The 144179-nt window shown below is 39.5% G+C and overlaps 2 protein-coding genes, 1 non-coding gene and 1 pseudogene across 3 annotated transcripts; 2 read left to right on the top strand and 2 right to left on the bottom strand.

Annotated features, from left to right (window-relative positions):
• The first annotated feature begins 20044 nt into the window (after positions 1 to 20044).
• Positions 20045 to 22451, top strand: LOC131246186 (probable pectate lyase 5). Its single transcript, XM_058246094.1, has 4 exons — positions 20045 to 20212; positions 20332 to 21072; positions 21239 to 21377; positions 21826 to 22451. Exons 1-4 carry the CDS (start codon positions 20079 to 20081, stop codon positions 22045 to 22047), a joined length of 1236 nt encoding a protein of 411 aa, XP_058102077.1. The 5' UTR covers positions 20045 to 20078; the 3' UTR covers positions 22048 to 22451.
• A 9640-nt stretch (positions 22452 to 32091) lies between these two features.
• LOC131246185 (T-complex protein 1 subunit epsilon) lies at positions 32092 to 69113 on the bottom strand. The gene is made up of 9 exons (XM_058246093.1): positions 68839 to 69113; positions 62801 to 63119; positions 48641 to 48989; positions 48100 to 48232; positions 47953 to 48005; positions 46774 to 46876; positions 34260 to 34426; positions 34062 to 34175; positions 32092 to 32499 (listed from the first exon to the last, which is right to left on the bottom strand). Exons 1-9 carry the CDS (start codon positions 69035 to 69037, stop codon positions 32329 to 32331), a joined length of 1608 nt encoding a protein of 535 aa, XP_058102076.1. The 5' UTR covers positions 69038 to 69113; the 3' UTR covers positions 32092 to 32328.
• Positions 69114 to 92104: 22991 nt separating this feature from the next.
• TRNAV-UAC (transfer RNA valine (anticodon UAC)) lies at positions 92105 to 92178 on the top strand. Its single transcript has one exon. It is a non-coding gene; the product is annotated as a tRNA-Val (tRNA).
• A 12933-nt stretch (positions 92179 to 105111) lies between these two features.
• Positions 105112 to 112917, bottom strand: LOC131247072 (17.1 kDa class II heat shock protein-like; annotated as a pseudogene).
• Positions 112918 to 144179: the final 31262 nt, after the last annotated feature.

Here is a 144179-nt window from a genome sequence, read left to right as displayed (position 1 = left end):
TGGATAAGGCAAAAATTGATCTTATTTCTAACCTACCTCCACCCAAGAACATACGGGATGTGCGATCCTTCTTAGGACATGCTGGGTTTTACAAAAGATTCATAAAAGACTTTAGTCTCATCTCTCGTCCTTTATGTAATCTACTTCAAAAGGATGCACCATACGAGTGGACTGAGCCATGTCAGGAAGCTTTCACTAAGCTTAAGGGCATGTTGACTAGTGCACCCATCATACAACCACCCGACTGGAGCATTCCTTTTGAACTTATGTGCGACACTTCTGATTATGCTCTTGGAGCGGTTCTAGGTAGAGGTGGGCATCGAGCCGAGTCGAGTCGAGGTGGGCCAAGCTTGGCTTGGCTTGTCCATGATGTACTCGAGTTCGAGCTCGAGCTCGAGCTTGGCCTCGCTCGAGCTCAACATTGAAGCTTGGCTTGTTTGCCAAAGCTATCAAGTCGAGTTCGAGTCAAGCTAGTGGTTCGAGTCGAGTCGAGTTTACCTCGAGTCGAGCTCGAGCTTGTTGGGTGAGAGAGTAATGGATTTTGTTCTTGATCCTCCTCCATTGATGAAAAATTCAAAAATCTTAAGAGAATCAAAACAAAACCCGATGAAAAAACCAAACAAAACTTCGAATCAGATGAGGAAACCTGTAAGAATCAATCTGTTCTTGATCTTCTTCCACCAGCAGAAATCCAAGTACTAGAAAAAAAACAGAGCAGAACACAGATCAGAAATCCAAGTAAAGAGCTCTAGCCAATCAGATCATTGGATTTCCTTGAAGCTCTAGCAAATCTGAGAAGAACCCATCTCGAATTTCTTGAATTTTTCGCCTAAGAAGTAGATCTCAAGAGATTGAAATCATATTATTGTGAAGCTGAAATGAAAACTGGTGGTGGTGGTCGGGGTGGGCGTGCAGCTGGCAGTGGACAGAGAAAGAGAAGAAAGGGAAAGGGAAGGGGGTGCGTACGGTCGGGTAGAGACTCTAGAGTTTGTTTTTTATTTTTTTTATTTTTAAGTTTAAACTTAAAACTTATATATATATATATATATATAATATTTAATATATTTATTAATCGAGTCGAGTCGAGCTCGAGTTCAAGCTTCGAGTTCGAGTCGAGTCAAGTTGAAATGCCCCCTGGTCGAACTTGGCTTGAACTCAACTCGAGCTTCAAATAATTAGCTTGGCTCGGCTTGAATGGGCCATTCAAGCCGAGTCAATCCGAGCTAACTCGAGCCGAGTCGAGCGAGCTTTTCGAGCTAGCTTGACTCGTGAACAGCCCTAGTTCTAGGTCAGAGAAAAGATAAGAGGCCATACGTCATTCATTACGCGAGTAGGACTTTAAATCCTGCCCAAGTGAACTACTCAACTATGGAAAAGGAACTCTTAGCTGTAGTGTTCGCCTTGGACAAATTTAGGTCCTACTTAATCGGATCTAAGATCATTATCTACACAGATCATGCGGCACTTAATTATCTTCTTTCTAAGAATGATTCTAAGCCCCGCCTGATACGATAGATCCTTCTACTCCAAGAGTTTGATTTGGAGATTAAAGATAAAAAGGGAGTAGAGAACATAGTGGCCGACCACCTTTCTCGCCTTAATACCTCTGATTCCCTTAAGGTGACCCATATCAATGACATGTTCCCTGATGAACAACTGTTTAGAGTCTCTCATTCACCTTAGTTCGCTGATATTGCTAATTATCTTGCCACAGATTCCATACCGACACAGTAGACTGCACAAGATAAGAAGAAATTCTTTACCAAGGTATGCAACTTTTTCTGAGATGATCCATATTTGTTTAAATATTGCCCAGACCAGATCCTAAGGAGATGTGTGCCAAACGATGAGCATCAGAGTGTCATCTCCTTTTGTCACTCACGGGCCTGTGGTGGTCACTTTTCTGCTAAAAAGACCACAGCTAAGATTTTGCAGTGTGGCTTTTATTGGCCTACTATGTTCAGGGACACTCATGAATTTTGCAAGGTTTATTAGCGTTGTAAGAAATTGGGAGCATTGTCCCGTTGAAACATGATGCCTTTGAATCCCATCCTTATCATAGAAGCATTTGATTGCTGGGGCATTGATTTCATGGGACCATTCCCCCAATCTTTTGGAAATCTATATATTTTGCTCGCTGTAGACTATGTCACTAAATGGGTTGAAGCGATTCCGTGTCGGAATAATGAGCATTGCACGGTCATTAAATTCCTAAAAGAGAACATTCTTTCCCAATTCGGAACGCCTCGAGCTATCATTAGTGATGGGGGCTCACACTTTTGTAATAGGTCATTCGAGAGTTTAATGAAGAAATATAATATCTCTCATAAGGTGAGCACCACATATCACCCACAGACAAGTGGGCAAGTTGAGATTTCCAATAGGGAGATCAAACACATTTTGGAGAAAATGGTTAACCCTGACCGTAAGGATTAGTCAATCCGATTAACTGATGCCTTATGGGCTTACCGTACTATATTTAAAACCCCTATTGGAATGTCTCCCTTTAGACTTGTCTATGGGAAGGCTTGCCACTTGCCTGTGGAGTTGGAACATAGAGCCTACTGGGCAATAAAAAAATTAAATTTCAATCTGGACAACGCTGGCTCGTTATGCAAACTTCAGTTGAATGAACTCGAAGAAATTCGAAACGATGTATACGAGAACTCGAGAATTTATAAGGACAGAATGAAGGCGTTTCATGACCAACGTATTCTACGGAAATCATTCACACCTGGTTAGAAAGTTCTTTTATATAATTCTCGATTACATCTCTTTCCAAGTAAGCTTCGATCTCGTTGGACTGGCCCTTACATTATGGTCACTACGTATCCTCATAGGGCCGTTGAGATAAGAGATCCTGACAATGGCAAGGAGTTTAAAGTAAATGGATATCGCTTAAAGCCATTTTTCAAGAAATTTAATTCAGAGGACATATCCATACCTCTAACTAATCCTGTTTACCAGGATTGACCTCCTAGTCTGATGGACGTATAGGTAGGTTTCCTGTTTTCATAGGACTAGGGTAGTTTGGTTTATGCTGTTCTAGGTTCATTCATTTTCTACATTGTTTTAGGATAGTGTTCTTTTGTTGGTTTCTCTCTTATGCTGACTTGCTTTCATGCTGAGATCTTTGTATAAAAACTTCTTGAATCCCTCGTCCAGGTACAATCTTCCCATCACTTCTCAATTACTTTCATTGTCTCATGTACATTGCGAGCATATCTTTTACATTGAGACAATGTAGACTTTAGGTTGGGGGTGGGAGATTAGGTCTCCTAATCGGTGTTTTCTTGTAAGAGCGAAAATTGTGAAAATTTTTAAATTTTTCTAAAATTTCGTATGAATTCGAAGTGATTTTGACGGCCATCTTGGATTTAGAATTACAAGATAAGTGATGTTGGAAATTTATGACATTGGATTCAGCTATTTGTTAGATTTCACAGTTAAGTTCGAACTATTAATCCATGATTAGAGGTTTTAAATATTGATTGAGTCATGATTTCACAAAACACATCTCGCTTGCATATTAAGGGTTTAGTTCGATATTAAAGGATTAACTTGGTGATCACTAAGCTTGAAAGGAACTAACCTGAGAAATTGAAAGGATTGGGCGAATGGTTTACACCATAGGTTTGCTCCCTATAAGTGTAGATTTAATTCCTCATGGATGATGTGTGAAAAAAGTTGGGTATACAGTCTTCACCATAGGTTTGCTCTCTATAGGTGAGGATTTGATTCCCCTTCTTGGCGTTACTTTTACTAGAAAAATCAAAAGCTATAAAAAAAATTTTAAAAAAAAAAGATGAATCTATGAGGTAAGTTTTGGTTTAAGTTTTGGTTATCATGAATTATCTTGTTGGTTACCAATGATATCCTGAAATAAAGAAGTGAATTTTAATGATGATAAGCCGAGATTACACTATACACTCATGGAACTCAATGTGTAGAATTTTTCTAATTGATGAATTAATACTTTGAACTAGATTATGAAGTTTACCATGCACTTAAGTCTAGGAGAAAATAATACCTAACATTCATAATCTTAGAATTCTCGTATCTGGATTATTCTGCAAAAATCACTCGAGTTTATACAAATTGTTCTGTAATTCTCAACTTATTTTAAAGTAGCATATGCCTTCAAGCAGATTGTTTATGGGGCTCCCTGATAGGCGGTGTTGTCCCTCATGAGCCTACGGTACGTACAGGATTGATGCATGACTGGATTATATATCTCATGCATCTTACATTGTGTGATATAGTTACTATACGCCCTAGCGACATCAGGGCCGTAGCCTCCACAGGCACATCGTGGAGAGCCGGATTGGATACCGGAAATACTGTTACTAGAATCTGGGCACTATAGATGTCCCTGGGTGAAAATTCATAAACACGATGGTACCAGAGGATGACTCCAACATCAAGACCGAATGGATACATGAGCGCATGAGAGCCATATACATGTAGGCCGTCTCCTACTGTGTCGTGGTCGATTGGAAAGGGGTATGACCTTACCCGCCTGAGTGAGGGGGCAATATATAGGTTGAGTTTGACCAGTTTGAGGAATGGGTCCGCTATCGACGAGCTGGGCCAGATATTGGCAGGCGAATAGTGGGTCTCATCCACTTACCTAGTTGTGCACTCGGATAGAAGCAGCAAGCTGGCGTAGAGTGTACTAGACCCCAGTGATTGTCCAACATGAGAATTGGACTGATATTTGATGCTCTGGTGATGATCCACATTGATGTGTGGATTCGAATGAGGACTAGTATGCTTGAGTTGCATCTCACATCACACGGCCTTGGTATAGTTGACATCATTTACGCCTTGCATCGCATGGCCTTGATATATTCGATAGCATTCACGCCTTGCATCGCGTGGCCTTGATATGGTTGATAGCATTCATGTCTTGCATCGCATAGCCTTAGTACAGCTGATAGTATTCATGGATTCGCCAGCATATTCCGCATTACTCTGATATTGCATTCTGAGCACGCTTACGTTGCACACACACTCTCACCACCCTTTAAGCTTTTTATAAGCTTATGCACGATTGATGCATGCAGGTGACGTCAGGCTGTAGCTGAGCAGGAGTATGAGCATGCTGCAGAGATTCAAGAGATTCCGTTGTTATTATCATTGTATTTTCCTTATGCGCATTGTACCTTAAAGTTTTTATCATAGTAAATTTTGTGATGGTGTCTTGGTTATTGTTCGTGTGTTATGCTTATGGTTATGCTTGTTACGGAATAAATTCACGCTGAAAAATTCTCCTTGTAGGATCCTAAGATCGGAACCTGGTATATGTGTGCCGAGAGCCGAGAATGAGGTACTATGGAGGCTGTTGACGCCGAATTCAACGATCGGAAATTTAGTGAGCCCGGTTTCCAAGGCTGTGGCGTGACAATCACAACATCTATTGTAATTTGAGTCACAATAAATCATAGAAAACTGAAAATATTCCTTTAATATCAAACTAGAAATCAATAAAATTCAATAAGAATAAGAATCAAAGAAAAATAAACATCCCAACACACTACAAGCTTCACCTCTTAGCCCTAGCTAAGAGGTTTAGTCAACCATAGACATAATTGAAACCAAATCTCTTAAACAAAGTATGAAAAATAAACTAGGAAAGAAGAAAAACTCTTTAGCGGCTGCTCCACTCTTGTGCTATGCTCCTTGAGATTTTTCCAAGCCCTAGAAGATGCTTTAGAGCATCCTAAGGACTACTATTTATAGTTGTGGAACTCCAACTTTCACACTGAGTTGGAAAATTTTAAAAACCACCTCGAATTTACCCGCTTTGCGTAGTTTTCCAAAATAGACTCGAGGTTTAAACCACCTCAAATTTAGCACTCTGCACAATTTCTCAAAATATACTTGAAGTTTCAAAATATGCTTTTCAAGACAATTTTAGGAATATGTTTGTTTTCAAGACAATTTCAGGATTCTTTTTCTTCACTTCAAATCTTTGATTCTCTTCATTCCTCACATGGTTTTCTTGGATCTTTGGCATGTGAATTCTTCATTAATGACTCCCAAATCTCCATATCTTCATTTAGTAATCTTTTGAGCATAATTCTTCCTTTTGGCATCAATTTCACCTTAAGCTCTTGAAATTACCTCGCACATGAAAACATGCATAATTAAATTGATTAAGCACTATCATGTTTATAAAACCAAAGTATAAATAGGAAGAAATTTGCAATATTTCACACTCAACACACCCCTCAACCAGCATTTTGCTAGTCCCGAGCAAAACATGCATAAAGTAATTCTCAATTCTCAATGTTCAAACCTTTTTTCAGAATTCAATCCTTTGTGCAATCAAAAGTATGGATGAGTAAAATTACGACGAGAAAGTAGGATTTTGATATAATATTATTTTAATAAATTGTAAGTCATATTTTAAAAATAATAATAATAAATCTATTTAAAATATTAAACTTAGTTGGTACTTAAATTACTTAATTGTTTTAATCTTAAATTATTAAATTACTTGGCAATATGTTCATTTATTTTGAAATTTTTGATGAATATTAAATCTAATTTTAATTTTAAAGTAATAAAATTGTTAGATTAGATATGTTTCTAAAATGATTGAATTAAATTGACAAGTTAATTAATGAATTGATTAAAATTGAAATTTCGAGGCTAAAAGACAAATTCTAACAAAGTCGGGTGTTTCTGGCATGAATTCTCCGACTGTTGCGGAAAAGCGTTGATTTAAACCTCGATCAATCGAGATTGATCGAGCAACCCTCGATTGATCGAGCCTACATGCTCAATTAATCGAACATGCTCAAAAGTGTCTAGAGAGCAAATTTAATTATTTGAAATTATCCCAATCGATCAACCAAGATGGTTGATCGATCAAAACTACCAAAAACTATCCATCGAGCAAACAGATATATTCAGTGTATTATTGATCAATCAAAGATTATTCTAGACTATCAATTAATCAAAATTTCCTATTCTAACATAGATTGGAGACACTAATTTCAATTGAAGATTCGGTACGACCCCCACCAGGACCTAGCTAGAGACAAATGGTCATGTTAAGGGCTCTGTGGGCCAGCGTGATATATATATTTTATCCAAGCCATCCATCAATTTTTACTGATCATTTTAAGGCAAGAGCCCAAGAAGGAGGTAAATCAGAGGATCGAGTGGCCCATACCATAGGAAAACAGTGGGGATTGATCCTACCAATGAAAACCTCTTGGATTATACAAAATTTTTGGATCAAGCTAATATTTATGTTTTCCTTTCATCCGGGTCAATACGACCTTATGAACAGGTAGGATGGCAAATAAACACTATGGCGGACCTAGGAATGTTTCAACGGTGGCGATCAATTTCACCACTACTTCTTTTTGTGTGGTCCACTCGAACCTTTCAACCTGCCTACTTTTTTAGTGCATACCCTAAAATGATCCATCAAAATTGACGGACGGCTTGGATAAAACCCAGAGATCACGTTGGCCCCCACAGAGCCTCTGACAGGACCGGTCCGTTTCTAGCTAATTCCTCACCGCAGTAGTACCCAATCCGCGTCCCTCTTCAATCAAGTCTCTTTTAATTTCCTTTCAAGGTATTTCTTCTGCCCTTCTCTCCATGTGTTCAAACCATGTGTGTTTCACATGCCGTATCCACCGGTGAAGCATAACAAAACATCCATCTCCGTATCATAAAATATCAATTTATCGACATTCTTATTTTCTGAAGAGTACGTTGAATTTTGCTGCATTAACATTATTTTAAATTGAATGAACCAATGTAAACATTTTTAAAGTGAAACCAGGTAACAACTAACAACCTTGGCCCAGTTCATCAACCTTGTTGGGTGTTCTACGTGTTGCCGTGTTGGTTCCTTCATTTCACAACTGTTCGATCTAAGATCAGATTTCTGATAGAATATAGACCCCACATCATAGCCAACAACATGTGCAGGGCTTCAATCCTACCGTAGGATTGCACATCATGTCAGAGATCAGGACCACTCATCAGGGATGCAGATTGTGTAGTGTGTAACTCACCATGCTGAGTAAACTCTGTGAGGCCCACCATGATGCGTGTGATTTATCGATGCTGTCCTTTTTTACGGTTCATTTTAGGGCATGAGCCCAAAATTCAAGTGGACCACACCACATAAAGCAGTGGAGATACTAAAGTATACCTTGAAGCCTTCTTAGGGCTCACATTGATGTTTGTTTGTCATCGGCCATGCTCATGATGTCACCGACGTAGATGAAGGGAAAATGTAAGTATTAATTTGATTCAAAACTTTTGTGGCTCCTAATAAATTTTTAATGTAGGTGTTCAATTCCCATGGTTTCCTATGGTGTTTTCTACTTGAGTTTTGGATATGTTTGAATTTTGGGCTCATGCTCTACAATGTGCTAGAAAAAGGAATAGAGGGTGTGGATAATGAAACATACATCAAGGTAGGCTACATAATGCATGATGAGTTACTACACAATCTATATTTGTACATGGAAGATGTGTGGATTCAAAAAGTAATATTGATTCAAAGATATCGCGTAATTTTCATATACACTATGTTGTCAATTAAGAGGCAAGAAGTGTGATTGTGTTGGGAAGCATTAAATGTAAGAGCTTAAAAAAAAAAAAAAAAAAGGATATCGCGAATTTTCATATACACTATGCTGTCAAGATAAATATAAAAGTATCAAGTTGAAGCAACTCTTCGCAGAGCATTAAATTCTAAAGACCATGAAAAGCAACTCTGTGTAACGTAAGTATCCATCAAAAGTAACTCTTTATCGAGCAAGTCGTGTCCATCATTTGGAAGACTTCCTATAAATATTGCTAGCATGAACAGGTTACGTGCATTTGCGTCCATCATTTGGAGTGCCCAAGTGAACAAATGCAATCAGTGTTTATACCCGACCTATCTCGGCAACCATATACACCACATGGTATAGATGAACTTTAAAGAAAATGAGGTAGAAACGTGTGTGTGTGTGTGTGTGTGTGTATATATGTGGGGAAGCATTAATTGTCAGAGTTCCACAAAACAACTCTCTACAAAGGTAAAAATCTAGTAACGTGAAGACTCCAGCAAAACTTCATATGAATGTTGTTTGATCAGAATAGTGATGAGAAAGATTGCATACATTACTTGCTAGGAATGTGATATCTTTTGTACACATGGTTTAATGTCATAGGCTACATTACGTAAAAGCTCAAGAAGATTTACACTGCCGGCCATCTGAATCTTTCACGCAGTTGAATATTGGGCAAAACCACCGCCTCATCCAAACTTATAAAAGCAGCACAGAAAGAACAACTCGGAGCCTCATGCTAACACGATCACACAGCATTTTCAGTTCAATGCTACCTATCTTTCATCTCTTATGGACACCTATTTCAATTGGTGCAACAAGCTTGGATTGAATAGTTTTGTTTAGTTTTATTTTCACTTTTGTCCAGCACATCACTGCAGCAAGTCAGTCAGTTTAGTTTAAATTATATCTAATACCTCACCGCTAGATCCCTGAAATTACTAAGTTCTTACTTAATGATTCTCCGATCACGACCTGATGATCAAACACCACAACCGCCTGATTTTTCTCACAACCATCCATGTTTGAAAAATTGTCAAGAACACGGTCGTTTCACCAGCTTATACCATCGTCAATAACCTCTTCTACTTACTTTTCTTGATATGTCAATTGTACAACATTTATATATAAATTAATAAAATCAATATTCCGTCTTCTTTTTTTAGTTTTATCTTTATTATTTTTGTTAAGGAATGCAACCAATCTATTTTCATGGTAAGAAAAGTCATTGTTTCCAAGATAAAGAATTCATCAAAGGAACTAACATTCTCCTCTATAAATCATCCCCTCACATTACTAATCAGTGACTAAGTGGATGGTTGATCTTCACAAATTTAGTCTTAATTAGTCTATATAAATTCCTGGGGCCACAAGGTGTTCAATTTTACTCAAGTCAAACATGACTCCAACACCGTGGATGCTTAACATATGCGAACATATTTAACCAAACTCAGATTATTTGTTACACATGTGACCACGTATTTGAATTGAATGGTAACATCGGATAAAATTGGACAGTTGAAAAAATATTCTAGCAATCCGAATATGAGGCACAAGTGAGCGTAAAACCTTATGGTTTATGGCATGTGCACGATGTGAACCATGTAATGAACGGTCCAGATCGATAACATGATCGCAAATGATAATGAGGTAGCTGCGATCCATGGGCCTGATTATATGAAACGCCTACGTAGATACCTTGCCACACATCATCAATTATCTGTGTCCTTGCGTAAGCAAGTGGGTGGCAGCTTCGGTGGATCCACATATCCACCGAGGAGGGTGGATCTCTGACTGTGGGCCCCACCTTGATGCATGTTACTTAAATTCTTGCCGTCCATCAGTTTTGAAAACTCATTTTAGCGCATGATCATAAAAATGAAGCAGATCGAAATCTCAGGTAGACCACACCACAGAAAACAGTGATGATTGACCGGTAATAAACTTATTGTGGGCGACAAAAGTTTTTGATGAAGCTGATATGTGTGCGGTCCCTTCATCCCCTTCTTTTTTGACCTTATTAACAGGTTGGATGGGAAATAAAAAATTTCGTGCCCGTTAATAAGTTTTTAATGGTGTGTATTCAATCATCACTGTTTCCTGTGTTGTGTCCTAAAATGAACTGTCAAAACGGATGGACAGCGTGGATATAAGATACATACATCACGGTGGGCACCATAATCAAGGAACCAGCCACCTCAGTCGGCGCCCAAAAGTGTCGGTGGGACTCGCGGGTGTTGGTCTAATCATGTTAAACTGTGGTAACTGCCACTGTCAAAGATAGTTACAATCAAAGTTATCAGATGTATAATAATTAGTGGCCGTTAAAAACTTAAATATCCAAATTCAATGTACCAATCAGATGGTTATGGTGATTCAACCGTAGAATTCCCATCAACTGCAGAGGACACAATTTGGACGGTCTAGATTGAGGCCACGTGGATGACTCACAAAAAGTGGATGAAAAGTCACGATTGAACATGGCAGTATATATGCCCTCAACTTCTAGATGGTGGTCTGCAAATAGACAGGTGGTATAGAGATTGGAGAGAGGGAGAAGCACGTGGCATGAGGGCCACCTTGGAACACGTGGCATGTGTAGCTGAAGGTTGCTGAGTAGCCATCACTCATTACACGAAGGTGGGAGGTTAGGGTCCAAAAAAGAGCTCCAACCCCACAAGGGTTGGCCATCCCTTGATCCCTCCGATGGTGACGCTGACGTTGGACGGCCCCGGTTGGTTAAAAGTCAAGTTGACTGCTATCAACGGTTGCCAGGAGCTGAACTTCCAAATGGACGGCTCATATCCAATAAAAACCGATAAGCAGTGGGACCGTGACATGACTCTGGAGGAACAAAGTCACATGGGAGAACGTGCCTCTTTCTTACAATAAGCCACGTCAGCTAATTGACGGATTGTAAGGCCCGTAGTACGCTTTTCTATCCGCGGATAGGTGGGCCCCACCTCTATGTTGTTGGCTGTTTGATTTTCTAATTAAAGTGTTACTTCTAAGTAAATGGATAATAATTATTTACCTTTGTATTTTGCTTGAATTTCTATGGTGATGTGGACACCTGAGGATAAAAATGTTAAATTAGAGGCCAGTCATGATGTGTGTCTTATCCACACCGTCCATCTCTTTAGACACCACATTTTAATTCATGAGCCGAAAAATGAGACAGATTTAAAGCTTAAGTGGATCACGCATTAGGAAACAATTGAAATTGAATTCTTCTCATTACCCATAAGTTTTGGATCAAGCTGATATTTTTGTTTTCCTTTCATTTATGATTGTGTAACCTTATGAGCAAGTTGGATGACAAATAAACATCGATGTGGGCCCTATGGAGAAAACATCTTTCAACCGTTGACACGTCTTTATAATCATTTTTCCCTGAGGTGTGGTCCACTTGATCTTTGGATTTTCCTAACTTTTGGCTTCATGTTTTAAAATGTGCTGTTAAAAAGAATGGATGGTGTGGATAATTCAAATATATCAGGATGGGGCCCACATATTTTAATAAGTAATGACATAATTTCTATGGACCTAATTTCAAATCGTAATTCCCCCATTTCAAACAGGTGGACTAAGTCATAATTACTCATTTTCCATATATTTACTGGGAAAGTCAAAAGTCAAACAGCCACTATATACTTGCTTGAGCGGGCTCGGACTGAGGGGGACGCGGATTTCTTTGTCAGTAAGTGCCTACGCTGAGGTGCTACATCCATAGTAATGTTTGTAAGAAATCCCCTGTCCAACCATTTTCCCAATCATTTTACAAAAGGAGGAAAAAATAAAATCAAATAGACCTAAAATTTAAAGCGGCCATATATAAAAAACAACAGTGTAGATTCAGTGATTACGGTTGAACCATTTATATTACCACAAATGTTTCATGCCATAATAAATTTTGTGCGTTTTCATTTCATTCCATTGGGAATAGTCTTATAAAATGCTTTGATAGCATATAAACATCAAGGTAGAGCTCAATCTGATGGCCGCCTTACTTTTGGATTTACCGAGTTTTGGTCTCATCTATTAAAATGACATGGAATGAATTCCTCACAAACACTACGGTGAGCCCCACTCACCTTGCCAGCGCATGAACTTCCTGCCAGAGACTTTCCCTGAAAATCCGCGTCCAATCCAGGCAGCTGTGGCTGTGTGGTTTGCGGTTGAAAAAGGGATAAACGGATTAGGTGCGACCCCAGATCTAGCTATGTACCCTTGGGTTCATTTTGATGTATACGTTGTGTATCCACGCCGTTCAACTATTTTGATAGATCATTTATTTATTTTAGTGTATGAGACAAAAACAAAGCAGATTCAAATCATGAGTGATTAACTAATAAAAATATTTTATAGGCCATAAAAGTTTTGAATGAAGTTGATATTTGTGTTTTCCCCTCGTGCACGTATGTATGACGTTATCAACAGGTTACATTAAAATTTACAAAGTTTTTTAACGTTTGGCACTCGATAACGCGTTAAATATCAGACGGTCCACTTGAGATTTGGCTGCTTCAATTTTTGACATATGCCTTCAAATGAGCTGGAGAATGGATGGACTGTGAGATATACAACGCGTAAATCTAGGTGGGCCATGGTCCCACCCTCACCGGTGGATTCTGGGTCGCAGCTAATCCGCGTTCACGTGTGCCCGGTTTGCGGGAGACGGATCAACTAGTGACGTTACCAAGTTCCGTGAGCTCTATCATGATGTATGTGATGTATCCACACTCTCCATGTAAATGGAGAGGTCAATTTAAGTCATGATTAAAAAAATAATAATAATAAAATAAAATTAGATTAAAGCCCTAGGGAACCCCACCACAAAAAACAGTGGAGATTGAACGCCTACCATTAAAAATTTCTAAGGGCCACAGGAAGTTCTCGATCATGCTGATATTTGTATTTTCTCAACTTTCATGTCTTTGTTATCAACAGGTTAGATCTCAAATAAAAATTATGTTGGACCCTAGTAATGTTTCAAACGGTGGGCATCACTCTCCCCACTGTTTTCTGTGGTGGGGTCCATTCCAACTTTGGATTTGCCTCATTCTTTCTCTCATATCTTAAAATGATCTCTCCAAATGTATGGACGGTGTTGATACAATACATGTATCATGGTGGGTCACAGAACTTGGTGACGTCACTTGAATACCCGTCTTGCTACTTAACCTGTCAGTAGCTAATCCGCGTCCGGACTTTCGGGCCATATAAAACAATACGGTATAAATGGAATATGGTATCGTGGGCCCACCATGTTTTATATGTAAAATCTGTTCCTACCATCTTCTCTATTATAGGCCCTTCAGCTAAAAATTGACCATATCCAGAACTCAGGTGAGCCACAACACAAGGAGCAATGGAGATAAGATGCCAACCGTAGGTTTCTGTGTGGGTCCCATGTGCTCTGTATCCTTCATCAAACCCGATCATCAAGTGTCTTCACCGTGACCAAGGAAATATTTAAAAATTAAAAATAAAAAAATAATCCTGATACAAAACTCAGGAGGGCCACAACTTATGAATTTAATGGTTTTAGGTGTAATTTCAAATTGCTATCTTTATTGTGGCTACTGTAAGCTTTTAAACTGGCCCGTGTTTTGGACATAAAGTGACTATAAGGGTTATATTCTGATGGACGGAGTGGATATCACGTATGCAATTTGGTGGACCCAAAGAGCTCGGGTGTTTTTCTCTGCTTTAAACAGGTGTTGGACGGTAGAGCCACCTCTCCACAGCACAAGTGGTCTGGTGGTGATGTAAGAATCAGATCCGTTCATCTAGTGAGCCCTGTAATGAATGGGTTGTTCTTTAAAAACTACAATCGTGGGCCAATTCTGTCCGTCGATTTTGTCCAAATTCCTTGATGAATATTTGACGGCTCAAAAGCCATAAATTGTATGGGGAACATTTGATTCATGCACATTTTGTGCAACTTTTCATACATAATAACAGTACTAAACGAACGGATCTGATTGATACAAAACCCTGCCTTGGAAACGGTGGATAGTCCGGTTCTTCGGCCGGAACATCTGCCTTGATTTTCGGTCTTTCTCAATTGTAAAAGGATCACGCATGTGGGAGATCTGATCCGATCCGTTCGTCGAGTAATTCCCGGTGTGTGGATGGATCATGTCTCAAAAGCAAGGTCGAGCAGTGATCAGATAAGCTTGATTCTACGAGAAGGTATGATCGGAGACACGTGCGACTTGTTTCCACATGTGAGACGACTCCAGGTCTTCGCAAAGTGTACCCGAGCAAGTAGATTGATAGTTCTCGAGACCATGATCGGAACCTTTCATTTCATAGATCACAGAATGGAAGGATCATGGGAAGAGAATCACAGTGATTGGATGATCTGATGGGCCCCACTGTCTTTCACAAACAAATGGTTGACTAGAGACGTCCAACGGATTCCATCAGACATGCAAAAGTCTTCGTTTGAGAAATAGGGGAGCATCTGACCGAAAGAATTTCTCCCCCTTGCGCCATTCACGCCGAGACCTGCTAGAGGAACGGTTGTGATGACCAATGTGGGCCCCATGTAATGTTGTGGAGCTGCAGACTACATTTTCGTGTGCTTTCGCACATGTGCTCGTTTTCTTTCCTCATCCGGACCATTGAGATATAGGCCCCCCAGTAGATGATATGATCATTCTCTGAAATCCCCGTTCCATTTTTCGCCTGCAAAAGTATAAGAGAAACATAGAGCACGGTACATCCATGGTGGGTCATGTTGTGGTTCGATTTTCAATTTTTGTTATGTAGAATTGAATTCGCGGATCATTTTAGACTAAGAATCATGACTACAAGCGACAAGATAAATAGATACGTAATATATGATTGAGGTTGAATGAGATCAGTTACCTATTCAACTACTCACACGTAGTCTTAAGAGGATCAAGCGATATTCAGAGGTAGAATTTATCATCCGATAATAAGTTATACCTCTATCTTTTGTAAGAAAAGATTTTTCAATTTAAAAAAAAAAAACCAAAAAAACAAAACCTACAAAGAAATTCTTACATTTGGTCACGGAGAACAACTACAAAATAACTTCCTAAGTAGAGAATTTTGATAGGTGCTTGAACTAAATCCAATATATGAGTGTAGATCTAAATTATTGTTAAAATTATCATCTATTTAATTAATGCTTGTTGAGTGTTAAATATTGCATATTTTTTCCTATTTATATCTTGGTTTTATGAACATGATATTGCTTAATGGTCTATTTTATACATGCTTGTATTGCAAGGTGAACTTAAAAGCTTGGATTGAAAAGAATACTAAAAGCATGAATTTGATGCTCGAAGAACACCAAGGCAAAGAACGGATATTTGAAGACCAAGGTTGAAGATTTTAAAACCCCAAGATTCAATAAAACCAAGTGGAAAAGGAAGAAAGTCGAAAGAATAAAGTGTTGAAATTTACTTCATTATCTGTGTCATCGACCACAGCTCGATAACATTAAAGCCATCATTCGATGACATCGAACACAGGTTGATGACATCAAATTTTTACATAAAATTCAAGATTGGTTGCTGGACATATTGGATGCAATTCTCGACGAATCGAAGTCTTGTTCGGTGACTCGAAGAGATGCTCAATGACATCAAAGTCTGTTTGATGGTATCAAATTTATTGAAGAATTTCGAAGCAACTCGCTGAACTGTTTTGCACACTTTGTTGATTACTCGAAGTCATGTTTGATGACATCAAAGTCATGTTCGATGACATCGAAGGAAGGTTCGATGACACAAGAACTTATACAGCGCGAAAAAGTTATGCAGTGCGTAAAGGCGCGACTTCCAGAATTCGACTTATGTTCGATGACATTGAATGTTGTTCGATGTCATCGAACGCGTTACGCAGAGTTACGTGAACTGCGTAAATTGAGGCGGTTTTGCGATCTTACACGAATTAGGCTACAAATATGAGTTTTCTGTGGACTTTTTGAGATATCTAGAGTTTTGAAAAGCAAAGCAAAGGGGTGGAGCCGTTATCCAAGAGTTTTTTCTTCCCTTCTTCATAGTTTTTAATGCTTTCTTCTAGGGTTTTGATTCCAATCATGTCTATGGTTGGTTAAACCTCTTAGCCAGGGCTAAGAGGTGAAACTTATAGCGCATTGAGATGTTTTTCTTGCTTTGATTCTTGTTTTTATTGAATTTCTTTGATTTTAATTTGATATTTAAGGAATACTTTAAGTTTTTAATGGTTTATTGTGACTCAAATTACAATAAATCTGCAATAGCTTTGAGTATCTTTTTTGTCTTATTTTGAAATTATGGGATTGGTAAATCCTATTATTAATCATTGTCTCCAAGGCATGGTTTGGTGATGAAATCCCTTCCAACCTGCACAATTCTCCTTCATTGAGAATTAGGTCAATGAAAGTTCAGATTTGATATATCTTCCAATTGGATAGGATAAAACTCCAACTCCAATTGTGTTCCTTGAATCAGATAAGGAAACATCCTAATAGCTGCAAGTAGATCCTTGGAACCCTAGTTCCCACCTTTGAATTTACAAGTTCTAGTTAAACAATTCATAATTACACTTCTTATAATTAGATTCACATCTTCTTCTAGTTCTACTTCCAGTTGTTTTTAGAATACACACAAGATTAGTCTTTGTGGATTTGACCTCGGTCTTACCGAGATTATTACTACATCACGACCCTACACTTAGAGTTGTGAACAATGCTATGAATTATACTAAGGAATGTAAATAGCAAATAAAAGTTAATGATTACACTAAGGAAAATAATTAACTAGCGGAAAAGTAGAGAGGCACTGGTGCGCAGGGTGTATCCTCAGGGCTCAGCGCGTGCAAACATTTCATGTACAAAGCCATACACTGAGATCCAGTGTATAAACTATATATGCTTGTTCCATTGGATGGTCTAGATTGTCAGCATGTGCCTGATCATAGGTAGATATGGTCGATACACCGAGCTATGGTACCATAGCTTTTAGTGGTGGTTAGGAAGTCAGACAGATTCCAACGGCCTTAACTAAATATAGCAGCAGTTACGTTGGGTTGAAAACATGAGACGAAATTAAGGAAGCAAAGAGCTAAATGCTCCTAGCACCGACAAATACGTGAGAAACTTTTATACTCTGGCGGAGTTTACTAGTTAATATTTAGGCACTAAAAAAAATGTTCATATGGAATATAAATAAACATCGTAAATAGTGGGCCCCAATTTAGATCGACCATAAACAAAAATTTACACTCATTAATTTGCTTTTCCAACGCCACCATCGATGGACAATTTTATTGGATGGTTGTAATTGAATTCAACAATCAAATGTCTACTAATAAGATATTAGGATAGTTCATTTCATCTGATTTTGAGGTTGTGCCCAATCTATTGTAGTTCCTACAATTTGGACGGTTAATTTGAGTTCATGTATATATGTCAATTGTAGTATTTTTAAGAATCATAAGAGTTGAGTTCACGTACGTCAAAGGTAGTATTTTTAAGTAGATGTGTATCAATCATAAGAGTATGCTGGAGTATTAATTAACTCCCCAAAGCTCTAAGCGTTGCATGACCTACACCTCGGAGATCTGGGCCGTCCATCAGGACATCATGTTTTGTACTCTATGAACATGACCTGGACAAAGGACAAAATCTTATTTGTCTGCTGACAAGGCAGATCGTACTTACAAGAAAATGGACGGTTAGAAAAGTTCAAAACAGTGCATGTTTAACATACTCGTTTGGCTCACTTGGTGGGCATACTGCCCTGATTTTTTGTAAATGGAATTTTTACAGTGCACACTATCTAATGAATGGATTAGCTTGATCACACGTGTGACATAAAAAAATCAGATCGGCCACATCATAGAAAAGTGTATAACAGCTGATAAATTACAAAATACAACAGTAGTCCGATGATTTTCTAATTTATCAGCAGTTATACACTTTTCTATGGTGTGGCCCACTTAACTGGTGGATGGGGATGATTTTTGTATAAGATGATCCTTCTGGTAGTATCAATCTATTGGACGGAGTGGATGTCGTATATACATGATAGGTTGGAAGTCATCCGATTGATGGACAGTAACTTATCATCCAACAGGTTGGATGTGAACATTAATATTATAAATGTTTCAGAGTAGGGAGAGTTTGAGGCAGCTCATTTAATGGTGTTGCGGACATGCCAAACACTATTTTCAGATGAGTTCGTCTTTCTACCTCGCGACTCACGATCACCAACATCTGTCACCTTATGGGGCCCATATGCAAAGATCTTCCAATTAGTACACCCGTTCATATTTTGCGTGCTACCACAAACGAGATACAGTAAAATTATCAAGATTCAAGGATGATCCTGACCTTTGATTTTTAAAGTTAAATGTGAGCCCTGAAAATTTTTCATTATCATACATCCATCCACAACTAATGATGGTCAGTATCATCCGTTTGGTTGTAATATTTTTTATAATTTTCCACATGGAATAGAACCTTTAACATGGACGGTCCCGATTATTGGACAAACTCAGCATCCATGCTACAATGTAGCGACATACGATGACAACATCAATCGCTACATGTATATGGCAAGTGGGTAAGAATCTAACCCACAAATGAAATCACATACATAGGCCTTTGTAAAATGAGGGATGATTCAGTCCGTAGCAATTTTGGGCCATTTCGAGATCTAACGGTGGTGAATCAACCATCCACCCTAATTTAGCGGGCAGGACGAGATGATTGCTCTCTCAACATTGTTTTATATATAGTGCTTTAAAGACAAAATAAAATGGATTGTTTCTTGAGAAAGGCTCCAGTCCAATGGATCAATCTGAGCTGTCCATCAAGTTCAGAACACTTTTCATGAGCTATTAAGCAAAAAATAACAGTGATGATGAGATTATCCAATCCATTCTTGATTTGGCCCATGGATGGGATGGTTATGATTGCCTAACAAAAGTGATTATTTAGATAAGCAATTCATGATTGTCCCTAAGAAATTGATGGATCAAATTTTTATTGGGCCTATTTTTGTGAAAATGATCTTGACCGTTTATATCAAACCCCATTGACTAAATGGTTGGTATTGATCAAATCATCCAAACTTCACAAAGTAGCCTATAAAAAGTGTGTTGGACCTAATGAACGGTCTGGATCAATGAATCAGACAGCGTAAGTGTCCTGATATGATACAACTAGGAGCACTGTAACTTATAGAACTATGAGAACATTGGACCACCTATCGTTATTCCTTCGGTAGGTAAGCCCATCAACCCAATCAAGAAAAGATGAAAAACAAGATATTGAGAGAGAGAGATATGATAATCAAACTTCCTTTTCCTTGCTTAACGGTCCGTAAAACCGGAAATCACGAGCCAGGGGTGGCCCACATGTTTAGTTAAATCACGCCACCTTGCCCGGCTTTATCCCTTTAAAAGCCCCTCCTCCTTCCACCTTTGTTCTCACACCACCCTTTCCTTTGAGTAAGCAAAATGGCCAGTCCTTCCCTATCTCTCCTTCTCTTCTTCCTCTTCTCTCTTCTCTCTCCAAACCTAATCTTCTCTTCTCCTTCTTCATCTTCTCCATCTGTCCAAGACCCACATCTCGTAGCACAAGATGTTGAAAGGTAACCAACCAACTCCTCCTTGCATATATACACCGTGTTTCGGTGTAATTCCCACACCACATTTCTCTTTCTTGCATTCTTGTAGATAATGTACAATGCTAATGTGCCACATTTTTCAGGAGCATCAATGCATCCCGGAGGCAATTGGGCTACCTCTCATGTGGAACTGGCAACCCCATCGACGACTGCTGGCGGTGCGACCCCAACTGGGAGAAGAACCGCCAGCGGCTTGCCGACTGCGGGATTGGTTTTGGAAAGAATGCGATTGGTGGAAAGAACGGCAGGATCTATGTGGTCACAGATTCTGGAGATGATGATCCAGTGAATCCCAAGCCCGGGACGATCCGCCACGCCGTCATCCAGAGCGAGCCATTGTGGATCATTTTCGCCCGTGATATGGTCATCCAACTCAAGGAAGAGCTGATCATGAACTCATACAAGACGCTCGACGGTCGCGGAGCAAGTGTCCACATTGCCAATGGGCCATGCATCACCATTCAATACGTGACCAACATCATCATACATGGGCTCCACGTTCATGATTGTAAACAAGGTGGGAATGCCTATGTTAGGGACTCACCTGACCATTATGGGTGGAGGACCGTATCAGATGGAGATGGGATTTCCATCTTTGGTGGTAGCCATGTATGGGTGGACCATTGTTCACTCTCCAATTGTAATGATGGATTAATAGACGCCATCCATGGATCAACTGCCATCACCTTATCCAACAATTTCATGACCCACCATGATAAAGTCATGCTCCTGGGCCATAGTGATTCCTACACACAAGACAAGAACATGCAAGTCACAATAGCCTTTAATCACTTTGGTGAAGGGCTCGTACAAAGGATGCCAAGGTAAGGATCACTTTGAATAGTACAAAAAGCTCCTCTTGATCTCCTTTTTCATCCTGCTTTCCTTTCTCTCTCTTTTTTACTTTCTATTTTTTATTTTTTTTTTTAATTTTGAAATGATAGACGGTTCTAATTCTCTTTCCTTGTTCTTACTTGTCCACATTGGCAGATGTAGACATGGATACTTCCATGTGGTGAACAATGACTACACCCACTGGGAGATGTATGCCATTGGTGGAAGTGCTGCACCCACTATCAACAGTCAAGGGAATAGATTTCTTGCACCCAATCAAAGATTCAACAAAGAGGTTTGATTCTCCGGTCCTTTTCATCTTTCTCCTATAGGGTAGTGACTACCTACCTAAAGCATATACACCGAATCATTGGTATATTTTTAAACACCGGTAATTATGGTGTATAGAGCCAGAATATTATGGATCATCAAGTGGGTCTTTCAGCAGGGCCCATTCTGATATGGTATATACACCATTTTCCAGTGTTACATGCTATACATTAGGTAATTATTGTATAGTAGTTCATACACCGGTGATTATGGTATATAAAGAAATGATCATAGCCAGAACATTATGGACCATGATGTTGGACCTGCAGGCGGGGTACATTCCTATCATCGTATATACACCATCATCCAGTGTTTATTCTAGACATTTGACCATTCCTGTATAGTAGTTATTGCCCTGCATTAATTAATACTAAATAGGTGGGCCAATTTTTATGAATTGTTTCAATTTACAGGTGACTAAACGTGAAGAGGCATCAGAGAGTGAGTGGAAGAACTGGAATTGGAGGTCTGAAGGGGATTTACTGTTGAATGGGGCCTTCTTCACACCATCAGGCGCTGGAGCATCATCAAGCTATGCAAGAGCTTCGAGCTTAGGAGCAAGGCCTTCTTCTCTGGTGGGGACGATTACAGTGTCGTCAGGCGCACTTGCTTGCAGGAAAGGATCACGATGCTAGAACATGCGGCGACATTGATTAATTAAGAAGAGTGGATTGGGTGAGAAGATCGTCTGATTGGTAGCTACAAATAAGAGTAAAAGAGGAGAAAAGGAAGATGAAAGAGAGACTGGTGAAATGGTGGTGTATTACAAGTAGTATAGTATGGTATACTTAGTGTAGTATCGTATGGTATACTTAGTTTTTTTTGTTTTATTTTCTTTTTCTTTTTTTCTGATGAAATGTCTACAAAGATTCCAACCTCTGCCTGTTGTCTGCTGAAAATCAATTTGGGTTCGGATGGGAATCCAAGTGGGGTTAGAGGCAACAAGTGTGGAAGTGTTGATGGAATGGGATTCCTTTGTGATGCCTTCATTCACCAAGGCTTTTTTCACTTCAATTATCTATTTGTTTTGGATTTACAAGTCTTGGATTCTCTCTCTCTCTCTCTCTCTCTCTCTCTCTCTCTCTCCGTAATGCACGGCTTTCTTCATTTCAATTATCTGTTTGTTTTGGATTTACAAGGCTTGGATTCTCTCTCTCTCTCACGATCGATCGAAATGAACGACTTTTCAAAATCCGTGTTTAGATACTGAAGAGAATAATATCAACAAGAATTTTGTTTTTTTTTTGGAAGATTAGCAAAAAAATATTAATTAGTTCCAAAGGACAGAATGACCCAAAAATATCAGCAGAGAAATGACAACATACAGGTTCCATGCTTTAATTGATAAACCTTGTAGAATATCCAACCGTTTAAAAGGTGGGTCACACTATAATGATTATTTATTATGAAAATCAGGCAAATCCACTAATCTGGTGGGCACACCAGTATACTTGATTGATGCCATCAGTTGTCCGATGATTTTGACATTCTGTTGCGGTAGATGAATGGACAGCCATGATTTCGTCCAATATGTTCATGATGCTGTGGCCCACCACCACGTGACATGTTGGTCGGAAAATGATAAAAATAGTCGTACGTGAACCTCTCTTCTTTTTTTTTACATTAATATGTACCCGTCGCCGCCGTAACAGTCTTTCCATATGCTTGGCCGTACGATGTTGTTTGATCAGGACAGTCGATTTAGTGGGCCCCCAAAGTGAAATATCAGCCGTTGCAATTCAATTGGATGAAGTTAGAAGGCCCAGCAGTCCAGATTCTTAGTAATCGGACAGCTAGGATCGTTCAGATCACGTGGCTTTTGTACCGTTGGCCATCCATCCACGAAGAGCCCACCAGACGGAAGTCACGGATGTACGAACAGTACCATTTTCTGTAAATTGAAGTTGCACCAGGCATTGTTCATCGCTATCGGGACGTGGATGTACGGTTGGTGAATCTGGACAGTTCAACGGGGTGGATTCTACTATATATGAACCATGGTACAGTAGCCACTCTAGCTGAATAATATTAGTAGTATCTAATTAATGGATTTTTCAATTTTGAATCTAGACCGTTGAAAGAAAATTCTCTCCTTCCATTTTAGGGCCGTAAGCTGATTGCGTACTGGGTAAACTCTGTGGGACCTACCACGATGTATGTCTCTAATGCACGCTGTCTATCATCAAATTGAAGCATATCCAAAGTGGACCACACCACAGTAAGGGATAATGACACGTACGTTGAAACTTTCCTGGGACCCCAAGAAGTTTTCAACGGTAAGCGTTTAATTCACACTCTTTCCTATGTTGTGATCAACTTGAGCTTTGGATATTCTTCAATTTTGGCATCATGACTTAAAATGATCTGGTAAAATGAATGGACGGCGTGGATAAGACACATGCATCACGGTAGCCCCACAGAGTTAACTCAGTAGTTTATAACGTACTGAGTTACTCAGTCCTTTAGGGCCACAAATCGACAGCTAGAACTGCACAGTCACACTGTGTTTTCAAGGCCAGGGGTCATCCACAAATCGGGCCCCACTAGATGTACGGTCCAGAATCACCAAACCGTACAACTTGCACATCTTGGATGTTTCGTTGCACGGCACGGGACAGCGGCCCACCGCAAACTCACATAAGTGCGCCACATGCATATGGTGACTAGTAATTAATGCCGGGGAGTTATTTGATACTCTGGCAGAGTTTCATGGCTGATACACAGCCGCTTGGAAATTGTATATGTGGCATCTCACCATACCAAAATCATACTGTTTGAATGATCCCAACCTCCGTTTCTTGACTACTTGTTTTAAATGAAATCAGGACTAATGGATACTTTTCATTTCAACCGTCCAAAAGATGACCACCAACCAGGTATGTAATTAAATTAATGTCCGTTTTGGTTTATGATCCATCTGAAATGGAACAATCAATACTAACGGTTTAATTGAGATAATTAAATGCAACATGTGCAAAAACTTAGAGCATGTGTATCAATCATGACACAGCGTCAGAGCATCAGAGAATTTTTGACATTAAAATGGGCCATCTTTTTGGAGAGTAAATTTCCAACCACACCTTTGACTAACTGAGGCCAAGATCCAGTTTTTGTGGTCAGAGATTGAAGACACCACATCTTGTCCTTTCTGTTGGCAAAGTGAGGTGGTTCCCTTCACACCACCGAGCATTTTAGCCAAACTAGTTTCATTTCTACGTGGCAACTGCACTATAATTTCCTGGGTCCCACTAACATGCGCCATTGAATGTTCACGTGATTAACCTACGCCATAGTGTAGCCACAGGATCATACCGGTCTATGTAGTTTAAATACACTTGATCATTCACGTGCTTCACGGGCTACCGTCTCTTGGATGGGCCGTATCATGAGCCCATCCAGATTGCCTCCTGTTGGACGGTTGACGAAACCCGTTAGAAGTAATCCATAGAATTGTTAGTTGATTGAACGGCTAGGATCACTCAGTAGGTGTTTGGTCCACCGATCAGACGGAATAGCGGCATTTATGACGAGCTCCTGGGAACATGGATGGTATACATCACACCATAACACATTACGATTTATCAGTTATATAGTAAGCTTTGTAAGCCCACACGCGCCACACGTGCCAGAATGGCACGCAGATGCCAGATCCAATCCAATCCAATCCATCAGGTTGGTCTGGCATTGTAGCTGTTTTGACGTAAATAGATCCAGTTGAGTGGGAAAGTATTCTTCTGGACCATTGTTTCCTACTGGAAATCGTATGGACGGTGAGATATCTTCTGATGAGAATTGTTCTTTCATGGATGGACACTAAGGGAAGAGATTATGGATTGAACGGTCTAGATCAGCAGATGGTGGGGCACAAGGGTAAGGAAAATGGAGATGGAGAGCAAGCATGTCTGAATTATTATAGGGTGATGATGATGTATGTAGCATGATGTGGACGTGTGAAACCCCACCATGTGCTAAAAAACACTCGGCTCAAATCAAGTAGAAACAACATGACTACGACTCACGGATGAACCAAGCTATCACCGACGAGATCTAGCCATGTGCATCCACACTGACTTGTGTGGCCCATCTACGTTGACAACCGAACCCATTTCCATTACTTTTTCAATATTTATTATAAATAAATAAATAAATCCATACATACATACATCTTCATCATCTAAACTGTACAAATCATGGGGCCTACAGTCGGTAGTTCATGACCCAAAAATACAAAAGAAATTGCAAGCGGATGATAGTTGGGCATATCTAATGGACAGTTAGGCCGTTAATAGTCAATCGTCACAATTCAACAAATAAATATGTTTTAAGTTGAGGCTGACTTAAATGGGTCCAGGGAGGAGCTCTGTGGGGCCCACCGTGATGTATAGGTTCTATCCACACTGTTCATCCATTTTTTTAAGATTATTTTAAGGTGTGAGGTCAAAAATGAGGTAGATCCAAGGCTCCAGTGGACAACACAACAGAAAGCAGCAGCAATGATAATGACACCTACAGTGATGTTCATTTTCCATCCAACTTGTTCATAAGGTCACGTAGCCTTGAAGAAGAGAAAACACAAATGTCAGCTTGATCCAAAACTTCCAATAAATTTGAAACGGTGAGCGTTCAATCCCCTGTGTGTGGGCCACTTGAGCCTTTGATCTGCCTCAATTTTTGGCACACACACTAAAACAATCTGGAAAAATGAATGAACGGAGTGGATAAAACGTATACATCACGGTGAGCCCCATAGAGCCCGTGCATGGAGACATTCCTCCTTTCGTTTTAAGGCTAGCTGTAGCCCATCTGCAGTCGTCCCACAATTTGTACGGTTTGGATTCAGTGAAGTACGCGCCCTATGAGGAATGGCAGACTGCATTCTCTGTCGGCATACGGAATAACTTCCTTTGAAAAAATAGCTTCGTTTTTTCGGTGGGGAGTTTAATGGATTTATTGCCCATATATATAGTATAGTATATTTAATGTTGCTCCAGAGAATGAGGGAAAAAAAAAAAAAACTCTTAAATCAAACCATCTTGGCATTGGACGGTGGAACGTTAACCACGTTTTTTATACTTATTGCCCACAGTTATGTTGATCCAGACTATTAAAATTATAGGCACATGATCAATGACCATCACTGGGATGGTTTCGAATATTAACCAACGGTCCAAATTCAGTAGCTAGAAACGATCGGCTAGTAAGTATGATTTTGAATTCAATCCCCATCCCCAACGTTCCTACAGTTCGGACGGTTTAGATTATATGCCACATTTTCCACCGAATCTTTAGGACGCGGTTTGGTTGGTGGCCGCAACACCAGCCGGCTAGCTGGTGTCAAATATCTGTGGGCCCACCATGATTTATGTGTTATATCACGCAGGCAGATGCAAAATGCTCAAGTGGACCACACCACAGGAAAACGTGGGGATTGAATGCTTACCGTTGATCATGCTAGTATTTGTGTTTTCCCTTCGTGACTTTACCAACGGTTTGGATGGAAAATAAATATTGTAGTGGACCTCAAGAAGTTTTCAACAATAGCCATTTAATCTCGGCAGTTTCCTGTGTTATTGGTCTATGTCCTAAAATGACTAGGAATGAGTGTGATGAGGTCGATCACCGCCTTATCGAAGGGGATAACTACGCGGGATAACTACTCCGGATCTATAGAGCTTCTTTGGACTCCTAACAGAGATATTTCATATCTACACAGGAAAATCAATAAAAATAAAAATAAATTCTAAAAAATACAAATTTCACTGCTTGATAATAAAACCGAATTTACAACCCTTTAAACAGTATTATTAAACATTGGAATAAGTTTCCGAATCAAATGCCAACTCAAATTATCTAAATTCTATAAAGTAAATTTACTATTTATAATAAGTGCCAAATTTAGCTTAACTATGTTATTCTCTTAATTTTTTTCAACGCTCGAAGCTCAAAGGATAAAGAGTTATAATCAAATTAAAAATGGAGATAAAATAGTTATATATGATTTTCGGGCAGGAGAAGCTACTTTACCCAACTAACCCATCTTTGCCAGGTTGCGAAATAAGCTTGTTGTAAGGTTCTGACGGTCCAGATCACCTCAGCCTTCTCCGGTCTGTCTTGGAGATGAAAGTGAACACAACCCGCTCTACATCGTAAAATGAGCTGGAAAAATGGATGGACAGCGTGGATAAAAGACATATTTCATGGTGGGTCATGAAGCTTTGACACCAGCTAGCTGGCTCGCGTTGCGGTCACGAGCCAAACCGCGTCCAAAAGATTCGGACCACGTATGATTGAATTCTTCTACCAGATGTTTAATGTTTGTTTTTTAACATATTCAAACTGTGGATGTGATTCTTGTATGGGTCCTCTGTTTTTGTTGCAAGCTTAAAAGAGCCATGGTTTTATTCCTTTCCATCCTTACCAAAAAACAACATGACGAATGTCACTTGCATGGGACCCGCTATTAAGACCTGTGATTTTGTCTGGGCCATCAACTCTATTCATAGGATGGGCACCTTCCATGATGAATGAACGTCCCAAAAATCAAGGGCTTGGAGTGGATGTCTTGTGCGCATCATGGTAGCCACACACCTATTTGTAAAATAACTATTGGTCCCACTATGATGTATGTGTTATATAGGTGCTGTACATCTGTTTTTACAACTTACTTTAGGGCATGAACCTAAAATTAAAGCCTATTCAAAACTCTAATAGACCACACCATAAGAAACAATGGAAATTAAAAGTTTACCATTGAAAATTTCTCAGAGCTACCGAAGTTATGGATTAAGCCGATATTTGTGTTTTCTCTAATTAGTAAATGCTTATGTACTTATGAATAGGTTGGATGACAAATAAACATCAATGTGGGCTCTAGAAAGGTTTCAACAGTGGAAATTATTATCCCCATGTGGTGTGGCCCACTTGCGCTTTAAATATCCTTCGATTTTGAGCTGATACTCTAAAATGAGGGGGTAAAGTGGATGAACGGTATGGATAAGGTAAATATACTACAGCGGGCCCACAAAGCTTACTCAACATGCTCAATAGGCAATCCAGCCAATAGAATAAGTTTGCCAAGGTTAATAAATGAAGAGGGAGAGAGGATAAATAAATGAGAAGAGGGGTGGCCAGTTTCCTCGTGGCGTTCACCACAATTTACATGCCCCAAGACAATCAAATTCAAAACTAAAGTAAGCCACAGCACAAGAAAATATTGAAGATTCCACACCCACCTTTTGAAAATTGTTGATATTTGTTTTCCCTTCAACAACGCCAGAATCACTTTTTATAAACAATTTAGAATGGCATATAAACATCACAGTGACCCAAAAAAGCTTTCTAGAACGAGCTTTTCCATCTCAACTAATGTCTTAAATGTAACTCAAATTTGGTTGCGAAAGTGATGAACGGAATGGATTTTACACAAATATCACGGTATAACCCTCAGGAATTCATAATGCAGAAACACCCAATAATAGTGTTGCAAGAAACTCGCCTTGGATATGGGGGTGTGATGACTCAGGAGTAGATCCGCATGTGAGGTGCTATTCAGGCAATTTCTCCCAAATTCGGGCTAGCAGCGCATCCACATACCCACGCAATGGACCAAAAGTGATGATGGTGGCTATTATTTAATTCATACTTTTTAAATTTTATTTATTTCATATTGGAAAGTGAGCATTTTCAAAAGTAGCCCAACAATTCTGACTCAAAAGTGCATGTGTGGCTTTATTTGATTTTTGGGCCATGGCATCTTCTCAGTGCAACCAACCCGATGAACTGCTCAGATCTCTAACACGTGTGCTCACACTATAACTATAAAACCTTTTCCTAAATCCAAATCCTTCACGATCAAGCACCTTTTGTAGTATGTGTGAGTTAGTTATTCAGGGTTCAATCCTGACCAGTGGATCAACCTGACTCTTGGGCTAAGGCATCATATCGACAGGCATGCACACAGTAATACTCTTCATGGAAGGAAAGATGAAAGATTTTCAAGTGTGAGTTTCAAAAGATGGGTTAAATAAATAAAGGCAAGTCATATTCTTAAAAACCCCCCAACCATAGCTTTTAGTCATTTTAAGGGAGAAATTCAAGGGTGGGAATTGGTTGTCATGGTCCCTTGAAGGAGGTTTGGGATTAAGTTGAGTTTGTATGGGGTTTTTTTTCTCTCTCTCTCTAATACACACCTACACCACCACACTCGTCACGATGTGTACTTGAACCCATAACCTCTGTGTTGAAACTCTTGTGAGTAGAGCTGGACACAAACCAAGCTAGCTTGAAAGCTTGGCTCAGATTAGTTTGGAAAAGCTTGGCTCAGATTAGTTCAAATAGAAATTCAAATCAAACCAAGCTTCGGAGACAAGCTCATTTAAAAAACCAAACAAAGCTCAAACCAAGGCAATACCGATTCGGTTAGGCTAGAAGCTCAACTAGTTTGACTCGGCTCATAGATTGTATGCACACTTTTCCCATAGTGTGATCCAATTGAGCTTTGGATATGATTCAATTTTGGGATCATGTCCTAAAATGACAGGTAAAAATGGATGGACAGCATAAATAATACATATAAATGATGGCGTGGATAATACACATTACATGAATGCACACTGTTTCCATTGGTTTATTCAAACTTGGCTTGGCTTTACTCAGATATTTGGACCAAACCAAACTAAGCTCAAGCTTGTAAGATATGGACCAAACCAAGCTCAAAGAGTAGAGATAGGCTCAAATCGAATAGGGGGTGCCATGAGTGGTAGACTCACAAGTAGAGCTGTACACATGCTGAGCCCAACTTGATTACCCACGGGCATCATTATTTTTATGGATTAGACTTTTAGTTTATATAAAATTAATCCTTTTTGAGACATCAATTTGTTTGTACACATGTACCCTTGAGCCATCCCACCCAATACCAAAATAGCTACATAGAATTGTCTCCCAAATTGAAAGGTTAGATTCAAATACATGTACCACTTTTTATGTAGGATAGAGATCGAGGATGACTTTAAGGATAGTCATAACTATTTAACCAGTTATCAAAATCACACGTATAATCTCAGCAAACCCTATGTCCAGGCTCATTGACCCAAAGTCCATCGGTGAACAGTTTAGCTGAATAAGGTCATTTTAGATGTTAAATTTAAGTCCAAATTCAAATTTTACATTTTTTTTTCTGTCGTTTTTCAAGTTTAAAGAGTAGTCCTAACTTGATCTTTGTTTTAAGAGTGGTTAATGAGCTTTGGTAGGTTTAGACATCATTATTATTAATTAAGTTGATTATTTCAGGAAAACTAACTATTTTGGTTAAAGTCAGCAATCTTTTGCGTATATAAGCAAATATTACGTGGGTTGTAGATGAACAATGCATTCATTATTTTCAATTTTATCTTTATTTTGGAGTTTTTTTCCTTGCAGATTCAAGGTTTATAGTAGGGAATCAGACAGTGTTTCTTTCCATGTTGGTGTAGGACATCCTTGCATTCTCACACATTAACGTTTCAAGTTAGATCATGCTTTATGAAAGTACTAGTGGAAATGACATAATGAGTTGTTAGCAAAGAGAGGAAAGTAATTTCTAAGAAGAGAAATTATTTTAATAAAGATGCATTTTTTTATAGAGAAATTCACTTAGCACATTACTTTACCTTGTAAATGATCTAAATACCCTTCATATTTGTTTCAAGCCCTTTCCCATGTCCATCAATAATGTTAGTTTTAGCAATTTGAAAAAAAAAATAAAAAATCAGTTGAGAATTGTACCTAGCAACTCGTTGATTCATAATTTCAGTGTTTTTTTAAAATCAAAATCACACCAAGCCCAAGAGGTTCGCTACAAGACGTCCCAACATATTGTTATAGGAAGCGTATATAACCAATTGATCTGGGTCCCTGTATAATGTTATAAGATGAGATTATAACCAATACATCTCTTTGCTTCAGAAATCTTTATGACAAAAAATTATAAATTTTCAATCAACTGTCAAAGAGACCGTCCATATTCAAGGGAAGAGAGTTGAATGATCAAAGAGTTGAATTTTTCCAACATGCAAGTTCTGTTTTCTTTTTCCCCCTTGGCATCCCAAAGGATCGTGTGGCCTATCATAGAAGCAGTTTGGACCACTGTAACATTCCCATCATATAAGCTGTTTTGATATAAAACAGTCCAAACTCATCTATGCTTTTTAGAGAATCATATAAATTCATCTGAGATTGGGAGATGGAGTAGATTTGTTACAATGATGGACCATCAGCAACACTATAGGATTGCAAGAAAATTGCATCATCACAAAAAAATTAGAAGTATGGTACTCAAAGTTCTCCTCCAAGCTTTTTCGGGCCCCCCTAAGAGGCTCAAAACTAGTTCATGCCAGGAGAAACTACCCTAACCAGCTGTGCTATTCGGGCTGTAGAACATAGGGCGAGACGCATGATAGAAATGGCACAATTGAAGTTATAAACTAAGTTGTTAGGCAGTCCAGTATACTAAAATGGACCTCTAGAGAACCGCACCAGCAACAGAACCACATACCATCGTCGCTCTTCTTAGCCTTTTCTGCAAAATTACAAGGCCGCAGCAGCATATACACTGAATATACATGCAATATGTTCAATCTTAAATTTTGAATGGGAAGTGATGGAGCATTCAAGAATAACAAATCATGTGGAAGCACTCATGAACAGTCCACCTCGAGCAGGAAAAAATCCACTGGTTAGACATTGTAATTCAATACAATAGCCAAACAAAATCACAAGAAGCTTAGTCAGATAACAATAATTCAAGAAAGCAAAGCAAAGCGACAGAGTTCTTAACCGAATTAGTCTATTATCAAACAAAAAAACGGGAGGATGACAATGTAAAGGCACGCTTTCATTCTGGCAAGGCAAAAAATTCAATTCATGCCATCAATCGATCAATAATCTGAAGGGGCGATTACGTCATCGATCTTCAGTATCATCTTGACAACCTGTGTCGCTAGCAAGATCTGCTGCTGCTTCCCTATCAGGGTCTCGAAGACATTCTGCTCCCGCATGTCATTTGTACCAACATCATTGCAGTCTATGCCACAATGTGGATTGCTCTCCTGCACACACCAATTGATGTTTAGGAAATGGTCCATTCAATTCAAGACAAGCTGCACAATCCCTGACCACAGAATATAAGTCAGCTGTCCCAAGTCTTTACTACGTAGTTCACTCATTGGTCTCGGGATTCAGTCATCTAGACTGTCGCTCTGATGGAGCCCAACAAAAGTGGGCCATGCCCAAAAAATATACTTGATTGGTAGATTTGGAGATGTATTGATATGGAGATCAATACAGCCATGGTCCAACTTCAACTAGGAAAAAAGGCCCAAGATTGGATAGTTAGGATCATGGATTGAAATATCTGAAAAGTATCAGGCTATAAGCCGATACAAACGTATAGTGTCTGTATTCTCAATAAGATGCACATGCCCCAGTTTATATATATATATATATATATATATATATATATATATATATATAGGGCATACTGGCACCCAATATGTCTAATTCGGCTGTAAAGGCCTAAATTTATTTATTTATTTATTTATTTATTTTAAATATTCTCTTTTCCTTTTCACATAAATCATGGAAGAACCTTAGAAAGTCATTTTACACTAGATCTAGGCCTATTTTGGAGATCATAACAAAAGATTTGGAGTAGGATTCAACAAATCGAAGCCAAATGGAAAATCAGAAAAAAGGGTAAATCATCGACCTTTTTTCAGTGTTCTAATCTTCTTTCTGATCGTATTTCAATGCAATGGGCCATAATTCACCAAATCGTGTTTTATTTATGTTCAAGTATGGCCCATATGGTTGAAGCCAACAGACCACATTCTTATATATATATATATATATATATATATATATATATATATATATATATATATATATGTTGGAATTTGGGTACACCATTATAGTCCAAAATAAAAGAAAGAAAAAATGATAGATTCTTGAATATCTCATTGTTTCCCTTTTTCTAATACTTTTTCTTAATTTTGTCTTTAAAAAACCCAACGAGGTTTGGGCGAATGGTCTTCACCATAGGTTTGCTCCCTACATGTGAGGGTTCGATTCCCCTCCTTGGTTTTACCTGATACATGGGTGATTGCGTGTATCCGCATGGATTAGTCTCACTTCAAAAAGAGGTGGGGACACCCTGTGTCTTCAAAAAAAAAAAAAAAATCCACCAATATAGGCCAATACGGTGCAGATACAGGCTGCTACCAATATGCAATGCCTGTATCATATCGTTTTTCAACAAAGCTGATACGCCCCTAATACCAATATTCAGAACCCTGGTTAGGATCCACCAATCTGGGAGATTACCAGCCATGGAGCAACTGTTGTGACAGATCACTGATCTGGCTCATAAACTCAAAGTCCACGGATAGTATGCATATCTTGAGGTTGCCACATATCCCAAACACTGTACAAAAGTCATGGATGAAAACAAGCCTCATAACCAGCTTGGTAGCCCAGTTGGTTGTGTACCCACTTCAACAAGGCATTGCCCAGGATTGAGCCTCCTTGCCATGGTGTTCAGAGAGGCGGTGGCTCCAACACCCAACCAAAAGAAAAGGGGAAAAGAAAAAGAAAACCAAGCCTCATAACATACCTTGATTTGCTGAGCCTTGACTGCAGTCAATGTATCAATGGGTTGGAGCCCACTGTTCTCAGCAAGGGCCATTGGAATGGCATCCAAAGCATCTGCAAAGGCCCTGATAGCATACTGCAGAAGTAGAGAATTCGGCGAGTTCATTTACAGAACATATGTGGTGATGAGAAGAATGAAAAATGGCAGAATTCCTTTTACCTGCTCAACTCCAGGATATCTATCGGCTGCTGTCTCAACAGCAATTGAGCAAGATATTTCAGCAGACCCACCACCATATACGATAGAATTGTTCCGGATGAGATTTCTTGCAACACACAAGGCATCATGGATGCTGCGCTTTGTTTCCTCTATCATCATTTTGTTACCTAAACCATAAAAAAGCTTGATCAATAACAAGTAATTTGCTTAGGCCCTGTTTGGAAAACACCTAAAATTGAATTTTTATCTCATTTTAGTTAACAATAATGATGGATAACAGAACTTGATCCCTAACACATAATGAGTTTGTGTTAACAGTAATTAGTATTAGAGATCAAGATCTCCAATACATAATTACTGTTAATTAAAATGAGACTCAATTTTAGGCATCTACCAAACAGGGCCTTAGTCTTCTGCTACCTCATTTCCACAATACATGGGCCTTGGACTGATCTATGCTTAGCAGGATACTTCTATTTTAGATTCATGATTTCAGGCTATCTTGACAAAATGAAGTTTCCTAAGAAATGGTTGTACAAGCAAGGGCTCACAAACAAGCAGGTGTCAATAACAAATATGAACAGACTAGGGTTCAAACAAGGACTCTTTTTGTTGCTATGATAAAGCCTATGAATGTCAATAGCATAATCAAACCTGTGAAAACAAGCTTGTTCTTCACTTTATGCCTGTGACAAAGAGCATATCTTCTTCTTCTTCTTCTTCACATCTATGACAGAACACATCTTTTTTCTCATATTTATGACAGACAGCACATCTTCACAAAGATCATATCATAATCACACCTAGACTGTTTTCTTTTTCTTTGTGCCGATGAGAAAGAGCATATCATGATTGTGCCTATGACTGTGACTTCTTCTTCCACCCCATCCCCTTCTGTTCATTTTCTTGTGAAGCTTAGAATTTACAGTTTAAAACTATAGATTTTAATAAAATAACTGGTCGCAGTTATGGGTGAAAGCAGGACCTGCAAGATGGAATTTTGTTTCCTTCATTCTTATTTATTTGTTTTGTTTAAAGGTGATTTGATACCTTTATACCCCAAAAGATATCTACATCTACATCTACCCACTAGCATTTAAAAAAGAAGTCATAGCACCCATTACAAAGGCCATTTTAATGAGAAACACTCAAGTCCACATTGTGTTATGTAACAAAAACGCCTATTGAATTAATGATTATTTTCTCAGTTGTGGGCTGATACATAACAGAATATAGACCCTTACACAAGCCATTTTTTGTACACCAATGTAATGCTATAGTTGCACAGAGGGAGAAGCAAAGCGGCAAAAGGTTCATGTGTGGGAGTGGAAACCGTCTGTTTCAAAATGTAAACAAGTATAAATAGGTAGGAAGCAGGAGTTAGAAGCACGATTCAAAGCGGATGCAGCATCTATAGTTCAAAGAATCCAACAACTATGTTCATAACATTGTTTTTGAAACCTTGGCATTAAGAACTTCTACGAGGGATTTGGAGTTTGTTTTGGGTTTCTTTAGAACCGTGGACCCTACAAGAAAAATATCTCAAAATCTCCCTAATCACTTGACATATTTGAGTCAATTTTCTATATTTTTTCTACATCTTGTCATGCCATCGACTGAATGTTGTGTACATGGAAAATTATGAACACCTTTGGCCGAAGTGCTGGTCAAATTAGTAGTTTCTCTTAGAAAGGATAACGAAATTTTCAGCCTCAAAGTTAAGCTCCCTTATTTCATTGAAACGTGGTCCAACTCCAAGGTCCAGAAAATGATTTCTATACTTTGCCCAAGATATCACATTCTTTGAATGTTCTTTTTTTTTTTTTTTTAAAGATTAATGGAAATTTTATTAAAGGCTTGCAACCAAAGCAAAGCAGGAAAAGAAAGGTTGTGGAAAATATGGTTGGAGAACACAGTCGGTTGACTAGGGAATCTGCCAAGTTGGCTTGGAGAACATCAGGCCATAGAAAATTCCCAAAGTTCTTTCAAACTTGGCCAAGTTTTCACTCAGTGGATTGGCAGACTCACAAAACTCGGATATCATTGTTATGGCCATTAGAAACAACGCAATGTTTTAGAAAATACAGTCCAACCACTACATTGCCAATTATTGTGTTGATAAATCACCTTGGAATACATAATGTATCATCCAACTAGTGCTGCACTCAGTAAGTTTCCAGGGTAAATCTTAGTGGGAGCTGTACTTGACTAAATCTTAGCCCATTGCAAAATATTCCAAATCCTTTCAAAAGATAGGCCAATTCCATTTCAAAACTTTCAGCCACCTTTGCCAACTCTACATACCCATTTGAAGATAGTGGAGCTGGATGTTAAATGGTGCCAGTGGACCAAATTCACCAAGCTTTGGGCTGACCAGCTAAGGGTCATGCTCAGGCAACATAATTTGCTAGATTAAATAATTGACCTAGGCCCAGTCCTAGATTAGACTAAATCTGTCAATATCTCCCTCAAGCCTAGGTATAGACATGACCATAAATGATAATGGTCTGGGAAGGCTCCGATCAGCAAATGGGTTGGGCCCATGACTAGCTTTGAAGCCAATTAAGAAAGGGCCAGTCATGGCCCAAAACGAACTCAGCTCAATCCAAATCATTGCCACTCTAGCAGGTTCTCACTCGAGCTTGATGGGGGAAGTCTACAAGAGGAGAAGGCAGGGGTGGGGCCCGCGAGTCTTCTCTAGGCCCCACATGTCAGCCAACCACTCTTGAAAGCCAAAATAAGTGGTGCAATTGGGCCCCTTGAGCCCAACCAGTGCACATGTGCTTTTTGTTAAGAAAAGTTTCTTGCAAGGGTATTTTTGTAATGAGTCTTTTGTAGGGGGTATTTTGTAATGTCTTTAAGTCAGCCTAGCAGCTTTATCAAGGGTTTTCTTAGAGGAAATGAAACAACATTGTAATTTTTGGTTTCGAAGAAAGAAAGAACTTTCCCTAGTAGAGGTGTTGATTCCTTTCCTTTGTCTTGGTGCTGACTACAAGATTTTCACCAGTGCTAATTCCGGTGAACCCTCTCTATTTTCTCCCCTCTAATCCTCTATAATCTTCTTCTTCTCTTCTTATCTTCACATCTTTTTTTAACCCTTTAGTCCCTGGTCTTTCTCTTTATTTCTTCATTCTCGTTGTTCGTCCACTATCAAGTTGATGACAGAGACTTAGTTTTTCCAATGTTGACTTGCACAGGCAAATCCTACCATGTGCTCGCACACATGGCGGATCAAATCGACTACTTTGTGCATTGCATGGACACATTGCGGATGCGAGTAGAGCGATTGGAATCAAGGCGTGATGGAAGTGGTGTACCAGCAAACCCTACACAGGACACAAGATGACGAGACTTCCGGACAACATGTAGTGGAAGAAGGTGAGATCAATGATCTTCCTTGAGAGCATCCAGTGGCACCTGCTAATTTAACCGCCGATAGGACTGTTCGAGAGCAACCTATTCCTCCAAGAGAGGCGTTCATGGAGACCGTACCCAGGTATCTTGAAGAGGACCGACCTGAGCAGAATTATAAGGCCAATGATATTACGAAGACAGTGAGAATAGATGTGCCTGACTTCACTGGCAAGTTGGAGCCCAATCAATTTATTGATTGGTTGACAGCATTGGAGGATTATTTCGAACGGTGCAACATGGATGATGATCATCGAGACTGATTTGAGAAGATGAAGCTGAAAGGTCATGCTCGTGTTTGGTGGAGAAGTGTGGGAGACCATATGCATCGACTTGACCAGCCACTCATTGCTCATTGGGAAGAGATAAAATTGAAGTTGAAAGAGAAGTATCTTCCACTTGATTATGAGGATATGTTTTATAAACAGCTGGTCAAACTCTGACAAGGGAACATGAACGTGGAAGAATACATGGAGCACTTCAACAAACTCACGATCCATTGTCGAATCAATGAGATAGATGATGCCTTCCAATTAGCTCCAAAAATTGAGCAACAACTTAAACAGCCCGTGGGGGAGAAGATTTGATATTGTTGTCAGGGAGTAGGTGAGTCGAAGAGGTGTTGAAATTAGTTGGACAGCAAAGGCTCCAGATAATGCAACAACCGGCAGACCTGCATGTTAAAGGCCACCCCGTTTGGCGGAGAATAAAGGCAAGGCGCCTGCTAGAACTGATTCACGTAGGGATATTAAGGACGTGGACTGCTATAGTTGTGGTGGAAAGGAGCATTATGCATCCCATTGCCCCTGGAAAGTTAATGTTATTTGCGCGGAAGAAGAGGACAAAAAATCTGAAGGGAAAAAAGATCCATGTGAGGCCGATGAACAGCAAGAAAACACTTGTGAATGTGGCCCGGAAGACTGAATATTGGCCGTTGTTCGAAGAGTACTTGTCACCCCAAAAAAGGAAGAGGCAGAAGATTGGCAATGAACTACTCTTTTTCAAACTAGAGTTATGTGTGGTGATAAGGTATGCAACCTGATTATTGATGGGGGAAGTTGCTCAAATGTGGTATTGCAGGAACTGGTCTAGAAGATACAATTACTAGTGGAGGCACACCCGCAGCCCTACAAGATCACATGGGTCAATGACGTGACCATTCCAATATCCAAGAGGTGCTTGGTGAACTTCAAGATAGGCCACTATGAGGACTCTGTTTGGTGCGATGTAGTTCCAATGAACATCTCTCATATACTTCTCGAAAGGCATTGGCTTTATGACCGAAAGGTGTTTAGTGATGGAGAGGCCAACACATTTACCTTCAAATTCAATGGCAAGAAGATTCTACTTATGCCTATGAAAGCAAGTGAACCAGTGAAAGAGAAGGTCAAGCCAAAGAAGCCATCCAATGTCTTATATATGAGACAATTCGAAGAAGAGAGCAAAGCAGGAGCTGTTGTGTATGCTCTAGTGAGGCGGGAGGTTAAAGACAAAGTCTCGAGAAAGAGCAAGTGATGAATCCGTAGGTGGAAAGGTTGGTGTCTGAATTTTCAGATCTGGTACCTGATGAGTTGTTGGATGAACTACCACCTATGAGGGATGTTCAGCATGTTATCGACCTTGTCCTTGGATTTATGCTTCCTAATCTACCATCCTACAGGATGAATCTAACCAAATACACCGAGTTAAAGAAGCAGGTTGATGAATTGTTGTGGAAAGGCTTCATCAAAAAAAGCCTTAGTCCGTGTGTGTCCCGACCTTGTTGACACCAAAGAGAGACAAAAGTTGGCGAATGTGTGTGGACAACCATACCATAAGTAAAATAACCGCCAAGTACCGCTTCCTAATACCACGACTTGATGACATGGTCAACATGTTGGTTGGCTCCCAAGTCTTTTTGAAGATCGGCTTGAGAAGCGGCTACCACTAGATTCGGATCAGACCACGAGACGAGTGGAAGACATCATTCAAAACAAAGGATGGGCTCTACGAATGGTTGGTTATGCCTTTCAGACTAACCAATGCTCCTAGGATCTTCATGTGGATCATGATTCAGTTACTACGTCCCTTTTCGGTCGCTTCATTGTTGTCTATTTTGATGATATACTTGTATATAGCAAAGAGGCTTCCGAGCACATTGATCACCTTCAACAAGTTATGAGGGTTCTCAAAAAAGAAAAACTCTACATTAACTTGAAGAAGTGCACTTTTATGAGTGCAAGCGTGACTTTTCTTGGCTTTGTGGTCTCTTCACATGGTGTAGAAGCTGACAAAACAAAAAACAAAAAACAAAAAAAGCTGACCCAAATAAAGTCAAAGCAATGTTGGACAGGCCTATTATTACTATGTGCATGAAACGCGAAGTTTCCATGGATTGGCTATTTTCTACAGGAGATTTATCATAAATTTCAACATCATTACGGCACCGATTATTCTATGTTTGATGAAGGTGCAGTTTATGTGGACCAAGGCAGTCTACTAAAGCTTTTGAAGATATAAAAGCTAAGATGACCACAGCCCTAGTTCCTCAACTGTCGGACTTCAACAAGGTCTTCAAGGTTACTTGTGATGCTTCTCATGTCGGCATTGGAGGGGTACTTAGTCAAGATGAACACCAGATGGCTTACTTAAGTGCAAATTTGAATGAAGCCAAATAGAAATACTCAACATATGATGTGGAATTTTACACAATGGTGCAGACACTGAGGCATTGGAGGCATTACCTCATCGGCAAGGAGTTTGTTCTTTACTCTGACCATGAATCACTCAAGTACATCAATTCCCAAAAGAAGTTCACAGGCATGCCAAATGGAGCACTCATCTCCAAGAGTTCACCTTTGTGCTAAAACATAGGTTATGAGTTGAGAACAGGACCATTGATGCATTGAGTAGGCGAGCCCACTTGTTGACAACAATGTCAGTAGAAGTGATTGGCTTCGACCAGATGAAGCGTGATTACAGGAGAGATGGTGATTTTGGTCAAATAGATTTTCATATCAACAAGTATAATGCAGAGGCATTTTCACATCGAGCTCAAGTGAGGTAGCCTGTGGGATGCGAGGACACACTCGGGGGGTGGGTGACTGATGTGATGCAGAACCCATGTGAAGTGGGGCCCACGAGGAAGGTTCGGCTGAGGTCCTAACCCACGGGATGTAGAGCTTGGGCTATGAGATAAAAGGATTGATTCGCCACTTTATCAGTTCGAGCTTTTAGAGCAAGTGATCAATTGTCCTGCATCAAAGTACTTTACCCAAGGTTCAGTGTGCATGATGGGTATCTCTTCTTTGGAACTCGTCTATGTACACCCGGCACTTCTCTATGGGAGCATGTGATGTGCGAATTACATGCAGGTGGCCTCAGCGGTCATTTTGGACGTGACAAGGCAGTTGCTCTAGTAGAAGATAGATTTTATTGGCCATCCTTGAAGCGAGATGTGGCTAAATGGGTGCAACAATCTTGAATTTGCCAACTTGCCAAAGGACAAAAGCAAAATACAGAGTTATACACGTTGCTACCGGTGCCTCAAGAACCATGGCAAGAAATCAGTACGTATTTTGTTTTGGGGTTTCCGAAGATTGCACAAGGTAATGATTCCATCTTTATCATAGTGGATCGCTTTTCTAAGATAGCTCATTTTATCCCTTGCTCTAAGACCTTAGATGCTCTAAAGATAGCCACCTTGTTCTTCCGGGAGGTGATTTGCTAACACGATGTGCCAAAGTCCATCGTATCCGATAGGGACGTGAAGTTGAAAACTTTGTGGAAGATTATAAGCACCAAGCTTAAGTTTGCGACTACCTAGCATCCTCAAACAGATGGTCAAACAGAGGTAGTTAATCAGAGTTTGGGAAATCCATTACAGTGGTTAGTTGGCAACCATGTTTCGAGGTGGGACCAAATTTTGTCAATGGCCGAATTTGCTTACAACAATTCGGTTAATCGATCAACTAAACTATCACCATTTGAGATAGTGTTGGGAATGAAACAAGGCAACCCATTGATTTGATTACCCTACCTTTAGACGCACAACTGAGCAAGGAAGCTGAAACTTTTTCCCAACATGTGTTTGACATCCATGAAGAGTTAAGGAGGAAGATAACAACCAACAATGAAAGATATAAAGCACAAGCTGACTTGCATCAACGCTTCCTAGAATTCAAAGAGACAGAGGGTGGCCAAGTGATGGTTCATCTCCAACCAGAAAGATTTTCTAAAGGGAAGTATCAAAAGCTTCACTCCATGAGCGCAAGTCCTTTCAAAATATTGAAGAAAATCAGCGCTAATAGCCTAATGCTGAATATTTGCATATCAACTTAACATTCAACGTTGAAGACTTAACTCTTTATCATGGCCACCATGACAATGAAGGATATGAAGAGCAAGCCGTAAGGTTGCCTCCCGTGCCTGATGTAAGCAAAGACGAGTCCTTTCTCATGCATCGGTGGTAGACTCACCGTGAGTTTCAACATGAGGTCATGGGTTCGAGTACCCATTGTGGTGTGTGTGGGGTGTGAGTACATGTATCAAAAAAAAAAAAAAATTTAAAAAAAAAGTGAAGAGATTGAAGATGTATAGGATAATCAATTTGTGTCTACTAAGAATAGCAGATATCACAAGTTCCTTGTCAAATGGAAGGGTAGACCAATTTCCAATTGCACGTGGATTATGACTTCCGAACTTCAACATCTCAATCCGAACTTGTACAAGAGGTACCAAGCTGCCAACTCGTCAGGGTCGAGTTTTTTCAAGCCAAGAAAAGATGATAGGTGCCTCAAAGTCTACAAGAGGAGAAGTAAGGCAGGGGTGGGGCCCATGAGTCTTCTCTAACCCCCACAGGTCAGCCAACCACTCTTGCCAGCCAAAATTGGTGGTGCGGTTAGGCCCCCTTGAGCCCAACCAGCGCACGTGTGCTTTTTGTTAAGAAAAGTCTCTTGCAAGAGTATTTTTGTAATGAGTTTTTTGCAAGGGGTATTTTGTAACAAGTCTGAGTCAGCCTAGTAGCTTTATCAAGGGTTTTCTTGGGGGAAAAGAAACAAGATCATATTTTTGTGGTTTTTGAAGAAAGAAAGAAGTTCCCTGGTACAAGTGTCAATTCCTCTTCCTTCGTCTTGGCGTTGACTCCAAGATTTTCACAGGTGATGATTCCAGTGAACCCTCTCAATTTCCCCCCCTCTAATCCTCTATAATCTTCTTCTTCCCTTCTTTTTTTAAAACCCTCTAGTCCCCGTTCTTTCTCTTTATTTCTTCATTCTTGCTGCCCATCCACTATCAAAGCTCCTCTCATAATTGAGTCTCAAAGCCCAAAAAGAATCAATATTTTGTCTTCATGCAATTATCCATCGATGGTCTACAACATCTCAGTTGAAGCACATCCACTATCCAAAACTCCTTTTGAACCAACACCTAAGATCTTTAACTTCAGTACTTATTTCCACAAGAGACCTTTGCTTCTACATACTCTATAATTCATTCATACTCTATAATTCTTTCTCCGCAGCCAGTCCAAATTAATGCAGGACCCAATGAAAGATGCATCCTTTATATTGAAAAAAGCTACTCGACTATCCTAACAATAGGTTGTTGACTGCCAGGGACATCTAAATCATACACAAGCTTTTAAAAATACACTCCACACCCACAGCATTGTTGACCAATGGACAATAGAATAATATACGGTGTCCTCAACTTCCTATATGCAACTCAATTATCCTACCAATAGTTTGTAGAAATATAGAGCTTTCGAAAATACACTACATTTTTATGGATATAAAACAAGTTGATTATCCTACCAATAGGTTGTAACTGCCAGGAACACCAATCGTAGACTCAATTATGAGAGGAGCTCTGATAGTGGATGGGCAGCAAGAATGAAGAAATTATCCATCGATGGTCTACAACATCTCAGTTGAAGCACATCCACTATCCAAAACTCCTTTTGAACCAACACCTAAGATCTTTAAACTTCAGTACTTATTTCCACAAGAGACCTTTGCTTCTACATACTCTATAATTCATTCTCCGCAGCCAGTCCACATTAAAGCAGGACCCAATGAAAGATGCATCCTTTATATTCAAAAAAGCTACTCGACTATCCTAACAATAGGTTGTTGACTGCCAGGGACATCTAAATCATACACAAGCTTTTAAAAATACACTCCACACCCACAGCATTGTTGACCAATGGACAATAGAATAATATACGGTGTCCTCAACTTCCTATATGCAACTCAATTATCCTACCAATAGTTTGTACAAATATAGAGCTTTCAAAAATACACTCTACATTTTTATGGATATAAAACAAGTTGATTATCCTACCAATAGGTTGTAACTGCCAGGGACACCAATCGTTGAACACATTGCAGGCTCAATCATCAGGAGAAGAGCCTAGGATGAGGGATTTAAGTAACACACGTGGGCGAGCACACAAACACGTGCATATAAAGTATGTGCGCTACACGTGTATAGCTTACTGCTTTTTTTTCGTCCAACTCTCATACAAAAGCCTTTTAAGGCATTGTTAAGCAATGGATGATCTAATGACATACGATGTCCTCGTCTTCCTACACACCATGCATATCCTCTCAAGTCATAGCTATCAATATCGGCAGCAATCACATGTAAGGCTAATGCAAGTGTTGTGAATGTGAGCCTCTACCACTATTTGATAAAACTTACTTTCAGCACTTATAACTGAAATTTGATACTTTCAGTGATTTCCACTTGTTCAAATCGTTTGGCAAATCCAACTTATCAAGTACTTAAATTGATTTTCGCTGAAAATATGGTTTTTTTTTTTCAGCTCCCCTCCCTTCACTTTGCTGAATGCTGAAAGTGATGGTGTATTAAAATTTCTTTTCACTTTTGCCTAAAATATCCCTAAAATTATTTCAAAATTACAATTTAGCACTTCAATTAATTTTCAGAACTTATTTTTCAGTTTTTCAAACGGCACCTAAGCCTGGGAAAAAAGGGAAGGCTGATTTCTAGTGAGCAGCCAGTTATAGAACTTTGACCATCCACCTTTTAAAAGCTAGCGTCAGATTGTTGGGAAAAGGCTATGATGATGATATGGTCAAGCTATTCAAGATAGGTGTCCGCATTTGCTTAATCAGTGCCAGACCTCCCACTACGTCAAATACACTCTATTTTTTATTTCGGTCCGACACCTCCAGATATGCATCCCTCTACCTTTAATTTTGTGCCAATGTCAAGATATTCAATATGGGCAGCACCAATAACCTGTGGTTATTGAGTTCACTCATAGGAACCACATTTCTTTCAACCAGAGGCCAATGATTCATCCACAGTTTCAAACTGTACCAAGGTAAAGGATATAACTTAGCCTCTAGCGGTCCATTTCACAGGCCTTGCGCATCACATATATACATGAACTGAGCTACGATTTCATAAAGTTAATTAGCAGGTTCAATAGGGTCATCAAAAATGAAGGCAGGATTCCTCAGCCTGACCCCTTGGCCCATTTATGATGTCTATAAAGTGTTTACCATACATTGTGCAGGTTAATGGCTAAGGACAAAGTGTTTACCATCGAATACTTATACACCAGATGAATATGATTATCAGGAACCTTAGCTCTCTATGCCTCAGTCATGCAGAATCAGTGAACCACCTATTCATCAAGTGTGAGCTTGCCTCTACTTTTCAGTGGAGGTTCTTGGGCCTTTTCCAAATACAGTGGGTGATGCCAGGATAACCGAATGCATCGTTAAACATGGAAATGGGGGATTTTATGAAAAAGAAAGAAAACCTTGTCTGGTCTATGGTCTGTATAGAGAAGATGAAATAATAGAATCTCCAATAACAGATCAGACGTGTAGATGCAATCTTCCAAAGGGCAAAATGGAAAGTCTCTTTTGTTGGTGAATACCCTCTTCCAGGGTGGTAAATGGGATATCGGGATGATATTTCAGGAATCTGAGGGGATGTCGTACCTCCATAACAATAGGTGGAATGAGATGACTCCTTGTCATACCTCCCCTACCACTCTTGTACTAGTTTTTTTTTTTTTTTTGCTGCTAATTAAAATTTTATCATTACCATTGAAAAAAAAAAAAGGCAGCTTCCATGTGTTATTTTGGCTCCAATTATAGTGACTAGATTAGGGTAGACTAAGCATTTAATTCTAGTGACAAGGTTGGGGCAGAATAAGTATTTAATCATATTCTCAATAGTAATCTAAATATATCCTGCTGCTTCAGGAGCTTTTATGGGCATATTAGGTATCAATAATAAGGATATAGATAGATGTTATTGTCTATTAATTTTAGGCTGAGTGAAACCAATCTAGTATGAGTTCGTGCAGATTTGGACTTTCAGGGGAATAAAAATTAGAAATGATTGATCCACGTAGGTGATCTGTCGACGCTAATTTATCATAAATCAGTGTGGGATTATCTGTAACTATTTGTGTCATAGAACTATTGTATTATTGAATAGAAATTCAGGTTATTCCTCTTTCTCGAGGACACTAGAGTAAGATATTTTGAGTTGATTTTCACACACTACTGTTTTGTACTCAATTCTGAATCTTTATCTACTTCTTCTGGATCTTCAACTCATAAGATGCAGCTTCTATCAATATCCAAAAGAAGCAGGCTGAAAATTTCACACTTTAGAAGTTCATAACAAGAATTAATCAACTAACATCATGATGATAAATTAGTTTAGAATGTTTTCTTTCTATCTTTCTTTCTTTTCTTTTTCTTTTTTTCTTGTTTTCTTTTTTGGTTTAGAATGCATATCAATTGAGAAAATTTCAAACCATATTTGCTAAGTATATGCCATGGCCAAAATCTACAATTAGAAATCACTTATGGTCAGCATTTTCAAGGTAAAATAGGAATGCCTAGATACCAATTGCGGAGATAATATCAACAAGCCCAATGAATTTACACAGAAACATCCACATCATGGCAACGTTTTCCATCAATGTGGAATCACGCAAAAAGATCTTGTCAAGGCCCCTCAAGAGATTCATCAAAACTAGAACATTTGCCATCAATATCTACCCATCTTCATCCTTAAAAAAATGCCCAGCATTCTGGAATTAAGACAAAAAGAGAAACAAAGAACCTACCACCACGAATGAATATGGTTACAGCCCTTGAATTTGCACACTGCTCGATATACAGCATACGGTCCTTCGTTGTTCCAAATGATTTTTCCCTAACTATCCCAGCCTAAATAGATACAATGAGAAATATTAGTCTTCCTCACAAGAAATATCTCAACCATGATCACATTAGAGAGAAAGAGAGTTGCCATAGGCAAAAGTGGGAAGTCAAGGGTGAACATGGAATTAACTGTATTTTACATTGTTCATAATAGCTAGTGGCTAAAATTTCTACATTGAAATTCAGCCGACAGCTATTATTCCGTCACCATTTTGAGCCAGTTCAACAAGAAAAAACAAGTGAGCAGACTGCCTAATAGACAAGGGCGAATTTTTCATTTGCAAAAATGCCTTTCTTTTCAATGCCATCGTTGACTTCAAATAGTGGAAAGAAAACTAGTTTTAATACAAGCCCAACAGGCATCGGTGTCTACGAACAAGAAGGTGATCAGACTATGGTAGCCATAAAAAAAAGGTTAAGCAAAATGTGATCAATGTTACCCATTCAACAAGCAAAACATAATGATCAAATGGTTAGCATCATCCAATCACTATGATTTCAGGCTATGTTATCTGCAATCAGCCCATGTCCCAATCACTTGTGGGCCACATGTACAGTGGGGACCACAGCTCATGGAACTTCTATTGCAATAGCATCTCTCATGCATATACCATATGTAAGATCGCTCATTTTGTACATTTAGTAGCACCGATAAGTCGGACTGGAAAGACTGCACAAAGTTGAGAAAAACTAACTTATTTTGTGCTTTGGAATACATTATAAGTGCACAATCACGGCATTGTAAAAAATAGCAAGACATGAACTTTGAAATTAATCTACACGTATACAGTTGAAAACTACAGCTTCTATTGAACAATAGCAATTCTTTTTTACTTCAAAAAAAAAAAAAAAAAAAAAATCAATGGTCATTTATGGTCCTTGTATATTACTTCAGCCTTATACTCTTTATTAAGCAACTAGATCTATTCGTCCCTTAACCTTGGAAGAAAATCTTGGGGTCCCAACTTAGCATCATAAAAACTACTCGCAAGAAATAGCAAACAAAGTACACAACACAAAATTATCCATCTTCATCAAATTAAAAAGGAAAACCAGAGAACGCCATGTCTAATTCGACATACCTTCCCCAGCTTTTCTGGTGTCAATTCTTGGAACCTTGGTACAATCCTTCCACCTAGATAAGTAAGCAAATTATAAATACAGTAGACTTTGAATGCACTAGCTTCAAAAACCTGTGTTCTTAATAAGGAAATGTGCAAAAAAAAAACCTGTAGCTATTGCAATAAGCTCCAACTCCACACCACCGACCCACCGAACAGCAGGCAAGTTCCGATGCATTAATAGATGATTTGCTTCATCATCAAAACCCCATTGACAGATAACCAGGGTTGCACCAACATCCTGCGAGTCAATAAAACAAAAGACAAACAGACAACATTGGAATTAGTTCACCTGAAAGAATCCAAGAGGACATAAGAAACAGTAAAACAGATCCTATAAGATGTGTTTAAATATTTACAACGACAGACCAAATTTCTAGTTGCTTGGCGACACTTCAAACACAATTAACTTAGGTTTGGTGATAAGAGAAGCAGGTTGATTTAGTATTCTGATCTAAGATTTCAAGTGACAGCAATTAACAAAACAGAAAAGGCCAAATTCAAAGGAAAATTTACACATGTTACATATGCCAAGGAACCTGAGTTCTAGTGGGTACAAGGACAGCATAGTGCTATAAAAGTAGCTTACGAAGGATAAAGAACCAGTTTTGATTTGAAGTGTTTAATAGAATCTGTAAGGATAGCTTACCTTGCATTTTTTAACCATGTCATCAAAGTATTTCTGCTCTTGCTGACGTAAAGTCTGGAACTTCTCCACTGTGTCAATATCCACCTTATGCTTTGTCTTTGGTTTAGGTGGCTCAAATGGACAAGTCAAAATAGCAATCTTGGCATCTTCAATTTTCTTTGGCATCTGTGGATGACTCATATCCTTGTCGACAACTATTCCATAGATTAGCTCAGTATCTTCCAATTTCCCTCCTACCTTTCCTTCAACTTTAATCAAATCCAAATTAACATCCTTCCGCTCTAAATCTGCAACAGCCATGACTGCTTTAACAGCAATCTCAGCTAAGGTGCGCTTGCATCGATTCACACTGCAAAAAAGTTCCAAAAGTCAATGCCTCCTATTCAAATAAGGCTTATAGAACTTGTATAAAAGAAGTATACAATCAGGCAGTTCAGTTACAAGTAAAACAACATGGTTCATAGTAAAAGTATGAAGACTTCTGGCCTTTGGATGGTCGGTGGGTAAAAATAAGGTCCTCACGGTGGACAACTTGAAGGAAAGGGGTATGCGTATCACAAATATTTGTGTGTTGTATGGTTGATGCTGAAACGGTAGACCATCTCTTCATTCACTGTCCCTTCTTCCAACCGATTTGGATTTACATTCTATCTCGCTTTCACTTTTCCTGGGTTTTCCCGGCTGATGTTCGTAGCCTCTTTCTAGCTTGGTGTGGCGCTTGGTGTGGTAAGAGGCAATCCAAAATCTGGAGAATCTCCCTTCTAGCAGTTTCGTGCTCTGTGTGGGAAGAAAGGAACGACAGATGCTTCAATGGGAACTCAAAGTCGATAGAATGTGTAGTTCAAAGGGTGACTTATTTCATAGCGGAATGGTCTGCTTCTGTTGAAAAGTTTCAATCTTGTAATCTTTCTTTTTTGGCCTCCTAGTTGTTCCGCCTTCTCAGTGGATCAGCAGCCTCTTCTTTGTTTCAGTTCCTTTTTCTTTCAATGAAATTTATGTTACCTTTCAAAAAAAAAAAAAAAAAGTATGGAGACTTCTGGAATGAAGGTAACTTTGAAAAATAAGTTGCAGTGTTCTCTTTCACCAAAGGACACTGTTTACTCCAACCTCTGTTCTTCCTTTCATGTTTTCTATCTAATGTTGGCAGTAACAAAATACAATCATAAAGGATCACCACAAATCCGTAAATTGCAGAATTCTTTGCTCTAAAAGCAGTGACTGGTGTCTATTTCTTTCTGTTCCCTTCTCCTTATGCTCAAGTCATCATGTTTGTGGTGAAATACAATAACTGATGCACACCACAAATCCTCTCTTCTTCCTTTTTTTTATCCTACTCCCCTTCAAATTCTTTATTTTCACTTTCTTATTGATCCTCATCTATTCTCCCAGCTTCACAAGCTTTGCATGTCTTTCTTCTTTCTCACATCCAAGGTGTCCCATATCGGTATCGGTTGGGGTAACGGTGACCTCCAAAACCGATACGGATACGGGGGCGTAACGGCCCGTAACGGCGCAAAAAATTTTTTTTGCCAAAAAAATATGAAAAAATATGGATTAAATCTGGAATATTCTAAGCATTCCAAATATGTATTCATTTATAAATTGGAACATGTTTATGGTGGTGTAACGGTCCACTCTTTGGTGAGAAGTTGTATCGGACTGTCTGATGAATTTATGAACCAGATAACCTGAATTTGACTACAAAATTCATATATTTAATTTTCTAACTATCTACTATCAATGATAGATATATTAGAATGAATGTAATATGAAAATATCTTACATTTAGGTGTTTGCAATTATTTTTGAGGGCCAAAATTCATGCGTAAATAGAAAAAAATATATAAAAAAAATATAAAATGGCACCCCAAATATGTAAAATGCACATTAACATGTTCTACTATGATTAACACATCATATGACATCATTAAAACAGCAAAAGAATCATTAAAAAATAATTTTTCGAATTTTCAAAAAAAGGGCCGAAATAAATGCGTAAATAGAAAAAAATATTTAAAAAATATAAAATGGCACCCCAAATATGTAAAATGCACATTAACATGTTCTACTATGATTAACACATCATATGACATCATTAAAACAGCAAAAGAATCATTAAAAAATAATTTTTCGAATTTTCAAAAAAAGGGCCGAAATAAATGCGTAAATAGAAAAAAATATAAAATGGCACCCCAAATCTGTAAAATGCATATTAACATGTTCTACTATGATTAACACATCATATGGCATCATTAAAACAGAAAAAGAATCATTAAAAAATGATTTTTAGAATTTTCAAAAAAAGGGCCAAAATAAATGCGTAAATAGAAAAAAATATAAAAATATATATAAAATGGCACCCCAAATCTGTAAAATGCACATTAACATGTTCTACTATGATTAACACATCATATGACGTCATTAAAACAGCAAAAGAATCATTAAAAAATGATTTTTCAAATTTTCAAAAATAGGGCCAAAATAAATGCGTAAATAGAAAAAAATATTTAAAAAATATAAAATGGCACCCCAAATCTGTAAAATGCACATTAACATGTTCTACTATGATTAACACATCAAATGGCATGATTAAAACAGCAAAACAACCATTAAAATTTGATTTTTCGAATTTTAAAAAAAGGGGCCAAAATTCATGCGTAAATAGAAAAAAATATTAAAAAATTATTAAATGGCACCCAAATCTGTAAAATGTACATTAACATGTTCTACTATGATTAACACATCATATGACATGATTAAAACAGCAAAACATATTAAAAAAAGTATAAATACCTATTTTTGACGAATTTCTGAAAAATGGCCCACCGAGCTTTGATTCAAAAAAATCTGTAATATAATGTGTTTTTATCTCAAATACCTAGCTAAGGTTGGTCGAAATTAGTAGTAGAAGGAGTGAAAAACAATTTGGAAGCAAGAGGTTTCAAAAAAACAGCAAAAAATGAGCTAAAAATGAAAAAAAAAAAAAGTTACCGTTACGGGCCCGTATCGGCCGATACGGGTACAAAAAATCGTATCGGCCGATACGGCCCCGAAACGGGTAACGGTTCGCACCGTTACCGTTACGTATCGGCCGATACGGCCGATACGTAACCGATTTGGCACACCCTGCTCACATCTCTTCCCTTCCAGAAACAAGAAATGTTGAACAGTTTCAGTTGCAGAGTAAGTTTGAAAAACTTGTGATTCTTTTCCTTTTCCTATGTTTCTGAAACATATCCAAAATAAAATGGGAAAGCTCCAAATCCTCTTATGGCGGGCGCAAAAACCTACCAAAGGGTGATAATTTGACAAAAGGAACCAACAAAAGATGTACATATGAAGACTATCTAACCTAATTGCAGAAGGAAAAAAGGAGGGAGGGAGAGAGAGAGAGAGAGAGAGAGAGAGAGAGAATCTAACCTAATTACAAATGGTCAGTATGCTGAGTGATTTACGGAATGAACATTATAAATAAAGCCATGTAATGATGCATATTTTATATGGAGCAATTGGATTACATTGGGGCCAATTTACAGAACTACGACATATCCTTCCATAAAGGTTGACCAATGTCATAGAGGAATGTTTTTATCTTGGTAAATACCCAAATGCCGTTTCAACATGTTCACAGGAAGCAAATTTTCAAGTGCATTGTCCAGCTATGAGGACATAATCCATCTAAGTGGGTAGTTGGACTCAGTATCCCATTCTCTGGTGTTATGTTGTATTGTAAGATCTTTCTAGTTTCTTCATTCTTGCATCTTCCCTTTAACTTAGTAGCAATGTTTTAAATATCAACAATATTGGCCAATATATCCCACAATATATCTTGTATCCCACTTGTGCGATACGAAACACACTGGTAGTGCCAATACATCCTAAATGTTCGATCCGGTGAGCATTTTCAATTTCTGATCCTTTTTTTTTTGTTAAAATTATGTTAAATCAGTGTCAAATGGTTACAAATCCATTGGTTCTTCATATTTTGCATGAAAAATCATGGAGTTGGAGCTTTGATTTCGATATTCATTGGTTTTTCATGTTGTCCATGTTTTTTTCAAAATTTTCCTTGAACCAGCTGTCAATTGAGACGAGTATTTGATGAAATAATCATCACAAACACTCTAATTTCAAAATTTGAGTGTAGGTGTTCTGATTTGAGGAAAATTCAAAATTTTCCCAATTTTCCCAAATTGCTTGCAATTTTGCACTCCAAATATGAAATCAAGCATGTATGATGGCTCATCTACTCATTTGTTAAGTCCTTGTCAATTTTCAGTAAATAAAAATCATGTTTTAATTAAAAATGAATAAAAAATATTAAAATATTATTTTTTTCCAAAATTTCCCTTCAACCATTTTCCCCATGTTTTCCCAAAAAGTGTGATAAATTACATGAAAATCACAAAAAAAAGCCCTTCCGACACAATGCTTAGTAGTGCAAGCGAAAGAATGGAACGTGATTGTAGATAACAAAGTTTCGACAACTTTATGTCAACAAAAATGACCAAGTCATAAAAATAATAATAATAAATAAAGACTCCTCTTCTCTCCATCCCAATATCCAACACAAAAATTGGATTCCTAATAATAGATTTCCAAAACTTGGCAAACCATCTTAAATATGGGAAACATAAAAAGGTTAAATTTTGGGAATTCATTTCCCATCCCTTCCTAGGATCCAAACACAAGTTCGCCCTCATTTCACAAGGGCTGGGTTCCTAGGAGCCAAATGACCCCTTATTGTTATTCTCCATTAGTGACATGTTCCATGAAAAAGTGTTGTGGGACGTGATTCCAATGGGTGCATGCAGCATACCCTTGGGGATGCCATGGCTCCATAATTGTTATACACTACCCCATGGAAAAGTAACATGCACCCCAAGATTTTAATAGGCGTGGAGAACAATTGAGGAGGACAGTGATCAGCCCTTACAAGTTGAGGCATGAGCCTTGCAGCTCGCTGAGGCGTAAGCCTCATAAACTAAATTAAAAGATGTTAAAATAGCAAAATTGAAAATGTAGAAAAGTTGAAAAATGAATATAATAATAATAATAATAATAAATTAAATGGTAAGCAAATAAACAGTGGAGTATGCTATGGACTTTGCATGTGGCATCAAGCGCGCATGCACACATCTTGTATGAGATTTCAAGTACAAATTAAAGACAGACAATCATACCAAATGACCAATGAGAAGTTCAAAATAATGAGCAACAAAAAATACTAAGACCAAAGTTATTGAACAAGCCGTAAAATCAGTCTCAAACCAAATAGCCAATGCAAAAACCCAAATCAGTCTCAAATCAAGTAAAGCTCAATGGAACAAGCCTCAAAATTCAAACTTTCTTATGACAAGTTCCCAATTTTAAAATATAAAAATACTAGGTCAAATTCTATACCACATTGCTTGTACAAAACACTATTTTAAATACCATTGGTATAGGCCAAAATGTCGACAGATATTCCAGTATCAATGGGTTGTCATTACCAAACCATTGTGGAATAGAATTTTTAGAAGACTTCGACAATAATATCATTTGACATTGACTGATATATTGTGGTATTTGCGATATTTGTTAAATATCATGCACTATGTGCAACATTCTTCCTACATATTATCGATATTTTGCAGCACTTGGAAATTGTGACCGAAAACAACTTAAATCAGTAAAAAACTGTCGTTTATCCTGAAATTTTTTGAGGATTCTCTTTGTAGTTTCATTTCAGCAACTGCTCTTGAGTTATTTCAAATCAGTGTTTTAAAAAGCGCGTAGTGTATTGCATACCGTTCAGCCCTCTACAGTGTGTAGTGTAAGCTACACGATACTTCTATTTCTAAGTTAAAATAATAGGAAAAAAATGATAAATATTGTGAATAAATACTATTTTTTTTAAAGCCTAAAAATGCTTCATTTTTTCACATAAAAACATGTTCAAAACAAAGTTATTAATTATCACTTATCAAAGTCAATCTATTTATATTTAAACCAACTGTTGCATGGTGGCCCACATGATGGTTCGATCAACCATAGAAATAATAGAGACCACTACACACTAGACAAATGCTTGTAGAACAAGCTTTTTCTACAATATTGCACAGTACCGACTCCCAAAAATGAAAAAAAAAAAAATGGAAAATAGAATTGAAAGACACTCTAAATCGAATTTTCTTTTTTGAAAAGATAACTCTAAATCACTATTAAATCAATGAAAATATATTTTTACCAAAAAGTTATTAACTGAGATAGAGACTAAAAGAAATACCTATAGTTAGCTTTAAATCAATCAAAAACCACAAATCTTCAGCTCCATAGCCGTACACACTTCAAAAGGGGAATCTCGAAGTTCTTCTTTATTTGGGCTCCAATGCCCATGAAACTTCAGCCGTAGGACCTCTCAGGACCGATCAATGCCCTAAAGCTTTGTCTCTAAGAGGTTCCTTAGATTGGGAGAATCGAAGATAGGAAGTTTGGTGGAAAGAAGGCTTGCCGTCAAGGATATTAGGGCTTTCAAAAGAAAGCTTTTTGTCAAATAACCACTTGCTATAACAGCTCGAGCCATTAGAGGATGGTTTATCAGTGTATATTAAGGGACTCCAACACTCCCCTGCACGTGCGTGGTGGAACTCCACACGGGAACATACTGGGCAAGGTGGAGGGACACTCACACCATAAACAATGGCCCCCCATAAATAACCACTTGCTCTAAAAGCTCCAACCATTAGAGGATGGTGTATCAATGTATATCAAGGGACTAACACTTTTAAATCCCTCTTTCGAAACCCATTTCTTTTAAAACATTTTGAAGTATGACTAAGTGTGTTTCACACCGTTTAGAAAACTCATAAATTTTCAACCGTACACGTGTAGGCCCTTGTATAGATGGTTAAAACTATCTAACATGGTATATGTACAAATATTCTTCATCAACAATAGGACCCACCATTTGGATCGTCTTAATACTTCTAAATCATTGTTGTCACGTGTCAAAAGGATTGCTCACCACCAGTTACATCAGCAGCTAAACTAACATTACTAAATAAAAGGAGTTTTTTTTAAAATAAAATTGGCAATATGGTGCAGTGTAAGCGACACGCTACAAGCTTGTAGCATATGCTACAGTACATATAGCATACACAACATGGGAACTACACTATGTTGCGTACACTGCACGCTATGTAGCGACGCTATTTAAAACAATGTTTCAAATCAAAACAGGAATGTGGAGGAGATTTCCTAATCCGAGGGGGATTCTACAGCATAGTTTTGTCCAACATCATGTGGTTTTCTCCCCTAAAAGATGGAAAACTATTTTATTTTTTTTCTTTGAGAGATAACTAAAATTTTATTAAAAAGAACCAAAGCAAAACAAAACAAGAAAGCGAAAAGCCGCCGAAAGGGCAGCCCAGCTACAACCCCAAAAATAGAAAATCGCATCCTTTAAGCTATCAATGATGGAAGCCCACTCGACAATGAGCATTCTAACCTTAAAGGAAACACCCTCCGCTGACTTACTCTCTCCTCTGGAACATCTAGCATTTCTTTCTTACCAAATGGACCACCAGACAGCAAGCAAGGAAATTCTCTATAAAATCATCATTTCTTTCCCAAGACTGACTGTGCCAAGCTTCCAAAAGATCTCCCACAGACTCCAAAAGAGACCACATCACATTAAAACGAGACAAAATGCCTGACCGTATTAAGCTGATAAAGCGGCAATCCACGAACAAAGTATCAACCAATTCCCCATCCCCCATACAGCATAAACAAATATTCAGAAGGATCATCCCTCTTTTTCAAACGTTATCCAAGGTCAAAACCTTCTTTCTTCCTATTAACCACATAAATGCAGCAATCTTGGGAGGGACTTGATAATGCCAATCATACGTAGTGTGAGCCTCAACCCTAGGCAAGGCTTCTACAATTAGAAAGGAGTAGAAGGATAGAACCAAGAAACTACCAGATTTGTCAAGTCTCCAAAGCATATTGTCCAAAGAAGAAGGATTCAGGAGGCATAAGTGGATACGATTAAGAAGGGCTACAAATTCTTCTACCTCTTTGTCACGCAAGTAGAATCAACATGGAGAGTCCCAAAGTACCTCTTCCCCCATCAAGGAAAAGTAATCCAAATTTGCAATAGAAGGATCCGAGGCAAGGCGGTAGATTCGAGGAAAATCATATTTTAAAGGAGAATCACCTAGCCACACATCTTCCCAAAAACGAATTCTCTCTCCGTTCCCAAGAGAGAAACTGATACTATTTATCAAAGTTGCCTTGACGTTGAACGCACCTTTGCACAAAGCTAACATCCAATAATAAGAAGAATCCCTCGACCACCAACCATCCTCGGAACATCCACAAAATTTTGATAACCTCTTTCCAAAGCGCCCCATCTTCCTTCCCGAACCTCCATAGCCATTTCCCAAGCTACGCCAAACTTATAGCTTTAAGGTCTTTTCTACCCGCCCCCCTCCTTCGTAAACATTGCTCCAACACAAAAGATGGAATTTCTTTTTATCTTCCACCCGATGCAATAAAAAGCCACGCCTTAATTTCTCAACCCTTGAAAGAACCAACTCTGGGCATTTAAAAACTGGCATAAAATAAAGGGGAAGGTTGGAGAGGGTAGCCTTGATAAGCATAATATGGCCACCAATAGAAAGACACCAACATTGTCATCTGGTCAATACTTTTTTGAACCGTTCGACAACCATATCCCAAAGATGTTTTGTTGGCTTGCCAATGCATAACAAAAGGCCCACGAAGCTAGTCGGGAGCTCCCCAATTGCGCATCTGAAGATATATGTCAACATTTGAGTTTCCTCTACCCCCATATGAACCCCAAACATCTTACTTTTTGAAATATTAACCTTTAATCCCAAAACTCCCTCAAAGCAACGAACAATAGTTCTCAAATTCTCCATAATAGATGGATCTACATCACAAAACAAAAGCATCATCCGCAAATTGGAGGTGAGAGATTGGCGACGCCATGCCTTCAATTTTAAAGCCCTTAATAACAACTTCCCCCTGCACTTATCAAGCATTATTGCCAAAGCCTCAACAATAATAACAAAAAGGAAAGGAGATAAAGGGCCACCTTGCCAAAGGCCTCTAGAACTCTTGAAGAAGCCTTTGGAAGATAAATTAAGCAAAACAAAAAATCGGGTTGATCCTACACATTCCCTAACCCACCTCCGCCACTTCACACTGAATCTAAGACATTGCAACACATAATCCAAGAACCCCCAGTCAACATGATCATATATATGCCTTTTCCACATCCAACTTGCATAGGATGCCTCTAGCTCTAGATCTATGCCTAGGATCCAATATCTTATACAGGCCACCCAAGAGTCTTATGAGCCTAAAATTTTTCAAAGAGTCCACTCTTGCAACTTTTGGAATTGTAGCAATAAAGGAGGCCCCAAGATCATTTCAAAGATTACCCTTGTTGAAAAATTCAAGCATAAATTCTATGACGTCCGATTTGACCGTCTCCCAAAAAACTTGATAAAACATCATGGGAAACCCATCCGGACCGGGAGCTTTATCTCCTACCAGTGAATCTATGACACTTTGCACCTCTTCTAAGGAAAATGGTGATTCCAGAGAGCAAGCTTCCTCTCTCTAACGGCCTCTTGAACTGCAAGAGATCCAATCTCAGTCTATTCCTATCCTCCCGATGGAGAAGATCGGAATAGAAACTAGTAACCTCTTCCGCAAGACAATCTAGTAACCTCTTCTACAAGACAATCATTGTCTTCTATTCGTTCCTAATAAATCAACAGGCTGCTAATTTTGTTAAATCTAAAGCACGCACTAGCAATGTCATGAACTATTAACAAAGTTTTCTTTGAAGTCTTTAGTGTTCTAAGTGTGTAATCATTTTAACATCTCAGAAAGTTTCAGCAAATTCCACCATTTTTTCCAAAAGTTCCCAAAGTTATGCTCAAACTGCAACTTTACACAATATCTATGATATCCCACAATATTTCCCATTCTCAAAGGTGTGGTACCAAGTGCAATATTGATACCAATAGTATACTACAAGATGAATCAATTTTTTTAAGGGTGAATAATTTATTTAAGGGTCGAGGCCAAAAAGCTTAAAGCAATAGAAAAAAAAAACATAAAAACAATAGAAAAGGAAGCTAAGAAAGATACAAGGGCAAAAAACTCAAACCCAAACCCAAACCCAACCCACAGACTCTTAAGTCTTAACCCAGCCAGTGCTCTTAAGTCTTAACCTAGCCAGTGCCCATTCCCTAATGAATTGAAGCACCTTATACAAGACACTACTAACCAAGCTATTTACATCAATGAAGCAACAATTATTTCTTTCCAACTAGATGGACCACGTAACTACCAGCAGACCTAGCCTCCAACTCTTCTTTCTAAGCTTCCCTCTAGCTCTAGCATCCCAAGACTTGATATGGGCCTTGATCGAATAAGGGAACACTTAGGAAACCTCCACATAGAGTGGGAATCCCATTTCAGACTGCTGAGGCAAAGGGGCAATGAAGGAGAAGTTGGGAAACAAATTCTGCATCTTGCAAACATAGGAGGCACACATTTGGAAGATACAGACCCTTCTTTTGGAGGATATATGTGGTAAGAATACGACTCCTGCCAGCAAGCCATGCTAAGGCAGAGACTTTCGAAGGGGCTCGGTAGGACCAATGGGGGCTTGTGCAACTGGAAGAGGCCAGATCCTTAGGGGATGAAAGGACTTTGTAGAAGGACTTCACCAAGAAGGCTCCAGATCTCCTAGGAATCCAAGTGACAGAGTCAGCAACATCAAGGTTTAAAACAAACTCTTGCACACAAGAAAGAAGCCCTAAAAGCTCTTCAAACTCCTCGTCTTTAAAGTTTCTTCGAAAGGGAGGAGTCCAAACTCCATCCAAAAGATGAATTAAATTTTAACTCCAAAAATCTAAGTGCAAAGCTGGCCCACCTCGATTGTAGAAGATTTATGTGAAATCCTTTGGAAATGAAATCACACAAATAAGCTCTCTCAATGCTTTAAATGGTCCGCAAATTCTCTATGGCTCTCTTTGTAGAGGCAATTAGGGATCCGTCGTGCACACCACTAGGATGGCACTTATCGGTGTGGAAAGGTGAAGCACCACACAAGGTGAAGGTATTTTGCTAGTCAGCTGTCCGTAACAGAATAACAGTAGATAAATTGAAGATAAAGGGTTTTCAAATGCCAAACGGATGTCTTATGTGCCATGTGGACCAGGAAAATGTGCAACATCTTTCATTCACAGCCCAATGGCTTACAGTGTGTGGGTTATGCTGCTGGCCAAGTTTGGGGTATCTTGGGTGCAACCTTGGACCAGTAGTGAAGATCTGATGGCTTCGTGTATTCATCTAACGGGGACAGGCTGATCAAATTCTATGGATATCTTGCACAATGTCCTTTGGGTGGAGTGCGTGTCTCGAAAGAAATGCCCACATATTTGAAGATAAAGTGAAAATTGTTGCTGCTTTGTTCAAATCCATTTTGGCTTGTGCTTATTAATGGAGTAGCAAAATCAAGGTGTTAATCTACTGATGCCCCTGTTGTAGAAAAAACTTTACATCTATATTTACATAAACAGTTGGCTATTCCTATAAAAAAAGAATCCAAATCATAGGGATTTTTGGACACTTGTCAAGAGAGAATTAGTTCAGGGTTCAAGTTTTTCTTTTCAGTTCTTGTATTAAGAGTATCAGAGCATTATAAAAGCTGAGATTAAATAGGCCTATGGCAGAGAGGAGGTGAAGATCTCGAGTTTATTTGCAGTGTGAAGGGCTCCTTTGTCAGCCATATGGAAGGCTTTTTAGTATGATTGCTGTATTGTCTCTTTGGAGACAAGAAAGGCAGACGTTTTGGAGTTACTTGGATCACTGAAACCCTAGTTTTATCTAAGTTGAACACTCCTTTCCTTCTAGCATTATCTGTATTTGGATCAGTATGATTTACAGTGAGTTTGCTAGTTAGAAATTCACATTAAAATGATGGAATTTGTGTTTATGTTTCTAGAAATTGAAGGGTTTTTTTTTGTTAAATGTAATAAGAATTTTATTAAGAAAAACCACTGCCCGAGAACACTTGAGATAGGGAACAACTACAACCCAAAAAGAAAAATTAGAATGCAAATATCAATGGACTTTGAACAAGAAGCGCAATCTATAGATTACAACCATCAATGGTCTTTGAACAGGAAGCCCAATCCACTACAGCCCGCTTCACCCTTCTCGCCACCTCTAGTACCGTCCCACTTCAATTTCAAAAACAATAATTGTTCATCTCCCCCCAAAGAGCCCATAAGACTGCCATAAGAACCATCAACCATACCAACCTTCCTTTCTTATCAACTTGCCCCCATGCCAGGCCAAAAGTAGATCTTCAATTGACCCTGGCATTACTGATGGAGTTTTGAATGCCTCAAGGAAGCTGTCCCACACTTTGAGCAAAGTTGCAGTGAGTGAAGTGGTAGTTAACTGTCTCTGCACTACTCATACACATCAAGCACATGTTGGGACACATCGCGAATCCCCTTTGGAGATTATCCACCATAATCACCCTTTTTCTAGCTGCCAACCATACAAATGCCACCAACTTCGGGGAGTCCCATAGAACCAACTAAAGGAAGTTTGGTTGCTAGTCTCTCCCATCAGAGCACCTCTGAGCATCTTGTAGAAGGAATGGACCGAGAAGCTTCCCGACTTTTCGCTACTCCAAACCACTGCATCCCTTTCCCCCACTTCCGGAAACTGAATTTGCTTGCTTCTTTTTTTTTTGTTTTTTTGTGATTTTTCCCGGCAGATAACCTTCTATTGTTGGAAATCATTCAAAGTTGCTGACTTTTTCTTTCATTACTTCTATTATGCATATTTTACGGGAAATTTCTGTTTGATTTTCCAATGTCCATGCCCATTGGCATTGAAGAAAGCAATCAATTGGGACTGTTTCATCTGTTGATCGACTGCATCAGTTTGTTTTTTCTTTAGACAGAATTTTTATGAGAAAAGAATCCCAATGGCAACAAACTACAGAAACCCAACACAAAGGCAAAGCCCCACAACCCCAGCGACAGATTACTGTTTGCAAGCCATGGAAAAGGGGGGAAATCAGAAAAATACAGAAAAACACACCCAGAATCAAGAAGCCCACTCCACATCTGATTACAATTATGCATCAGAATGAATTGGGAAATTAATCATATAAAACTTTCATTACTCGAATTTCTTTGAATTTGAACACTCACATCTAATATGTCCAATTTTCTCATGTAGGTAACGGTTGCCAGACACATTTAAAGTTTATCTGGCCATTTAATTATCACAGAAAGCATTGCTAACCATGACTGGAAATCAGGAAAATAAAAAAGACAGAAGCCAAAAGGGATCAGAATTCAAATAATAATTAAGTAGATACTATGTTACCACTTATCACTAACATTTAGCATGCAAAACTTTCCTAGCAATCAGAATTAGTTGATAGTAATAAAGGAAAACAACTCTGCGAATAGTATAAGCATCATCACTAGTAAAAATTTTAAGTTACAAAGATCTCATTATCAACAAGATTCAACGATGATGATGAATTATATATATTAAAAAAATAAAAATGAAAGATAATGATGCACCAAACACCATAAGAATTTTGCAGACCAATCTAAACATATATTCAAGTTTCACGCACAAACCTCTACAAAAAGTAGTACTGCGATTACGATAGGGTATAAATGAACAAAACAAATTGAATAAAGATAACACATCTTGCAAGATTATCATCAACCTCATAGCCTTGTAATGGCTATTTCAACTCGGCTTTATCAGTCATGCTTTCATGGTCAAATTTGAAACATGAATTTTCATGATTGCTAGGTAAAAATTCTACAACTGGCTGCCCACCTGACATCGACCCACTCCTTTACTAGCACTTGGGAGCTGCGACGGCTGGTGTATAACTTCCAAGTGGATTTTCCAATGTATTGTAACTATATTATATTGCAACAGGTTCTCTCATGTTGAAGATAATGGTGTGACAATGACAATATTGCAACTTCACTAGGCATATAAATGGTCAGGAACACGATTCTAAGAAAGGACACTTTAGACTGTACTGATGCACTCAGGAAAAAAAAAAAAAAAAGAACTCACATCTTTGAGGATAAAGTGGTCATGCAGGTCTGCACTAGAGATTCTATATTTGACAGACTAAAATCAAACTTCTGAGAAATACGCTCCAAGTGATCTGCAGCTATCCTTGAAGCCGTCTCATAGCCCTCTGCAACCCGAATGGGATGAATGCCACGTTCTAATAATCGTTCAGCCTGCTCTAAAAGTGCACCAGCCATAACAACAACTCCAGTGGTGCCATCACCAATTTCATAGTCCTGACTCCGAGATAATTCAACCATCAACTTTGCAATTTGATTATCAACATCCATCTGCTCCAAGATTGTTGCCCCATCGTTTGCTGGTCAACAGCACAAATAGTGAGCAAACCACAGTATTTGAAGAACCAGAATGAGTTCTGGAAAAAAAAAAAATGAAAAGCAAAGATGTACAAAGAACAACACACCAATAGCACTAGAGGTTCCCAACCTACCAAATTTATGGCAAAAAAGAAAATACATCAACCAATTTTTCCCTGCCTAGATATGAAGAATGCAAAAGTGAGATTCCAATGATAGCAGGGAAAAAAAATGACTGAATCCGAAGTTCAATTTTGAGCAGTAAACTCTTATCCTTTTGCATCACAAATGAAGCTTGATTAGTGGATGATATCACAGGCTCCGTACAAGACAACAAGAGAAATGTGATGGATTATTTGTAGAACCAATTCCTTGGGCTAACAATTTGTTGTCTAATTATGATGCAAAGACTGCTACCTTTCAAAACAACAGGATGCATAGACGGAAAAAAAAAAAAAAAATTTTGACCGAAACCAAAGTTCAATTTTGAGCAGCAAACTCTTATCCTTTGCGTCACAACTGAAGCATGATTAGTTGATGATATCGCAGGCTTCTTACAAGACAAGAAAAGAAATGCAATGGATTATTTGTAGAACCAATTCCTGGGGCTTACAATTTGTTGGCAAGTTAGGATGCATAGACTGCTACTGCACTTTTACAATGTATAAATGGAATTTTTTAGGTCCTTTTTCTTTGATGGATCAAATTTAATTAAAACAAATAAGGGGGAAAAAGGGATACAACATCCAACCAACAAAGGATGGAACCATTAGAAAAACAAGAACAACACAAAAAACTACCAACTGGCCCACCGACAACAGAAACAGATCAATCGCTCTCAGAGGGCCATTCTCAGATTGCACATTTGTCAGATACCTGCTTGAAGTCAGAAATGATCACCATTTCACTTAATAGTCAATAAACACTGATCATCGGTATCGCAGTGCAAGGATGCATCACAGGTACCATCATGAACACCATATCAAATAAGCTGTAAACATTCAAACAATCAAGGCGTACAGACCCAGTGATACTCTGATTCACCTAAAGGCCCATTATACTGAACAGTAACTTGGATGATTCGGAAGATTGATGCAGAAAATTTGATAAAGCATAACTTAAGTACCCACGCATACCTATGGTACCCCGATTCTCCAAAAAAACTGGACTGCTAGAGTCAAATACCTGGTAGTTGTGTAAGGGTAAGAACAAGGATCCGTCTCCTCTGAGACTTGAACTCTTACTTGGTGAGAGTTCTGAACTCTAGATATATGAGTAACTTAAAATTGAGTAAACAACGCAATCATGACAAATGTTTTCAAAACCGTCCCAGACCTTGACCTGTTTTATGAGTGGTTTGGTCCAACTGACCACATGGCACATTTTGAAACTGCTTTATGTCAAATAATAAAATCAGAGAGAACTTCCAGCAAATCTGTTGTTAAATTAGTGGCTAGAGTTTTGACTCTTCAAGGACAAGTCACCAGCTCAAGCTTTGACAAATGTACTTGCATTTTTTACAAAACAATTTTCCCAATAATTGATCGAGTACTCAGGTGACCCAGCTTATTTTCGTGGCAGGTTCCCGTCCAAAACTAGACTGACTGCCCAGTTGGGTCCGAGTTTTAAAATGTTGATTTGGCGTACAAGCCAAATCTATGAATAGTGTTGCAAAAACTATTTTAACATAATTATAGTTGTGAGTTGCAACCAATACTTGCCATACCCATATGCAAAGAAGTTTGGGTTTACAGGATCCACCTTTCCATATGCTTGCCATACTCAATACCCCTGCCCGTAAACAGGTATAATAGACAATCGAATATTAGAAATGCAACCATATAGAACAACTAAAAACCAATCAATTCCTAAATTGTTGCCAAAGAAAATCTACATTAAAAGGTGCAGGAGGGGTAAGACTTTGAGGCTCACTTAGAGGATCAAGGTGAGGAAGGTCTCACAAAATGCCATGAGGAGAGGCTCTCCCAAAATGCCATGAGGCATAAAAATCATGGCTCAATATGCATAAGGCCTGCGCCTCAAATTGTGAATCAGGCAAGAGATGTACACTTCTTGTACTCTTCAAGCCTCTTAAGAGCTTAAACCTCTCAATTATTTTAAAGGGAAGAAATTACATAAGAAAATTTTTGCTTCTATTTAATTTTACCTTTCCAACCCTGGACCACCATAAAGCAATAGTTAAGAGTTGACAAAAATATATTTTAGAGAAGATACCTTCAATCCCATTCAGGAACTTTATCAACCTCCCCTCTCTCCATTGCATATAATTGATGAATGAGCCCAAAGATTTTATTTAATTGTGGTGCCTAACAATCTTGGTGACCAACAAATGGACACTAGAAAATATTCAAATCAGTCAATATTGAATGTGGAGAAGTCCAACAGTACTCCTATCTGAGCAACTTCTACACAGTAGCCCATCCATGATGGAACACAAAATCAAATGGTAAGGATACCTGAACCCTTGATACTTGTCATGTTTCTATACAGCATATAGGCTAGAAAAAGCTCAAAACAATAATCTCTATTGGGTTCACATCGACAAGACTATCACATAGAAGATGAGCATTTTTCAAAGGAAAAACAAAGTAGGAAAGGCAAAGGAGAACGTCTTTAATTGAAGCATCGACGCAGGACCAGTTCTTCGAGGGAAAAAAATGAGAAGAAACATTTTACTATGAGCCCCTTATTAGGATTGTCAATGGGCCAAGCGAGGATAGGCTTCATGCAGCCCAGTCCCAGCCCAAAATCCTTTAGGCTAGCCCAAGCTTGGGCTCATTTCAAAAGGAAAAATCCAAAGCATTGCCCTTGCCCAACCTATAAGACAGTTTATTGTGCCCATGACCAGACCAGCCCAGCATCCATGACCACTCGCACATGTCAAATGTGTAAAGATACAACGGAGACATTAAAATTCAAATGGAAATCTCATGTTATTTCAGTCAAAGTTAGATGGAAAAAAAAAATGCAATTCCATTTCAAGTCAACCATGTATCTTACATCGCACATGTAAATTAGTACACACATAAGCCAAAAGGCCAAATTCTCATTTTGAGAGACTCATGCAAGCACTTCCAATGGGCACTAGGCCTCTATTGCACACATTTATTTTAATTGAATGGTTGATGGGAGCTTAGATATAAAACCCATCCTTAATATATTATAATATAATTATATACTATACTATTCATATAGAATATCTATTAGAGATAAATGGGTCAGGGCCAAATCAGGCCGAGCTAGAGGTAGCCCAAGCTCGGCTAAAAATTGTTCAAGCTTTTATATATAAGCCCAAGTCTGTCCAATGGGCCTCAAAGGCATGCCCAAACCCAGTACAAATACCTCCCCAGCCCACAGACAAACCTAGCCCATTGACAGCCCTGCTCCTAATGCATCAATATGAGTATAGTTCCATGATGCGCCAAACCCATAAAAGTAGGGCAACCAATTCAGTTATCCAATGATGGAGACCCAAGGCCCACGATGGAGCTCAACATATGCTGAAATTTGGCCTATTTGTTGCTAGTTTTGGGGGTTAAAAGAGTCTGCATTTACCATTTTGAAATATTGGGAGCTAGTTTTGAACATATGGTTGAAGATTTGAGGGATTATTTGGTAGATTTGTTTTTACCATCTTTAGGCCAAATCTTTATAGGTAGAGTGTTGTTATCTTAGATTGATAGATTGATTTGAACTTAATTTGATTGATTTGATATCAGTATAATAGTTGGGGATCTTAATTAAAGATTCATATTGATTGTCAACTAGGTCTATGAAAGGAGGGGCTGGTGAAAGAGGTAAGGCATTCCAATTTTTAGAGTTTTGTGAGTTTTCTTTAAGTACATGTAAATTTAAGAGAAGGACGTTCAATTTCAACCCGGGCCTGTTTGGATAGTAGAGAAAGAAAGAAAAGAAACTTATAATGATTATCCAATGATGATTTCCCAAGATTTCTATGAGCACTAATGAAGCATGGATTTCCATGGATACCATTTTTCAGATTGTTGTCTAGATAACAAGTGGAAATCTCATAAAGCTCTCATAGTAGGCATCTCGAATCTTATTCATGAGAATTTGACTATTGCATTTGGGTATTATTTGCTTTTAGAAATGCAATATTTCCTTTGCTATCCGAACATAGTGAAACTTCCCATCAAGGGAAAAGTCATTCATTTTTATTTGCTTTTTGAAATTCAGTATTTCATTTGTTATACGAAGATAGTGAAACATCCCATCATGGGAAAAGTCATTAATTTTCTTTTCTTTTCTCGCTATCCAAATAGGCCCAAAGTTGTTTATCCCTCTTTGCTAAAATATTCTTGTGGGTGTACTCTTGTATATTTCTTTGTGATCTGGTACCCAGATCTCATTGATTCATAACCAGGTTGCGTCAAACAAACCACTGAAACAACATGCCCACTGCAAATAGGGGGTACTCAACGCCCCTGCATTTGATACGGAAAAAAGACAGCTGAGAAACCAGAACACAGCAACGGCCACCAAAAAGCCAAAATTTGATGGAAAACATCTTCCAATTTAGAAAGCTTTTCAATACATCCACTGTCAAGATGCACCTACGCAAATCGATGCCTAGATCTATTACGGTCCCAAGGGTTTAAGAAGCCTAACTTTACACGTTCCATCAGTCCTGGGGCTTTTGGCGCATTGGTTAGGTTCTTAACAATTGGTATCATAGCCAACACCACGTACTGTGTTCGAGTCACAAATGGGGTGACCTATGGAAAGGGCAACCTAGACTAGAGTGAAAGCCACCATGGCATGGAAAGGCCTACCTGAGCAACCAGAGTGCAGCCGCCAGGGGAAAAGGGCTCTACCTGGATAACTAGAGTGCAGCCGCCATGCCCTGGAAAGGGCTACCCAGAATAGAGGCCAGCTGCCACAGAGAAAGGGCTACCTGGATAACCAGAGGGCAGCCGCCATGCCCTGGAATAGAGGCTAGCCGGCAGGGGGAAAGGGCTACCTAGATAACCAGAGTGCAGCCACCATGTCCTGGAAACGGCTAACTGGAATAGAGACCAGAGTGAGTGCCACCACTCCGCCGTGGACGTCGGCTGTGGAGCATGGTGGAATGTTACTGTCCCAAGGGTTTAAGAGCCTAACTTTACATGTTCCATCAGTCTTGAGGTTTTTGGTGCATTAGTTAGGTTCTTAACAGGATCACACTGTTTTAACAGAATGGGCACACCTCAAGGCTTCTACTATTTATTGAATACAACCGACCCACAGTGGAACCGGTAACACCTCAAATGCTGCAATCGTGTTTCATAAGAAGAAAAATCAAAAGTATAACTGAACTTCCTTTTTCAATTTGTACAAGTGAGACACATGGTCCCCTGATCCTTGGGCCACCCAATGGAAGGGCCATGCCCTCAAGATCTCCCAGATTGGAAGTTCCTAGCCACTAATCTGAGGCCTTTCTAAACCAAACGAGAAGAGTAGTTACATTTCACTACTAAACCGTCTATTTACAGGCCACGATTGCAAGAAGAAGATTCATCGATGGTATTTTTTAAAAAAAAAAAAAATAAGCAATAATAATAATAACAACAAGAGAGCACGATCCATCAATGGTGAGACTGGAGCCCAAGAAACCATCAGTGGAATGAATCAATGGGCCATGGACCCAGTAGAAAGGAAAGGAAAGGAAAGGGATGAGAGAGAGAGAGAAGGGGTACTGACTGATGGTGACTTCACCGTCGGGGCTCTGGAGCATCTTGTCCATGCCCTTAGGACCGAGGGAGGTCCGTAGAATGCGAGCGACGGCCTTTCCAGCTGAGATGTTAGCTTTCTGAGCATCCAATCCCCTCAGCCTGCTCTTCTGCTCCTGTTCCTTTATTATGATGAACGGCCTCCCAAAATCATCGAAGGCCAGCGCCATCGCGAGAGGGAGAGAGAAGGAAGAAAGTGGTTCGAGAAGGTGAAGGAAATGATGGTTTAAGCGAGGAAGTAGGGTTTTGGCCTTTTAAGCTACCTCCCGCTCTAAAAGCGCGGTAGCAGTGCACTCCACTGCTTCGTAGGTTTAGGTTAACCTACATCGGTGTGTGGGGTACATACTGATGTGGGCACGACATCCAAGCCATCCATCAGGTTCGCCGCTTCAATTTCACACCAGATTCAAAAAATCAGGCCAACTAGAGAATCAGGTAGGCCCCAGGACTGGAAACGATGACGAGGGGTCGCAAGTGCATGTGTTGGAGATGTGTGTGAGGGAATGGGCCCACCACGTTGTTACCATGCCATCCAACACATTCATAAGAACATACGAAAAATATCATGCCATTCCATTCCATGATTTAAGAAGGTTCAGAGGTTTTATGCGTAATTTTTCGCTATTCTCGTACTCATTGGTGTGGGCCACATGATATTTGGACCCGGACTATTTTCTTTCGGCCTGTTCTGGCGGTGAAACGCATGCTATGCCAAAATTCGATGTGCAGCACATATTGTAGTAGCCCAAGCACTGACGCTACACTAATGTTAATTATATATCATCATCATTCTTTAGGAAGTGGACTGCCTACTGAGTAACTCAGAACCCTTAGGGTCTGTTTGGGCGGTGGGATTAGAAGGGATTAGGTGGGATGGGATTCAAAAAATATAATTATTACCCATGGCAGGGATTGTCCCTGGTTGCCTTGGGATAAAATTAATGCCATGCTTTGTTGATAATATGGTGGTACATTGAATGGATATACCCACCATCATTTGAAATTACTAAGAATAACACACGTGTTATATCTAAACCGTTCATTTGTTTTGTAACCTCATTTTATGGCATGGGCCTAAAAATGAGGTAGATCCAAAACTTATGTGGCCCCAAAGAAGTTTTCAATGGTAAGTATTCAATCTCTGTTGCTTTCTATGGTGGGGTCCACTTGAGCTTTAGATTTACCTGATTTTTTGGCCCATGCTCTAAAATAATCTCGATAAATGGGTGGACGGTGTGGATATAGCCCACACATCATGGTGGGACCTACACAACTTCCCAAACATTGAGTGAAATTGGCATGGAACCAATGCAATTCCATTTAATGTAATTCCAAGCTTTACCATTCTTCCCAAACGTGGAGTGGAATTGGCACAGGACCAGATGAATCCCATCCCACCTAATCCCTTCTAATCCCACCGCCCAAACAGACCCTTAGCATACTGAGTAAACTTTGTGGGGTGCACTGTTATTTATTTATTTTATCGGCTCCGTTCATCCATGTTAACCTATAATTTTAGGGCTTAAGCACAAAACGGAAGCATATCCAAATCTCAAGTGGGAAACAGTATTATTGGACCTCTAACATTGAAAAATTCTTAGAGGCCACATAAGTTATGGATTAAGCTGATCCTCATGGTTTCCCTTTGTCCATGTCTTTGTGATCTTATGAACAGGTTAGATGACAAATAAACATTACTGTGGGCCCTAGGAAGGTTTCAACGGTGGAAATCATTATTCCACACTGTTTCTTGTGGCATGGTCCACTTGCGCTTTCGATTTACTTCAATTTTGGGATCAACCCCTAAAATTAGCAGGAAAAATGGATGGACTCTGTGGATAAACCACGTACATTAACAGTGGGCCCAAGTGAGTTTACTCAGTAGGATAAAAGCCTATTGACTAACTCAGTAGGCAATCCGATTTCCATTCTCTAGGCGTGTGCATCTATGACATTGCCAAAGTCTTCAAACGCAGCCTATGGGTCAAGGTAAAAAACTTACACCAGATTAGAGAAAGCCCACACTCCAAGTCAGGTACAGTGATCATCCACAATTGAGTTTTGAAGATGCTCCTAAATAAAAATAAGAGAATTATTTAATGACACAAATTACACTTGAGGCCCAACATAAGGATATGCAAAAGCTTAGCAACAACTTTCTTATGTAGTTCTAAAATGAGAGAAATAGAAGCTTGATTTTTGGTAAACAGATTAATGGTAGCTCTAGCTTCCATACGCAACTTTCATGGGAATTTCAAAGGAGTCTGAGATTATCTTTTTTATATTAGAATTGGGCATTTCAACTTAAAATACATGTAATATGTCTTGTCAGCAAAGAGAACAAAGATGGAAAAGAACTAGCCATGTCTTCCCCTCCCGCATTTGAAATAATGCCCTAACAAGCTTTTAAGAATAGAGAGGAAAGACAGAGAACACCAATCTTGGAATGAATAAAAGGAGCAATGCAAAAACACCAGCTTCGAAAGTAATGGAAGGAAGAAATAATTACATCTATTTTCATTATAGAATGGGAGGTAATAAGAGGAATGTCATAAAGAGCGGCGATGATAGGGGGCTAATCGCTGCCAACCCTTTATAATGTACTTTAGCAAAATTTTCTTACCAGCTCTTGTTGAGGAGAAGATACAAGAAATTTTTTTTTTTCTTGAAACTTGCCACACAAGCACATAAAAACAAAACTTAGCTATAATAGAACAACTAGAGTGAGATAGCACATAAGTTATAAAAAATGTAACAGCATCAAAAACATTATTATCAGTTGGATTTTTAACATCAAGCTTGATATGCAAACATTTTCGAACCCAACTATCAGAATTGCAGCTTAGAAAAACATATGCTCATTGGATTCAATAAATACATAATGAAAAGAGCAGTTAGGACTTTTAGTGATAATTCCAAAATGTAAAAGCATGTCTTTAGTTTTCAACCTCCTACATGAGGCAAAATAAGCATAGAAAGAATGCTTCAAATATGACCCTTTGCAAAAAAAAGAAGAAGAAGAAAAGCAAGTCATATCATGGGGAAAGAGAGTAAAAGCACCGATAAACAACTAGGATAGAAGCAAAGGAGAGCTTGCCAACATTATTGAACTTTCATATGACCTCATCATCATATTAATAAATATTGATCTCTCTAATTTCATTTCTAATTTGATCAAGATCCCATTAAGAAGTGTGAGGGAGATTCCAAAATTTATTTTGAATACTAAAAGTTGGTAAAATTACTATTGAAAAAATGTAGTATTTGCTAAGGCAAAAGAGCAGACTGAGAGAATACTACTCCAAGCCTAGGAAACATTCGAAGGGATTTTTATGGACCAAATGGATATATCCCAAGCTTTGCTCTCTAGTAAAGATATTCCATAATTGCTTTAATAAGCAAGCTTGATTAGAAAGCTGGAGAGAAATAATTCCAAGACCACCCTATTCCTTGGTTCTACAAGCATTGTCCCATCTCATAGAGTGGACATTGGAACCTTCACATAGGAATTTTCTCATATGTTTTTCAATGATAGTTAGGAAAACTTTAGGTAGTAGAAATGCATTACTCAAAAAAAAAAAAAAAGTGCAAGCTAGATATGGTAGATTTGAGAAGCTCAAAACGCCCTGTAAAATAAATGAGAGCTATTTTCCAACCTCCCAATCTCTTTTTCAATTTATCAATAAGAGGTTGCCAACCTCTCAAAAGAAGTACAACAGAAAAGAAAAGGAAGGCCTAAATATCTTATTAGAAGCTCGCCTCTTTTTATAGAGAGAATAGAAGAGATAGTTTTCTTATAATTATAGGAGTCAGAAAATATGATTTCACTCTTATCTAAGTTTTATGTCTGAGTTTGCACTAAAATTATCTATTAGCTTTTTAAGTTTCATAGCAATGATAAGGTCAACATTAGAGAAAATCATTTAATCATTAACAATCACAAGATGAGAAATAGTCGCCTCACCCTTAGAAAAATTGGAGATCTAATAAATCCATTGTTTTGTCATTTTGTGAGTAAAGCAAAGAACATTTCAATAATAATAGGAAAAAAAAAAAAAAGGATAAGGATCCCCTTAACACAAGCCCTGATTACTCTTAAAGACCACGAGTTTTCCCATTAATATATATATATATATATATTTTAAAGAATGATATAAGATGCAAGCTTTTATCCGCTTAATCCATTGATTGTGAAAATTCATGGCTTTGAAAGTGTGGGAGCCAAGAGTTCCCAACATTTTCTTGACTTGTTACCAATGATCCAGCACGTTGCACTTGCTCATGTAGACCCTAAGCCTCACACATGTATCCAATGGCACATGTGTCGATAGCTAAGGAGGAACATCGTAGAACCATACACTTCATTGTAGTATAACATGGTCAAATGTTGACCAAAGACCAAAGGAGAGATTTCGACTTCACATTTCCACATCACCATGTACCTTTACAGATCACCATGCACATTTACATGTCACATGCACCTTTACATATCACCATGGTACTTTTCACATCACCCCACTCTCTACAACTTTCACTCATTCTCTCCTACTCACTCTCTTCTAAAACAAATCATCACCTATCCCACTCATCTTACAACAAATCATTTTTTACCCCACTCTTACACCACATTCATCTAAGTCAATGCATGTGCAGGATTTGGCCACATCACTCATCCACATTATTATCCTTTCTCCAATCAAAGTCCACCAAAATGCCACATAGACATTCCACTAATAACCCCTCTCTCTCTCTTACAACACATCCCCAATGAGCCAATGCATGTCCGGCCATCTCACAATGGGTTAATGCATGCTAACCCCTTAGCTATGTCACCAATCCCCTCACCCAACACCATCCAATAGAAGTCTACTAAAGTGTTAACTAGGATTTCCACTTACACTCCTTATATAAGGAGAACTCCAAGCTAAGCCTTATAACTTTTCGAAAATTTCTAAGTGTTAGAGAGAGAAAAAGAGAGTATAGAGGGAGAACTAGAGAATAAAAGAGTAGAGGAGGACCAAAGTCCATAGCATTCGAGGTGGGTGTGCCTTTCCACTTCCCATTTCCTTTCTTCTTCCTTTTCCTTTTTTTCTTGTTGGTTTTAAAGCCCATTCTTGCGGCGTAAATTTCATGTGTGGGGCTCACCTTGCTGATCAAAGGTAGGCCCACCATAGTACTTAATGTTGCCCTAACAATGGTCTCCAATAAGATATTTTGCATTCTAATCTTTAGGATAGATTGGAGGTTCCTTTTTTTTTTTTAATGTTTTTTTAACTAAACATGCTACCCATTTTTTTTAGCTAAATGAACTCTAATTTGTGGTTTAAGGTGGGCCCCACATGAGCTCTTAGTGGATGATCAATCATGACCTAAAAGACAGGATACCTTACGGTCCCATGTTGGGAGAGCTTGTTGTAGGGCAGTTGTACAGCCCTTTGGGCTGTAGTTTGGCCTGAATACTGGGGCATTTTGTAATGGCCTGAATTTCAAGAGTCAAGTACATAGTTTATCCCTGATATCCTAGGTATTAACTTATACTTTAGAAGTGTAGTTTATTGCCACTAATAAGTGGCATCATACACATTCGTAGAAAAATAGACTGATATATATATATTGTTCAAAATTAAAGATGTGTCGACAATAAAATATCCAAATTAACCATTAAAACCATTCAAAATCAAAAGTAACAGTCCACATAAAAGAAGAAATAGACTATTGTTTGAATATTTTAATTAACTACTCCAAAACAAAAGAAGAACGGATAACATACTAGGGCTATGCCTACCAATCCTGTATATGAAAGTATGACACCTTCTCCTCGAGGTCCACGTAGGCCTCCTCTAACATGATGACTTTTATGACACTTGCATTGCTGACATCTAGGTGGTGTTTTAAAATATCGTCCTAAGAGTAGGTGAGTGATCAACTCAATGTTACCGTTCCCTAAAGTTTCTCAAACCATCAGCACAGTTAAGTACGTATAATGAAATCATATATAAACAAGCATTCCCTAATCTAATTGATTAGATACATATATGACATGAAATGCAATTACATGCGCTGAGGAGAACCGATAGTAATATGGCTCGTCAACAATATTACTCGCAATGCAATTTGAACTAATAGTGAAACCAGGGGTATCCACTCATGTGACATAACCACAATGGACAGTGGGATTGTGTAACACCTACAAATGCCATGATATGCATGCCTTAGCCAAACCTTTTTTAGATTAATTACAAATAACATATTAAGGAAGCTAGAATACTACAATTATACTAAGAGCCAATAGAATAAGATTATATGGCTTGTCGCCTGTGTCACTTAATCCAATTGAGGGCTCGTTGCCCGAGATAAAAATGAACGCCTGATCCGAAGGTAAGGGGCTTATCGCCAATTTTTTTTTAAACATGGTAAGGGCTCATCACCCAATCATAAATCAAATGGATTGTAAGCTCGTCACCTCTATTGATGCTCAAAAGTCACTATGGGGGGCTCGTCACCCAGCATAAGCCGATAACTTGAACATAGTGTCTCATACCACCATGCCGGCTTATAAGGCTTTGGCAAATAGAAATATATTGTGCTCTAACAGTTACAAGTAATGACTGTAATGCATTGGGATCATGGTATTCTATATTCAATGAAGTGTTCAATGACAATCAATCGATTCAAACATATGCCTATCTCGTGGACCAAGTAAACTCCGACAAAATTGACCTTGGGTGCTAAGAAAACTCATGTAGTTCAGACATAGTCGGTCAATCGTGTCCTTTCTCGGTCGACCGAATGTGTCTACAAAGGCACAACAATATGTAGGCACTTCACTGAACAATCCAATTTTTAGAGCAAGTGATCGAGACAAACCTCAAATGCAAGGTTGCGATATAGTAATAACTCAATCAGATCGAGGTCTAACCCACAAGAACTGATATTTGTGTGATTTCTATAACACTTTAGAATTAGAATAATAACTAAAACTAATTTAGAGAATTTGATTTATGAAATAATGATATAATTGAGAACGAAATAAATAGAGATAAACCACTAGAACGTCAATGATCCACTTATAATCATTCTTAATGTTTAATTCATTTGATTCAATCAAATAATTTAATTAGAATCGAAGTCCTATCCTATCTAGTGTTCACAACCCTAAGTGTAGGGTCGCGATATAGTAATAACTCGGTAAGACCGAGGTCCACAAGGACTAAACCTGTACGTATTTTAAATATAACTAGAACTAGAATTAGAAAAAACTCTAAATTAAAATATGAATAATTAAGAGTGATGATGAATAATGTTAATTAAAACTTATGAATTTAAGGGTAGGAACTAAGGTGTCAAGGATCCACTTGTAGCCATTAAGATGTTACCTTACTTGATTCAAAGAACACAATTGGAATTGAAGTCATATCCTATCCAATTGGAAGATAAAATAATTTAAATCAAATTTGAACTTTTCATTGACTTAATTCTCAATGGAGGACAACTGTGATGATTGGAATGTATTCTATCACCCTACCATACCCAAGAGACGATGGTGAAGAACAGGATTTACCAATCTCACGATATCAAAATAAGAAAAGAAGATATCCAAAACTATCACAGCATCTATTGTAATTTGAGTCACAATAAATTAAAAAACTGAAAATATTTCTTTAATATCAAACTATAAATCAATGAGGTTCAATAAGAACAAGAATCAAAGTAAGATAATCATCCAAACACGCTACAAGCTTCGCCTTTTAGCCCTAGCTAAGAAATTTAGCTAACCATAGACATGATTGAAACCAAATCTCTTAAACAAAGTATGAAAATAAACTAGGGAAGAAGAAAAACTCTTTGACAGCTGCTCCACTCTTGTGTTATGCTCCTCGAGACCTTTCTAAACCCTATAAGATGCTTTGGAGCATCCTAGGGAGTCCTATTTATAGTTGTGGAACTTCGACTTTTACACCGAATTAGAAAAATCTAGAAACTGCCTCAAATTTATACACTTTGCGCAGTTTTCCAAAATAGACTTCCAGAACTTTCATTTTTTTAGATTCAGAGTTTCAGAATATGTTTTTTCAGGATAATTTTCAAGAATATATTTTTTAGGACAATTTTTAGGATTTCTTTTCTTTTTCTTCACTTCAAATCTTCGATTCTCTTCATTCCTCACTTGGTTTCCTTAGATCTTTAACATGTGAATTCTTCATTAATAACTTCCAAATCTCTAAATATTTATTTAGAAATCTTTTGAGCATAAATCTTCCTTTTGACATCAATTTCACCTTAAGCTTTCGAAATCACCTCGCACATGAAAACATGCATAATTAGATCGATTAAGCACTATCATGTTTATAAAACCAATGTATAATAGGGAGAAATATGTAATATTTCACACTCAACATCTAGCTAGATAATAGAGCGGCTAAATTAGCATTCATATACTAAACAGATTTGAACTTTGATTAAATTGGTTCCCACATAAAGCATCAAAGTTTTAATCGTAGGGAATTCAAAGTATCTATTGTACCCTTAGCCAACGATAGATCAATGCATTTAATAGATCCCTTGCAAAATAAATAAGGAATCACTCTTAGTTTTCCTACGCATCTAATGTGCTCAGAGTCGACAATGGATCAAAGTAAATAAAAATAATATCTTCATTCAAACCAATTATCAAATAATTGTTTAACAATTAAACTAGGCTAAGATATTGAAAATAACTACAAGCTTCGCTTCACCTCTTAGCCTCAGCTAAGAGGTTTAGCCAACCATAGACATGATTGAACCAAAACTCATAAGAAAACATAAAAACCAAAGAAGAACCGAGGATTAGAGAAGAACTCCGTAGAAGCTTTGCAACTCCTTACTCTTTCTCCTCTACCCTAACTCATGTTCAGGAAGACTAAATTCACTCCTTTATATGAGAAAAATTCTCACCAACTTAGAACTGACTTTAATTTTACGCAATTTTGTCATGCTTCGGTCGCATTGACTATGGAATATAAGAATATCAAGAGAAAGGTGATGGTTTCCTTTGTTGGTACTGAGGTTCGGTTCGTTGGCAATGCATCTCGTCCTCTCCTTGGCAGAGAAGACAGAGGCTTTAACTAACTACAGAGGTAGAGGCTTCGACTGGAGAGATGGAAGTGGACGAAAATGAAGATTGTGCAACAAAGTGTTGTTAGTTTGCGGTTTCATGCTGCTACTTGGTTGGAACCAGAGCTTATGCTTATGACATTGCTTCCGACGATCATCATTGATGGAGAGATCGAAACCATTTGCACTTAGGATATCCTCTATGTCTACTACCCGAGCTCTTGCCTCTGTGTAAACCCATTTAGGGCTGGGATACTGGGTGAAGTACCGGCTCCGGATTGGTACTTCGTCACTACGTAAGGCGTACGTTGGGTTGGCCTTTGATTAGATAGTAATAAATGTTTTGAAGTAATTAAGAAACGAGTTTTCAGCCGCACCATACATATGAAAGAGTATACAATAATAATGTATTTTGATGTATTTGGCGAATCAAATACCTTGCAACCAAACATATCTTCGGTCACACCGAATTTCACAAAAATATATCTGAAGTCTCTATCTCCCACAGATCGCACCGAACTCTCCTTCGATGGCACCTAACATGGCATTGGTCGCACCTAAAAGTCAAGCCGAATTTCTTTCGAAAATCACAGTTTCTTGCTGGACTGTTCTGTGCACATTTGGTTGGACCGAACTAACATCAGGTGTGATCGGACAATTTGTTATTTCTGTTAATATACTTTGTAATTTTTTCAGTCTTTTCTTTTCCATTTGCACTTGGTTTTCTTAGATGTTTGGCACTTGAATTCTTCATTAATAATTTCTAAAATTTACTTAGTCATTCTTTAATCATTAAATCTTCTCTTTAATAATTCTTTTCATCTTAGAGCTTTAAATCACCTCACATAGGAAAACATATATAATTAGATCAATTAAGCACATATATTCTTATAAAACAAATGCATAATATGGATGAAATATATAATATTTCATACTCAATAGTAAGCCCCACTGTCATGCCCCCAAACCCGAAAATCGGATTCACAGGAATCCCGATCGCCGAATCCGGTGCCGACAGCCTCCGTAGTATTCCATTCTCGGTTCCTAGCATCCATATGCTAGATTCCGATTCTGGGATCATACAAGGAGGATTTCTTTTATACATTTAACTCATAATAAGCATAACTATAAGATTACCCAATTCACAAAGGCAACATCATCATCACATATCCACTAATATAATCATTTAAGTACAATGCTGAAAGGGAAATACATAAATCGAAAATCAAGCTCCAGAAGACTGCCGCACCTCCAAGCTCAACACTGTCGCAACCTAACATCACCTGCACGCATCTATCATACATAAGCTTATAGAAAGCTTAGAGGGTGGTGTAAGTGTGTGCACAAGGTAAGTGCCAAGTATTCAACGCAATGACATAATCATACAATGTCGAAATAAGCCCAAGGTCATGAATCATACGTTATCAAAGTAAGCGAAAATACTGACAAGTACATGAGTCAAACAATATCAGAATACACAATACAAATTAACTATACAAATGAAGAGTCAAAGAGAGCTAAATATCAGATGCCGAGAGTACAATGCAATATGTAAATGCTGCTAAGTCTGTCTAGGCCATATAAGTACAGAAACATAGTAACCCAAAATGCTAAGTACTGCGGATGCAATGTGATATGCGGTGCGAATGAAATGACCATGCTGGAGTGTGAAGTCGGGATGATAATACGTAGTATCGCAAGCTACGGGGTCCACCACAAAGGACTTCTATCCAAACCAGTCCCATACCTAAATTTGGATAGTCAGACTCAATGTGGTAAACTCCTGATCTCAGGTTAGTCGCGCGCCTAACCGAAATCCTCGTCATGCGAAGGTACACGTAACAAATAGTTACGCACCACCAACCCGAGTGAATAGTGAATGAATGAATATATAATTCCTACTCAATAAGTCCACATATCAGTACGGTTATTCTCTGAGAAATCACCGGAGTCTATTACACTCCAAACCATATTGCCGCCCCATCGCGCGCAATAAGGTGAGTGGAAGAGACCTCACTATCTGCCTGCCAATATCGGGCTCAGCTCGTCGATAGCGGACCCATTCCTCGAGCTGGTCAGACTCAGCTTAGCATTGCCCCCTTCTCTCAGGCAGGTAAGGTCGTACCCCCTTCCAACCGACCACGACACAGTGGGAGACGCGGCCTGACGGTATACGGCCCTCATGCGCTCATGCATCCACTCAGTCTAGACGTTAGAGCAACCTCTAGAACCAAGAGGGTTTAGGGACTTTCACCCAGGGATATCTATAGCACCCCATGTAGAACAGATTTTCGGTGTCCCATCTGGCCATCCACGAAATACCTGTGGAGGCTACGCCCCTAATGTCGCTAGGGCGTATAGTAATCACAACACACAACGCAAGATGCATGAGTCATACAATCCAGTCATGCATCAATCCTGCGCATACCGTGTGCTCATGTGAGATAACCTCTGCCTATCAGGGAGTCTCATAACAACATGCTCAATGACATATGCAATGATCAACCACATCTTATAACAAACATGTAGATGATGCGCATGGGCATGTATCATGATGCTATGCTATCATGTACTCATAATCGGTATCAATAACCAGCAATGCTATCATGTACTCATAATCGGTATCAATAACCGACAACGCTATCATGTAATCATAATCGACCTCGACAATGTGGACATTTAACCAACATTGCCCCCAAGGAATGGACAACATAGAGCCTAACATATAGTGGATCCATGACCTCACTCAAGAGCTTAATACACATCACGATGGGCCTCTCACATGGGCCTAATATACATCACAATGGGCTCCATCGCCTGGCCCTCAAATGCACCACAATGGGCCACATCACATAGGCCTCATGTACATCACATAAGTCTCGACAATCGGCCTTGGCAATCGAAATCGGCCCTGACAATCGAAATCGGGCTCAACAATCGAAATTGGCCTATACAATTGGCCTTGACAAATCGGAATCGGTGTCAATACTCGGCCTCGACAATCGGAATCGGCCTACACAATCAACCTCGACAAATCGAAATTGGCCTTAATACTCGGCCTCTACAATCGGCCTCGATTGGAATCGACAATTGGTCACGATAACCAGTTTTGATCGCTAATCGGTCAATCAGCCACGACAATCAAAATCGATCAATACTCAAATCGGCAAATCGGTCATGATATCCGGCCTCGATCGCTAATCGGTTAATCGGCCACAATAATCAAAATCCATCGATACTCAGAATCGGCGAATCGGTCACGATAACCGGCCTTGATCGCTAATCGGTCAATCGGCCACAACAATCAAAATCAATCGATACTCAGAATCGGCAAATCGGTCACGATAATCTACCTTGATCGCTAATCAGTCAATTGGCCACGACAATCAAAATCGATCGATACTCAGAATCGGCAAATTGGTCACGATAATCGACCTTGATCGCTAATCGGTCAATCGACTACGACAATCAAAATCGATCGATACTCAGAATTGGCAAATCGGTCACGATAATCAACCTTGATCGCTAATCGGTCAATCGGCCACGACAATCAAAATCGATCGATACTCAGAATCTGTAAATCGGTCACGATAATCGACCTTGATCGCTAATCGGTCAATCGGCCACGTCAATCAAAATCGATCGATACTCAGAATCAGCAAATCGTTCACGATAATCGACCTTGATCGCTAATCGGTCAATCAGCCACGACAATCAAAATCGATCGGTACTCAGAATCGGCAAATCAGTCACGGTAATCGACCTTGATCGCTAATCGGTCAATCAGCCACGACAATCAAAATCGATCGATACTCAGAATCGGCAAATCGGTCACGGTAATCGACCTTGATCGCTAATCGGTCAATCGGCCACGACAATCAAAATCGACCGATACTCAGAATCGACAAATCGGTCACGATAATCAACCTAACAAAGCCTAAGAGAAGGTCACAATGAGGACATCTAATCGTCATTGCCTATCAAGGTAGACATTCAACCAACATTGCTCCCAAGGAGTGGCCCATACAAAGGATCCACACACAACGCAACGACCATACATACCTCGCACTGGGCCTCAACCATGGGCCTCGAATACATCACAATGGGCCTTGCCCATAGGCCATGAATACGTCACAATGGACCCCGCCTATGGGCCTCAAATCCACAATAGGTGAGCCCTACACATGGGCCTTACATACATCAAGTGGGCTTCATCAATGGGCCGCATTAATAGGCCTTATACACATCAAGTGGGCTACATCATTGGGCCGCACTAATGGGCCTTATACACATCAAGTGGGCTACATCATTGGGCCGCACTAATGGCCTTATATACATCAAGTGGGCTACATCATTAGGCCGCACTAATGGACCTTATATACATCAAGTGGGCTACATCATTGGGCCACACTAATGGGCTTATACACATCAAGTGGGCTACATCATAACAGGTACGTAGCTGGTGTGAGGGTACTCCAGCCGATCCATTTCCACACGTGCATCAAGGTAAGTACCACCATCCAAGGACTGGACGGTGGAGATACATACATCACGTGGGTCCCACGTCCCATGTGGACCAATGGACAGAGTGGATATAGAATAAATACATCAAGGTGGGCCATGTTGGATGGCATAGATAAGACACAAAAATCTAGGTGGGGCCTCATCAGAACAGTCCAGATATGGATAGTGGGGATACAAAATACATACGACAAGGTGGGCCCCCACCATAACGTCTATTTTCCACCAATTTGTCCATACGGTCACAAAGACTTGGTTAAGGAGGAAAAACAAATATCATTGCTCCAAAACTTCTATACTCCCAAGAAGTTTCAATGGTGGATGATCAATCCCCACTGATTTCTGCAGTGTGGTCCACCTGATGGATGGCTGGATCTATCACACATTTCATGGTGGGTCCCATCCAGATGGACGGCCAGGATGAAGCAGATATCCCAGGCGGGATCCACAGAATTTGCTGACACAAGTACAACAGCTATTTGTTGCGGGTACCAGCCCACCATCCATCAGATGGACAGTTTGGATGAAGAACAAATGGACGGTGGGGGTATAAAATATATACATCACAGCGTGGCCCACGGTGCTTGCGACTGCACATACAGTAGCAGTTGCAGCGGCTGCTGGCCCACCGTCCATCAGACGGACAGTTAGGATTTAAATAGATGGACGGTGGGGATTTGAGCCACTAGCTGATGTAAACACATTAGCTATGTGCTGGTATGGTGGTAGACCAGCCAATCCTCTCTTACGTGGGTGGGTCCCACGTGCTGGGCTCCGCACGGTGTGCTTCCACCTGAGATTTGCATTTGCCTCATTCCAGCCTATAGCCTGGGTCCTGGATGAACGACGTGAATGAAACACGTGCCTTATGTGGGGCCCATAGAATCCGCTGATGTCCTGCAGTGGGATGGCCCACTGTTCAGATGGTGGACGACGTAGATAGAGCAGATACATCACTGTGGCCCTACACAGCACCGTCCAAATGGACGGTGCAGATAAATACATCATGGTAGGCTCCACGAACCTCGCTGACATCACTCCATCAGCCATATGGCTGGGGCGTGAGGAATCCCAGCCAATCCACTCCTCATCAGGTGGGTCCCACATGGGGCCCACCATAATATAATATTATCTTTTAGTATATATATATATACAGAGAAAGAGGGAGCGACGCAGCTTCAACATCCAGTGTCCAATCTGGATGGACGGCTTGGATGAAACACAAACATCAGTGGGGCCCACGGTTGCGACGCAATACAGAAGCTACATGGCTGCGTGGGTCCCACCGTCCCACACCGTGGATGGTGAGGATCAACATCAAGGTGGGCCAAAAAATGGAAAAAGGGAGAGAGAGAGAGAGAGGGAGATCGGATGATGGAGGGACCCTGCCACTATGGGTCACTCTTAAATACAAAACATACATCAAGATGGGTCCCGCCAATATGGGCCCTTAAATCACAAAAAGACAAATACAAGATCACCTACCTTAGATCTCTTCTTCCTTCTTCCGCCAATGCATGCTAGATCTCCAAATGAACAATTTCAACGGTTGTGATCAAACTTGGATGGTGGAGATGGGAGATAGAAGTGGGCCACACAAAGCTTCTCCCATGAAGAGCCATGGACGTGGGTTGCTTGGGAGGAAAAATGAGAGAGAGATGAGAGAGAGAGGTGTAAGAGAGAGAGAGATAGAGATTGGTGTGATGGGTGAAAAGGTGAGTGATGGTTGTACTTTATGTAAGAGAGTGTTGACTTTAGGGGTTGCTTGGGGATGGGGTGATGTGTACTTGACATGAGGTGTGATTGATGAGATTGATGGGACATGATTTGAAATCTTTCTTGGGTTTGTAAATGCGCGGTGTTTTCTCGAACTGAACGCGGGCCCACATCTCCTGGCCTGGGTATTGCCTCGACGCGCGAGATGCGGCATTGGAACCGCGGCGACGGCGCGGTCGCTAGGGTACAACTTTCGGATGAGTTGACTCTGGTTTGCAGGACTCGGCTTAGGATCGTGCGCAAACATCGGATAAGGGTCGAAGGTTGCTGGAATTCGATCGGGAGGATCGCGGGAACCTACAGAACGGTACGAAGTAGGATACGGGCCTTACACCCATGTTACTTCGTGAGCTATTCATCATGCACATTAAATAATTCCATGATACATTATCATAATAAGTCAATTAAGGTATATATAATTATAAGCACATGATTATCAATTTAAAGTAAACACACAAATTCCATAATGATTGGGATAGATAAACTCCTATTAACATAGTTAAAGTAGGAATTTAATCTAATATGTTATTAATATAACATAAGTTAGAATTACAGAATATGACACTGAAACAAATCCAACAAAAGTAATGTAGACAATTATAATATAATTAAGGAATCATTAGTTGTAACTTCTTGGGCTAATAGATAGAAGCTTGGCAAGGATGGTCATCACCTCCAACTTAGTTATGAGTTCCTAGAGTGAAATTGTTGATATCATTTCCTCTTCTGGTTCTAATCCCAAATCCTTAAACTCTCATTTTCCAATCCAAAAAACTCACTCTCTCTACCTCACTCTCCCTATTCTTATATTTCTGTAATGAGATTCGTATGTAGAGAGGGGCTGACCACAAAAAGGTGTTCATAAAGGATTTTTAAGGTTTGGTTGCCCTAAAAATATAATTAAATCTTACAATCACAAGGGGATAACCAATTTTGGCTATTGGGGCCCGATTTGTAATGACACAACCGATATAATCTATGAAATGGTCACCATTGACGGTGGTCAACACAATGCTACACTCACATTGCATTTCGATCACCTTGATCGATGAATACAGATAAAGAACCAATTTAATGGTGAACGATAATCGATTAAGGATGTGGCTTTAAGCTTATCTGTAGGACAGTGGTTAAGGTCGATGTTTGTGATTTGATCGCGAATTGATGGTCTGAAGTTTTCAACACTAAATACTTCCAAGATAGCATAATTAACTTCCATTTTAGGAAAGATCTTGGAAGTTCCATTCTCTACAAAAGGTTCTCTTCACACTCTCATGTGCCCCACTTATGACTTAATGTTGTATAATTAGGCCAAACATCTCGACCAACCAATCCACATAGGATGACAAGCCCACTACAGCAAGTGCTTTCTATAGCTTCGATGTCGACGACCCACTAACGAGTGGTCTAAAGCTCCACATATTCCATAACTAAGTGAGCCCCACATATTCCACCATTAACTAGAAACAATACACAATTTTAAACATAAGGGCAACATACTATCATCTTTCACATCATACATTATATTGGGCACACTAGCCACATACACAAGCAAACTAAGAAAAAGCCTAATTATCTAATTTATGCATTTTAAAATAGGCTTCACTAAGTGTGGTCCACTTGACTAGAGGTAGTATGCAAGGTACACTAACCACTAGGCAATGGGCTGCCCAACGGGCTCAAAGAAGGTTACCATGATGGGCTTCTCACTCCCCAATGATTTCTCTTAGTGTTGGGAGAAGTTGGGCATTAGGGTTTCCTTGTTTAGATGGGCTCATGGTCACCTATATTTTAAGACAACAATTGGGCAACAAGATCTATCCAATTTACATTTCACAAGTTAGATAATACTCATTTACAAAACATGTCAGGACGGCCTCATTAGATGAAGGGTAAGGCCCATATAAGACAATCCACACTAAATGGCCCAGCTAAGGTTTTGGGCCCACCACCACTTAGGAGTTCATTTTTTGGTTTTAGATGCTACATTAAATGCCTTGTGAAAGTGGTGAACCCCACTGATGTGGCTCCACATAAATTTTATGTCAAACAAAATTTTGGTGAAAAAGTGGTCTTGGGCCATTTTTTTGTCAGTTTCATGATCCTGTGGGGCCCACATCTGGTGAAAGGAAAGAGAAATCTTGTAGATCTATGTATGGGCTTTAAAACTGAGTGTGTTCAATTTACGATGATGTCCCAAACATGGGTACTTGGGGAGACTGTGCAGAAAATATAATACAAAAATAGTTGTCCTGTTTTTTAGTACATCCCACGATCACATGAGGCCACTTTCGGCCTTCCGTCAGGTGCCCATGGTAGTCCTACATATGGAATTCAAAACCTATAAGTTGGGCCCCGCTGGATGCAAATACATAATTTTTGGCATAAGGCTAAATATGAGCATTTCAATTTTCAGCACAAAATTTTCCGCACAATTGTGCCTGGCCCCATTTTAAGATCCGCTCCCCGATCATATGGGGTCCTCTTTAGCCCAAGTAAAATATTATTTTTCTAGCTATAGGTATAGGCTAGAAATTTTGGGTGGCGGCCCATGCCTATCATGTACGTGGGGTCCACCATAGAGGCCCAAAGTTGGTCAAAAATCTAGAAAATTAGATATACAGTTTACGAATGGATCTGTCCCAGCTTTGGGCCCACTTCTCAAACATTTGGAGGCCGTTCCTGATGAAGTGGTGGAACATTACAATAATCTGACATGTGTAATAAACATCCCCCATGGTAGGTCCATATGCTACATAGCATGGGGCCCCATGTGGTGTCAAAGAGGCCTACATGCAAGTGGGGCCAACACGCTAGTGAAGTATAAATAAAACACACACATCAATGCACATGATTTTTTAGATTGGATGGCCTAATAAAATACATAATCAGAAGTGGGTCCCTCTCTCAAGTGGGTTCAGAATAAGAGGATGAACGTCGTAGACAACATATATACAACATACACATGAGTTATGTTAGTCAAATTTATATGATTAGACTATCTGTTGAAAAATTTGAGCTAACGAATGGTCTTAGAATATATCATTATGCTAAAAATAAGTTTTCAGCCATATAGGATCTTGGATCCATCTTAACTACATATAACAATTTAAGATTTACCCTTATAGAAGCATCTATCAGTCCTTTTTTTTTTAATTTTTAATAATAATAATTCTATCAGTAAAAAATCTAACCATAGGGACCTTACATATGATAATTAACTTAATTAAGTAAACTAAGAAAAAATATCAAATAGATATGACCGTTTGAATCACAGGTATGACCAATATAATGTGTAACCATCGCAAGCCTCTAGATACATTTTCATATAAGGCCAAGATCTCAGTCATCCGAAATCTAATCGAGTTGTATTATATACCATTAGAAAGTTACTTCGATTTTCTATAAATCTAAATGATCATATGTTTCTATTGGGTCCACTAAAAAGACAAAAAATGAGTCCTCTTTTAGCAAATTGAGACCATCTGTGTGCTGCTGGACAGTAGTTCGATAAAAGTGATGCTACGAGAGATTTGATCATTAGATAACCACAAAATTTGGTCTAGGGTTAGCTCATAGTTGGTACATACTATCACTAAGTTTTACTTTAGATCTTAAAACGATTGATTTTATACAATTTTTATGAGTTGCTGGGCAGATAGAAAAAGAGGATTACATGTGAAAGGTGTTGATATAATGTTCATCCTAGTGGACCATACCGATGTAGGCCACCTTTCTAACTGCCATATCAAATCCTATATGCAAATGCGGCCCACACCAGTGGGCCCCATACACATCAACAAAACACAAAATGAAGAAAAAAGAGAAGGAAGAAGAGGATGGAAGGAGGGGGCGTAGACTCACGTCAAATGGATGAATGCCTGGATGATGATGAGTGGTCCACTCCCTCCAAGTTCTATGGTAGGCCACACCTTGGCCCCACTCTCTCTCTCTCTAAATTTTAGAAATTTTCTAAGTGTAGCAAAAATATAAGTGTAAGAGAGCCCATACCCTTTTATAGAGAATGGGAGTTGAGGTGGCAAATTTGGGAGGGTCTTGTTGGTGTTAAAAGTGAGGTAGAAGGTGATGTATACTTTGGGTAGTGGATGGATGAGGTAGATGGTGCTAAACATGCATTGACCGATGTAGATGAAATCTAGGCATGCATTGGCCGATGTAGATGAAATCTAAGCATGCATTGGCTAGTGGATGTTATTGATTGTAGGTTGTAGGTGATGCATGGTAGATGATGAAGTGGAGTGTTTCAATTGGTTGTTTGAAGTGGTGTAGCATAAAACAAGGCATACATTATATGTACGTGTAGGATGAGGTAGCCATGAACCATTATTAGTTTTTGATGTATGAGGGGAGGGCTAATGATGAATTTTGGGGTAGAATCCATTTTATCTCATAATGCATTGTCTCATATGTGCTAACACTTCATTTGTCATGTAGTGCTTGTCTTATATTGTGATAATTCCTATATTTTATAAAGTGATCTTTAAGCCCACATGGGCCCAAGTCTAATAATGGACCTAACACAATAAATGTTGTTTGTGTTATATGATACACAATTTAGGCCGTGTATTCAATGGGCTATATCTCACTAATGGAGCAACGGATTGATGTACAATTTTCACCGTTGTGACCATAGGTCTGACCGTTGAATGTAGTGTGCTATGTTCTCATAATACATCGTCCTAGCTAGTGGGGTGTTTCACACAGGAATCTCATCGAAATTTTGTCTTGTTTTAACCATATTCTCCTCAAAGTATGAGTCATTCTCAGTTATGTTTTGAGCATTCAAAACCATGATTTGAGATGATTCAGGCATACTCAGATATATTCTAACTCGACGGTAGATGGAAAGCCGGTCGACTAGACCTCCTTCACTTAGAAGTCGCTATGCATAGTCCCTTACTCACTTGGGTATGAATCAAGCACAAAAAACTAGGTCCTAAACCTAAACCTAGATAATATAATCCTACAACGAGAATTAAAAATCTTACGACAATTAGAATCAGCTAAAAGGCAGTAAGAATAAGTCGAGGGAATGGAGTTACCGATTTAGACGAATTAAGATTAAGAATGCTAGAAAAAAATAAAAAGCAAAACAATGTTAGTTTTTTAAAAAAAATCTATAAAACTACCTAACTAGAACTAACTTTCTAGAATTACACCCTAAAAACAAAATCCTAGATTAGAACTAGAAATCAAAACTTTAACCTAAACCTAAGTATTCCCATTATAATTTTTCGATAACGATGCCAAAAACTTGATTGAACGCAAGGGTTGACAACCCTAAGTATAGGGCTATGAAGTAGTGATAACTCTGCAAGACCAATAGCGATCCATAGAGAATTTGTTGAGAATATATTAAGAGCTTATATAAAGGATAACGGTTGGTCTGAGTTTTTAATCTAGCGGAATAGAAGAGTTGTAAAAACAATTAAAAAAAAGACTAAGGATTCAAGAATTCCTGATCAATAGACTTTGAATTTAATTCGTCTTCTCAAGTTTATAACTCAACTAGATATGGAATTCAATCCCTTATGATTGAAAGATAATACAATAATATCAATAAAAACATCCAACATAAATTAGTATCATGATATGCTTGATCTCTCATGAAGATATAATTAATCACATCGCAAAGAGTGGATAACATTTAATATATCTTGTGGCGATAATAGATCAAATAACATTACAGATCCATTCATTTCCCAATGTAAGAATTCAATCATATCCGATCACAATTCAACACAAAAACCTTAACTTTTATTGAAAAATGAATTAACTATCGAATATTCATTAAAATGTTCATTCCTTAACCTTAGCTAAGAGATTAGCCAAACATGACTAACATCTTAAACAAAATGAAAAGAAAAACTAAAAATATATATACTGGATGTAATCGCGATTAGGGAAGGATTATGGCTTTCTAAGGTGTTCTAAAGGGTTCAAGGGCATAGTGGGGGTGGCTAACAGTGAAGTGTGAATTGACAGTGGGTGTACTAACAAGCTAACCTCCCCCCACCCCAAAAAAAAAGGGTTCAAGGGCATAGATAAGGTTTCAAAGGAAATTCGAGGGTTGTTCAGACCAGTATAAGATCTATCATCTTTTGTAAATTTGCTTTTATAGTGTATTACTTGTCGATTTGTGCCGTAGTTTTATCTTACAGAGGTTTTTCTATGTAAAAATTGAATTGTCTTCTTGTTGGGTTTGTTTGTGCGATTGTGATTATTTTGCTTGATTTTGCTCTTGGTATTTTCACAAGTCCCAACACAAGATATATAAAGAGCCTCTTAGGCTACTTCTCTCTTATAAGTTCTGGGCCTATTGTCAACCCATTGAGATATAAATACTGTGATTTTAGGGCATTATTCTCCTAAATGGTTGAGAAAATCCCCAACAATAGCATGACTAAAAAAACATGACGTTTGTAGGCTTTTGTATCATCCAAATACAAGAAAATCATTACACTTTCAAGCTCTCAGCGACTCTGCTCGCAGAACATCTGACCACTCAGCAATTCCTAGCCCACGGCACGCCCATGTCTTTCACATTACAGGCTGGACGACCGTGATTTTTCATACAGAAGATAGGTGTAGTAGTAGATGTTTAAGATTGCCCAATTTCTGCTCAGTTATAGGAAGAAAAGTGTATTAGACTTAGTGGACGGTCGACATGGATGAAGCCAAGGCCACCAAATCCAGATCCATCCAGGAGAATGGAGAGGTTTCGCCCACTAAAATATGTTTCTTAAGAAATAAGGGAGGTGATAACATCTCTACAGTACACATGTCAGGTTGGTGTGTTAATCAAGACCGTCCAACAAGGAGTATAATTCAGGCATGACTTCTTTTTCAAAAATTACTACTTGAAACGATAAGAGCAATCACTTTACTTTCTGCCCCTCAAGGTCGACCATTAACAGTTTGTTTTGCTAAGAAGTTTTTTATGATGGGTTCTCAATCACCACTCTTTCCTGTGGTGGTCCACCTGAGTTTGGATCTGCCTTATTTTTGCACTTATGCCTTAAAATGAGCTAACAAAATGGACGGACGGTATGGATAACACACATACATCATGGTGAGGTCTACAGAACTGTCCGTTACTGAGACCTCGGTTTTCTAGGGGTTACTACCGAATCCGAGTCTTATATGAATAGGAAATCGGATTGCGTACTGAGTCGCTCAGTACGCCCTAATCGTATTGAGTAAACTCAGTTGGGACCACCTTGAATGTATGTAGTCTATCCACTCCGTCCATCCATTTTTCCATCTAATTTAAGGGGTTGAGCCTAAAATTAAAGTATATCCAAAGATCAAGCGGATCATACCACTAGAAACAGTGGAGATAATGATTTCCACCGTTGAAACCTTTCTAGGCCCCACAGTGATGTTTATTTGTCATCCAACCTGTTCATAAGATCATGCAGACATGGATGAAGGGAAAAAAACAAATATAAGCTTGATCCAAAACTTCTGTGGCCCCCAAGCATTTTGAAACGGTAGACATTCAATTCAACTGTTTCCTGTGGTGTGGTCCATTTGAATAGTGGATATGCCTCATTTTTGGGCCAAAGGCCTAAAATTATTTGTTAAAATGGATGGTCGGAGCGGATAAAATACATAAATCATGGTGGACCTCACAAAGTTTACTCAGTACGCTAAGGGAGTTACTCACTTCGCAATCCGCTTCCTATGAATAGCTTAAACCATTAGGTCCACTGGATAGAAAGTTCGGATTAACACGTGACCCCTCACCGTGGTAGTAATGCCTTATTCTGATTAATGTTATATCTGACAATAATAATATATTTTTAGATTCTTTAATACCGAGAGGTGCTGTGGTGTAGTCGGTCATCACGTCAGTCTTACACACTGAAGGTCCCCAGTTCGAACCTGAGCAGCACCAATGCTGTAAAATCTTTTGTTTTCAATCAATCTAGCAGCACTAACGTGTTATCTATTTTTTTTTTTTTTTTTTAAAATTTTCTGCTAGAGTGTGCCTTGTGAGAAGGGAAGGCCTACATGTTATGTTTATGACATCAAAACCTTTCCTATTAAATCACTAAATGGGCTGCCCGAGCATTTTATTATTCTTAATTGGCATATATACCATTTTTTACGGTGTGGCTCATTTTATGTTTAAACCAACCAAATTTTTTGTTTTTACCAGCATCATTGACGATTACATCTATTAGATTGTTGGATAGCATACAAATATAATGTGGGACCCATAGTTTTATCACTTATCTAAAGGAACAAGTGTCCAATTAGTATTATTGTAATTTCATTGCTCACAAATTAAGCACATCCTTGGGAATTTCAATGGTACAAGCATTATTTGGTAAAATCTTAATTATTAAGGAATTTTTTTTTTTTTTTTTTTTTTTTAAAGATAAGAGATTCTTTATTTCCTCCAAAAGAGCATGCAGCCCAAAGAATAAAAAAGATTCCCATACCATGCTAGGGAGAGGGAATGTAGAAAAATGAGAGAAGAAAAAAACCCCAATCCGAGTAAAGGAAGCTCACAGCACATGACAAGAAAATGAGAAGAGAGAAGACTAAGAAAAAGAAGAAAGCCCACACTCCTAGGTTAGGATAAAGAAAAAGGAAAAGAAAAAGCCCATATGATAGATTAGGGAGAGGAAGAGAAGAAAGAGAGACCAAGAAAGGTTAGGTTTAAAGGAGTGAAGCTAACTCAAATTCGAGACACTACGAATGGAGGAGTTTGAAGGTGTGGTGGAGAGCATAGATATATATTTTTTTTTCACCTACTAGTAATCTTCACCTCCCCACCATGGTCTTTGATGGTTTGCGGGCAAAAAGTTTTATGCTTCAAAATGAAGAATTTAGATTGGATATAGCTTGATAACAAGGTTGGTTTGTTCACTTCAATGAGGATTCCTGAGACAATGGAGATAAAGAGCATTAGACAAAAGAAGATAATGAAAATGCTCTTATCTCTCGGCTCTTAGTTGTCAGCATCAGTAATTGCCCCCCCAAACAATCCTTAAGAGGGCGAGAAGCATGAGAGACCAATCTTGGTTGGATTAATTTTAGTGCAAGAAATTGTCCAAGAAGCCTCATGGCAATTTGTAGAATTAAATTGATGATAATCTAGGCTTTGTTTGTAATTATGATGGAAAGAGGTTGGAAAATCCTAGGCAATTGAGATGTGCATAGGAGCAATCATGGCTATGGTTGTCCCAAAGATGAATGAGGCCCGGGACCTCATGTCCTCTATACTCATCTAATTTTAGTTTATCTATTTATACCATTCTTATTGTCCTCTCTTCCATCTATATCATAGGCATGCCAGGTCCATATATTTTTTGGGTATGCCCCTTGTACAACATGGCCTAGTTAATGAATAGTTCAAATCTTGCATAAAAAATGTCTTTTTGTTGAAAATAAAAACAACATTAAGAAAAATCAATAAAATAGGAAAGAGCAAGGGAGAAGATTGTTACCTAAGCACCTCCTAGATACATGTTCCACAATTCTCTTTTGTTAATGTTAGTGTCTTGTTTGTCAATGACGTGAGCTGGGGAGTCGTGACTTAGTTGACCTCTCATTGGAAGGCATTGAATACCAAAGACTTGAAGATTTGAAGCATCGAGGCTTGAAGACAACATGTAAATTGAGGTGCCTTGGTAATCCTAGCTCAAGACCTATTTAGTTCCAAAATAACATACCTTTAGATGATCATTTTCCCATAGGCAAATTCTTGTTTAATCATCCTAAGCCTTAGACATTATAAGCTAGGTTCTTAGAGGTTCAGATCTTCTGAAAACTAGAAAACACAATCATAAAAAATATGGAGACTGTCAATCAAATCGACAGTCCATCAATTTGATTCGATTGATCGAAGGTTTTGATCAATCAATTGAAGGGTCTAATCAAAGACAGTAAAAAATGTCCATTGAACAAACTGGCAAATTTTAGAAAAACTTCGATTGATCGAAGGCTTGCTCGATCAATCAAACGAGCCATTTTTCGCTTGTTCTATAGCTGTTGTAAATTTATTTATTTTATTATAAAAGGGGCATTCGGACCTTGACTTAAGTGATAGTTTTTTATAATTCAGAAGCCCTAGTGTATTCCAATACTTCCCAACTCTCCTAAGCTTAATTCCAAAGAGATTCATGTCATTTTCCTTGTGATTCATTACTCTAATGTGCATTCTAAGCTTCATTTGAAGATGTACATGGTATTTTGTATTTTCTAGAGATTAGACACGAACTTATAGATAAACCCTTATGTCTGTCATACTTTAGAATGCTCATATAGGTGAATCCCCAAATTAGAACCAACTAAGTCATTAGTTATAGGAGACTCAACCAATCCATCTTTCTCATTACCTTAGCACTTTACAAGTACATCCTCAAGGTAGTTGATCATTTGAAGCCAAAGAAGATCAACATTAAAGTTTGAAGGAGTAAAAGAGAAGCTGACTTAATTATGAAGAAGCATCGATTAAGCATCTCAAGAAGGAGTATTAATGGAGCTTAATCCAACTAGTAAGAGTTTATATTTGAGTTCATAGAGTTTAAAACCTAAACTCGAATAGGTCCTTATATAGGACCGTCTCCGGCGGAAGTATACATAGGTTCTTGTATAGGACCACGTAGGTTTTTGGTTAGCTTATATAAAACTAAGTAAGTCTCCGAGGGAGCCACCGACATGGGTGCGTACATGTAGGTTATTGGTTAGCTTATAAAAAACCTTTTTAGTCTCTAAAGGAGCCACCAATAGATGTGGAAATATGTTCCACCAACATAGTAAGTGCATGTGGGTCTTTGCGTAGGATCGTCATAACATGGGTGTGTACATGGTCCACCGACATGGGTGTTTATGTTTAGGTCATTGTGTAAAATTATAAAGGTTTTTGGTGAACCTATTGAAAACTATTGAGATAGTGAAATCCGATACGCTCGAGTTTGAGTGTGTCAACCAAGAGTGGAGTAGGTACTTAACCAAACCACTATACACTATCATATATTTGTGATTGTTTATGTGGATGCATTTTTATTATTACTTGTGATTGGAGTTGTTTGATTCATATGGATGCATGATTATATTGTATGCTAGGCACTTGATTTGTATCACAAATTGATATTTCATATCTCATCTCTTATAATACTTTGCTCATATAGTTGTATCTTTGTATTCTATAATATTGGATTCACTTAATTAAATTAATTGGTAAATAATTTTAAGTGGTCTTATTCACCCATCTTAGGACTTAGCCATAATTCTAAGCTCTGCAATCTTTCACATGTCGTGGTATCATGCTAGATAATCCACGTAATTTCAATTAAAGCAGACTAGAACAAAAATCTCACCGACTACCATCCAACTTTATTACTTAGTTTGGGCTTCATGTCTCTGATGACGGGATCTTTGCCATGTTTTCCATCTATGATTATGGGTGGCAATGGCCCTAGGTCAAGCTAAGCCAAGCCTAAACCTAGGTTTTTTAAGATTTTCTATTGAGACCTGACCTAACAATAAGAACTGGCTCAAGTCTATTACTAAATAGTTATTAGGCTTTGTTAGTCTCTCTTGTATGGTGGCCCACACACATGCATGTGCCTATAACTTTTGGTTTTAAGAAATTTAAGTTCTAAGCTATTAACTTTAATCATAAAAAGAAACTTTACATTGATGAAAAACTAACATATGCAAGAAAGAGAGTCCATGTAGAACTTGATTTCTATGATAAAAGAGGGAAATTAAACATATAAATAATGACTCTTGAATTAGAGAGAGAGTGAACCAAGAGCATTGACAAGTGTAAGGAAGCAAATCCAATTGCCTAGAGTGTCGTGCATCGCGAATTTGGCATGACTTAAAGATATGTAGCCTATCCCTTTGAGTGCAGATTCTCTATTTCCAGCGAACCTTGGCTCCCCGTGTCCTGAAATTTAATTCATCCACGCCATTTGTGTTGACGTCAGCACAACACTTTAATAAAATAATGACCAGTTTGCATAATACTGCTTGGTTAAGAAGAAAGATTACATTTCCAACAGCTGATTCAAAAACGCGTACTCGCCACCCAGGATTGGTGACGTTGGGAAGCGGATTGCATAGTGTTTACTGATTAAACTCAGTCAGGTCCACCTTGATTTATTTATTTTATATGCTCTGTCCATCCATTTTCCTAGATAATTTTAGTGTTTGAGCCCAAAACTGGATCATATAAAATGTTCAAATGGACCGCACCATAAGAAACAATTGATTTGAACGTCTACAGTTGAAGTTTTGGATCAAGCTTATATTTGTGTTTACCGTTCATCCATGCCTTTATGATCTCATGAACAGGTTGGATGAAAAATAAACATAACTGTGGGGCTTATCAAGGTTTCAGCAGTGGAAATCATTATACCCATTGTTCCCTTTTCTTTGGTATGATCCACTTGATCTTTGTATATGCTTCAATTTTGGAATCAACCCCTTAAATTATATGGATAAACAGATGGACGGTGTGGATAGTCCATATACATTCAAGGTGGGCCCAACTAAGTTTACTCAATATGATAAGAGCGTACTAGGTAACTTAGTATGCAATTCGATTTTGGTGACGTTGGTGGGACTTGACCGTGGCCCACCTCAATGTATGCTTTATATATCTACGCCCTGCATCTGTTTTTTTTTTTTTTTTTTTAAATTTTTTTTTTAAATTTTTTATTTTACATTCATGTCAGTTTGTCCCGTAACCCCATCACTTTACCCAATAGAACCCCGTCAAATTGTTTTGTAAAACCTCGTCGTTTTATCTAATAAAACACTATCACTTTGGTTAGTGTAACCACACCACTTTGTCTACAATTCCATCACTTTGTCTAGTGGAACCCGTCATTATGTCTAGTAATCCTGTCACTTTGTCTAGTTGAATCCCGTCACTTTGTTCGACAACCCTATCACTTTGTCTTATGAAACCACTACACTTTTTTCGGCAACCCAATCACTTTATTTAAAAGAACCTCACCACTTTGTCAGGCAACCCAGTCACTTTCTCTAATAAAACCGATCACTTTGTCTACTGTAACCACGACACTTTATCTCATAGTCCCATCACTTTATCTAGTAGAATTTTGTCTCTTTGCCTAACAACTCCATCACTTTGTCTAGTGAATCATGTCACTTTGTTCACTAATCATATCACTTAGTCAAATCAGACCCCATCACTTGTCTGGCGGAACCATGTTACTTTGTCTAGAAACCCTGTCCATTTGTCTAGTAGAACTCCATCACTTTGTCTAGTGCAACCTTGTTATTTTGTCAAACAACCTTGTCAGCTTGTCTTGCAGAATCCCGTCACTTTGTCTAGTAGAATCTTGCCACTTTATCTGGTAAGCCTGTCACTTTCTCTAGTGGAATTCCTTTATCCGGCAATCCAATCACTTTGTTTAGTGGAACCCATCACTTTGTCTGGTAGAACCTCTTTAACTGTATATAAAGTTTACTTAGAAAAAAATATTTGTATGGGACATACCTATTGACTTAGATAGGGCCAACCGTGATGTTTTTATAAGATCCACTATGACTATTTGTTATTAAGTCTTATATTGGGTATACAGACAAAATCAGATCGAATTGTGATTCTCGTGGGCCACACTAAAATAAATGGTTGGGAGAGATGTATACCCTTGATTTTTAAAGGCTCCACCATGATACATGTATGAAATCCACTTCAACCATTAAATTGCATGAAAAAAAATGTATACCCTTGATTTTTAAAGGCTCCACCATGATACATGTATGAAATCCACTTCAACTACAAAATTGCACAAAAAAAAAAAAAAAAAAACTTAGGTATGTGCCCTAAAATTGTAATTGGACATGAATGTAACACCCCGTACTTTTCAGTACTCGGGTGTTACTGCATAACCAAGCCTAGTATAAATACAAACCTAGCTAAAGCAAACACTCACGTTCATTTTAGTCTAAATATGACTATCGGAAGCAATCTTCATCTAGGATTAAACCATCTATTGTAGACCATGGAATGTCTTGATCATTCTCGTGATCATAAATGAACACCCACTAGCCTCAGAGTACGTTTAAAGGTTAATATGGATCATTTAATCCACTGTCCAGTAGTCCATGATGTTTGGCTAGGCGAAATCCCCACTCAAATATGCTGGATTGGCCATTCAATTCTAGATTTAACTATTAGACTTCGTATGATCGCCCTTAGAACCCTATATTATGAGTAATTAGTTGTGTGGAATGATCTGAGGCCATTAATCGACAATTTACAATGAGTCAGTCGTTGGACCTTAAAAGTCGTCCATTAAACCTTAAGAGTAGTTATTGGTTTAGATCACGAACCTATTCAATTGTGAGTTTGGCCATCTAATCTTCCATTATGGGCCATAGGGCGTCCTGATCACTCGAACAAGTTCCTAGGACCGTTAACGATTGAAGATCCAACCGTTGAATCATTTGAATCATTAGGATGTCGAGAACTGATGAGTGGACGTTCACTTACAAATTTAAAATAATAAAATCCTTCTCATCAAGTGAATGAATGGCGTTGGTCAAGATGCAAGCGCAATAAACAACTTAGAAAATAATTTTAATAATAATAATTAGGTGTTTAGTAATATAAAGTCATGGGATGGATTAATCTTAATAGCCTACAAAGTGAGACCCACAACATGACTAAAATGCATGCATATGTGGGGGAAATAATAATAGTGAATATAATAATAATAATAATAATAATAGTAATAGTAATAATAATAATAATAATAATAATAATAATAATAATAATAATGATAATAGTAAATAATATTATTTAAAGTAGTATAACATAATATTTAGTGTTATGAAATCAGAATAGGCCATATATCCGTAATCTGACCATCGAGTCCTAGCTTAAATAGTCCCTTAGACCTTTTTAACCGTTGACGTTCAATTTCGGGCTGATCCGACCAACAAATAGTGGGAAATCCATAAACAAGACCTGAAGCAAGTCGTGGGGCCCACCTAGGCTTTGGATCTGATCGATCTTCGGTCAGAGGCCTTTAGTGGGGCCTCTAAAGGGAATGGACGGAGTGGATTTATCACAATCATCATGGTGGACCCCACCTCAGTGCGTGAGTGCACGACAGGGATGTGCACTCACGATGCACCCTTCCAAGAAGGCCCGGTCAGCTGGCGCTGACCCGAAAATTCCAAAAATAGAGAGACACCTCTATCTCTCTTCCTTTCCGTCAACAAACGGACAACATCTGTTTAGGACGTTCTACGACCCACCATGATCATCGCCATAGATGATATGAACTGTCCATCGCGTGTGTTTCTCAGACCTGACCAAAACCTAACCATCACTACAGGTTGTCCTGCATGTGTGGACACACGAACTTCGCAGCAAACGGGTCTCAGAAATATAAAACTCCCCAAAATGGAAATTGCTATGCCTTTTGTCTTACCAACTGACACTCCGAGTGAGGAGGATTCCTCTAATCTCAGGCATCCATTCAACGGAAATCTCAGCCGTCCAACTGAGGTCGTCACTTCCTCAATACCAGGGGAGAAAACTGGTGGTCGAAACCGTCTTCCTTAGTAGATTTTAGAAACCGGACGCTGGGATTTAATCCCAACTGTCCATTCGCATCCAACGGCCCTTGGGGCGTCAAAATCCCAACAAATGGGGAGGGATAGCATCCCTTCCCCCTATTTCTGCAGCCGCACTCGAAACATCTACCGCGTTAAGAAAAACAGAGAGAGAGAGAGAGAGAGAGTAAGCAGGGGAGCGCGATAGGACCGGGTCTGTCCAAACCGGACATCCATGGCTGGACATTCCTAGCTAGAAGAAAGGAGAAAGAGAAAGAGAGAAAGAAAGGGAGAAGAAGAAGGAGGAAAGTAAAGAATAGAGAAAACAGGGGATGCGGTTGCTGTGGTGGGTGCCACACTGCGCAAACCAGGCTGAGTTCGGCCTGAGTTGGGACCGAGCCTAGGCCTTATCCGGCCATGAGTCGGGGCTCAGGGAGAGTAGAGAAGGAGGAAGAAAGGAGGAAGAGAAAGGGAGAAGAGAAAGGGTGCCTGTTGCACCAGCTCGGATAGGGCCGAGTCGCGGTCGCGACTCAGGCCAGAAACAGACCTGGTTCCGCTAAGATTGGACCACGACTGAGGTGAGTCCAGCCACCTCTAGACGTTCAGAAACCTTAAAGAAGGAAGAAACAGAGAGAAAGAAAGAGAGAAAGGAAGAGGAGAGAAGGGAGGGGCCGTTGGGCTGACTCGGCTGAAACCGAGTTTGACTCGGTCGAGTCAGGGATGGGCCTGGTCCAGCAAGGAGAAAAGAAAATGGAGAGAAAAGAGAAGAAGAAAGAGAGTTGGTCTTTTTATGGTTGCTGAGTTGACTCGGTTAAAACCGAGTCGAGCTGTGTTTATAAGGTGAGACCATATTTTCATCCTAAATTGAGATTGTTTCAATTGTCACTGTCACTATTTTTATCATTCTTAGGATCATTAAATTTAAATATGAATGGTCATTAGTAAATTATCCATACTAATATTAGTTAATACATATAAAAGTTATCATTATTAAAACATTAGTATTTTATTTTGTTATTCTTAAAATATTATTATTAACATTAGAGCATACTATCTACTTTCATCAAAATAACTATTAGTGTCATGTTAGCTACTATCAGGGATATTGTTAATATTAAGAGTTGTTTTGGAATTATTAGTGTTATTATTCATCGTGGATTGTTATTAAATAATTTAATGTAATAGCTGCTATTGTTAATATTCCTAAAATTAATAACTAATTTATTTGATGAATTTTATTCATTTATTAATACCATTAACGGCCACACAAAATGGAGTTCAATTCCATAATCAAAACTCAGAATCTAAACCTATAACTAAACCCTAGGGTGAAATCCTAAACCTAGGATATCCAAGCCTTAGGTTAAAACCCTAAGCCTAAATAGTGTGTAAGCATGGACCTAACTGTATAACTTTATAATTTATGATAGGGTTTGATTCTAAGGAAACTCGCACTCTCTAGCAACACTGGTAGGCGATTCAAAATATAAGGTGATGATTCTTTCCCTTGAGCTTTCCATCTTTCCATTAGTTTAAGTTATAGTTTTTATTTAAATTTATAATTGATATCTCTCTCTTATAATCACATGTGTTAGCTGGTGGAAATTGGATTGCTATATTGCTTGCTTAAAGTTCATCTTGTATATTTGTTCATGAATTATTGGTGGATTGCATATGGAACTTAAACTGGTACATCAGTGGGAAACTCCCACTTATGAATGTACACTCATACTTGAGATGTAACTCGATTGACGGCGATTGCAATGGACCTTCGATTTAATGGTTAATGAGTGGTGGTCTAGATAAATCATTGATGCGGGCCTACCATCCAGAGTTGTTGTGTCTAATGGTTTTTAAGGATGGTCTTTATCGTATGGTTTTGATATTTGTCATATGTGGCATATTTTGATACTCGCCCTGCGTAGTTTTGTATTGATATTTTTCCTATATGGGTTCGATGTTTTATACTTTGCAACCATGCAATGGTAAGCCCCATATATTTTAATATGATTGGCCACTAGTCGACGGGTTTCCATTAAACATCCTAAGATGGTAGTTTCATGAGCCGTGGATGGTGGTCATGGGATACTATGCCCGAACCGTCGGCCTACGCTGGGTCTTGAGCTCCCCGTAGTGACCGTGAGCTTATTTAAATTAGTTGGTTGTAATTGGACTAATAATGGGTTGGAAAATCATGTATGCATTGCACAGACTAGCATTTATTACTGTCGTATGTGACATATAGATCCGCCTGACTGGATGTTTTACCCGGGGCACAAACCATCATCTATTATTATTGTACATATTTGCCTGTCTGGATGTTTTACTCGGGGCATAGACCGTCTGGATGTTTTACCCGGGTCGATGATTGCATGGGTGACGACCCCAATGTTCGTCTGGATGTTTTACATGAGACAATGATTGCATTCATACATCCATGCCTATAATAAGACTGTAATTACTCTGTTTTGGTTGCCTGAATATTTTATACTATTTCTTACCTAATGCGGCGGTGTGTAATCTTGAGGAAAATTCATACTACGTTGGCCACTCATCCATCAAATATACAATTGTACAAGTCGCACATGTGGCTTTATTGATTTTCAGGTTCAGACTAATGAAGAGCAAAGTATCACTGTGAAGATGCATGATTGTATTGTTAAGAGTTGCTATATGGTTTTACAGTTTCAGATTTGTTACAATTTGCTTTGTTTACATGTAATATCATTTCACTTTATAATTGTAAGTTTGTGACATTGGTTTGTATAAGTCATTATGGGCAACTTTTTGTACATCTTAAACGTAAATGAAAATTTTCATTGTGTATGATTTGTTCATTCTACGTGTATCTGCTTACTCTGATAGTTGAAAAAAATAATAAACTCGAATTTCACCATCCTTTAAGGTTAACACTCGGATTTTTGGGAAACGGGTCGTGTACTCGGGTCTTGAAAAGTCGGGGTGTTACAATGAATCACTTGGGCCACACCAATGGAAATAGTTTGGCAAAGCCCTTTACATTATGTCCAAGTCAACGCAAATCATAAATGGAATTGATTTTTGGGCCCATGGCCTAACATGGGGTGAAAAACCTAGTGGTTGGGGTTTATTTTACATAAATATCACAGTAAGCCCTACCTGATCCACCAATTAACTATTTGCTCTTGCAAGTGGCTGTAAGGGATGGTATGCATATTGCCTAGGGTAGCATGCACCGTGGACAATTGTGTGCTATTGGAAAAGCTTTGTAGGCCCTACCATGATGTATGCGTATTATTTATACTATCCATCCATTTTTATAGATCATTTTAGTGCACGGGCACAAACTCGAGGTTGATCTGGATCTCAAGTAGATCACACCACGAGGAACTGGTGATTGGATGCCCTCCATAAAAAAAAACTTGGTGGCTACAAAAGTTTTGGATCAAGCTCATGTTTGTATTTTCTCTTCATTCATGACTTAATTTGTAACTTTATCAAGAAGCGGGATGGCAAATACACATTATAGTGGGCCCTAGGAAGTTTTTAACGGTGAGCTTTCAATTACTTAGTAGTGTGATCCACTTGAGATTTGGATCTACCTTATTTTTGTGATCATGCCCTAATATAATGTAAAAAATGGATGGACAACATGGATAAGACACATCTATCATGGTGGCCCTATGGAGATTATTTAGTAGCACACAATACCGACCCGAGTGCTGCTTGCCATACTATGCAGTCTGGTTTTGAAAAAGCAATGCAACTTTGTTGCAACCCAGATCCCAGGATGTGAGTGAGACCTGAGCATGGGGCACACTTTGATGCATGTATTATATATTTATGCTGTTTATTTGTTTTGATAGTTCGTTTTAAGGAATGGAAAAAATAAAATACAGGAATTGATGCAATTCTCCGGTTGACCACACCGCAAGAAATAGCAGTCACCGTTGAAAATTTTCCTCGGGCAACAACGGTTCTACATCTAGCTGATATTTGTATTTTCCCTTAACGTGATCTGTGTGACCTCGTCAACAACCAGTTGGATGACAAATAACATAGCCGTGGACACTGGGAAGTTTTCGATGGTAGCCGTTCGGTGACCAATGTTTCCGTGATGCGGTCCACCTAAGATTTGTATCTTCTTCATTTTTTGGACAATGAATGTAAAAAAAAAATTGGATGGAGGGCGTAGATAAATAAAGCATTCATTGAAGTGGGCCAGGGTTAGGTCCCACCAACGTCACCGTTCCTGGGAGGCAGCCACACGTCCTTAATCAGCTGCTGGAAATGGGACGCGGATTTCCTGCATCGGGAAGTTCCTGCACTGAGAACCCAGGTGGGGTCCACTGTGATGTTTGTGAGAAATCCTCCCCTTCCATCCGTTTTTTGAGTTCATTTCAGGACGTGATGCCAAAAATGAACCATATCCAAAGATCAAGTGGGCCGTACTAATGGAAAATGTGGTTAGGGAAATTCCTACCGTTGAAACCTAATTGGGTTTGAAAGTAATGTTTACATGCCATCCATACCATTAATAACTTCATTCCTACTGGGATGAACTGAAATCACAAATATTAGCATGATTTAAAACTTCTGTGGCCCACTAATATTTCTACTGTGGAAGTTCAATTATTACGTTTTGGGCTCACTTGAGCTTTAGAAACGGTTCATTTTTAGTATCAAGTCCTAAAATTAACTCACAAAATGGATGGATGGGGAGGATTTCTCACAAACATCACAGTGGGCCCCACCTGGGTTCCCAGCGCAGGAACTTCCTGCCAAAATCTTTAGCGGGAAATCCGCGTTCCTGAGACGTGACCTTTCTTTCTAAATTTTTAAAGAGCTGTGCTGATGTCAGTACAAATGACGTGGACCAATTAAAATCCAGGACACGGGGAGGAAACAGAGGATCCGCACTCGATCGTATCTGAGAATCGTTTATGAAATTATAATCAGCAATTTGATTCTAGAAAAGTTAACATGCGGTATCTAAGCCTTAGTTATTATTATTATTATTATTATTATTATTATTATTATTTAGCTATTTACCTATATTTAAATATACATTTGAAAGTACAAGCACCCTGACACACTGTTTTGCCCCACGAAAATCACGACCACTTCAGCAATTAGGATCCGGTTTCAACATTGCAGATGTGCAGCCCAGATCCAGTGCACAAAATATTAGAGACAGAGACTAATAAATAAAACAAGCGGCAGAACCTTAATTTCATTGCACATATCAGCAAAAGGCCTTCACAACGTTTTCCCCAGTTCTCACATACATATATACCATCCAAATGCATCACAACATTTATAAGAAATCCCCGAATACATGGAAAAAACCAAAGAGAACACAATCCAACAAAAAACAGATACTACATTCACTCGCGTCTCTCTCAAGCGACCTTAACCTCAACGGTCTTCGGCTTCTTGGGCTCGGGCGGTGGCACCTTCTCAACGGTCATTCTGACAAACTGCCGAGATTGTGTCTGTATTCGCATTCTCCGGCAGCATGAATTTCCTTACGAACTTACCAACCCTGCGCTTCATCATCACGTACTTCACCCCTTTCTGTTGCAAAATATATTGATTTTAATAAAATATATTTCAATAATAAAATAATATATAATATATAAAAAGTTGTTTTGAAAAATACTTTTTTGTGGGTTTTTGAGAATAGTCCCACGTGAAAAAGAGAAGAGAAAAATCTGTAGCTTATATGAAGGATGTGAGTATTATAATATTTACCTACCTAGTCCGTGGACTATGGACCTTGCATGTTCCAGTGCTACGCACTGGAACACCCGCGGGCGCTCGGGCTCGGGCTCGGGTTCGGGCTCGGTCACGGGCTCGGTGCGAGGGCGTGGGCATGTGAGGCAGTGTGGCTGTAGAGGCGCTAGTGGGGCACGACCTTGAGCGAGACGCGTGCGACTAAGTGGCTATGGCGTGTGGCTGGTTAGCAGAGAGACTAAAGGACTGAAGAGAAATCTCTCAGTATAAATAGAGGGATTGAAAAGAGCTATTGCAGCAGAAACTGTAACAGCTGAGCCATTAGTGCAGGGTCCAGCTATAACTGCTGCATGGCTAGCCCAACAGCTAACTAGAAAACGGCTAGCTGTTGTCTCACAACAGTTAGCATGCAGCAACTTAATGGCCCATGCACAACAGTCAGAAAACGGCTATAAAACGGCTAGTTTTTTAACAGTCAGAAATGACTTAATGAAATTTAAGTCTCCGGACCATAACACCCTAGCCACCATAGCCTATAAAAGGAGGACCTGGATGGCTTTCCAAACCATCTTAACTCACTCTAGCAAACTAATAAGAACTGAGACAGCCAGCCCCTCTCCACTCATATATTCTAGTGTTTTCAGCAACGTAGCAATGCTTAAACCTTAGCTTGAAGAACAGACCAGCGGTGTGGTCTAGGACGGTTCAACTGAACCATTGGCTGAAGATTTGAACTGACCCGTGCAGAAGTCGAAACTACTTTTTCTCTTCTTTTCTTCTTCTCTTGGGATTTTTCCTTTATACTGTAATACTGCCAGAAATTGTGTAATTGAGTTCCATTTGGTGGGCTTTCGTGTTTGCTGAATGCAGACCCACACCAGGCTCGTTGTATCCTAGAAGCTGTTTGCATGTAACCTATCAGCATACTCAATTCACTTGAGTAGGGGCAAATAACGCTTTAAGGACAGCGTTTCAAACGTGCTTTAGCCTGTTCTGATTTCTGATTATTTTGTAATTTTCGGTTTCTACATTATACAAAAATACATTAATCTGTATAATTTCCAACAATCTTAAAGCGTTATTTTTCTGATGGAAGCCGACGGTGTTTCATCCATCAAGTTGATGAATCAGGACTTGATACGTCTTGATCGGTTCGATGGAACCAATTTTACAAGATGGCAAGACAAGTTGAAATTTCTCCTGATGGCGCTAAAGATCTATTACATATTAGATCCAAATTTATAAGCACTACCTGAAGCATCTGACAAAGACACACCTGAACAAGTAGCTGCCCGTACCAAAAGAGCCGAAGACGAACTCTTGTGTCGAGGACACATTCTGAATGCTCTTTCCGACCGCCTGTACGATCTGTACCAACATGCATCATCAGCAAAGGAGATCTGGGCTGCTATGGAATTCAAATACAAGGCTGAAGAAGAAGGTATCAACAAGTTTCTCATCGCCAGGTATTTTGATTTCAGCATGGTAGATAATAAACCGCTGCTGCCCCAAATCCAAGAACTGCAGCTAATAGTAAACAAAATTAAAGCGATAAAAATCGATCTTCCTAAATCATTCCAAGTCGGGGCTATAATCGCCAAATTTCCACCGATATGGAAAGACTATAGAAAGAAGTTGCTGCATAAAACTAAGGACTACACACTAGAACAAATTCAGAAACACCTCAGGATTGAGGAAGAATCCCGTAACTACGATAGAAAAAATGATAACGGGAATACCTTGTCCAAGGTACATACGGTAAAAACACTAATAATAAACATCCCGAGAAGGACGATTCCCTGAAACCTAATAAAAGGAAATTAAAAAAGAACACTTAAAAGAAGAACGGAAAGTTTAAGGCCCATGCCATGTCTGTGGAAAAATCAGGCACTATACTCGAGTATGCCGCTATCGCAAATCTAAAAAAGAAGCAAGTGTAGTAGTAGAAGGCGATATCGTGACTATGATCACTGAGGTGAATACCATCCAAGCAAAGTTCCAGGTTGGTGGTATGATACTGCCGCTATTGTACATGTGTGCTACGACAAATCATCCTTCAAAACATACGAGGAATTGACCGATGGTCAAGAAGTCCAAATGGGTAATGAAGACCGATCGAAGGTCATCGGAAAAGGAACTGTCAAACTGATATTCACTGGAAAGAAAGTGATTCTAACTAATGTACTGCATGTCCCAAACATGAGGCGAAACTTAGTTTCTGGGGATCTTCTCGAAAAATTAGGCATACGGGTGGTGTATGAGTCAGGTAAACTGAATCTGTCCAAAAATGAGAATTTTGTCGGAAAGGGATATGCTTGTAACGGAATGGTTAAGTTTTCTCTGAATGAAAGTAGCACTTCTGCGTATATGGTTGAATCCGCTGGACTGTGACATGATAGAATAGCCCATATAGGGTATAGTACCTTGAAGTTCATGGTTAAGAATAGTTTAATCTCATACACAGATAATGAAACCGAAAAATGTGAAGTGTGTATAAGATCCAAAATGACAAAGAAACCTTTTCCAAGTGTTGAAAGATCGTCTCAAGAATTGGATCTTGTGCACAGTGATATCTGTGAGTTAAACGACATTCTTACTCGTGGAGGTAAACGGTACTTCATAACCTTTATAGAGGATTGCTCTAGATATATGTATGTGTACCTATTAAAGAGCAAAGATGAAGCATTAAACATGTTTAAAATATATAAAGCAGAAGTAGAGAATCAACTGAATAAGAAGATAAAAATTCTCCATAGCGATAGAGGAGGAGATTACTTCTCCAATGAATTCGATAACTTCTGTGAAGAACATGGACTGATACATCAATGTACAACGCCATACACACCTCAACAAAACGAAATAGCTGAAAGGAAGAATGGAACATTAGTAGAAATGGTCAACTCAATGCTGATAAGAGCAAAGTTGTCACTAAATTTATGGTGAGAGGTACTGCTTGCAGCATGTTATATAATACACAGAATTTCATCTAAAAAATATAAAATATCTCCATATGAAACATGAAGAGGTAGAAAACCTAACTTAGGATATCTAAAAGTATGGGGGTGTCTTGCATATTGCAGAATCCCTGATCCAAAAAGAACTAAGTTAGGACCAAGAACTATTAAGTGCGCCTTCGTAGGGTATGCACAAAATAGTAAAGCTTATAGACTTCTAGAAATAGAGTCTAATACAATAATAGAATCAAGAGATGTTGAGTTCTTTGAGAACTCACTATCCTTGGAGTCAAAGGATAATGAAATCCAAACTCCTAATAGAGAACTAGATAGCACAGTTCCACAGATAGTGGAAGCTCCTATTGAGCCTCGTAGGAGTCAAATGACAAGAATAGAGAAGAGTCTAGGAGATGACTATATAAACTCACAACGTGTCATTTTTCATCTTGTAGAAGGAGATAGAAAATGTTATAAGGAAAATACATATAGTAATGACTATAGAAGATGATCCTAAAACATATAAAGAGGCCGTATCTTCTAGAGACTCAGCTTTCTGGAAAGAAGCGATAAACGATGAAATGGAATCTATACTATCAAATCAAACGTGGGAACTAGTTAACTTACCTCCAGGTTCTAGACCCATAGGTTGTAAGTGGGTATTTAGGAAGAAATATCACATTGATGGGACTATCCAAACCTTTAAAGCTCGACTAGTAGCTAAGGGTTTTAGACAAAAAGAAAGGATTGATTACTTTGACACATACTCTCCTATAGCTAGGATAACATCCATTAGGATATTATTTGCGCTAGCTTCCATACATCATCTTCACATCTACCAAATGGATGTAAAGACCGCATTCTTGAATGGTGGTATATATGGAACAACCTAAAGGATTCGTTCTACTAGGAAATGAAAACAAAGTATGTAGATTAGTCAAATCATTGTATGGATTAAAACAAACACCAAAACAGTGGCATGAGAAGTTCGATTCCAAAATACTATCTCATGGTTTCATGCATAATGTAGCTGACAAATGCATATATTCTAAAGTAGATGATAGTTACATCGTTATTATTTATTTATATGTTGATGACATGTTAATAATAAGTAATAAAATGGAAGGTGTGACTGAAACAAAGAGGTTTCTATCTTCCGTATTTAAAATGAAAGATTTTGGACAAATTGATACCATTCTTGGTATCAAGTTAAAAAATATTGTGGGGGTTATGCTTTGTGTCAATCTCATTATATTGAGAAGATACTAAGCAAGTTTAACCATCTAATTATAAAGGAAGCAAAAACCCCATTTGATCTACGTATCAAGCTAAAGAAAATACTGGAAGAACAGTTACACAATTAGAATATGCGAGTGTTAGAAGGAGTCTTATGTATGCTATGCAATGCACTAGACCTGATATCGCATATGCTGTGAGTAAACTTAGTAGGTTTACTAGTAACCCTAGTACTGAACACTGAAATACAATAAGTAGAGTCCTTGGTTACTTAAAAGCAACCAAAGACTTAGGACTATTTTATTCAGAGTTTCTTGCCGTATTGAAAGGATATACCGATACGAGCTGGATATCGAGTGCAGGGGACAACAAGTCTACTACAGGGTGGGTATTCACCTTAGGAGGTGCAGCTGTATCTTGAGGATCCAAGAAACAGAGTTGCATAACGCATTCGACTATGGAGTCTGAATTTATAGCCCTGGCTGTAACAAGCAAAGAGGCTGAGTAGCTAAGGGATCTTCTATTAGAAATTCCTTTCTGTGTAAAGCCTATATCGGCTGTGTCACTACATTGTAATAGTGAAGCCACATTAGCTATAGCCTATAGCGGCACTTATAATGGTAAGTCTAGACATATTAGTCTTCGACATGATTATGTCAGACAATTGATTCGAGATGGAATCATTGCTATTTCTTATGTGAAATCAAGCAATAACCTGACAGATCCTTTCACTAAACCTCTACCGAGAGAGGTAGTAAAGGTCACATCTAGAGGGATGTGGTTGAAACTCTTTAACCAAAGTTCCACCAGTGATGGTAACCCAATCTAAAGTCAGAAAATCTCTAATTTTGGGTTTAATGGGTAAGAACAAGTCACTGATATGTGGAAAGTTTTCAGCACTAAATTATAAAACCTCATCCATAATAGATAAGTGCTGAGCGTTACGATAGAAGGTTGAGTCTTAGAACTCTTAATGAAATCCAGTCTATAAGGACAAGTATCTTATAGTAACGGAGACACTGGAAAGATTTCACCTATATGAACGTAGAGATGGTGCCCTTTCTCATGAGAGTTAGGAGTTTTCTCTCGGGATCGTTCACGAATTATGATAAGCACATGGCCATTAATTGTGCTGAGCAAGATTGTGGGAACTCTAACAAACATATAACGAATATGTATGTAGTATTTTCAATTCTGTTATCTAGGAATAACTAGTTCAAAGCTGCGGCTACCAGTCATTTTGATAGAGTTTTGAGATACTTACACTAAGGAAAGATTTAAATCGAAAGATATCTTTCTTTATGCATATAAGCTAATTATTCTGGCAGTATTGTTTAATCGAAAAAATATTTTTATAAAATCAAGTGGGGGATTATTGCAAAAAATATTGATTTTAATAAAATATATTTCAATAATAAAATAATATATAATATATAAAAAGTTGTTTTAAAAAATACTTTTTTATGGATTTTTGGGAATAGTCCCACATGGAAAAGAGGAGAAAAATCTGTGATTTATATGAAGGAAGTGGAATGTTATAATATTTACCTACCTAGTCCGTGGACTATGGACCTTGCGTGTTCCAGTGCGTAGCACTGGAATACCCTCGCGCCCTCTCAGGCTTGGGCTCGGGCACGGGCACGAGCACGGGCATGGGCTCGGTCTCGGTCTCGGTCACGGACTCGGGCTCAGTGCAAGGGCGTGGGCGTGTGGGGCAGTGTGGCTATAGAGGCGTTAGTGACGCACTTTGCACTTCGCACGTCCGCATCGTGTCGCAGAGGGTTGCTCCTTCGCGACCTTGAGCGAACCGGAGTGAGACGTGTGTAAGTCGCGGTGCGATTAAGTGGCTATGACGGGTGGCTGGTTAGCAGAGAGACTAAAGGACTGGGAGAGAAATCTCTCAGTATAAATAGAGGGACTGAAAAGAGCTGTTGTAGCAGAAACTGTAACAGCTGAGCCATTAGTGCAGGGTCCAGCTGTAACTGTTGCATGGCTAGCCCAACAGCTAGAAAACAGCTAACTGTTGTCTCACAATAGTTAGCATGCAATAACTTAATGGCCCATGCACAATAGTCAAAAAATGGCCATAAAACGGCTAGTTTTCCAACAACTAGAAATGACTTAATGGAATTTAAGTCTCTGGACCATAACCCCCTAGCCACCATAGCCTATAAAAGGAGGACATTGATGGGTTTCCAAACCATCTCAACTCACTCCAGCAAATCCATACGAACTGAGACAGCCAGCCCCTCTCCACTCATATATTCTGGTGTTTCCAGCAACATAGTAAGGCTTAAACCTTAGCTTGAAGAACAGACCAGTGGTGTGGTCTAGGATGGTTCAACTGAACCAGTGGCTGAAGATTTGAACTGACTTGTGCAGAAGTCGAAACTACTTTTTCTCTTCTTTTCTTATTCTCTTGGAATTTTTCCTTTATACTGTAATACTGCCAGAAATTGTGTAATTGAGTTCCATTTGGTGGGCTTTCGTGTTTGCTGAACGCAGACCCACACCAGGCTCGTCGTATCCTAGAAGCTGTTTGCCTGTAACCTATCAGTATACTAATTCACTTGACAAACGGCCGAGATGGTGTCTGTATTCGCATTCTCCGGCAGCATGAATTTCCTCACGAACTTACCAACTCTGCGCTCTATCATCACGTACTTCACCCCTTTCTAGTCATCTTCCCTCTTCCGCTCGCGGCTGATGGTCAGGACATTTCCGTTCTCCACCTGGACTTTGATGTCTCTGGACTTACTCCTGGCATGTTGACGATGACGACGTACGATTTCTGGTGTTCCTTTATGTCGACTGGGATGGAGGCCATGGCCTTGGCGTCTGTGATGTATGTTCGAGTCGGGGCGTTGAAGGACTTGTGGCCGTCGTCGGGGATGCTGCCCAGCGCGTGATGGAGGGTTGAGAGGAGTGGGTTTTCTAGGCCCATGACTCTGAAATCCATTGGATATTGGGAATGAGGAGGCTTTGGTGGTGTTTGGAATTTGCTTTGATTGCGTTTTAATGTCAGGATAATTTTCTTAGGTTTCCGAATCATACGTATATCTACAAATTTCTTAGTCTTTACTTTTATTTTTATTTTTTTTATAATTTTAATTTCCCTTTACCTTTATTTGTAGTTGTGAGGATAAATTTGTATATTGGGAGTAATTTTTTCATTTTGTACTATTTGCCCCACTTGCACATGTGTGGTTAGCACATGTCACACACACACACTCTCTCTCCACCTCTACTCTTATCCATTTTACCATGCATTCCTCTTTCCCATGTTGGCCCATCACGAGAATCTTCACCCACTCAAACCATACTTCCTTTTTCCCAAGCAAATATTTTCACTTCCCATACGTTTCGTTACTTTTCATTGAACCAACTTTATATTTCCCATGAAATTACGTAAATATTTTCTTTTCCCATATAGAAAAACCATTTTCCGTACTCATTCAAAAATTCAATTGTGCAAATTCGTATGCCTTTCTTGTTTCCATGAAAACTCATGTCTATCTTCATGCACAAGTGCTAAAATGTGCTAGAATTTCCTCCCATCACCTATGCTTTCATATAAGATGGTAATCTATGTAATTAAGTCCCAAAGAGGTGAGAGTAGAGTGCAAACTAACAACTTCAAGTTCCATTATCTTATGCAAGTGGGATCATATCAAGTGCTTTTTTTTACCCACTTTATGTTTATCATTGAATAAGAACTACACTTTCTTCCCCCATACCTTCATCTATTTGATTGTTCATCGTTGTTCTTTGGTGGTGAGTATTAAGCTAGTGTGACTTTTTAAAACTATATGAGAAGTAGATATTGTTTCGGCATTGTGACTTCTACTTTCTCAACAAAATCTATGATTAATATAAAACCATGAGATCATCTTTTGTCGGTTCAATCATATTAGAATCACATCTCTTGTGCCTTGTGGATTAATTTCAACTAAAGCTCATACAAAAGTAATGTGTTTTGAAGAACCACAACAACACCTTTTAGTAAGATCGTGGCATGACTCTAAGATCAAACGTTATTAATATTCCATATCTAATACGTGTTTTGTCTTGTATATTGTTGTTTTGGTTTTGCTAAAGGTTGGCACCCATCATTCTTAGATTTGAACAAATGATGTAAGGATTCCATCCCACAGAGGGAGTTTGTGCATCACAAGGCATCTAAGAGTTATAACTCAGTGAAATCATGCTACAAGGGGTGTAGGTTTTTCCTGATTTGACGTATGGCTTTCTTTTTTCTTTTCCTTTTCTTATATATATATATATAACTCAGTGAAATCATGCTACAAGGGGTGTAGGTTTTTCCTGATTTGAGGTATGGCTTTCTTTTTTCTTTTCCTTTTCTTATATATATCTATATATATATATATATATATATATATATATATATATATATATATTCTTGGCGCGAAGTGTGTTTATATATTTTTTGGGCTATATGTTCAAATAAGAGTCTCTTACTTATCTTCCAAAAAACAAATGCTATAAGGTTTTAAATCTATGATGACCGTTGAATCCAAGAACACTGGTATGATCATATGTTATATCCATCTGAAGGACATTTTAATGAATGAAACTGACGCATTAATCTGTCATGCAAGATCCAAGTGTGGAAAAATCTAGATAGCCAATTTTGTACAATTAACATTAAGTGGACAGATTCGAACTGTTTATCATCAGATGTAAAGTGTGAATCCTCAATTATGGGGATGAACCAAATCTGGAGTGGCCATTAGGGTGACAGGTTTGGACCGTCCTTTCTCTGGACATCATGGAAAAATGTGGTCCATCCATTCTCTAGATGTCTAATTGGATAGATCTGGATCATCCATTATAAGGATGTCGAGGACAGATCTGGTTCATCTATTTTATGGACATATGGATGGATATGGATTGTCCATTCCCTGGATGATGTGGTTAGATCTAGATTGACTATTGGTTAGGCATTGATTGTCTGATATGGACTATCTGTTTATAGATATTAGTAAATCAATCCAACCATCTGTTGGACAATCTTCACATTCACTATCAATTTAATTTCTGGACAGAACGCAAAACCATCTAAAATGGATTATGGATGTTCACAATTAGTAGATATCAGCTATCGAGTTCTGCACGATCAGATCTAAGGGGGCCATGTTCCAACTCACAAATGCCAAAGTACTCCCAATATGAGTTAGATTAGGAACATTTATGAGAAGGTGGACGTGAATCTTGTTTTGGATTGTTGAAGGGACAAGTTCATTAGGGTCTACAGGTTGACATAATAAGACTCTTCAGAAATCAATCCACTCACATGATAAAAAGGATCATTTCATAACCGTATAACTGTTGTAAGAAGATATTCTTAGTAGTAGGTGATATATTGGATGAATGCAGCCTCCAAGTAGGAGTCGAAGTGAACATACCTCAAGACCCTGAAAAGTGAAGACGTGATTGTTTCCTATGCTATAAATGGTTATTTAGAATCTAGGATTTGGTGTTGATGTGGTAGTGACTAAAGTGGCTGGATCAACATTATATGGAGGATTTTGTGGATCATGTTAGACTCGACAGTGTTGAATAATACTAAAGTTAGAGGAAGGTGCGGCCTTGACTTGCGAAGGTGTGGCTTGAACATGCGGCCTGAAGATGGTTTGAAGGCCTAAACTAATTGTTGAAGGAGCGGATTGATGGTGTGACCCACTGTTGCGATGGTGCGGTCCTGTGGCCGAGTCTATACCATCCCTATAACGTCAATCAACCTGAGCCCATCTCATTCCACGTCATCCCAACATCATTTAATTTAGATGGTGCATTTGCAATATAGCGTGACTCTTATATATAACGTGGCAATGCCACATCATTATCCGAGCTATGGGACGCGGATTGCGTCCTACCGGGCAGGTCTCTGTGAGGCCCACTGTGATTTAAGTGTTTTATCCACGCCTTTCATAGCTTTTCTCAGATCATTTTAAGGTATTTTCCTAAAAATGAAGCAGCTCCAGCTCTAGTGGACCACACCAAAGAAAGCTGCAGTGATAATGTCACCCACCATTGAAACCTTTCTAAGGGCCACTGTTAATGTTTTTTTACCACCCAACATATTCATAAGGTCATGAAGACGTGGATGAAATGAAAATGCAAATATCAGCTTGATCCGAAACTTCTCCAGCTCCCAAGAAATTTTTAATGGTGGAAGTTCAATCCCCACTTTGTGGTCCACTTAAGACCTGTAACTGCCTCATTTTTTGTTTCATATCTTAAAATGATCTGAGAAAAGCTATTAATGGCATGGATAAAACACTTACATCACGGTGGGCCCCACAGAGCTCTGCCCGGACGGATTACCGTCCGGGCGGGGTAGGACGCAATCCGCGTCCCCGAGCTATGAGGAAATCTATAAACACACTATAGGAGACCCTTTTTAGATGGTCATTTCATTTCTTGATTTCTCTTTGAGTTCTAAACTCTAAGGATTGAGTGGATTACCCCAGGTGAAATTCTGAAGAAAATACACTAAGTCCACCATCTCTAGTGAAGGCAAAGCAACGCCATCAGCCGAACCCAAACCCGAAGGAAAAGCTGTAATACCTCTTTCTAGCCAGGGGAAAGCTACCCTTCCCACTATTATGTTGTTTTATTAGCATACAAGCAAACCCCTTAGCCACTATGCGACCCAAGGCAATGGTGCAGCCTCCCCATCCTCCACATGTTCTTGCCATTTTTTTAGAACTAAAGTTAACTCCATACAAGCAAACATGTGAATACTTTGAGGCCTTAACAACTAGGACTTGGATTTTGTTTCTGTGCAACAACTGGGCTGAAAGTTTATTTCCACGTAACAATTGGGTTGGAGTTTATTTATGCACAACAACTGAGTTGGAAGTCTATTTTTGCGCAATAACTGGGCTAGAAGTCTATTTTTGCGCAACAATTGGGCTGAAGTCTATTTTCGCACAACAACTCTTCTCCAAGCTCCCAAGCACTTCTCCAAAATCTCCCATGATGCAAATGAGGAGAGGAGGGGATATTTATAGGCAACCGTACGTGTGAAGTCTATTTCTGCGCAACAGGTCTCTGTGAAGTCTGTTTTTGCGAACAGGTCTCTGGGAAGTCTGTTTTCATGCAACAGCTCTCTGGGAAGTTTGTTTCCGAGTAACAGCTCTCTGGACATTTATTTCTGCGCAACAACACTTTGGATGTCTATTTCCGCGCAATAACACTCTAGATGTCTGTTGTTGCGCAATAACACTCTGGACGTCTGAAAATGCTGCAAAAGGGACTGGGAGGTCTGAAAATGCTGCAACAGGGATTGGAAGGTTTGAAAATGTTGCCACTGGAAGGTCTGAAAATGTATTTTTTGTGCACCAAAAGATGTCCCCTCGATCCTTCTTTAATTTGTCTATGAAATCAAATGGAGGATTGATCTGCTTCGACATAAAAATACTTTCACAACAGAGAAGGACTCTTCATGAAGGTAGAGTTGATTGCATACTAGAGAATGATCGCTCGAATAGAGAATTCAAGAGTCGAACTTGAACGGAAGATTGAAGAATCACGTTCGAAGGAATTATGCTCAAAGGACTTGCGGTTAAAGGAATTGCGCTTGAACGATGACTGGGTGATTACTTCCGAACAGAGAATCATGCTCGACGGATGACTAGATAATCACGTCCGAACAGATAATCATGCTCGAAGGAATTGTGCTTGGCTCGAAGGGTTGACTGAATGCCCCCAAGTGCTTAAGCAATTGTTTTTGACGGTATAGACAATGACAGTGATAATGCTTTCTTTGGGCAATTCTCTGTCTTCATAGCAGTCAATCAGATTCTGTTAATCAAATTTTGTGCTCAGCTGGCCGAATTTTTCGTTCAGTAATGGGCTGCTGAAAAAATCCCCAAAATTTTTATTTTTATTTTATTTTAACATTTATATTTATTTTTCATTTTACTTTTCATGTATTTTATAATGACAAATAAACAGAAACATAAATGCAAAGAAAAGAATAATGATTTAACAATACACAGTTCAAAATCATGCTTCAGATTTGAAATTTTAATATTGTCAAGCGGCTTAGTCATTATATCTGTAAGCTGCTTCTTAGTTTGAATGTATTCCAGTATGATAGTTTTATCTTCAACTAATTCTCAAACGTAGTGATATCTTATGTCAATATGTTTTGTACGAGAATGTTGAAATGAATTTTTAGAGATATTTATTGCACTAGAATTATCTAAATATAATGTCATTGTATCTTGCGTAATTCCATAGTCAGCTAGCATTCTTTTCATCCATATTAACTGGGTGTAAGCATTTCCTGCAGCAATATATTCAGCCTCTGTAGTGGATAGAGATACGGAGTTTTGTTTATTATTAAGCCATGATACTAAGCAGTTTTCAACATAGAAACATTCACCACTAGTAGATTTTCTATCATCAACATTTCTTGCCTAGTCTGCATACGTATAACCTACAATTTGTACAAATGTATCATGTGGATACCTGAAGCCTAAGTTTGTAAACTTGCGACATATCTGATTATCCATTTGACAATAGATAAGTGAGATTCTTTAGGATTAGATTGATATCTAGCACAAATGCCAATACTGAATGCAATATCAGGTCTACTAGCAGTTAAATAAAAAAGACTACTGATCATACTGCGATATAGTTGAGATTCTACACTTTTACCTGATTCATCTTTTGAGAGTTTAAGAATTGTACTCATCAGAGTATTGAAATTCTTACAATTTTCAAAGCCAAACTTTTTTAAAAGGTTCAAAACATATTTGGTCTGTGAGATAAACATACCATCTTCAAGTTGTTTAACTTGTAAACCAAGGAAATAGTTTAGTTCGCCAACCATGCTCATTTCAAACTTGGATTTCATGAGATCTACAAACTCAATAGATATATTAGTGCACATAGATCCAAATATAATATCGTTAACATAGATTTGAATAATCAGGATATCATCATTATATTTGTTAACAAATAGCGTATTGTCAACACTACCTATAGTAAAATTATGACTAAGTAAGAATTTAGTTGACTTTTCATATCAAACTCTGGGTGCTTGTTTTAGACCATAAAGAGCCTTTTTAAGATGGTAAACATGATCGGGAAGTTTGGGATCTTCAAAACCCTTTGATTGTTTAACGTAAACTTCCTCATTTAGATCACCATTTAGAAAAGTACTTTTTACATCCATTTGATATATTTTAAATTTTTTATGGCATGCAATGAAAATAAATAATCTGATTGATTCAAGGCGTGTAACTGGTGCAAAGGTTTCATTGTAATTAATACCTTCAATCTGAGTATAACATTGTATGGCCAATCATGCCTTATTTCTATTAATGTTCTCCATTTTATCAGTTTTATTTTTAAAAATTCACTTGGTTTCAATCACATGTTTATCAGTAGGTTTAGAAACTAAATACCATACATCATTTCTAATAAATTGATTTAATTCATCTTGCATGGCATTTATCCAACTTTCATTAGTGAGCTCTTCATTTACATTGCCCGGTTTAATTTGGGAAGTAAATCAGACATGATTACAAATATTTTCAAGTTGTCTTCTTGTCTGAATGCCAGTGTGAGGGTTATAAAGTATTTGATTAGTCGAATGGTCTTTGATTAACCTTAATTCAATATTGTCATATTTAGATGAAAATTTAGATATATTAACCAAATTGATATTATCATCATCTTGATCAAGACCGAGTGTGATCCATTGATCACTTATCACAACATTTATAGATTCTTGTATAACCCTAGTTGTTTTGTTAAGAACACTGTATGCCCGAATATTTAGAACATAACCTAGAAATATTCCATCATTGCTTTTGGCTTCGAATTTTTTCAAATTTTCACGGTCACATAAAATAAAGCATTTGCTTCCAAAAGTTCAAAAACAATTGACAATGGGCTTTTGTTAAACCATAGTTCATAAGCTTTTTTTTTTTAGCTTTGCTAACATAAACACAATTGATTATGTAACATGCCATATTAACAGCTTCACCCCACAAATATGTAGGCAAATTCATGCTATTTAGCATTAACTAGCCATTTCTTGCAGAATTCTATTTTTTCTTTCAATAACCCTATTTTTCTGAGGTGTTTTTGGAACAAAAAATTCATGCAATATACCATGATCATTGTAGTATTTATCAAAATTGCTATTTTTAAATTCAGTTCCATGATCACTTCTAATTTTGACCACAGATAACTCTTTTTCAGTCTGGATGTGTTTTATAAGTTTTTTGACTTCGTTAAGAGTATTTGATTTTTCTCTTAGAAAGGATACCCAAGAATATATAGTGTAGTCATTAACTACCACCAGAAAATATTTCTTTCCACCTCTACTCTCCATTATAGTTGGTCCGACTAAATTCATATAGAGAAGTTTAAGAGGTCTTACCGTGGCTAAGGAGTTCACTTTCTTGTAACTACTTCTAATTTGTTTGCCTATTTGACAGGCGCCGTATATTTTTTCTATCTTTTTCAGTTTGGGTAGACCATGTAAGTGATCTCTTTTGCTCAATTTATATAAATCTCTATAATTTACATGTCCAAGACATTGATTTTATAGTTCAGTTTCATCTGTTTGGATCATATAACACGAATGGTTTGTTAAGCAAGAGTCATCAATTATATAGCAATTTTCGGAAGTTCTGTGACCATTTAATATTACTTTTCCTTTCTCATTTATTATCTCACATCTGTGATCTGAAAATTTTATGCTATGTTTATTATCACATATCTGAGATATGCTCAGAAGATTATGTTTTAACCCATCAACATATAAAATATTTTTAAATAGAGTTAGGAAGTTGTACATTACCTTAGCCAATAATCTTGCAGTTGCTCCATCTTTGAATGTAAGTGAGCCGTCATTTATTTGGTTGATGTTTGAGAGTATAACCTTATCACCTGTCATGTGTCTCAAACATCCACTATTCAGGTACCATTTTAAATGGCTACTTGGTTTGAAAGTTGTGTGGATTACAAGACAGTTAACCTTTGGAACCCATTTCATTACGGTTCTAGATTTAGGAGGATCTCTTGCTTTACATTGTGTTTGGGAGTTAGGATTTCTCCTTTTTCTATATACTCTAGTCCTATCAGAGTTGGATTTCAATAGCTCTTTAAGCAAGTCTACAATTTAATCAACTAAAAGAGGATTTCTGTTATTATTCCTTTGATGTTTATAGTAGTTGGCATTATTTTTTATATTAGAGGCTTGAAAATGTTTTGAAAATTTGAAGTCATTCATTTTATTGTTTAATTCTTTTAAAGTCTCTGTTTTAAAGTTTAAGGATTCTCCTTTTACAAAGATAGGAACAGAATCCTTAGATTTCAAAAAGTTATTTTTAATAAAACCCAGTCCAGACTTGTCACCATATCGCCTAGATGAGGTTAATAGTTTTTCAAGTTTTTTGGTCACCAAAGATATATTTCCAAGTGTCATTTGAACTCTGAAGGGAGGAAACTTCAAGTTTTAGTTTCTCATTTTCGGATTTAAGTTTTTGCAACTCAGAAGTCTTCAAACTCAAAATCTAATTTAGTTTTTTCAAAACAATCGAAAAAATGAGATTTTTCTAAAACAGTTTTTTCAAGTTCTAATTGTAGTTTAACATAATTTTCTTTTTGAATTTTCAATTTAGCTGCAATTTTACAACTTTTTCTGTATAAGGTATCATATGCATCTTGAAGATCATCTTCATTTTCAGAGTCACTTCTTGGAGTTTCATAATCAGATATATCACAGTTATCTGAAGAAGTGATTCTAGCTATAGTCATTAAGGTTTCAAATCGTTTGCATTTTCCTGGTCGGATTCAGCAGTTTCAGAATTAGTTTCAGACTCTAATGATTCATCCCAAGTAGCTATCATGCCTTTTCTTATAGATTTATCCTTTTTAGGACATTTATAAGCAAAATACCCATATTCAAAACAGTTGAAACATTGGGTGTCTTTTGTTTTAGATTTCTAAAAATTTGAATTGCCTTTTCTTTTATCAAATGGTTTTTGAAAATCTGTTCTTTTCTTAATTTTAAAAATTCTATAAAATTTCTTTGCCAACATAACCATATCTTCGTTTTTTTTTTCAAAATCATAATTTACATTAGATTCTTTTGAATTGGATTTAGAAGATTTATGAGCTATAAACTTGATTTTAGGAGCTTTGAAATTCAGCTCGTAAGTTTGAAGAGAACCAAGTAACTCCTCAACTTTTATAGTATCTGTATTCCTTAATTCTTGTATAGCGGTAACCTTTGAATTAAACCTATCAGGAAGTGATCATAGTATTTTTGCACAAACCTTGCTTTTAGGGATTGTATCTCTAAGACCCCACATGAAATTTACTATGTCGTTTAATTTTGTATAGAGGTTCATAAAAGACTTATTTTCTTCCATATGAATTTCCTCAAATTTCGTTGTGAGGATTTGAATTTTAGATTTTTTGACCATAGTAGTTCCTTCATGTGTCATTTCGAGAATGATTTATTTGAATTCATCAGGTGATAGAGCACAAGTTATTGTATTTAAGGCTTTTGCATTTTGCAATGCTTTCACTTTTCTGAACAGTAGTCCAAAAATTGTATGCAGTTTCTTTCATTGATATGGTTCCATCATCGGCTACTACTTCCATTATAGGAGGGATCCATTTAGTTACAATAGCTTGCTATACACTTTGATCAATGGATTTAAGGAAAATCCTTATTTTGGCTTTCCAATAAGAATAGTTAGAGCCACCAAAGAGAGGTAGTCTGGTAATGGATAAGCTTTCGAAATTCAACATCTTGTAGATCTAGATCTAGTTCAAGGAGGTAAATCTAAAAAAAAGAGTAACCCTCTCTAATACCACTTAAAATGGAGAGCTAACAATGTCCTGTTGGGGGGGGGGGGGGGGGGGGTGGGGAGTGAATAGGACAATGCCAAATAATCAAAATAAATGTGAAATATGTAAAGATTACAAAAATCTCAATTGCTTTAGTATTGAGACCTTGATTCCAAATAATTCGTAAGATAACCTTCACCTAAAATATTAGGCAGGACAACCTTATTTCACGAATGTCTTTAAAATCAATCTTTCAAACTAGTAAGAGAATGTAAAAAGATTATAACATTCACATAAGAATGGAATAATAAATAACATTCAATCACCAAAAAGAATAAAGTATTCATCACATGGCACAAGGAGTTATAGTAGTTCAGTACTTAAAATAACCACACTTACTCCACTCCCAAAATTACTACCCTCGTAATTTTGACTTTAAAGATTTTCATAGGGTCCCCTTAACAACCTGATACAGTTCCTCGTGATTTTCACGGGTTATTACAATAAAAACCTCTTTTGTAATTTTCATAGGCTATCACAAATAGAAACCCCATTGAGATTTTCACAGGCTGTCTCAGACAAACCTCACTTAGATTTTCACAGGCTATCTAAAAAAAAACCTAAAATAAAATATAGTAAATGTACTTATCTTCAAATGGAGATTCGAAGACGTGGTAGAAGCTTGTAGCAAAAGAACTTCTTTCTTGAACGTAGATGGTGCAGTGTTTAATCAGATAGAAAGAGTCTAGGGTTCTATAGATTTTATCAATGGAAAGCCTTATTTTGACAAAAAATGAATGTGTTAAATTGGGGGATAATCTTATTCAATAATAACAAAGAAAGAATGAAAGAATAATAATCACGATATTTCTTATTGATTCTGAATTCATTTACATCCTTGTTTTCCCTCGAATCCAAAATAAAGTATATAAAATTTCAAAATATATAAATTTAATAAGGTCAAATATTAATTTCGACAACATTTCAGCTTGCGATGCATTAATCTCAATAGAGGAGTATTGTGTGGATCTGAACATCTTTCATTCTCTCCTTCAACTCATCTAGAATAGCAGCTTTCTTGTGTAAGAATACTAGTTTCCAAAGAAACTTGCAAGAGTTCAAAAATTCGGCAGCATGTACACAACTACAGCTGTACATGAGTCGAGTTAGCTTGTTAGCTTGCTTGGATCGACTCGGAAAAGTTCGACTCAACTTGGATCAAAACTGTGTTCGAACCGAGTCGAGCCATTTTTTATGGGCTCGGAACATTTCGAGTCGAGTCCGAGCTGGACCTAGCTCGACTAGGTATTGAGCTCAACTTAACTCGGATCGAGTTTTGAGTCCTATATTTAGGCCTTAAAAAAAACCCTTACTTCAGTTCACTCGACCTTAACCCATTCGCCCAACCCTAACCCTGCGGCTAGCGCCCAAATTGCTTGAATCTCCCCATTTCGCCCAAATCGGCCAGCAACCCTAATCCATTCACCGCCTCTCGACTGTCCGTTCACCCAAATAGTATCGTCCGTTCGCCCAAATTCAATAATCTCACCCAAATCCATCGTCGATCTCCACCGCCCGAAAATACTCTCCTTCCAGCGTTTGTCCGGATGATCGACGTATGAAAGTGAGTCTTCTCCTGTAAGGTCCGTATCCTAGTTCGTACCGTTCGTTAGGATCACGCGGTCCTCCCAGTCGAATTCCAGCGACCCACGACCTGTAGTCGGCATTTGCGTGCAACCTTAAGTCGCATCCCCTATATTTGAGTCAACTTGTGCACCAATGTGATACCCAGGCCAGGAGTTATGGGCCCGCATTCATCTCGAGTAAAACGCCGTGCATTGCGAATTCTGAGAGAATCTCTACCGTCCATCACATCAATCCATCAATCAATCAAGTACACATCCCATCACAAGTCAAGTACCAACCCATACCCTACCCATCCCTCTCTCCCTCACTAAAAAGTCAACAACACCCATACCTTTCCATCCCATCTCTTACACAACACCACTCCACCCATCACTCACACATCACTCACCCATCCCCTTCCATCCCATCACCTCTCTCTCTCTCTCTCTCATTCTCAATACATTTCTCAAGCAAACCAAGAGAGAGCAATCGTCCAAGCTCTTCCCAAAGAGAGCCAAGTGTTGACCCCTCCCTAACACCCAATCTCCCATCCTAGCCATCCATACTACATCAACCTCCATCAAAGAGAAAGCTTAGGAGCTTAGCATTCCAAGGAGCTAAGAAGGAGCAAATCGGTGGGTGATCTTAGGATATCCACCACTGATTTTCATTTGAGGACCCACTTGTGATGGGACCCATTTTCATGTATACGTTGTAAGTAAAGAGGGGCCCATAGTGGTAGGGTCCCTCCATTACACCGTCTCTCTCTCTCTCTCTCTCTCTCTCTTCCTTTTTAGTGTGATGATGATGATGTGTGTGGCCCACCCTGATGGACCCTCGTGATGTGTGTATTCTATAAACATGACGATTCACCGTGGAGCCCACCTTGCTGGACTGTCCAGCGGATAGGCCCAAGTGAAGAGAAACATAAATATAAGCTTTTTTCTAAACTGGTGGGTCCCACACGTGTGGACCCACCTTGATAATGTGTTAAATACACACCATCCAAGCAGGACGGTGGGTCCCACGTAGCAGGCAGCTGTTGCTGCCTTGGGCGTTAGCAGTGCTGTGGGTCCCACATGATGTATATGTTACATCCAACTATCCATCTGTATGGACGTCAGCCAGTTAGTGGGTCCCACCACTGCTGCTTTGACGCTATCAAGTCCTGTGGGCCTTATCATGCAGTATATGTTATATCTCAACCGTCCATTAGTGGGTACCACCGCTGCTGTATTGACGTTAATAAGCTCTGTGGGCCCTGATCATTAGGTATGTTTTATATCCAAACCGTTCATCTGTGTGGGACCCACACATGATGCATGTCTTATATCCACACCGTCCAATGGTCTGGATGGTGGGGACCACCATGATATATGTGTTTTATATCTAGGCTATTCGTCCAGGGGCCTGGATAGCAGCCTGATCATGAGGCATGTGTTAAATCCATACCATCCGTCCATTTTGCTGGTGGGCCACACGTGTGGACCCCACCATGAGGTATGGGTTTTGTCCAAGCCCTCCCATTGTGAGACTCCACCATGATGTACCTGTTGTATCCAAACCGTCCATCTATGGACTGATCATAAGATATGTGTTATATCGCACCATTCATCTATGTGGACCTAGCATCATAGCTATTGTAATGCCGTAGTAAGTTCTGTGGGCCTGATCCTGGGGCATGTGTTATATCCAGACCGTCCATATGTACAGATGTCAGCAAGTTGTGTGGTTTAGATCCTGAGGTGTGTGTTATATCCTAACCATCCATCCACTTTGCAAGCTTGTCTTAAGGGTTGAGAAGAAAAATAAGACAGATCTGCCTATCAAGTGGACCACACTACAAAAATCAGTGGAGGATTGAACGTCCACCTTGGAAATTGTTTAGGGTCACAGAAGTTCTGGATCAATATGAAATTTATTTTTCATCTTAGTTCAGGTCTTTGTGACCTTATGAACAGATTGGATGGAAAATAAATGTTATGGTGGCCCTGTGAATTGCTAACGGTGAAATCATTATCTCCACTGCTATTTGTGGTATGGTCCAGATGAACTTTCGATAGGATTCATTTTTTTGGGTAATGCTCTATAATAATCTCTAAAAAGTGATGTATGGTGTAGATATAATAAAATGAAAATATAGTGTATGGGTCCCACCTTGATGTGATGTATATTGGGCCCAGATATGAGGCCCATTGTGTGTGTTTGAGGCCCATGGGTTGTGGCCCATTGTGATGTATACGAGGCCCATGGGACATGGCCCATTGTGATATATTTGAGGCTCATGGGATGTGGCCCAATGCAATGTATATGAGGCCCAATGTGATGCATGTGAGGTCTATGAGTGAGGCCTGAAGCGATGTATATGAGGACCGATGTGATGTGTGATTACACCATGATGTATGTAATGATGTTTATGATGGGCCATGCCTTGGGGGCAATGATGGTTTGATGTCCACATTGTAAGAGCAATGATGGTTAAATGTCCACATTGTAACTCTCCCTAGGGCCCATTGTTAGGCCCATTCTCACCTCCTCTTAGTGGGCTAACTTAAATTATTGGGCCCTCATGATCGTTAGGCCCATTCTTAATATGAGGAGAGTACATCATCATCATATAAGATGCTTAGTATAGTTTCATGATCCATGTCCATGCGTTCATGTGTATGCATGATATGAGGAGTGATTGATCATGGCACATGCCATTGGGCGGATTATTATGGGACTCCTTGATAGGAGTAGTTACCCACATGAGCGTGTGGTACGCACAGTATTGTTGCATGACTGGATAGTTTGATTTATGCATCTCGCATTTGTGTGATATGATTTCTATATGCCCTAGCGACATCAGGGCCATAGCCTTCACAGGCATATCATGGATGATAAGATTTGACACAAGAAATACTGTTACTAGCATCAGGGCGCCATAGATGTCCTTGGGTGAAAATTCCTAAATCCGATGGTACCAGAGGATGACTCCAATGTCGAGATCGAGTAGGTACATGAGTGCACGAGGGCCGTATACCAGTAGGCCGTGTCTCCCATTGTGTCATAATTGGTTGGAAGGGAGTATGACCTTACCTGCCTGAGTGAGGGGGCAATATCTAGGTTGAATTTGACTAGCTTGAGGAATGAGTCTACTATCGACAAGTCGAGCCCGATATTTGTAGGTGGATAGTAAGGTTTCTTCCACTTGCCCAGTTGTACGCTCGGATAAGGGCGACAAGCTGGCGTAGAGTGTACCAAACCCCAGTGATTGTCTAGAGTGAGATATGTACTGATATTTGATGCTCTAATGATGAGTTGTATGGTTATGTGGATTCAGATGAGGACTGGCATGCGTGCGTTGCATCTCTCATATGACATTCAGCTACATAGGCCTCGCATCGCATGACATTGGTATGGCCGACATCATTCTTTCCTTGCATCATATGGCCTTAATATGGTCGATAACATTCATGCCTTGCATCGCATAGCCTTGGTATGGCTGATAGTATTCATGAACTTACCAGCATATTTCCGCATTACTCTGATAGTGCATACTTGACACTTGCTTGCGCACACACTTACACAACCCTCTAAGCTTTTTGTAAGCTTATGTATGACCGTTGCGTATAGGTGACGCTAGGACGCTGTAGCAGCCTTGAGATTTGAGCGTGCAGCAGACTTTTGGAGCTTCCAATTTTTTTATTGTATTTCCTTTTATGCATTGTACCTTAAAAGTTTTTGATAATAGTGGATTTTACGATGGTGTTTTGGTTATTGTTCGTGGGTTATGCTCTTATGAAATAAATTCATGTTGAAAATCCTCCTTGTAGGATCCGAGGATTAGAACCTGGTATATGGGTGCCGGGAGCCGAGAATGGGGTATTACGGAGGCTATCAACGCTGGATTCGGTGATCGAGAATTTTGTGAGCCTAGTTTCTAAGTTTGGGGCGTGACAGAAGTTGGTATCAGAGCATAACTTGGGAATAAATGCGAACAACATCACATGTGTCCTATGAGCTTAGGAAAATTAAGTTTCGAGTTCGAATAACTTAGCAATCTCTTGTTATAGACCCTTAACATGCGTGCCTTCAAGAGTTCTTAAGGTTGATAGGTGCCTTTGTTCTTCCCTATAGTTCATGTTGCCCAGGAGGGTAACTCAAGCAACTCCCACTCCAGCACCTATGACTCCCGCTTTACCACCTACGATTCCCACTCCACCACTTGAGATTCCTACTCCCTAGCCTGAGGATACCACTCCTTTACTCGAGACCAGTGCGGATCCTACCGTACTCGTGAGTGTCGCCCAGCTACAGTAGATGTTGCAGGATGTGACCGCCACCCTCTAGGGGCAGGGTAGGCACCCCGTTGTTACACTAGCCCAGGCAGAGCAAGAGCATGTGAGCGTCCTTCTTTGAGACTTCCGTCAGCTCGATCCCCCGTGCTTCCAGGGAGAGCTAGACCTGACACCAACTGAGAGATGGCTCTTTGAGGTGGAGAAGATTTTTGATATGATGGGATGTACGACCCAGCAGTGTGTCCTATTAGCTGTATTTCTTCTCCAAGGTGCGGCCGAGCACTGGTGGACCTCCGTTACCCATGCTGTGAGGCCTAATTTTGTCTGGACTTGAGAGGATTTCATATATCGATTTGACCGACAATATTTTTCTAACCACATTCGATGGCAATGAGCGTTGGAGTTAGAGGCCCTAGTGCAGGGTGATATGTCTGTGGCGCAGTACGCGACCTGTTTCATGGCGCTGTTGAGGTTTGCTCCATATTTGGTTGATGATGAGGTGTGGAAGGCTCATCGTTTCGAGAACGGCTTCCATTATGGTCTTCGAGGTTGTGTTATTGGGCATGAGCTCTTGACTTTTAAAGTAGTAGTACGGAGGGCATAGATTTATGAGACTGAGTGGGCCGGCACGCAGAGCAATCGTGATCAGAGGAGATACTAAAAGAGGCAGGCCCCCTCTGGTAGCTCTCAATAGCATTGGCGGCCGCAAAGGCATAGGAGCCACCCATCCGCCAAAGCACCAGCATCACCGACGGTACCCTCGGCACCACCTCAGAGGCAGCTTCCCGGTGCCTATTTTGGATGCAGTGGGATAGGACACCGCAGGTGGGAGTGTTCCCGACTGCAGCAGCCTCCACAGCAGCAACTCAGAGCACCGCAGTAGCCTTTGCAGTAGCAGTGACAACAACTCCCACTACCGAGGCCCCCTCAGCAGCAACATCAGTACTAGCCTCTGAGACCTCAGCAGCAGAAGCAGAAGTTTCAACCACCTCAGCGACAACAGCAGTTGTAGCAACGCCCTCAGAAGGGACAGGTACCTCCCCAACAAGCTCAGGCTAGATTCTACGCCGCCCAGTAGGACCCTCAGTCACCAAGAGGGGTCGAGGGTACCTTCCCTGTTTCTGCATGCATTGCATGTGTATTGTTTAATTTTGGTATATCGCATTCCTTTGTGGCCGAGGATTTCTGTTGATCAAGTGGATTGTCGATAGAGTTCGCCAGAGAGGGTTGACAGTGTCGACTCCCTTGGGGAAGATCGAAGTGTTGGGCCGATTTTACTCATCTTGCCCCATTCTAGTTGGTGATATCTTTTTGCCTACCGATCTGTTAGTGTTGCCGATGTCCGAGTTTGATGTCATCCTGAGCATGGATTGACTTGCTGAGTATCATGCCATATTAGATTGCTCCACAAGGACAGTCACGTTCTTTATACCTGGAGTGCCGCAGTTCTAGTTTGTAGTGGAGCCTAGAGGAGATCAGCTTTCCTACCTATTGTCATGTGCCGTTGAGGAGCTTGTTGCCTTATGTATCAATCAGTTGCCAGTGGTTTATGATTTTTCTGATGTGTTCCACGAGATTTCAAGATTACCGCCGTGCTAACATATTGAGTTCCAGATTGATCTTGTGACTGGCACCGTGCCTATTTCGAAGGCCCCGTATCGTATGACACCATTAGAGTTGTTGGAATTGCAGAAGTAGTTGGACAAGTTGTGCGAGTTAGGCTTTATCCATCCAAGAAGTTCACCGTGGGGAGCGCTGGTACTCTTTGTGAAGAAGAAGGATGGATCATTGAGGCTCTGCGTGGATTACCGCAATCTCAATCGGGTCACGATCAAGAACGAGTATCCACTCCCGAGGATAGATGATTTATTTGATCAGCTGTAGGGTGCACAGTTCTTTTCAAAGATTGACCCGCGTTCCGGTTACCATCAAATTCGAGTCCGAGAGGAGGACATTCCAAAGAGGGCTTTCAGGACGTGTGTAATGACCCAGAAAATTTCGTGCAAAGACCTGAGTACTACCTCAAATTCTTTAGAAGTTTAATGTGGGTTATTTAGCGCTAAACTTGATTGCTTGTGAAATTAGCATCAATCACTTTAAATTTGATCTGCAGGACTCAAAACCTGTAAAATCGTTAGCGCTATGTTACCCTAAAATCTGGGATTCAACGCTAAATCAGTTTGCTCTCGGGAGTACTTGGAAACTTTGTATCGGACTCGGACTGCACGTCGAAAGTTCGATAGCGATGATCTTAGACAATTATGATCACCTGGTTGGGCTTGACCATCACCTCAAAAATCAAGTTCAAATGATGTCCGGGGTCGATTTGCTTGAGTTCAGAGTAAAGAGTGTGAGAAAGCTGAGAAATTAAATATGAATTTATGAAATCTGAGTCGTGTCACTTGCGCACCGATTCTAAGCTTTCTGACCGTTGGATTTGACCCAATTTCACCCTTGGATCAGGGAAGATGGCCCTGGCATGTCATAATGCTTGTGGACCTGATCGAGTTTCGATGACCGTTGAATTGAGATTGGTTCGCCACGGCTGATCTGTAAATCCGATCAGTACAAAAACTCAGCCTGACCTAGATCCATGGTCAGTGAGCTTAAGTTTAACCGCACGTGAAAAAAGGACCGCCAGAAGTGCTCCGTTGGACCAATATAGACCTGATTTGGTTATAACCTACGTATACCTTGGCCCTGGGGCTATTTTCATCCATTTTAGGCCTATATATAGACCTTATAACCCTCACTCTCAATTTCATACGAATTTTCTAACCCTAGCTAAGAGAGAGAGAGGAAAAGAGAGAGAAAGTGAGAGAGAAGTTGGTGAATCATCTTGAGATTCTTCCTTGTTACTCTGCATCCCTAAACCATCACTTCTGAATCGTTATTCCGGCGATTCTAAGTTCATTCTTAGGTAAGTCAATCAAACCCTAGTATTGTTTAGAGCTTAGAATAGTCTAAGTGGTGATGTAGCTCATTTCTATTCATGCCTTAGGTTATCTAGTCGCCGTTGACGAAGACTTATCGTCTGAATCAGATCTGTGCGCATTTTCTGGTTTAAGGTGCGGACTATATTCGTATAGGTTATGGTTTTCAAGGCTTTCAATGTCGGGTAATGGTTTATTATTGTTGTGGGTGAAATTTCACATGCCAAATGCGATGTTTATATTGCGTTCCTGATATATATGAGCTATATTGAGATTTGTGTATTCTATGTATATGTAGAAAGTATCGTATGCGTATGAAATACGAACATGTGTTTGCCATGATTATTTGTCATGTATTTGTGTTAGTTGTATGTGTATCAACTCCTTGGCAAAAGGAATTGTTCAAATGTATGTTATCACCAACATACGCCATGTATGTTGGAATATGTAGTCTAAGTGTTTGTAGAAATGTCTGAATGATCAAGTATGTAATATATTATCCTATTTACGGGCGTTGAGAAGAGATTCTCAACTATCTTATCAGTGTGTATGATTTCCTACATGCAATTATTCTTTGTTGTTTAAATTCAAGCACTAGTTATGTGTAAATCCATGTTAAGTTAATATCCATCAAATGCTCACATACTGTATGATAGAAATTGTTGATCCGTTACTGTTCTGAATTGCTGGTATGAATATCTGTTATACTTGAATATGTTTGGGATTATGAAATAGTCTAGGGAATCGGTAATAAACCTTGAGTTCTTGGCCGAGGTTGTTTTCGCCACGTAGGATGTGTTTGACGAACCCGAGTTGTATTAGGGTTGACGGCAGTGGTTTGGCCACACGGAGTGTTTGCGCACTCTATGTCGTTCAACTCAATGTGCGCTCGTGCTAGTCGAGTTTGTCAAGTAACCCGATTGTCCCGGTGGATGTACACCATGTATGGACACTATTGTTTGAATCTAGGGTACCAAACTTACCAATGCAATCCCGTTAACCATTGTACCTTAATCCGCTAAGACTCATGAGCCGGACATGGTGGTATGGGACACCGTGGTCAAGCTGTCAGCCTACGCTGGGGTGACGAGCCTCCCCATAGTGACCAGTGAGCACACCAGACTCGTGAGCCGATTATGGTGGTATGGGACACTATATTCGCGCCATTGGCCTACATTGATTGGTGACGAGCCCTTTGTAGTGACTTCGAGCATACCTTGATACTGCATTAAGGCAACGAGCCTTAGGGTAGGACTAAGGTATGATAGGCATGCATTGATTTGTGATGAGCCCTTTGCAGCGACCTAGAACCATATGATCGTATGAGATTGTCTAGGACTGACGACCCTAGAATGGATCACCGTTTGGAAATTGATATGAGGAAGGTACTTTAGCTTCCCAATCCTGCTGTATGAAAAGGACTAATAACAACTTGGTAATCATGTTCATGCACCGCATTGCATGTGCGTTGGCATCGTTGGCACTGCGGGAGGTTGTCATGCGTACTGTAAGATGAAGACGCCGAAGGAGTGCAGGCGAGGGCATGCATAATTTCTTCATACATCCTTGCATTAACAAGAGTACTTAGGATGTGTTTGATTGTATTGCCTTATCATTACTGCTTGATTGATTTGATATCATGTTAACTTTTACTGTATAGTTCCACTAAGTTGATCACTCACTCTCACATTCTGGGACGATGTTTCAACACCAACCAGACTCTGTCTTAGATGCAGATGATGACGCGACCCTTGAGGCAGAGCAGGAGTATGAGGATGATGAGGACGTGTTTTCTTTTATACAGTTCTCAGGCGGTTTCATGTGAGCCGTGTCTTGATCTACGGGGATACAAGGTTTATTTTGTAATGGTTTATTTCATTTGATACTTGCATTTTGAGACACACATGAATATAATTATAACATGGCAGAGTATGCATATCTCAGAGACATATACTGATATCTATACTTCTTTAAGTCTTCCGCTTGCGGCTTTCACTTATCCCTGAATTATGTTGCAGTTTGGCTTATTCTATTCCATGTTTTATGCACTCATACAGACAACATACATCCATCATTGCATATGTTGCATAAGTGATGTTTTGGAACTCAGGAGCTGAGTTATGCTCGACCCCCGAATTTCAGGGCGTTATAAGTTGGTATTAGAGCATGATTTGGATTAAACCGGACCTAGGTTATGGTCACACAACGCACGCTGTCGCCACCTTAGTGTAGGAGGGTGCGAGCTGATTCTAGAATTTGTGTAGGTTTTCCTGTTGCTCCTTTCGGCGAAAGTTGATTGAAAATGATCACCGAGATCGAGTCCGTGCACACTCCTGATCACACACAGTGACCCAAAATATCTTCTAAACCGTCCATTGTCGGGTTTAGACGGTGTATCATCCCTTTCCCGCAATTAGAAAGTCGGTTATAGTGTATTTATATCAGATTCTACTCCTAGTGGCCCGATAAGCGTCGAATCAGACTAAGGGCCTAATTGGGGCAGTTCCAAGGGGACCCAGGGGGGATCCACATCATTTTTCAGCTTAGGGGCCAGGAGGACCTCGTCCAAACGGCGAGTCATCGCCGGACTGTCCAGAGACTGGTGATGACCTCGCCGGTTTGGCGAGCCCTCACCGCCCAGCTGGCCAGTCTGAGCGGGCCGGCTCGGGCCGATGCATGTGGGGTCTAGTGTGGCCCACTCATCCAGGGTTGCATGATTTTAACCCTTTCTAAACCCTCCTTCCTTCACAAACCCACCCTCCAAGCTTTTCTTTTCTTAAAATTTCTCTCAAAACCCCACAAAAATCCCTCCCCAAACCCTTTCTTCTTCCATTTCGTGGATCCCCATTCTACCCACCTCAAAACCCATCTCCATTGCTGTTTTCCTCTCTTTTCTTTCCATTTGAGCACTCAAATCCTTCCTTTGAGTCTTAAATTCGTGGAAGTCTCATTATTCTTCCCATTTTCCTCTTTTCTCTCATTTTTCATGGCCCTATTTGAGCTTGTTACGACCATATTTTCCATCTCCACCTTTCGCTCTTTCATGGGGAAGAAGAGAGCACCCGTTGATGAAGCCGGGCCTAGCCGCCCAACCCGTGCATGGAGGTCGAGAAGTGCCGCCGCGAGCACGACCCCCACTCGAGGGTTTCAGACAAAGCGGGACCTCGATCCTCAAGCTCCCATTGGAAGAACCTTGTTGGCGGAGCTATCTCATGAAGTTTATGAAGGCCGTAGGGTCCTTTTTGAAGCTCATGTAGATTTGCGGCTATTTGGAGAATATCTCTTATTTGAGCACCTGGAAGGGGCCGGTTGGTGTCCGCTGTTCGAGGGTGAATACCACGCCAATGTGGGTACTGTCTGAGCTTTTTATGCCTACATTCGGGAACCTTCGCTGGAACCTTTGCAGTTCAAGATCCCTTGCGGAAGAGATCGGGAGGCCACGATCAACGTCGCCTTGATATCCCGACTTCTAAATGTGCCGCTTGGCGAGGTGCATGCTGGTGAGAAGAATCTGGGTAGTGTGCGCGAGAGGGATCGCCGCACGCGGTTCCTGTGTGGTCGTCTAGTCGAATGACAGCCTAACAGAAGTCTTTTAGCAACCAACATGACGGACGACTTTCGCTTGCTTCACCACATGTGCACATTCAATGTTTATCCAAGGTGGAGCAACCGCAGTGAGTGTACGCGCCTGATGGTCGATTTCCTGTATCAGGTGGGGCTAGGAGAGAAGCTATGTGTGCCAACGTACATCTTGCATCAGATTGTCCTTATCGCTCGTTCGAATAGGAGGACCGAATCGCTCCCATTTGGCCGACTCATCTGTAAGCTTGCACATGAGTTTGGCTACAGGCTTGGGGCGGAAAAGCCGGTACCTGTTCGTTATATTAATGAGACGACCCTTAATCAGATGGACATTGGGCCTCGTCGACGACAAGCCTCACTTGAAGAAAGTGAGGACGAGACTAAGAGCGATGAGGAAGAGAGTAATGGCGAAGGTGGAGCAGAGATAGAAGAAGAAGAAGAGCAAGACGAGGAAGAAGTGGAGGCCTAGGACACGAGTGAGAGTTCTCCTCCTGCGGCACCGGAGCAGGGCGCAGATCAGGCCGCCGGGGATGCCCGTATAGCTCGGCTTGAGGAGGGTCAGGCTGTCCTACGCTAGGATATTATAGATCTTCGAAGCCTCGTGAAGCATAAGTTCAAGAAGATGTCTCGAACTCTGAAGTCTATCCTGTGTTGTCTGTAGGATAAGGGTGCCCCTCCTCCATCTCCTGATTCTGACGAGTAGTTGCAGATGTAGTCGTCCTTTACTCTGTTTGTTGCTTGTTATTGTGTGTAGCCGTTATAGGCATAGTAGTTTGGAAGTTGTTGTTGTTTAAAGCTTTAGATGTAATAGCTCGCATGCTTTCTCTGTCGCGATTCATGTAATGCTGCACTTCTTGTATTGTGACAATTTTGTTAAATGAAATGCATGTTGTTTTTTCTTGAGTTACGATGTAAATGCTGTGTGGGTGGATTATGTGGATGTTGAATCTCATAGGTTGCATCCTCTGTTGAATGTAAGGTATGCCTCCTAAGGGTTCGAAGACTTCGGCCCGTCTCTCTTTGGGTGAGTCGCTTGCCGGGGTTTCTCCCCTAGGCGATAGCTAGACGGATCCACAGTCGGGCCCATCTCATTTTGGTGCTAGGCTAGACTCTCAGCCAACTACTGGCCCCGCTGCTGGGCCGACTCCTGTGATACCACCCATGGCTCCACCAGTCACGCCTTCGGTTCCTGAGCCGAACGTGCATCTGCGTCGACGCCTTATGCATCTTCGTCCACTCCGCCTCCTGATAGGTTTAAGCAGATGATGCTGTTGATGTAGCAACAGCAGATCAAGCAGCAGCAACACCAGCAGCAGTAGCACTAGCAGTTTATGTCTTTCATGGCTGGCATCTTTGCTCAGTTGATGGGGGCGACTCCACCTGCTTCACCTATGCACCCATCCGGGAATGCTAGTGCTAGCGGCACATTTGAGCAATTCCAGTGCTTACGACCTCTCATGTTTGCGGGTCTCATAGACCCGAGGAGGCCGAGTACTGGATTGATCGCATCTCTAAGATGCTGAGGCCGTTTCACTGTGCTGAGACTGAGTAGGTCGAGCTTGCCTCCTTCATGTTTGAGAAGGAGGCCAGTTTATGGTGGGACAGTGTTCTCCGCACAGTTGCGGAGGGCTTTGAGTGGATGTGGCAGGCGTTTGAGGTACGCTTCCACGAGAAGCATTTCTCGGTCACTTACCTACACGAGAAGGAGAGTGAGTTCCTTTGCCTCCATCAGGGAGGGATGTCGGTGACTGAGTATGAGAACCGATTTACTGAGCTGGGTCGTTATGCTCCATTGCTTCTGGGTGATCAGCCGATGCGGATGCGAAATTTTTTTGAGGGGTTGAGGCCTGAGAATCGATCGAAGATGTGCTGTGCTAGCATATCTTCTTATGCTGAGTTGGTGAGCATGTCCCTGCGAGCTGAGCAGGACGGGGACAGGTCGTCCCGTATGCAAGCACCTATGGTTCCCAGACCATGACCTAACTTTCCGAGTACACCATTTCTTGATAAGAGGCCGCGGGCAAATTCTCCTCCGAGACGTGTTGCATCGCCAGCTCAGCCGATGCGTTCTGACTTACGCTGTTCGTACTGTGGGAAGATTGGGCATTCGGATCGTAATTGCTTTATGCGAATGCGGGACAGTGGATTTACTCCACTGTAGAGGATCGGCCGTCCGATGCCTCAGGTCATATCACCTCCACCCCTTCGGTCAGCGCCAGCTCACCCATCCTTCAGACATTCTATGCCTCGCTTTAGGCCACCTTAGCGGCCCATGGTTCCTCCGCCGAATCGCCCACAGCAGGCTCGAGTTCACGCGCTTACAGCTGAAGCGCCTGGGGTTGACTTGGCACTGAGATCTTTTGAGATTACAGCTCACATCCAAGGTATTTCCATTTCTTTGTTGGTGGATACAGGGTCCACTACCTCTATTATATCGTATGCGACAATTAAGCGCCTGAGTTTGGGCATTGTTACTATGAAGGGAGTGACGCTCACTACCGCTACAGGGACCTCCTCTGATATTATCAAGATTTGTATGGGTTGTTTGATTGATCTAGGGAGCAGATCGATTCTTGTTGACCTTTTTGTCGCACCTCTATACCATTACGATGCCATTTTGGGTATGGATTGGCTCACGAGGATGCGAGCAGAAATTGATTGTGAAGCTAGGCTGGTGACAGTCCATGGACCTAAGGGCGAGACATTTACTTTCCCTGTCAAAATCAGTTACCCTTTCCGTTTTGGTTGTTATACTTCTCTGTTGGAGAGTATTGCTGGTTTGGTGCTTGAAAGCACGCCAGTAGTTCGGGATTTTGAAGATGTGTTCGAGTCGATTCCTGGATTACCCCCTCAACGCGAGATTGATTTTACTATCGATCTCATGCCTGGTGCGACACCTATTTCATTGTCCACCTATCGCATGCCTCCGAGTGAAATGGAGGAATTGAGGAAGCAGATAGATGGCTTGTTGAAGTTGAATTTTATTTGACCTAGTGTGTCCCCTTGGGGAGCACCTGTTCTGTTTGTCAAGAAGAATGATGGTTCCTTGCGATTATGTATAGATTATCGCAGGTTAAATCAGGTGACTGTGAAAAACAAGTATCCCTTGCCCAGGATCGATGATCTATTTGATCAGTTGAAGGGGGCGCGGTATTTTTTCAAAGGTTGATCTGCAGTCAGGGTATCATCAGTTGCACGTCAAGAATGAGGACGTGCAGAAGACCGCATTTAGGACTAGCTTCGGCCATTATGAGCTCCTTATGATGTCGTTCAGTCTTACGAACGCACCGGCCGTGTTCATGGATCTGATGAACAGGGTGTTTCGGCTATTTTTGTTCCGATTTGTCATTGTCTTTATCGATGACATTTTGATATACTCTGCGAGTCGGGAAGAGCACGAGGAGCACTTAAGAGCGGTTTTGGATACTCTTAGGAAGAATCAGTTTTTTGTGCAGTTCAAGAAATGTGATTTCTAGAAAGAGGAAGTCAAGTTCCTAGGACATGTGGTGTCCAAGGAAGGGATAACTGTCGATCTCGCTAAGGTAACTGCAGTTCAGGACTGGAAGCAGCCTGGTTCGGTTACTGAGGTGAGAAGCTTTCTGGGTCTAGCGAGCTATTATCGACGTTTCATACGTGACTTCTTGAAGATAGCGAGACCGTTGTCTCAGTTGACACGGAAAGACTTGAAGTTTGCTTAGAATGAAAAGGCGAAGATAGCTTTTCAGGAGCTGAAGGACAAGTTGACGTCCGCCCCTGTGCTGGTATTGCCAGAGCAAGGGGTTAAGTATACGATATATACTGATGCCTCTCGCATTGGTCTGGGTTGTGTTCTTATGCAGAAGGACAGGGTGATTGCATATGCCTCGAGACAGTTAAGGAAACACCAAGAGAATTACCCTACACACGACTTGGAGTTGGCAGCTGTCATTTTCGCATTAAAGCTTTGGAGACATTACCTCTACGGAGAGGAGTTCGAGCTCTTTTGCGACCACAAGAGCCTTAAGTATATTTTCATGTAGCGAGACTTGAATATGAGGCAACGTCGATGGATGGAAACATTGAAAGACTTTAAGTTCGATGTCTCTTACCATCCGGGCAAGGCAAACCTTGTGGCAGACGCGTTGAGTCGCAAGAAGGCTATAGAGTTTACGGCTCCGGTAATGATAGCAGAATGGGACATGATGGAGTTTGTGTGAGACTTTGAGCAGAAACTTACGATGGAAGAGCCGTATGAGGTTATCGCACACATTCGAGTACAACCCCTCATTGACGAGAGGATCATTGCAGCTCAGGCAGATGATGAGCTATTGGCGAAGATGAGAGAGCAGGTTGGTATAGATGAGGACTCCGAGTGGAGTGTTGGTTTAGATGGGGGCCTACGGTATCGTGGCCGGCTATGTGTCCCAGACATTCCTGACTTGAGACGGGAGGTTCTCATGTCAGCCCATAATTCTAAGCTTGCAATGCATCCTGGTAGCATGAAGATGTACCAAGATATGAGAAGATCTTATTGGTGGGAAAACATGAAGGTTCACAGTGCTGAGTTTGTATCTCGTTGTCTTACATGCTAGCAGGTCAAGGCAGAGCATCGCCGACCTCCTGGACTGCTTCAGGCCATGCCCATAGCAGAATGGAAGTGGGACTTCATCTCTATGGATTTTATTTCAGGGCTACCAAGAATGAGGAAGGGACATGACTCTATTTGGGTGATCGTCCACCGATTGACGAAGTCGGCTCATTTCTTACCGATCAGAGTCACAAACTCTACAGACGAATTGGCTAGGTTGTACATCAAGGAGATTGTACATCTGCATGGAGTTTCCTTGGAGATTGTCTGACAGAGACATGCGATTCACATCTATCTTCTGACTCGTATCCAGGAAGCAATGTGTGTGAAATTGAAATTCAGCACCGCCTTTCATCTGCAGACAGACGGGCAGACGGAACGTGTGAATCAGGTTCTGGAAGACATGTTTCGAGCTTGTGTTTTGTATTTCAAGGACAGTTGGGATGACTGTCTCCCTTATGCAGAGTTCGCGTATAACAATAGCTTCCAGGCGAGTATCGGCATGGCTCCCTATGAGGCATTGTATGGTCGCCCGTGTAGAGCACCGCATTGCTAGGCAGAAGTTGGCGAGCGTAGTTTGAGTGGCCCAAAGTTGGTGCAGGCGACTTCAGAGAAAGTTGACATTATTCAACGTCGACTTCTGACAGCCTAGAGCAGGCAGAAGAGTTACGTTGATACGAGGCGACGACCGCTTGAGTTTGAGGTTGGAGACCATGAATTTCTTAAGGTTTCCCCTATGAAGGGAGTTCTGCGGTTTGGTAAGAAGGGGAAGCTCACGCCGAGATTTATTGGTCCATTTCAAATACTGGATCGAGTGGGAGCGGTAGCATACCGCCTTACTTTGCCCACACCACTTACGGTCCTCGAGGTTATGTTATTGGGCATGAGCTCCTGACTTTTAAAGTAGTAGTACGGAGGGCATAGATTTATGAGACTGAGTGGGCCGGCACGCAGAGCAATCTTGATCAGAGGAGATACTAAAAGAGGCAGGCCCCCTCCGGTAGCTCCCAGTAGCATTGGCGGCCGTAAAGGCATAGGAGTCACCCATCCGCCAGAGCACCAGCATCACCGGCGGCACCCTTGGCACCACCTCAGAGGCAGCTTCCCGGTGCCTATTTTGGATGCAGTGGGATAGGACACCGCAGGTGGGAGTGTCCCCGACTGCAGCAGCCTCCACAGCAGCAACTCAGAGCACCGCAGTAGCCTCTGTAGTAGCAGTGACAACAACTCCCACTACCGAGGCCCCCTCAGCAGCAACATCAGTACTAGCCTCTGAGACCTCAGCAGTAGAAGCAGAAGTTTCGATCACCTCAGCGACAACAACAGTTGTAGCAACGCCCTCAGAAGGGACAGATACCTTCCCAACAAGCTCAGGCTAGATTCTACGTCGCCCAGTAGGACCCTCAGTCATCAAGAGGGGTCGAGGGTACCCTCCCTGTTTCTGCATGCATTGCATGTGTATTGTTTGATTTTGGTACATCGCATTCCTTTATGGCCGTGGATTTCTATTGATCAAGTGGATTGTCGATAGAGTCCGCCAGAGAGGGTTGATAGTGTCGACTCCCTTGGGGAAGATCGAAGTGTTGGGCCGATTTTACTCGTCTTGCCCCATTCTAGTTGGTAATATCTTTTTGCCTGCTGATCTGTTCGTGTTGCCGATGTCCGAGTTTGATGTCATCCTGAGCATGGATTGACTTGCCAGTGGTTTACGATTTTTCTGATGTGTTCTAGGAGATTCCAAGATTACCGCCGCGCCAACATATTGAGTTTCAGATTGATCTTGTGCCTGACACCATGCCTATTTCGAAGGCCCCATATCGTATGACACCATTAGAGTTGTTGAAATTGCAGAAGTAGTTAGACAAGTTGCGCGAGTTAGGCTTTATCCATCCAAGAAGTTCACCGTGGGGAGCGCTGGTACTCTTTGTGGAAAAGAAGGATGGATCGTTGAGGTTCTGTGTGGATTACTGCAATCTCAATCAGGTCACAATCAAGAATGAGTATCTGCTCCCGAGGATAGATGATTTATTTGATCAGCTGTAGGGTGCACAGTTCTTTTTAAATATTGACCCGCGTTCCAGTTACCATCAAATTCGAGTCCGAGAGGAGGACATTCCAAAGAGGGCTTTCAGGACGTGTGTAATGACCTAGAAAATTTCGTGCAAAGACCCGAGTACTACCTCAAATTCTTTAGAAGTTTATTGTGGGTTATTTAGCACTAAACTCGATGGCTTGTGAAATTAGCTTCAATCACTTTAAATTTGATCTGCATAACTCAAAACCTGTAGAATCGTTAGTGCTATGTTACCCTGAAATCTGGGATTCAATGCTAAATCCAGTTGCTCTCAGGAGTACTTGGAAACTTTGTATCGAACTTGGACCGCGCGTCGAAAGTTCAATAGCAATAATCTTAGACAATTATGATCACCCGGTTGGGCTTGACCATCACCTCAAAAATCAAGTCCAAATGATGTCCTGGGTCAATTTGCTTGAGTCCGGAGTAAAGAGTGTAAGAAAGCTGAGAAATTAAATATGAATTTTTAAAATCTGAGTTGTGTCGCTTGCGCGCTGATTCTAAGCTTTCTGATCGTTGGATTCTGACCCAATTTCACCCTCGGATCAGGGAAGATGGCCCTGGCATGTCATAATGCTTGTGGACCTGATCGAGTTTCGGTGACCGTTGAATTGAGATTGGTCCGCCACGGCTGATCTGTAAATTGGATCGGTACAAAAACTCAACCTGACCTAGATCCATGGTCAGTGAGCTTAAGTCTGACCGTACGTGGAAAAAGGACCACCAGAAGTGCTCCGTTAGACCAATATAGACCTGATTTGGTTATAACCTAAGTATACCTTGGCCCTGGGGCTATTATCATCCATTTTAGGCCTATATATAGACCTTATAACCCTCACTCTCAATTCCATACGAATTTTCTAACCCTAGCTAAGAGAGAGAGAGGAAAAGAGAGAGAGTGAGAGAGAAGTTGGTGAATCATCTTGAGATTCTTCCTTGTTACTCTGCATCCCTAAACCATCACTTCTGAATCGTTATTCCGGCAATTCTAAGTTCATTCTTGGGTAAGTCAATCAAAACCTAGTATGTTTTAGAGCTTAGAATAGTCTAAGTGTTGATGTAGCTCATTTTTATTCATGCCTTAGGTTATTTAGTCGCCGTTAACGAAGACTTATCGTCTGAATCAGATCTGTACGCATTTTCTGGTTTAAGGTGCGGACTATATTCGTATAGGTTATGGTTTTCAAGGATTTCAATGTCAAGTAATGGTTTATTATTGTTGTGGGTGAAATTTCACATGTCAAATGCGATGTTTATATTGCGTTCTTGATATATATGAGCTATATTGAGATTTGTGTATTCTATGTATATGTAGAAAGTATCATATACGTATGAAATATGAACATGTGTTTGCCATGATTATTTGTCGTGTATTTGTGTTAGTTGTATGTGTATCAACTCCTTGGTAAAAGGAATTGTTCAAATGTATATTATCACCAACATACGTCATGTATGTTGGAATATGTAGTCTAAGTGTTTGTAGAAATGTCTGAATGATCAAGTGTGTAATATATTATCCTATTTACGGGCATTGAGAAGAGATTCTCAACTATCTTATCAGTGTGTATGATTTCCTACATACAATTTACATTCTTTGTTGTTTAAATTCAAGCACTAGTTATGTGTAAATCCATGTTAAGTTAATATCCATCAAATGCTCACATACTGTATGATAGAAATTGTTGATCCATTACTATTCTGAATTGCTGGTATGAATATCTGTTATACTTGAATGTGTTTGGGACTATGAAATAGTCTAGGGAATCGGTAATAAACCTTGAGTTCGTGGCCGAGGTTGTTTTCACCACGTAGGATGTGTTTGACGAACCCGAGTCGTATTAGGGTTGACGGCAGTGGTTTGGCCACACGGAGTGTTTGCGCACTCTATGTCATTCAACTCAATGTGCGCTCGTGTTAGTCGAGTTCGTCAAATAACCCGATTGTCCCGGTGGATGTACACCATGTATGGACACTATTGTTTGAATTTAGGGTACCAAACTTACCAATGCAATCCCGTTAACCATTGTACCTTGATCCGCTAAGACTCATGAGCCGGGCATGGTGGTATGGGACACCGTGGTCGAGTTGTCGGCCTACGCTGGGGTGACGAGCCTTCCCGTAGTGACCAGTGAGCACACCAGACTCGTGAGCCGATTATGGTGGTATGAGACACTATATTCGCGCTGTCGGCCTACATTGATTGGTGACGAGCCCTTTGTAGTGACCTCGAGCATACCTTGATACTGCATTAAGGCGATGAGCCTTAGGGTAGGACTAAGGTATGATAGGCATGCATTGATTGGTGACAAGTCCTTTGCAGCGACCTAAAACCATATGATCGTATGAGATTGTCTAGGACTGACGACCCTAGAATGGATCACTGTTTGAAAATTGATATGAGGTAGGTACTTTAGCTTCCCAATCCTGCTGTATGAAAAGGACTAATAACAACTTGGTAATCATGTTCATGCACCGCATTACATGTGCATTGGCGTCGTTGGTACTGCGGGAGGTTGTCATGCGT

Source organism: Magnolia sinica, chromosome 5, assembly GCF_029962835.1.
Source record: "Magnolia sinica isolate HGM2019 chromosome 5, MsV1, whole genome shotgun sequence".
Taxonomy (NCBI): domain Eukaryota; kingdom Viridiplantae; phylum Streptophyta; class Magnoliopsida; order Magnoliales; family Magnoliaceae; genus Magnolia; species Magnolia sinica.
The sequence above is the reverse complement of the archived record's forward strand: the minus strand, read 5'-3'. Positions and strand labels throughout refer to the sequence as shown.

Bases quoted from the DNA above. Each gene is read 5' to 3' on its own strand.
- LOC131246186 (XM_058246094.1), top strand. From the start codon at position 20,079: ATGGCCAGTCCTTCCCTATCTCTCCTTCTCTTCTTCCTCTTCTCTCTT. The intron at 21,073-21,238 runs GTAAGGATCACT...CCACATTGGCAG, and splicing joins CTCGTACAAAGGATGCCAAG to ATGTAGACATGGATACTTCC. The intron at 21,378-21,825 runs GTTTGATTCTCC...TTCAATTTACAG, and splicing joins ATCAAAGATTCAACAAAGAG to GTGACTAAACGTGAAGAGGC.
- LOC131246185 (XM_058246093.1), bottom strand. From the start codon at position 69,037: ATGGCGCTGGCCTTCGATGATTTTGGGAGGCCGTTCATCATAATAAAG. The intron at 48,006-48,099 runs GTTTTTTTTTTG...TTACTTATCTAG, and splicing joins GCTTATTGCAATAGCTACAG to GTGGAAGGATTGTACCAAGG. The intron at 46,877-47,952 runs GTATGTCGAATT...GTATCTATTTAG, and splicing joins CACCAGAAAAGCTGGGGAAG to GCTGGGATAGTTAGGGAAAA.